We start from the raw sequence: 144,179 nt of genomic DNA, 5'->3' as shown, positions 1-144,179 counted from the left end.
TCAAATATTCAACCTCATTAATAATTAAATAAATGTATGTCAAGATAATAAATGTATTTTTTCCCAGGCCAATGAACAAAAATTAGAAAGTGTGATAATACCCAGTATTGTCAAGGATGAGGAAAGAAACACTTCAGAGTCCAGTCTCTCAAATAATTTTGGTTCCTCACATTAATGGTTCCTCTGGGTTGGTTTCTCTGTCCTTCACCTTTTCACTCCAAGCATGGATTCAGTTCCTTCCTGGTCCAATCCAAAGAGGACCTGAGACCATCACATTGTGTTAAATTTAATTTTGTGAGGGACTGAGGTATTACAAAAGTAGAGTTTGGAGAGTGACTCTCTCACTGCTACAAAATAATCACTCACAACTTGACCCTACTCCTAAATTTCCCATCTTGCTCTTAATTGCTTTCCATGAAACTAAGTATACCCATCACAACCCAAAATCCCTAGGTCCCCCCCATCCTGAGCCCCATAAAAACTTTGGTCAACCACAGGTAGAGATCCTGCCTGCCCCAGTCTGAGGATGACTAATGCTGAGACCATTTCTTTCAGTAGACAAAATCACAATAGTCAATGGTATATTTCTCAAAATCTATTCAATAGCAGCATTTAAGAATTATTAATAGTTGGGGCATCCAGGTGGCTGAGTTGGGTAAGCGTCTGACTCCTGATTTAAGCTCAGGTCCTGATCACAAGGTTGTGATGTTGAGCCCTGTGTTGGGCCCCGAGCGAGGCATGGAGTCTGCTTAAGATTCTTTCTCTCTCCTTCTCCTCTTCCCCTCCCCACCCCCTACTTGTATGTGGTCTTTCTGTCTCTAAAAATAATTTAATTTTATTTTTATTTTTATTTTTTTTAATTTTTATTTATTTATGATAGTCACAGAGAGAGAGAGAGGCAGAGACATAGGCAGAGGGAGAAGCAGGCTCCACGCTCTGGGAGCCCGACGTGGGACTCGATCCCGGGTCTCCAGGATTGCGCCCTGGGCCAAAGGCAGGCGCTAAACCACTGCGCCACCCAGGGATCCCCAATAATTTAATTTTAAAAAGAGAATTATTAGTTCATCTAAATCCATATTTAAGAAAAATTTTTTTCTTTAACTCTTTAAGCACCTGGCTGTCCATCTCAAAATGAACACTTAATATCTCCAATCATAGCTTCTGTAGTCCCATCTATAGTGACTTCAAGTTTTTGTCGAGAACTCTAGGTAAGCTTTTGCATTACACTGATTTTGATGAAGAAGTCAAATCAAAGTTGCTCCAACTGTGAATTAGTAACTCCACCATCCTCAGCAACCAAAAACGGGAGCCTCTCCAAAGGGTAATTATCTCAATAAAAGAGAATTTCAATTCTTATTTTCATCACTCAGCTTCATGTTCATTCAAATTTCCTATACTTTACATAAATTACTTCTATTTTTAGAACAAATTAATGAATGTCCTTTAATAATCCTGAAGTGATTTGGGTTTGGAGGACAAAGCATATCTTCATGAGTATAATCATTTTGAAAAATTAGCCATCCTCTACTGGGATCAATCTTAAGACAAACCCGGGACATGACTAAGGTTTATCTTGGGGACACTTGCTTCCCTTTTGCGTCTCTGTCTTCTAGCACTGAACCATTCTTCTAAGAGCATGCCTTCTTTATAGTTCTTAACTATTCTGAATCATTAACTCAGCATAGTCCAAAGCCACTGTTGTGCTGCCAAGAGGTTTTTTTTTTTTTTTCTATTTGCTAGTTGTAATTTAAATCAGAAAAAATAATGAGACTGAAATTCTCCAAAGGCATCTTTCTTGTCATCCAAGGAATGTCAATATCAAATATATGTGATATTTCAAATCTCACCACTTAATCTATTTGTAAACTTTCTCATTCCTCTTACCTTCCATTTGCCTCTATTGCTAACAGAAGGATAGAAAGAGTGCTCTGAATTTATTAAGAATTCAAGAGCAAAACAGAAAAAAATCAGAGTCCTCAACTTAAAAAAAGAATTCATATTACAACCAGGCAATCAAGATAGCTATAAAGAAAATCTCACAACATGGAAATTAGGACCTATCCCATATTTATCAGGCCAACAGCTGGCAATTAGAAAGCTTAAAGTGAGCTTTGTGACACATTTTTATGAATTTCCACAAATAAACTATCCCAACTCTACTCACGCCATCTTTTCTTTCCCTTTTTTTTTCCATATGAGAGTTTTTCTGTCTCCGTATGTTTTCAGAATAAAAAACTCTTTCCTTCAGTCGTCAACAGATACACCCTGCTGAGAATTGCAGATGGAATACAATCTGTTTAGCTTAACTGAAGGCTGGATCTTATTCATAAGATTTCAGACTCTGCTTTATTTACCTTCATAAACACCATCCCTTGCCCACAATTCAAAGAAAAAGCACACACGCTTGCAGTGGTCTTTCTGTAGTTTTTTCTTTAATGATCCAGAAGAGAAATGTCATAAGGGGGTATAAAAGAGAGGAAAATATTTGGCAAAAGTTTTGAAGCATCTGATAATGGCTTCAAAGATTCTGAAGATTAGATTAGGAAGTTTTTCAGGATGTTTGAAGAATAAAGCAGTGCATTAATTAAGGAAGTTTCATTTGATTTAGAAGAGACTTCTCCTTTAAACATGGCTATGCAATTGCAGTTCCCAGAGTAGCTATGCTATTAAATGGAACCTTTTGTTTTCTTCATATCTTTGAATGTACATCGTTTCTTACAAGTGGAGCACTGAAGCAGGTGGTCTCTGAGATGACCCCAATGATAGATCCTTGCTTCTTGGTATTTTCCAAATAATCTTTTCCCTTTGAGTAACTGGCACCTAACCAATAGTATATGGCAATGTTAAAAACATGTCACCCCTGTAATTAGATTATGGAAGATTGTGGAGACAGTCTATGGAAGACAGACTGTGTCTATGTCTTCTATGGAAGACATTTTGTTGTTGGCTTCGATGAAGCAACTTGCCATGTTGGGGAAATAGAGTGTTTTTGCCCACATTTGCAAGGAATCAAGGGTGGCCTCTGCAACAGCCAGCTGGGAACTGAGGCACTCAAGTCCAACAGCCCTCAAAGAACTCGATCCTGCTCACAATCACATAAGTGAACTTGGAAGAAATCCTTCCCCAGTTGAACCTTCCCCAGAATCTAGCAGTGGAAAACTCTTTGAGTATAGCCTTGTGACAGACTATGAAGTAAAGGATCCAACTAAGCTATTCCCAGATTCCTAAATTCCAAATAAATTGTGACATAAAGAAGTTATGTGTTGTAAGACATCAAGTTTTGAAGTAAATTGTTATACAATAATAGGTAACTAAAACAAGTACTAATTTTCATTTTGGAACTGCCTTTAATATCCACAATTGTCTATAGATATGTTACTGTATACTTGTGAAATGACTTGCCAAAGTTTTCCCTAACAAACTGTTCTTACATTTTAGTTTCAGCTACAATGGACTCAGGAGAACTAATAATGACCAAAAGAATCAGAGGCTGGGAATTCTGATTCAGAGTGTAGACCAGAGTATTTGTAGTTTGGAAGATTGTTGGGAAAAATTGTTATTTTAGGGAAGGCCTTCTACCCAATCTTGTCCATTCAGTACCTCTGCCATCTTGTTTCAATGTTTGGCAATTCATAATTATAACATATTTGGACTTAAATTCCCAGGACCTTGTCTCCATTTAAAATGAAAATACATCAGGGAGGTAACTTTAATGTTATCAAATTACACCTTTATCTATATAAGACAATTGTTTCTCTGAAAGCAGGTTTTTATAGGAGAGGAAAATGGATCCTGTAGAGTTACAACAGCTGCAAGGTTAAAAACTCAGAAAACTTTTCCAAATTTTATCAAATGCCAGCCCTACTTGGTTCGACACCAAGAAAATTGGCACTCCGGAGAGAAAAACCTGTATCCTCACTTTTTGTACCTCTTTGCCATATCTTTTTACTATGCCTCTGTGATATAGTGATGTAATAAGAAATACATATTTGTTTTCATCCCTGGTTCCTGGCACAAGATCTTCTAAAACCCTTGGAATTTCCTAAGTGACAGGGATGAGAAGAGCATCATTTATTATTCATAATAAGCACCTTTTGGAGAGAAGAGAGGGTGGGGCAAGATGGTGGAAGAGTAGGGTCCTCAACTTACCTGTCCCCACCAACTTACCTAGATAACTTTCAAACCATCCTGAAAACCTACAAATTTGACCTGAGAATTAAAGAGAGAACACCTGGAATGCTACAGAGAGAAGGGTTTTCACTTCTAACAAGATTCTTCCTTTTTGACTTTCATACTTCTACAATTACAGGTCCTAGATATATTTTCCACTTCTAGATTCCCTTCAACATCCTCAATTTTGGGAGATATACAACATATGGGGTTTTTTTTGTTTTGTGTTTTTTGTTTTATCTGCCTCATTTTGTTCTAAAATGGCAGAAGTTAATGCCTTCTATTTTTTTTTTAAGATTTTATTTATTTATTCATGAGAAACACACAGAGAGAGAGAGAGAGAGAGAGAGGCAGAGACACAGGCAGAAGGAGAAGCAGGCTCCACGGAGGGAACGTGATGTGGGACTCAATCCTGGGTCTCCAGGATCAGGCCCTGGGCTGAAGGTGAAGGTGGTGCCAAACCACTGAGCCACCTAGGCTGCCCAAGTTAATACCTTCTAAAACATGAGCAGCATGCACCCAAAACCAAGTGGTATATCATGCTGGGTCATTCTGTGAGATTCCTTCTTCCCATTCTGCCCCCCTCTTTTATATCATTTATGTTTTGGTGGTCGATGTTGGGGCTTTCTACAAGTATTTCTGGTTTATACAAATTTGGGACTGAGCATCTTCTAACATACAGAACTTAATATACTGAGAACCAAGAGGATCATGCTCTAGAACTCCTCAGGTAGACTACATTCTCCCTCCACTACAACTTTGTTACCACCACCATCTCCCAATATGCCCCTCCCCTTTTTCTTCTCCTTTTTTTTTTCTTTTTCTTTTTTTTTCTCTTCTTTTTTGAGATTCTTGGCCTTTTATTTTACTACTTTGTTTTAAAATTTGTTTTTCACTTTAGTTGTCCTTTTGTTTTATTTCGTTCTGATCTTTGTTTTTAATCTCTGGTCTATGACCTTGTCAGAATCATCTAGGGTGAAATTTACATAGGTTGTGGTTGATATTCTTAACTCAGCCCACTCATACAGCCACTCTGCACTGAGAAAAATGACTAGAAAGAAAACTCACCACAAAAGAAAGAATCAGAAACAGTACTCTCTGCCACAGAGTTACAGAATTTGGATTACAATTAGATGTCAGGAAGCCAATTCAGAAGCACAATTATAAAGCTACTGGTGGCTCTGGAAAAAAGCATAAAAGAATCAAGAGACTTCATGACTGCAGAGTTTAGATCTAATCAGGCTGAAATTAAAAATCAATTAAATGAGATGCAATCCAAACTGGAGGTCCTCACGATGAGGGTTAATGAGGTGGAAGAAGGAGTGAGCAACATAGAAGACAAGTTGATAGCAAGGAAGGAAGCTGAGGACAAAAGAGAAAAACAATTAAAAGACCATGAGGAAAGGTTAAGGCAAATAAATGACAGACTCAGAAGGAAAAAAAATCTACATTTAATTGGGGTTCCAGAGGGTACTGAGAGCGACAGAGGGCCAGAAAGCATATTTGAACAAATCATAGCTGAGAACTTCCCTAATTTGGGGAGGGAAACAGGCATTCAGATCCAGGAGATAGAGAGGTCTCCTCTCCCCCAAATCAATAAAAACCATTCAATAGCTCGACATTTAATAGTGAAACTTGTAAATTCCAAAGATAAAGAGACAATCCTTAAAGCAGCAAGAGACAAGAGATCCCTAACTTATATGAGGAGAAATATTAGATTAACAGCAGACCTCTCCACAGAGACCTGGCAGGCCAGAAAGGTCTGCCAGGATATATTCAGGGTCCTAAATGAGAAGAACATGCAGCCAAGAATACTTTATCCAGCAAGGCTCTCATTCAGGATAGAAGGAGACATAAAGAGCTTCCAGGATAAACAGAAACTGAAAGAATATGTGACCATCAAACCAGCTCTGCAAGAAATATTAAGGGGAACTCTGTAAAAGAAAGAGGAAGCCCAAAGAAATAGTCCACAAAAATGGAACTGAATAGGTATTATGATGACACTAAATTCATATCTTTCAATAGTAACTCTTGAACATGAATGGGCTAAATGATCCCATCAAAAGACACAGGGTTTCAGACTGGATAAAAAAGCAAGACCCAGGGCAGCCCGGGTGGCTCAGCGGTTTGGCGCCACCTTCAGCCCAGGGCGCGACACTGGGGACCTGGGATCGAGTCCCACATCGGGCTCCCTGCATGGAGCCTGCTCTTCCCTCTGCCTGTGTCTCTGCCTCTCTCTCTCTCCTTCTCTGTGTCTCTTATGAATAAATAAATAAAATATTTTTAAAAAAAGCAAGACCCATCTATTTGCTGTCTACAAGAGACTCATTTTAGACCTAAGGACACCTATGCCTGAAAATGAAGGGTTGTTGGAGAACCATTTACCATTCAAATGGTCCTCAAAAGAAAGCAGGAGTAGCCATCCTCATATCAGATAAATTAAAGTTTATCCCAAAGACTGTAGTAAGAGATGAAGAGGGACATTATATCATACTTAAAGGGTCTATCCCCAAGAGGACCTAACAATCATGAATATTTATGCCCCTAATGTGGGAGCTGCCAAGTATCTCAATCAATTAATAACCAAAGTAAGACATACTTAGATAATAATACACTAATTCAACATGGCACTTTCTTCAAATGACAGATTTTCTAAGCACAACATCACCAAAGAAACAGGAGCTTTAAATGATACACTGGACCAGATGCATTTCACAGATATATACAGAACTTTGCATCTGAACACAACTGAATACACATTCTTCTCAAGTGCACATGGAACTTTCTCCAGAATAGACCACATACTGGGTCACAAATCAGGTCTCAACTGATACCAAAAGATTGGGATTGTCCACTTCATATTTTCAGACCACAGTGCTTTGAAGCTAGAGCTCAGTCACAAGAAGAAATTTAGAAGACACTCAAACACGTGGAGGTTAAAGACCATCCTGCTAAAAGATGAAAGGGTCAAACAGGAAATTAGAGAAGAATTAAAAAGATTCATGGAAACTAATGAAAATGAAGCTACAACCGTTCAAAATGTTTGGGATACAGCAAAAGCAGTCCTGAGGGGGAAATACATCGCAATATAAGCATCCCTCAAAAAATTGGAAAAAGCTTAAATACACAAGCTAACCTCATACCTAAAGGAACTGAGAAAGAACAGCAAATAAAACCTACACCAAGTAGAAGAAGAGAGTTAATAAAGATTCGAGAAGAACTCAATGAAATAGAGACCGGAAGAACTGTGGAACAGATCAACAAAACCAGGAGTTGGTTCTTTGAAAGAATTAATAAGATAGATAAACCATTAGCCAGCCTTATTAAAAAGAAAAGAGAAAAGACTCAAATTAATAAAATCATGAATGAAAAAGGAGAGATCACAACCAATACCAAGGAAATACAAATGATTCTAAAAACGTATAATAAGCAGCTACATGCCAATAAATCAGGCAATCCAGAAGAAATGGACGCATTTCTGGAAAACCACAAGTTACCAAAACTGGAACAGGAAGAAATAGAAAACCCGAACAGGCCAATAACCAGGGAGGAAATCAAAAACCTCCCAAGACACAAAAGTCCAGGGCCAGATGGCTTCCCAGGGGAATTCTATCAAACGTTTAAAGAAGAAACCATACCTATTCTACTAAAGCTGTTCCAAAAGATAGAAAGAGATGGAGTACTTCCAAACTCGTTCTATGAGGCCAGCATCACCTTAATTCTAAAACCAGACAAAGACCCCACCAAAAAGGAGAATTCTAGACCAATATCCCTGATGAACACAGATGCAAAAATTCTCAACAAAATACTAGCCAATAGGATCCAACAGTACATTAAGAAGATTATTCACCATGACCAAGTGGGATTTATCCCCGGGATGCAAGGCTGGTTCAACACTCATAAAACAATCAACATGATAGATCATATCAACAAGAGAAAACACAAGAACCATATGATCCTCTCAATAAATGCAGAGAACGCATTTGACAAAATACAGCATCCGTTCCTGATCAAAACTCTTCAGAGTGTAGGGATAGAGGGAACATTCCTCAGCATCTTAAAATCCATCTATGAAAAGCCCACAGCAAATATCATTCTCAATGGGGAAACACTAAGAGCATTTCCCCTAAGATCAGGAACACGATAGGGATGTCCATTCTCACCACTGCTATTCATCACAGTACTAGAAGTCCTAGCCTCAGCAATCAGACAACAAAAAGAAATAAAAGGCATTCAAATTGGCAAAGAAGAAGTCAAACTCTCCCTCTTCACAGCTGACATGATACTGTACATATAAAACCCAAAAGCCTCCACCCCAAGATTGCTAGAACCCATACAGCAATTCGGCAGCATGGCAGGATACAAAATCAATGCCCAGAAATCAGTGGCATTTCTATACACTAACAATGAGACTGAAGAAAGAGAAATTAAGGAGTCAATCCCATTTACAATTGCACCCAAAAGGATAAGATACCTAGGAATAAACCTAACCAAAGAAGTAAAGGATCTATACTCTAAAAACTATAAAACACTTCTGAAAGAAATTGAGGAAGACCCAAAGAGATGGAAAAATATTCCATGCTCACGGATTGGAAGAAAATGTCAATGCTACCCAGGAAAATTTACATGTTCAATGCAATCCCTATCAAAACACCATGGACTCTCTTCAGGGAGTTGGAACAAATCATCTTAAGATTTGTGTGGAATCAGAAAAGACCCTGAATAGCCAGGGGAATATTGAAAAAGAAAACCATAGCTGGGGGCATCACAATGCCGGGTTTCGAGTTGAACTACAATGCTGTGATCATCAAGACCGTGTGGTACTGGCACAAAAACAGACACATAGATCAATGGAACAGAATAGAGAATCCAGAAATAGGCCCTCAACTCTATGGTCAACTAATATTCGACAAAGCAGGAAAGGCTATCCACTGGAAAAAGGACAGTCTCTTCAATAAAAGGTGTTGGGAAAATTGGACATCCACGTGCAGAAGAATGAAACTAGACCACTCTCTTACACCAGACACAAAGATAAACTCAAAATGAATGAAAGATCTAAATGTGAGACAAGAATCCATCAAAATCCTAGATGAGAACAAAAGCAACAGCCTTTTTGAACTTGGCCACAGCAACTTCTTGCAAGATACATCTATGAAGGCAAGAGAAACAAAAGCAAAAATGAATTATTGGGACTTAACCAAGATCAAAAGCTTCTGCACAGCAAAAGAAACAGTCAACAAAACTAAAAGACACCCTACAGAATGGGAGAAGATATTTGCAAATGACGCATCAGATAAAAGGCTAGTATCCAAGATCTATAAAGAACTTATTAAACTCAACAGCAAAGAAACAAACAATCCAATCCTGAAATGGGCAAAAGACATGAACAGAAATTTCATAGAGGAAGACACAGACATGGCCAACAAGCACATGAGAAAATGCTCCGCATCACTTGCCATCAGGGAAATACAAATCAAAACCACAATGAGATCCCACCTCACACCAGTGAGAATGGGGAAAATTAACAAGACAGGAAACCACAAATGTTGGAGAGGATGTGGAGAAAGGGGAATGCTCTGTACTGTTGGTGGGAATGTGAACTGGTGCAGCCACTCTGGAGAACTGTGTGGAGGTTCCTCAAAGAGTTAAAAATAGACCTGCCCTATGACCCAGCAATTGCACTACCGGGGATTTACTCCAAAGATACAGATGCTGTGAAAAACCGAGACAGCTGCACCCCAATGTTTCTAGCAGCAATGTCCACAATAGCCAAACTGTGGAAGGAGCCTCAGTGTCCATCGAAAGATGATGGATAAAGAAGATGTGGTCTATGTATACAATGGAATATTCCTCAGCCATTAGAAACAACAAATACCCACCATTTGCTTTGACGTGGATGGAACTGGAGGATATTATGCTGAGTGAAGTAAGTCAATCAGAGAAGAACAAACATTATATGGTTTATTAATTTGGAGAATATAAGAACTAGTGAAAGGGATTAAAGGGGAAAGGAGAGAAAATGAGTGGGAAATATCAGTGAGGGAGACAGAACACGAGAGACTCCTAACTCTGGGAAATGAACAAGGGGTAGTGGAAGGGGAGGTGGGCGAGGGGTTAGGGTGACTGGGTGACAGGCACTGAGGGAGGAACTTGATGGGATGAGCACTGGGTGATATGTGTTGGTAAATCAAACTCCAATAAAAAAAATATACAAAGAAAAAAAAGCCCCTTTCAACCACACATAAGTTTGTGTTAATGAGAACACTTTGCGGGGCCCCTATAGGTAGTGTTAGGATGGAGCTAATTTGCATACAAAACAAGCATGTGATTAGAAGGTTGAAACTTCCAGCCCACCCTCTGACTCTTGGAAGGGAGAGGAGCTAGAGGTTGATTTGGTCTCCAGTGGTCAGTGATTTCATCAGTCCTACATAATGGGACCTCCACAAAAACTCTAAACAGTGAAGTTCAAAGAGCTTTCAGATTGGTGAATTTATCAAGATGCTGAGGAAGATGTAAAAAATAAGGAGACATAAGCACTTGACATTATGTCACTGGCAGTCTAGGATGCAGCGGTGTACAGATGATTAAATTTGTTACCTGCAAAAAAAAAAAAAAAAAAAGATGCTGAGGAAGCACTCACCAATTCCCACTCACCAGTATGGGAATTGGGGACTTGTGATTAGCCATCAAAATAGAGGCAGTCTTGTGGGAATGAGGCCTTCACCTGTGCTAACCAGAGGCAGTTAGGGTCAGAATTTAATTGAATTTTATGATACCCAGTTGGTTTCTGGACAGTTGGAGAATGGGTTGGTGTTAGGAAAAAACAACACATATTTGGTGTCAGGAACATTATCAGGTGAAAATACACCAAAGTCTCATATACACAACTGAATTGGATTAGCAGACATTATGGAATCAGGCTCATAAACTAATCGTCTTAGTCTTCATAAATGAAAGGTATAACTAGTTGTCTTGAAGGATGAAAAAAAAGGTTGAAGTCCATATTGCTGCAGAAGTTCTCATCTGGGACATTATCACCACAAACAGCACCACCAGCACCACCAGCCAGGGTGAGTTTGGAAATGTGGGAGGGATTTGTTTGTTTGTTTATGATAATGACTTGCCTATGGTGATCTTTATCTTGGGCATCTGTCATTGTCAAGTTCCCTTAGTCAAAAACTGACAGGTATGACTAATTTTGAATTGTGGGAGGAAGATGTGGAGTCTTGATCCCTTTTCTCTCTAGGGGAGACCCAAGGCACAACAAATCTATCTACCCCTGCCTCAGAAAACTTCACACCCCAGTTATCAATAGCTCCTTTTGAAGATGAGGAAGAAGGACAAGGAAAGGGGGAATAAGGTGGAAGTGGAGGAGGAAGAAATGAAGTTCTTCCTCACTAAACACTGCAGAATATAAATAAGCAATTTTAATGTCATCAGTGCTATGGTGTGTTTGGGCACTAGGTACAGAAGAAACACCACCACAGTAATAATGATGGCGAGGATTGAGGACTTACTATATATTAATGTGCCTGGTATTCTTCTTAGCTCTTACTGTACTTCATCTATTTTAAAACACATCCCAGTTCTACACAGTGGGTGTTAACAGGGTTCCCATTTTATAAACCAACCAACCAACCAACTAAACCTCAAGCTTAAATAGGATGGATAACTCATGAAGCAGAGTTATCTTCCTGGGGGAAGACTCTGACATGGAGACCAACATGCAGCGGGTCTTCAAGGGTAGATTGTTTTAGGACCAGCCCCCAGGGAGGGGGCAAAGGAAGCAGTGTTTTGGGACCAGCCCCAGGGGAGGAAGGCAAAAGAAGCAGGATGGAGCAGAAGAAGTTGAAGGCGGTACAATCTCAACCCATCTGTGGCAAGCTCTGAAGCTGGGATGGCCCCTCAGAGTTGTCAGAATTGAAGGGGGTGGGTCACTTCAGCCAGTCATTGGGTGGAGGCTACTCCAGGAAGAGGACATGACCCTTCGACTGAGGCAATCCCAGAAAGGATTGACAGCCAAGAGCTCTCTGCCACTCACAGCAGCTGAGGGGGGCAAGTGGGCCATTCCTGTGGCATGATTTGGGTGGCACATCCACCCCGTACAGCTGACCATTGCTTGAGCTTATTACTCTAGAGTGATAGAGATTGCTCTTAGAAAGAAAATAGTTCTCTTTTATCTAGAAGTTTCTAGTTGTGAGAGCAGAAATCCCTCTAAACCAACATAAATGAAAAAGAGATAGCACACAGAATGCAGTAAATTGCTCCATGATATACGGTAGCAGGATTCTGGGACTGTCCTCTGGAATCTTGGGAGGGAGGAGGTCGTGGAGCCCTGGAGACTCAGAAAAAAGGCCCAGGAAAAAGAAAACAGGTGCCAGTACCACAGCAGCAGGTGACACCTGGAGATAGGGATTGCCTGTGAGTGGCTGCCCCGTGTGCCATTGGCCAAGATTCTAAAACCATTTAATCTTAGGTTGGTAACTATTATAAACTGTTTAGTGCTTCCCTCTCTGTTTTTCTGAAAACTTCAGTAAATGCCTTTTGCACACCTTTTGTTGCTGTTGTTACTGGTGCTTTGGGAGAATACAGAAGGAGCTAGTCCATGCTTAGGGAAAAGCAGGGAAGCAAGCTGGATAACTGAGAATCCAGAAAGCAGGAAGTTGCAAGCCTCCCCAAGAATTTTTGGAAATGTTGGGAGGGACATTGAACTTTGTGTTATATATGGATTGGCGATCAATCCAATGAATTTGGTTATCAAAGGAAAAAGTTATCCTCAGAAAACTGAAGTGCTTTAAAATGCCCAGTTTATATTTTCCCAAAAGACAATGTGATACACTTTGCTTTGGAAAATCAAGGAAGACTTCTGAGAAGAGAAAGACAAAGTTGCTGGGTATTGAAGGATGAGTAGGAGCTCCTCAGGTGGACAGACAGAGGTAAGGCAGGTTGGATAAAAATATATTCCAGGCACCTCTTGTTTCAGATTCTTATAGGGGTTTCCTTATGTAAATAGGATTGATTAAATCACTGGTGATTGGTGATTAGCTCAATCTCCAGGCTCTCCTCCCCACCTTTCCCCACCAGGTCAGAGGATGGGCTGAAAGTTCCATTCTAAGCAAGTGGTTTGTTCCTCTGGCAACCAGCCACATCCTGAGGCTATATAGGACCCACCAAATCACCTTATTAGCGTAATCCCAGGTATGGTTGAAAGGCAATAACATGTATAAAAGCCCACGGTGTATTAGGAACTTTGCCAAACACCCCAGTGAGTCTGGAGGATAGGGCACCAAAAAAGGAAAAGAGATTAGAGCAGTAAGCAAGAGATGACTCTGGGCTTTGTATGCCAGGCAACAGAGCTTAGATTTCACAGTGGAAGCTCTTAATTCACAAATTAATATATGTCTGCCCACTGGTTGGCTAGAGGTTATAGAAAGACACAAAAGAATTGGGTTCATTTTCTCTGAAACATAAATTTTCCTATAGACATTAGGAAAGGACATACTTTTTAGATGAAAATAAGCATATTATACCGTGAAATTCAAAATTTGCTTGATTTTTTCAACATGAAATATAATTTCAAATCAATTTTTTGACTGATTTAAGCTGTCTAGCCACATTCTCTGATGTGAGGGAAACTTGGGTGGAACTACTAGTAGAGATGACAAGCAGCTTCAAGTGGTACAGTAAGCCGATCAGCAATTATATTTGGTTTGTGTTGTTCTTACTTAATGTTTCCATTTTATATCTCCTCCCATATTTTGTTGTAGTTAATAATATGAGGAGTGGAGAGGACAGGAGAGGACAGGAGAGGAAAGGAGAGAGAGGAATGAATGTGACAGGGAAAAAATGGAGGATGGTTGTATATGTTACCAGCTGGCTACCCAGCCTGGGCTTCATGCGACATCTCTACTTTGGTGACGTTTTCAATAGATCTTTGGTTTGCTTGGTCCCCAGCTTTGCTGTTTAAAGATCTTGGTTTTGATTGGGTCACAGTTCACCCATGGTAGAACAGATCCTAAAATATCAAGTCACACTAACCAAACCATCAGAGATTATTTTACAAACCCTAGAAACAATATACTCAACATCCAAGAGGAATGCATTCTCCCAGAGGCTAAGATTCTCATGTCTTTTTTTTTTTTTCTTTTTTTACATATGTGGAGGATCCTCCCCATGAAGACCTAAAAGGATTCTTCCTTCACACCAGCTAATAAAAATTGTTCTTTCTTCTGGGACCAAGGAGCATTAATATTACAGCCACCATTCTTAAGTCAAGTAGCTCTACAGCTACACTGTCTTTTCCTATAAGATAGCAACATGTTTGGCCAGAAGGAAGACAAATAACACACAAATTCCTGCCTGCATTTCCTTTGTTTAAAAATCCTGATCCCTAGAATATTTCTATTTGGTTCTAATTCTAATGGACTCTGCATGAGGCTGATTGTAGCCTTGCAACGGGTGGCGACTAGTGGGCCTAGTGAATGGACAGGTGCAGTTGCTTCTGCAGAGAAAGGTCTAAAAGAGTCAAGACTCTTCCTCCATTTCCTAGAGCTCTAGCTCAGAAATTCCCTGCAAAGGTGTGGCTTTTGGCTCTAGGGCATCCCCTCTGTTGTTTACCTGAAAACACAAGTGGAGCCATGCTACTTCAGGGCTTCAGATGCTTAGGACACTGGGACAATCTTTGGATAAAGGGTTGAGCACACTGCGCATTATTAGTTTGCGCACTGCATTTGAAAGGGGGTTTAAAAGTTTATGTATCCCATCGATTGATTTCTGTCTCCTTATGGCCTGACACTTTCACCTTATGGAAATTTAAAGAATCAAAGTTGTGTTCTAGGACAGGCAGGAGAGGGGTCTCTCATGTTGGTAGATCCTGATACACCATGGCCCTCCTGCCCCTAAAGAAACAAATTATGCATTCACAAGGTTGTGTGGTGAACATAGAATCACAGCCAAGGGAATTGGATGGTTCCATGACAAATTTCCCTCAAACTGCAGCAGTGGAGCTGATTATGTCTGCCTCACCCAGTGGCTAACCTCTCGAGGTATGCTGGACACAAGGAGGCTCTTCTCTAAGTGGGACAAACATGAACACGCCTCACTTTTTGGCCTTCCTTCTAAATTGCATGGATACTGACCCCTTTCATTATAAAATTACTTCAGGGAAATTAAAATGAATTAGAGCACATATTCTCTTACATTAACTGCATTCTAATGTCCGCAGTGAGATTTGGGGAATTCCAAAACCCCTATGAACCATGAAGGTGCCAATTTCTACCCTTCCCTTCAAATTCGAGTCTCTGACTTTTCAGGGAGTGACTACAGTTTACAAACCCAATGAAGGCCAATGTTGTTCTACAAAACAGATGAAAGTACACAAGACATAGTAGTTTCTCAACAATTAAACACTTGTTGATAAATTGGGGCTTGACAAAAGGAATTGCCTTTTAGAAAAAAAAACTACTTCCTAAAAAAGTCCTTCAATAACTAATTCCCCTTAGCCGGTGCCCAAGACCCGCTGACATTGAACAGACCAAACAGCTTTTATTGAGGTTCCAGAATGCTAACTCTAAGATAACTTTGTCCTTCCACACAATTAACAGCTCTGTGTAGGGGCAAAGGAGTAACTATGTGGGTGCCCCCTGACACTGAAAGATCTAAAGGAATTTTTTTTTCCTTTCCTCTAAAATCTGTGATCAAAGAAGACCTAAGGGTGTCAAGAAGAAAAACAAGCTAACACAATTTGTATTGAATTTTGAAAAATCTTTCCCTGTAGCCATGGGTAACTGGATAAGAAAACACTAAGCAAGTCCCTTTGGGGATATTACATGGTGGTATTCAATTTTATATCCTGCCTCTTGCATTGGGGATTTCTTCAAGATACAGACAGGCTCTGAGAGACAGACATATATAAATAGAAGCATTGCTCAGTGATGAGATTACCCTTGGCTATCAGGCAAAATTACTTCTAAATAGATCATAGTGTTTTTTAAAAAAAAAATTCTGCTTTCACTGCTATAAGAGCATAAATATTTTAAAGGCTATGCATAACATTCCAAAGAGTCACATGTGAAATCGCTTCAGATATAGAAGGAAACTGTGACGATGAACATACTCCATTTACCTTTATGACACAGCAACGAAATTCCCTCCGACACTCCCTACACTCGCTCCCCCACCCAGATCTAAGAGCAACAAAGGGTAGTTTTGATTTCTTGCGCCAAGAGATATGGAAGAGAAACATTACATGATTAGTTAAAATTTTCCTTCATTGGGGAATAAGGCTCCCAAGCGACCAGAAAAATCAGAACTCCCTCCTGTTAGCACGCTATGTACTTAATTAGGGTCTGAACTGTCAATGTTCAATATGCTAATTATATGCTTAAGAACACTGATTATAATTTTTAATCTATCACTCCGCTGGATATGGCACCTTCTAGAAATATAATTACATATCCAAGGAATCTAAAATACTCTCAGGTTGCCTCTTTCCCAAGAAAATCACATCACTCATGTTGTTAACATAACTTTTGGCTATCAAAATTTTTGTTAACAAAAACATATTGGGATTTCTTCCCCCTGTATGCCAGAAATTTTCTGACACATCCCTTTTTCTTCATCTGAAATATTCATCTTTTTTTTTTCTTTCATCTAAGGAATTTGTCATTTCCATCCAGTAGAATAATGTCTCCGGGGACCTGAAAGCTGTAAAATGAGTTCCTCGCCTGGTGAGGATAGAAGCGAAGAAGGCTGACCGGGGAGACTAGAGCATCTTATCTCTAGTCTAGACTCTGACTTCTGGAAATTCTAGGATGCCGGTTCTCACAGTCCCTGGGATGTAAAAACAAGCATTAATATAAACATGACACTCAACAGACTCCACACCTCCCCCTGCTCCCAGTAATATAAATTTCAGACAAGCCAGGATTCCTATATTCTTATTAACCATTTCATATCACCCTTCTGTGGGAACCATCAGGAGCTCTGGCCTAGTCGGTGCCCTGAACCAGCTCCATGATCCTGTGCGTCTGGAGAGACAAACATGAACAGACAGCATAATCGTCATGGCCTCCTGCTCTCTGAGGAAACAATCAGGAAGCCCCCAGGAAACATCTCACCAAGGAAAAGAACATTCTACTGACTCAGTCACCAAGGAAGACCGGGCAGGTTCCCGTATCTCAGCTGTTGGGTGCTCACCTCAGGCTTCCCACATCCCTCCCCAGTGGGCATGATGGCTAAACCCCTAGGATGTTTTGACCTAAATCTTCAGGGGGAGAGGGCATCAGTCACCTGCTGCCTCACTGGCCACAATAGCAAAAGGCAGCAAGGGCTCGCAGACCTCCCTAGGACCTCCCCTGGAATTCCCAGAAATTCCTTAAGCAGAGAAGCCTTGCAAGGGGGTCCTGTGTGAACAGAGGAGGGAGAAGAGCCTTTGGATGGGGCACTGTGCTGAAGGGGGTTACATGTTTCCTCAGACTGCCGTAGCCTGGACACTTGGGTTCACCAGTAATGGATGAAACAGTGTGAAAGGGTCTACAGAGGGGATAGGGCCCCAAACACCAGGAAACAGAGAGGTAAATGAGGTGAGAGAAAGCCAGAGAAGCATGGATAAGGCTTAACTAGGGCAGGGAGGGTAGGTAGGACTAACTCATCAGGCTGGCCTAGGGTACAGGGTGTTCCAAGAAGAGAGAATGGCTTATGCAAAGGCTCGGGGAAACACAAGCAGGTGTGGGGGACGGAGGGATGGAAGGAGGGTCAATATAGCTAGAGCGGTGACAACAGAATGGAAGAGGGGGCCCTGAAAGCCATTTCATAGGCCCTGGGCTTTCTCAAAGAGACAGAGTGGTACTGAACTTAAGTAGTGCCACAGCCTTGGGGCACCTGGGTGGCTCAGTGGTTGAGCGTCTGCCTTTGCCTCAGGTCGTGATCCCGGGGTCCTAGGATTGAGTTCCCCATGGGGCTTCTCGCAGGGAGCCTGCTTCTCCTCTCTGTGTCTCTCATAAATAAATAAATTAAAAAAAAATAGTGCCACAGCCTCATGAGATTCACATTTGGGAAAGACTGCAATGAGAGGGTGACAGAGGAGGGACCTGAGGAGGAGGACAAGGCTGGAGACAGGGAGCCTATTCCATCTTCCAGGAAGATGGTCTTTGCCAGGCAGAGATGGGGGGAGAGAAGAGGAGCTACTGAAGGAAAACTTCTCTCAGAAGGAAGAATCACAACAATATCTTACCTTCCTGGTTTCAGCACACGTACCCAGCTCATTAATCCTCACACAAACCCACCAAAGCAAATCTCACCCATAGGGTTTGACTTCTCCACAAAGAAATGGGCTCTGGGTGGTTGACTCAGAGGTAGGGAGCTCCCTCCCAGGGAGACACCACATGCCCAGGCTGGTGCTCTTCCCACTGTGCTGCAAAGCCTCAACTAATGAGCTTAGATTTTTGAGGCTGCTGACCACATCAGTGGAAACACGTATGATTTGAGAGAAATCCCACTGGCAAGGAGACCAAGTAGAAAAATTCTCAAGGAAAAAAAGAGTTTCCTCTGTTGTTCAGAAGATAATGCCACTCTGAAAGCCATTTTCAGTCAAATTACCTAAAGAATTACATGAGAGCTCTATTTTTATTTTGTGGGGTAAAAAACTTTATTTAAATATTATATTTTCTCTATTTCAATACGTAGGGTCTATTTTTACCCCAAGATGTTATTTGGAGAAGTAGATTTCTACCTTACTGCCTTCGAGAACATCTGATAGATAGAAAAAAGTTGAATTAGCCTCCTAACTTCTGAAAAGTGAAATCTGTTTATCTGTATCTCTTGGGAACAAGCAATATTAAAATAGCCAAATAAATTAATGTCATTTATCTACCTAAAATGTGGAGGCGCGGTTATGAAACAGCTCTGCGTTCTGCTAGTTAACTGAGGGTGTTTTATTTGGAAAACACCCAGAGCCAGAACCCCAAAGAGGAGTAAACAGTAAAGAATTTTATCACAAACACATGATCTTTGAAGAACAAAATCTACTCCCTTGGCAGCGATCAAAAAGGAAAAGTGTGGGAGTGTTTCCTTCAAAGGAAACCTTCAGGTGATTATTCCAATGTGGTTAGCAGCAACTCATCTAATCCTGGAGGGTTGTCCAGCCAGGGCTGTGCTAACCAGCAACACCCTTCTTTATCTGTAGTTTGCTTCCGCACACATGAGATCATTAGTGGAAGGAAGACAGGACAAGATACCTAGATGGCAGCTGATAGATGGTATCTGTGAGCAGCTGGTTGCTGTAAAAACTAGAACAAATCCTTTCCCAAGCACCAGCCACATTCTTTTGTCTTGCTCAAACACTATGGAATTGAGGACCATAATATATAAAACTGAATTCTCCATATCCTAGCTAAATCTGTCCTTCCTCTAATATTTCCCAGGTTCATAAATGTCTCTATGATTCCTTTCAGTAAGCATTCCTTCACCTTCATGTTGAATCCATTACCAAGTCTCCAATCCACCTAGAATCTCAAACCACACGGATCACCGTAGTTCATGATGCCTTGTCACCCTAGCAGCTGGAGAGCTGCAAGACCTCCTTGCTAGTCCCCCCACTTCTACTCTTCCCTTCTCTGTCTATCCTTGCCCAGCAGCTAGAATGGTCTTCCAATGCCAATGAGAAATGACAAGCTCCTCGGAGCTTTCACTTTGACCCTAACACCCTGTAGTATGTCCTATGATACGTCCTACTTGAGATCTGGCCCACACCCTTTCCCCAGCTTAACCTCACACCTTTCTTCCTCACATGTATTACTCTCCTGAGATCATTCCTTTGTTTCCATAAATATGCCAATGAATTTCTCACTTCAACGTCCTCACACATGCTATTCCCTTTGCTTGGAGTGGTGTAATCCTTGTTTTTCACCTTCTAACTCCTCCTTCTAACTGGTGTCAATGAAAATATTCAGCTTTTCTTGACCCTTCAATCTAAATTTGATTCTAAATCATGGAATTTTAAAAAATAAAAATAAATAAATTATGGCATTTTTTTTCTCAATGCATGTAGTTTTTCTTGACACCTAACAGCAATTTGAATCTACCGTATTTGTCATGTGTTTATCTTTTTAATGTCAATGCCTTCTACTATCCCATAATCTTGGTGAGAGCAGGAACCAGAGGTAAATTTCTGGTTTACCTGTTGCCCCAGCACCTAGCACAGAGCCCAATACCTAGTAAGTGCTCAGGAGCTATTTGCTGAATGTATGGATGAATACAAAGCCAAGGCTTAGGGATATTTTTACTACACAAAGAGTTTTCATTTCATTTAAAAGGCATTAATATTGAATTCCATTTTTTAAGATAGCAGAATACAGAGAACATACAGTTGAATTAAACCGATTTGTATTCAAACACTGCATATACCATTCAGTAGCTGTCTACCATGGAGAAGTTTCTTCCCTCTCTGTATCTTGAGTTTTTAAACTCCAATAGTAGAAATTAGCATGACCTATCTCATAGTAGGTTGAAAGTGCTTTCTGGATTTTTTTCTCACAACTCTATTGTACTTTCCAATTTTTCAATTGTTATGATCAGAAAAGAACAAGTATTTTTTTAGAAAATGCCTATCTCACAAAGTTATTGTGAAAATTATCTACTAATCAATGACTCAAACAACATATTAATTATCTAGTGCTGAGCAAAAAAACATGAATGTGACATAAAACAACAACTGGTTATTTCTCCGTGGCTCTGGTATCAAGAGTGGCACATCTGAGTAGTTCTGGCTCGGGTCACTCTTGAGATTGCAGTTAGATACAGCCAGACTATGGTCATCTACAATCATCCGACTAAGGCTGGAAGATCCACTTCTAGGGTGGTTCACTCACATGGCTGGTAAATTGATGCTGGCTATTGGTTGGGGGCCTCAGGTCCTCCTCTTGTAGATCATTCTGCAGAGCTACTTGAGTGTCCTCACAGGCTGATTGCTGGCTTCCCCCAGGGTAAGAAATCTAAGAGGGCAAAGCAAAGGTGCAATGCCTTTTATGACTCAGCCTTGGACGTCACACACATTCTCCCACCATATTCTGTTGGTCACATGGAGTCAGCCCTGATTCGATGTGAGAAGAGACCCCACTGGAGTCAGAATACTGGGAGGCATGAACCATACAACATTTGAGAAGCTGACTTCCATAGACAGAAAGCTTTCACATTCACTTTCTCCCTGTAAGATGCCCATAAACTTCCACCACTGTGTGTGATGTGTGAGTGACACTGGCAATTGCTAATTGTGATGTGTCTGGGACTGTTTTCTTTTTAGTACTAGGCTTTTGTTACACTGCTTCAGTTAGAGCAGTGTCTTTTGTATATTTTCAAGGATATGCCTAAATCAATTTCGTATACTTTCCAAAGTGGTTTCTTGTTTAATTTGCTTTATCTTACTCTCAGCACGCCACCATCTTAGTTCATATTTAAACATTATTAGATAAAATTCATCATTTGATGATGACAATGAGAGTGATTGCGCCTCTCTAGATCACTACTCTATGATTTCACTCCAGACAAAGGTAATTTAACTAACAATATCTTTGTAATTGTTATTCTGATGTGGAAATCGGAAAATGGAATGCGTAAACATGTAATAGAAAAGCCTAACACTTCAGTCCCATATCCAGTGACATGTCATTGACTGAAATTAATTGAAATATTTGAGTTCTCTCCTTATCTATCCCCTTTACTAAATAAAATTGATAATAGTAGTCCTCAGCTTGCAAGCATAAACAGTAGTGTCTATGTTAAACACACACAAAACACCAGGTTTCCTCTGGAGATGGGAACTAGCTGTCTGGGGAAAAGAAGTGAGAAGTGTATTTTTACTGTATTTTCTTTTGTATCATCTGATTTTTAAACTATTGAGTGTAATATCTAGTCAACATTGAAAAAAAACTATTTAAAATTATTGGAAGCAATTCAACTGTTCATCAATGGAAGACTGGTTAAGTAAACCAGTTAGTTTTCTAACCAGAAAATGAGATGAGTCCCAGCTGACAGAGGAATGAGGCATATCTTTATATAGTACTATTAAATGAGCTCCAGGATATATCGCTACATGAAAAAAGCAAAACATAGAAAAGTATGCTTAGATAAAAGTGCACACTAAAATAGAATAAAATAAATAAATAAAATATATCCTCTAAAATATAATAAATATAAAATTAAATTAAAATATAATAAAATTAAAGAGCAATGGATGGATATTATAATATTTTTAGATAAATGGTTATCTGTGGAGGAGGGAGTACCTGGGTGATGGTAGGCTAGACTTTTTTGAATATTTTTAGACTTGACTTTGAGACTATGAAAGTATTTCCCATAATTATAAAACAAAATTTAAGCTTAAAAAGTAATCCCTAAAACTTTAAAGTGAAATGGACAAATGAACCCATGTGCCTAATTGTTGGCACAACCACACAGTAGAAACCCTTTTGAGTGATGTCAAAGCAGAATTCCCTGAGTGTGAACTGGAGCCAGGCAGCAAGAGCTCTCCAGAGCTGTGTAGTCTCTTCCCAGCTCTTCATTCAGTGATGCAGTCCATAGCTTGGATGAAGCCACTCAAGGGTATTTATACCATGGAAATCAGTAAATGCTACAAATCAGTCTTCTGCCTATTTTAGTTTTCTTACTTCTTTGTTCTTGTAATACTGGTTGTTAAACATTTACCAGCACACTACTCAATTTATCTGTACATACCTAGAGACCAAAAATAATTACAAAACAAAATTACTGCAAATTAGCTTCAATAATCGTGGTATTGGTAGTAGTGCCAGTGTCGTTATTCTCAGATTGTCTTGTGAGCAGTACAAGATAAACAAATGAGTCATTATGTTGCTATTGTTAAGAACTTGGATTTTGGAGAGTGGGAGAAAGAAGACAGGAATGTACAGGAGATTAAGTAAAAGCCCTCAGTATTGAATTTCATTTGGGAGTATCAGTGTGAACACATGATGAATTTTACTTTATCTAGCATAATCATAGTGATGGAATCAGCAAAATCCATATTGTGGGAACTCTGAGGTAAACCACACAATTTCTTCAAAAAAAAAAAAAAAAGCAAAAAAAAAATCACAAGAAAAGCAAAAAGAAATAGAGGAGAGTCTCTATTGATTAAAAGAAATGTAAAATATATTTAACTAATCTCAGTGTATGAACTTGAATGCTACTTCATACAGAAGAAGAAGAAGAAGAAGAAGAAGAAGAAGAAGAAGAAGAAGAAGAAGAAGAAGAAGAAGAAGAAAGAGGAGGAGGAGGAGGAGGAGGAGAGCAAGAGAGAGCACGTGAGCAAAAGAAAATTCCTATAACAATTATAGAAACAGGAATAAAAACTGAACATCTGGGGAAGGCCTGCATGGCTCAGTTTGTTAAGCATCTGCCTTTGCCTCAGATCATGATCTCCGGGTCCTGGGATCCAACCCAAGTGTCAGGCTCTCTGCTCAGCAGGGAGTCCGCTTCTCCCTCTGCTCTGCCCCACCCCTCATACTCTCTCTCAAATAAATAAAATCTTTAAACAAATAAACAAACAAAACTGAACATCTAATGTGAAGAAGGATTTTGTGTCAGTTTTGTGTGATGATTGTATACCATTGTGTATTGCATTATGTCTTTGTCTTTTAGAAATACTCCTGAAATATTTATATATGAAGTTACATGACCAATATGCCCAGGATTTGTTTCGAAATAATCAAGAGTAGGGGTAATGAGAGAAGCTGTAAAAAAGTAAAATTGGTCATAAACTGATCATTGCTGAATCTTAGTGATGGATCCATGGAAGGTTAATATATTATTTGTCTGCTTTTGTATTTGATAGAAATTTTTTTGATGTTTTTTAAAGATTAATTCCTATACTTCTATACCTACTAGATTTTCCTTTTCCCCAAGGTTCTTTTAAATATAAGCATATTTTATGGATACTATGGTTTATAATACTATATTATATACTTGAAAGTCATTAAGAAAGTGGATCCTAAATGTTCTCATTATAAAAAAATTTATAACTGTATGGTGATGGATACTAACTGGATTTATCATCATTTTGCAATATACACAAATATCAGATCATTACATTTTACACTTGAAATTACTATAATATTATGTCATTATACCTCAGTTAAAAAACGTATATAAGCATACTTCTGATGAGATAAGTTTCTGTGGATATGTTTTTACTATCATCATCTACTAAAAATTACTAAGTGCCTCATGTGTGGGCTTCAATTTAATAAAATCCATAAAGCACCAAGGCATAGACATAAAATCATATCGAACTAGTTAGAAAAAAAATCAACTTAATAGAGTCAATGTATAGGGGCACCCGGGTGGCTCAGTGGTTGAGCATCTGCCTTCGGCTCAGGTTGTGATCCCAGGGTCCTGGGATCGAGTCCCGCATCAGGCTTCCCCCATGGAGCCCTCTTCTCCCTCTGCCTATGTCTCTGCCTCTTTCTCTGTGTCTCTCATGAACAAATAAATAAAATCTTAAAAAAACAAGAGTCAATGTATAGACCAAAAGGCCTTGGTGGCTATTAATGAAATGCTTAATTAGGAAACACAAATACTTTTCAAACAATAAGCAATCAGAATTTCTTACCAAGTCACAAGACTTTAAAGGAGTTATTGCTGCTGTATAACATTATAGAGGCCCACATAGAGAGACTCTTAAAAACATCTGGAATCCCAGTACATCTGCTACAGGTGAGCAAACAGAGTCTCCATAAAGCCATGAAACAGACAAAACAAGCCGATTGACCTGAGGGGCACTTTTATGAATAGCCCATTAGGAGGAAGCATAGACAGCACTTCTACCCACTGAGCATTTCTCAAGAAAATGAAACCTCAAAAAGTACAAAGAGGCATCAGCCAAAACCATCTCCATTTGCTTTTGGTGTGAAATATCCTTTTCCAATTCAGACAGACAGCAAATATTTAACAAGGAAAGAAGAGAAGCAGGTGCAGAATTTGGGCAGTAGGTAACGACTCCTTGCACCATTTTGAGTCATCAGGGAGACATTTGGGTCAGTCACCTTCAGACACAGATAGCGCTTTTGACCACTATAAATAGTAGGAAGCATTTTAAGAAGAGATCCACTCCTCTCCCTGGCCCTATGGTTCCAACCAAATAAAAAACCCACACACATGGCAAGTGGGTGGTAAGAAACTTCGGCCATCAGCCAAGGTAAGGAATGTAAGCAAACCCTGAAAGTGTCCTGAAGCCAGCCTTCAAAAGAGAATGAACAAGGTAGTGACTTTTGGAACTCCTCGTCGGTGTCCTTAAAGTCTTGAGTCACGTCACGTAAGAAGTGTGGTTTTCTGAGTGGACATAAATCAATATCCCTGCAAATGTGTCTATTGGGCCACCTTGAAATGTTGCTAAATACAGATCTCCTAAACAAAATAGCAAGTGTGACTAGGGAATCTGGATTTTTGAACAAGTCCCTTGGGCTGTTTTCGTGCCCACTAAAATTCTCTGTACTAAGCCAAGCCTGAACAGTGAATGTTATCACAGATCACAAAATGCCCAATAGCTGAAGCAAATGCTCATTACTTTTTTTTCTGTGTGAAGTACACTTGAAATCATTTTGTAATCACACGTCTCACATCTACAAAATTTGGTGGGTGGGTGGGGGCAAGGATTACAGATGATCCAGGGTGAGAGATTCTCTCTAACCCCCTATCCTGTAGGATTAGAATTTTCTAGAAATCCTTCTTATTTTTCTAATCTCTGAGTCATTCAGAAAAAAATATTCACGTTTTAAAAAAAGATTATGAGGACAGATACTGATATTTTTATTGATTATCTGTAGTATAGAGTCTATTCAAACTTCTAGGACAAGGTTGCATTCATGATGCCTATTATGGAAAGACCAACTTTCACTCAGATTAGTGAGTCCCAGCAAGACTCTAGAACTGGGGCGAAGTTCTGCTCGTCAGCTATGTGACTTTTGATAGTTCACCCAACTTTTCTGAGCGTGTTCTTCAGTTTGAATCGAGACCAATTAAAATCTCCACCAGGATGTTGTGAGGATTAAATGAAGTACCATGTGTAGAAGCTTTTTGACAGCTGCTGAAGACAACTGAGCATAAATTGTTACAATCATCTATTTCACCAACATATTCAGTCATGCAACCAATCCTGAGCATCTACTACATGCAACACCGTGCTGAAAGGCACTATGCTACTGCCATCAAACACATCAATGTAATGCTAAGACTATGACAGGCAAGGAGGGGTCCTCCCTCCAAGAGAGATCTTTGAAGGGGGGATTAGAGAGAAATCGTGAGCTGCGAGAGGGCCAAACTGAGTGTTATGTTTGTTCTGTGCATCCCCGGGGGAGGGCAGTCAATACAGGCTAATCAATCTCCTGAAATCACCTATCGTCAGGACACTGAGAATCCCAAGTCAAGATCTCGACTTGCAGACACTAGTAGGGATCCAGCTTTTAAATCAGCCAAGTGACTGGAATTGAGTCTATTTCCCTCCCTGAGTGAGGGATTTAAAAGAAAGCAACCACTCTCTCCTCATCAGTTCTCAATTGCCAGGCTTTTCTTGACTTCTCAAAAACTGACTGCTGTGTATTTCTGTTTATCAGGAATCCATCAGTGTTGGTGGTTGACTTTGCTCTTGCTCTCCATCAGTGAGTGGATATAAGTGAGCTGGGCAGATTTAGAGATGCCCGCTTGGTTTGCTGCAGTGCCCAGATCTCCCCTTTCCATATCCTTTCCCATCACCCCCCTTCCCTCCCCAGGAACCCTATATCCTCAGTCTTTCCTAAGCAAAGGGAAAAAATGGATCCAAGCACTAACATGATTTTGATGCAGTTTGATGTTTTACTCTTAATAGTGCTGTGTGCAATTTTAAAGAGGAAACCAAAAGAAATCATCCCAAAGGACAGAATTGCAGGAGGAAATGGAGAGATGTTTTGGGATTTCCCCCCTACCACCACCGGCAGTGATATCAGTGAGCAACCCCAGACTTAAGAGCCATGCTGTCCCAGTCCTACTCCCTGGCCATGCTTGGCACTTAGCCACCCGCCATGCTGGGCTGCTGCCATGCAAGTTTCCATCATTGTCAGTAACTGGTCATTTCTTTCTTCGGGGAGAGCCAAAACTCAGCATCTTCCATGGAGCCCCCAAACTTTGCTCCATCCCCCCCAGAGTCATTTCCTAATGAACCACTTTGGTTCCATAACATTATGAGAATGTCATGATGGACTGGGCCTGGCACAGCGAAGGGAAGCACTGAAAATTTAAGCCCTTGTTGGGGACTATGGCCAAAGTCCCTTTCCCCCTGGAAATTTCCCTAATTCCCTCACCTCTTTCAAGGCTTTGCTCCAATCTCATCTTCTCATGGGGTCTGCCCTGAGTAACCCTATGGAAAGCCACATCTGCTCCCTGCCCAATGTCCACACTGCCAACTTCCCTATTCTTTTTTGCCACAACATTTGTCAACATTCAAGATATCATAAAATTTACTGATTATTTTGTCTATTATTCACATCTGTCTTATCCCGCTGGTTATAAGTTTCACAAGGGCAAGAGTATTTTTTTGTTCAATATATGCCTAGTGCCTAACATATAGTAGGTACTCTATAAATAGCCACTGTTAATAATATAACACTACTTACAAATAGATTAAAGAAATTGATAATTTCTTAATTGAACTAATCCTTAATTAACAATAAACATAATTAATTGACTGGTTTCCTGATTGATTAATAATTAAATTACTGATAGGATTGTTGTCGAGGATAATAATAATGTTGGTATGTTGTTGGTGGCTAATAAGTATATGGAAAAAGCAGAGTTGTTAACTGAAATAGAGAGGAGGGGAAAGGAGGGCCCACTCTGTGCTGGGCACTGCACAGGCATGAGTGCTTATTAATCTAACACTCCCCGTTCCCCCACAGAGTTTCTAGAACAAGGACCTTTAACTGACAAGTTCTGACCGAACCAGCAGTCCTAAGGCCTGGCCTGGGTGGTAGCCAAAGAAAGAGCTAGAGCATACCTTTTCCCCCAAGACTCCTGGAAATTCCTGCAGGGAAAAGAAAGTACTGTCCTGGGCCTGGACCTCACCTTGTGCTTCCTGCCACCACTTCATCCCTGTGATCATTAGGAAAATCTTAAAGGTCTTCAGAAACTAAAAGTAGCTCTTCATCAGGAAACCACTGGGGAGTTACCAACTGCTCACCTAGGACGGTCCAGCAGGCCCAGATGCAGCTCATGAGTCTGTCACCACCTGCTGAATGAGCAGATAAATCAAATGTAGGTCTGGGCTATTAAAACTGCATTAAAAACAATATATATGAGCAAACGAAGCCCACAAGACAGGAACAGGTTGCTGGAAAAGTCATTGGCTCGGAACAAGCAACTGGGTTTGGCCCCTGCATCTCACCAGACCTCAATCAGCCCAATCACTCAACTCCTGCTTGTCTCTTAAGACCCAAAACAGTAGCATCAGCACTTTGTAGTGTCCTGTCTTCTGAAATGGAAGACAGGCCTCTCGTGGAAAAAATTCTGGAAGGGCATACACTAAAAGTTAACAGCAGTCACCTCTGGGAGGACAGGTCATAGGAGAACAAAATGGGATGCCTTTAAAGTCCTTCAGTTCTGAGGTCAAAGCAAGCATGGATTGCTCTTGTAATTTAAAAAATCAATCACGAGTCTTTTTTTTTTAAAAAAAGAGATCTATCCCGGAGGATACAAGTAGGCTTCTCACACAGGCGTGCTATGACTGTATGGAAATTCTCAGTGAAATGCCATCCCGGCTTGGTCCGGTGGGAAGTGTGGAAAAACACGTATGTCATCCACTGGTGGACACCAATGCCATGTCATCCCAGGAGCCAGTTTTGCCTCTCAAATGGCACTCCACCCCTGGGATTCTCGGCTGTGCCTTCAACCTCCAGGGACCACATACAAGTGTCCACTCCTCGAAAGGCTTTGCCCTAGAAGGCCATCTGCAGTGTCCTCTGCAAGCCTGCCTGCCCAAGATCAGTGTATCCCAGTCTACCCCAAATGAGTCCTTGTTTGCAGGACATCCAGAGCCTCTCTGAACAAACTGGCCCAAACCCCTGAGCCCTGTTCCAACGGGATACAGCAAAGGGATTTATGAGAAGTCATGTCTGAAGGCAAGAGGAAAATCCTGCATAATGAGAATAGCTTTGTCCAGAGGCTGGCTGCGGTGTAACTAGACGTCCGCCCCGGGGCAAGGCAGGAGGAGCTGGCTCACGCAATCTGGGCTCCAGAGAACCACAGTGAGCCCCATTCACAAAACCACACCCCGCAGCCCAGAGCCTGGAGAGGCTCCGGGGCGTGCTGAGGGCACCTTTTCCAGAATGTGGCAACACAGACGTGTAACCAGAGTCGGCATTGCCCTGTGGTCAGTACCTGACTGGACAGAGGCAAGGCTGGCCTTGCGCAACGACCCGCCGAGGTGGAAGGGAACGCGGGGTGTGTTCAGAGGGAGATTTCCAACCGGGTTTCGCGGAGCCCCAGGGGTCAGAGCAGGCATCCCGGGGGACAAGGGTGAGGCCAAGGTGGGCTCTGAATCCAACCCATTCTGGATTCATCGAGATCGGCTTGCCATTTATCGATTTTATAGCTGGCTTCTTCCCTGCGGCCACCAGACAGCCCTGTGGTCTGACGTCAGCATGAACTCATGTTCAAAGAAACATCTGTCCATTAGAAATATATATATAACCTGAAGCGATTGAAATCTACTCTCAGCCTCTAAAAAAATAAAAATAAATAAAAAAGCCAAAGGGGTGCAGTGCATTCTTAATACACACTAAGAGATCTTTAAAATCCATTACTCCCATTCTCCGCCACTCTCAAGATCCTCTACACAGAAGGCAGCTGCTTCCTGAAATCCTACTCTCCTCCCTACTTTCAAAGCCAGACGAAAAACTTTCCATGACATCCAATGTGGCAGTATGGTTAACTGCCCCCCTCCCTTCTCTGGCTCACTTCTCCACCATGTAGCTCAACTTAGCTTCTGTGGCCTCATTGGTTGGGGTTTGGGCTTTTCCCTCATTGCTCCATATAGGAAAGCCCAGGCCCTGGCACAGCAAGCATGAATCCTTCCTTACAAGGTAGAGAATATGGAGAAAGGCTGCAAGTTCTACTACAGTGTTTTGTTTTATTCCTTGTATTGAGTTCCCACAGAAAAATTCATTTTTAAAAGGATGCCTCTGAGATCCAGTCCATTCCAAGTGGACTCTCTGAGAAAACTCTAACTGGTAATCACTCCACCTCTACACATTCAGTGACAAACGGTCCATTGCTTCACAAAGCAATATGCATAATTTGGGGCCAGTTTTCCTCTGTGAAAGGTCAGATTTTAGCCAGATTTTTGCCAGGGTTTGAGGTCTGCTCCAAGGTCTTTCTGCCTAAAAATATTTCTCTCCGTCAACCACCAGAAATGGCTCAATGTCTGAAGTACCCACATCGACTTCTCAAGGACTGGTTAAATGTAAATACAGTCTCTAGAACACGTAAACCTGAGTTGGCGTAAATGCCAACCTCATTCTTTGAGTTCATTTTACAAATTAGCTAACCAGACAACAGGTGATACCTTGAGATTTGGGGTTAGGAGTGAAGAAGAAAAACAATTCCAAAGTATGGGGTGACTAGGAGGCCAGGCCCAGAGAGAACACACAGCAAAGTGGAGGAGACCTGGAGCAGTGGGAAAGGACAGACCCAGATACACACCCAGTGTTAGAGACCCACTGCCGAGCCCCCAGCTCCAGAGTAACCAGTCGGCAGCACCAGACCCAACCGTCCAAGAAGCCTTGAACTTCCATCATTATTCGATTCTGTGGTTCTAGACATGCTTTTGGTGTGGAGTGCTTCCCAAGGACACGTCCTCAGCATCTGCTCCTGACCCAGCTAACTCACTAATTCTTTCTTCTTCTCTAAATGCCCAACTTTCGGGGTCACCACCTGGTTCCAAATACCACCCCCATCCTGTGATCCCTGCTCTGTCTCCTGTTCCCAATGCCACCTGCTCCAAGCCTGTCCACCTGCTGCCCCCTCACTTGCTGATCCAGCTCAGTCTGTGCCCATGAGCTCCAGTCGCTCCCAAGATTTCCCTCGACTAGCCCTCTTCTTCTGTCTTCCGTCTCTAACTACAAATTATCAGCTACACCTGGTGTTCTGCACCCCTCATGACTCTAGTTAACAGTTTTAGCTACGTGTCCCCTTCCTATCGGATGTCACAAAACCACACTGCTGAATTCCTTCATCCTCAGGACTCTCTAAGCATTGTTGAATGAAGGAAGGAGGGAACAAATGAATGCTTTATGGGATCTGACCAAAGATGTTGAGAAAAACCACTAAACAGAGGCTCCCTTGAATGACAGAAGTTGTTCAACAATATCAACACTAAAGATATCATGAGGTTAATGCCCATGAGGCATCTGTCCTTGGAGCCCTTTCTGACCCCAGTAACCATAGACATGCATTCTTGTTTCCAATCAGCATCTGTTCCCTTTCTTCTGACTTTCCCTGGAGAATTTCAATCAAGGCACAGCAACCAAGAGACAGGCTGACGGTCCAGTTAGGCCACCCATGCCTGTCTCCTCCAAGGATTTGCATCTTGAGTTGAGTGACCAGAGAATGGAAATAACTGGAGCACAGTCCTCCAGAAGGTTGTGCCCTACAGAGACTGGACGATTGTCTAAGAGGCAGCATGGCACCATGTGGGTACTAGAACCAGCTTATCCAGAATTAAACGAGGATTCATCATGTATTATATCGGTGTCTTTGGATAGCTCCAAGTTACTTAGCTCCTTGCTGCCTCAGGTTCCTTTTTGTTGTTGTTGTTTTTTAAAGATTTTATTTATTCATGAGAGACATACAGAGAGCGAGAGAGGCAGAGACACAGGCAGAGGGAGAAGCAGGCTCCCTGCAGGGAGCCCGATGTGGGACTCCATCCCGGGACTCCAGGATCATGCCCTGGGCTGAAGGTGGCGCTAAACTGCTGAGCCACCTGGGCTGCCTTCAGGTTCCTTTTCTGTATAAAAGCAATAAGCAATGCCCATCAGAGTTCTTCTTAGGTTCAAATAAAGAGTCAGACTCACAGGATAGCAAATGGTTCTGCGTTCAGCACCAGGTTCCCCCAAAGCATACCAGACATTCTTCAGCACAGAAGTCCTTACAATATTCCACACAGTAAGATTTAAGTCCAAGATGCCAAGATCTACATCAAGTGGGAACTTCTCTGGTTAAAAATCTCATGAGTTCCCAGTTCTTCCTCCCCTCTAAGAGCTAGTAGGTCTTGTAACAATTCCACAGGCACAGCCTGCAGGTTCCCACTTGAGGACATGCCCATTGCAAGAGTCAAAGAAGCCCAAAACAGTAGACAGCTCATTAACAGGTGTCTATAGTTGTCCCAGTCTAGGAGCCCTTTACCAAGCAGGGATCATTTTTACCATAAGCAATGTTGCCTACCATTACTGCTGACACATACATACCATCATATCTGGTTTTCCAGAGTAACAGTCAGGCAGTCGATAAAAGGTCGGATTGTCATGCTGCAGGGGACTTGAGTTTTGTTAACCCTTCCACTCAAGGATAGTAATGGTACCCGCCTCAAAGCATTACTGTGAGGGTCAGATTCATTAGGATGTGTCAAGGGCTTGAACAAGGGCTAGCATGAACACAGGAAGCAGTCAGTAAATGCTGGCTATAGTTACTGTATATTTCTGGAGCTGCCTGTGTTTTCCTTCCTTTCCAAAAGTTAATTATGTTGTTTCTTCTTCTCTCAGCTACCAATAATCCTTCTAGTAAATTGAACTTTTGCTTAACTTGAGCAGAGCACCTTTCTACTGCAGCCAATCAACTCCAATTAGCCCAGAGTACTCAGAGAAGAAGGAGCCAGTCTGAGCCAGGTAGCCTACCTGACCCAACTCTCAGGACTCTTGTGAGCACCAGATTTCTAAGTGCCAAAGGAGAGCCCAAAACGTTCAATGCGCCCTGCTGGCCCAGAATGATGTGAAACCTGAAGCTGATGTGTCTTCCAATCCAGAGCCTAATGTGACTTTGCCAAGGGTGCAAAAGGAAGAAGCCATGTTACTCTGCTTACCTCACTCTGTGATTTGAGGTCTCTGTGTTTACCAGTGACTTGAGGGAAGAATGTTTTCGGAGCACACGGATCTAAGCAGAGAGTTGTCTCAGAGAGAGTAAGTTGTTAAAGCAGCTCATTAGGGAGCGGGGAGTGAAACCCCAGGTAAACACAGCCAGGATGCTTCCCCTCTGTGACCTTGGGCCAGAGCACAGACCTCAGTCGAGGGAGGGGCAGGAGGCAGTAAATCTGTCCCTAAAGGGGTTGCACCACAAGTGGCATATTCATTTCTTTCTCCCCCCGGTTCAGTGAATGAGGGTGATGCTATCAGCGGATCTGCACCCCTCCGTGTCACTGAGGTAACTGTCTGGGGCAGAGGCAGGATGACTCACTTGAAGGCAGTTCTCCTCCTGTCTCCTCTTTCTGGCCATGGCGTCTGGTTTTTTTAATTGATAATTCCTTCCCTTGTCCCAGCTTCCCCAAGTCCCTTTCCGCCAACACCCTGCAGCAGATCTGACTTCCACCTTCTGGCTTCTGACACTCTGAATAAAACAAGCAGAGAGAGACAGACCAAGGCTGCTTTCCTATCCTGGCTCTGGTTGGGTGACCGTGACCCGTATTTCTTGCTAAGGCAGGTTTTCATGCATGCTCTCTGAGTCTAAGGAACATTGCCCAGAAAATGACTTATTTAGGAAAGGTGAGAAGATAGATGGATGTGGAAAAATAGCAAGTGTCTTGATACAGGCTGAGACTCCACTGCCATCTTTGCCTTCAGAAGAAAGTCAACCAGGCGCAGCCCCCTGGGCCACCCACTGGGCTCAGACCAGCCTGAGGGATGGACTAGCCTTTCCAGAGAGCCATCACTTTCTTCCCATATCACTGGCACCTGTACTATTTGTCACCTATTTTATCTCAAAATTATTCCCATCTCTTTTTTAACATAAATCCCCATTTACCCTCTCCAAATTCAAAGTATCCACGCAATCATAAACTTAATGTGCTATTGTTAATATGTCCTCAACAAACATAGATCTTTTACGGTGCATCAGGCCCCAGCCAGTCCTCACCACAGCCCTGTGAGGTAGGGGCTGCTTCTTCTCCACTTTATACATTAGGCCATTGAGGCTTGGATTGATGAGGAAGGAAGCAAACAGCCTCTTATAGTAGAATTGGGACTGAATATCTAGGCAGGAATGTTCCGGAACTTGAGTTTAACCTGAGTTAACCACAATGTTATTCTGCAATTTTAATGCAGAATAAAATAACAACCCACCATTAAATTGTTTCCATTTTAATTGGTATACCACATCAAATCTTCTCGTGCACCACCAGGGGTACATACCACACCTTGAGAAACACCACCTGGGTGGCAAGAACTCTGGGCTTTTCCATACCTACCACCGGCTGTGTGGCCTTGAACAGATTTTTTTTTGACCAGCATAAGCCTCAATTTCTATAGGCAACAATCCCTATTTCCCTCATAGGTGGTTGTAGAAACTAAAGAAAATCATACCATTGAAAGTGCTTTGGGAAATATTATTGTCACAAGTCAACATCATCCCCTTTGATGATGAATAAATGTTTAAAATGAAGGAAACAGTGCCCCTACTTTTTGATCACAAGCAGCTCTTACTGGTTGAAAACTCTTTCGCATAAAGAGTCTATCCTTATGTTCCTTTGTGTTAGAGGTGGTGGCTGCCGCTGCCAATCCAAAATATACTACTTCATGAAGTAAGGTCTGTTTCTATTATTTCACTACCTGACGACTTCCTGTGTGTAACATTCAAATGTGAGTAGCTCAGCCAAAGGCCCATAAAGCCATTTCCCCCACACTTTACACTTAGCCGTGCTAAACATCTGCTTTTCTCGGCCACCTGAGTTGATGAGTTTCACTTTGCTCTGCAGTGAGGTCCAGGTGTCAAGCGAGGACCCAGACATTTTCTTCCCTCCATGCCTCAAGAGGGGTCTGGGTTTATAGCCCCATTTCCCCTCAAAAGAGCTAGTGGAGAGAAAAGCACCGCAGCTGGGCTTTGTTACCCTCAATCAAGAGCCATGGCATTTTTTCAAGATGGCAGATGGGGCCAAAAGTTGCTTTCTCGCATTTTCAGCCAGGTTGGAGCTGTAGCCATCTGGAACTAGGATAGGAATATAAACTCTGGTGAGGGAACTTTGGTTTGGTTTTCTCCTTCTTTGGAAGCTCTGACTCCTTAAAAATTCATTGAGACCTTACCCTGGGAGTAATGCATTTTCTAGATTGAGTCTTTAAGTGTGGGCAAGGATCGAATCTGTTCTTTTTTTGCTCCTCCTCATGATCGATATGACATAGAATAAATAATACTATGCTCATGGTGTGTTTTGATATCCTTGCAAGAGCAGTAATCTGTGATGGATTAGTGGAACCCTGATATCACAATTGCCTTTTGGGGTCTCCTACCTGATTCCAACAACCCCTTTCATATCAATGGATTTCTTTTCAGTCCTGTGTTCATTTTCCTCTTAGAAAACACATCTCAGGGAACCCTGGGTGGCGCAGCGGTTTGGCGCCTGCCTTTGGCCCAGGGCGCGATCCTGGAGACCCGGGATCGAATCCCACGTCGGGCTCCCAGTGCATGGAGCCTGCTTCTCCCTCTGCCTGTGTCTCTGCCTCTCTCTCTCTGTGTGACTATCATAAATAAATAAAAATTAAAAAAAAAAATTTAAAAAAAAAGAAAAAGAAAACACATCTCAGCATAAGAGAAAATTTAATCTGATACTGATCAATATGAAAAAAAGAGGCAGGATAAATAAATACAGAGGAAATATCTCCTAAATCCCTCCTGGCTTGTTGCTCTGTCTCTACCAGCAAACCAAAGCCTCCTATCATGGAATAAAAGCAACGCTCTTCCTAAATCAATATGGATTGTATTTTGAAGACCAGCACATATGAAAAGAATGATTCAGAACATGAATGGATTTGCCCACAAGAGACCATCCGTGTGACACACCTCCATGCTTTATGGTTGGGTCCTGCCCATAGTTTTCCTAAGCCATGTGCATTGCCTATATGACAAGAAGAAATTGCTTGTTAAAAATGGTCCTGTTTGACTATAAATAACCATATTCATTTAACTGCTTGGGATTTTTCCTTTAATTGTTCCTTTATTGCAGACAAATATTAAAAAGTATAATTTTTAAATGTGCTTATAAATGTTACCTGTCCTTGCCTATATGTTCCAATACCTCTCACTTGCCCCATCACCCACTTTTCACTACCATGCTGTTCCCAGACCATGGACCCAGACATCTTCCTATGCCTCAAATCTTTAGCCTTCAGATTCAGATCCACCATATTTACTAGAGATGACTGTTCCAGGCACTATGTTAGACACTTTCACATACACTAGCCCATTTGATTCCCAGAATTTAAGAAAAGCAGAATGCCCCCACTTCACAAGCAGGAAACCCAGACAGGCAGAGGGTCACCAACCTTGTAGGGGTTGATCCAGGGTTTATACCTGAGTCTTCTCCAAATCCCTTACTCTCTGTATTAAATGAACTCCTTCAACTTCTCTTGCCCCTGCTTTGAGCTGTCTCAGTTGGCATCACTAACCACCCAAGAAGTGTCCTCTGTCTTTTCCACCCATGCTTGGGAATCCGCCCTCTCTGGGCTCCCCCCAGACAAGTCTTCCACTGACTCCCTCCTTCTCCTTTCCAGCCACAGCTAAGTTCCTAAGATTCCAACTACACACTTCCTATTGCTCAATTCCTATCTGCTGCTCCTTGAGATTGCCCACCAAAGGGACAGCTTCCATTTGCGGCTGCTCAATTCCTCTATTTTTACCATGTTCTGATTCCAACAAGACCTCAAGCAAGCAAGCATATGTTGACCTCTACTCCAAGAAAATATATGTATCCCAATACATATTTTTCTCCACAAACTTATCAAAGCACCTTACTAAGTATTTTTCCAGGTCTTCTGTTTTCCTTTTAGTTGCTAAACATTTCAAGCTACCTGAAAGTAAGAGCTATGTCCTCTCATTTTCAATAGTGGCCTGAGGACATGCATGCAATCCAATTAGAATCAAATAAGAAATAGAATCCAAACCATTCCACCAAATAGAATCAACTAATTCTCCAAATATTGAAGTCTCATGACTTCAGGGAACAGGAGAAGTAAGTAAGAAGAGCCACATTATCTAGGAAACAACAATTTCTTTCTTTTTTTTTTTTTTTGGAAGTTAACTAATATTACACAGAAGCCCCACTTCCCTTAGATGGAGGAGAGATCAAAAGAAGACATTGTTAGCTCTATCAAACACCTGGGCTACGTTAGTAAGAGCAGAAGGGAAAAAACACTCCGATGCACTGCTGGTATGAGTGTAAATGGATCACACTTTTTTGGAGGAAGATTTGTGAGTATATATCAAAATAAAAAGTGCAACTGACCCAGCAATTCCACTCTTTTAGAATTAATCCCACAAATTTACTCATATCTATGTGCAAAGAAATGTATGTTGTAATATTCCTTGCAGTGTTTTAAAAATGAGGTGGCTCAAATATCATATGAAATCATCTCCAAGATATGTAAAAAAGCAGAATGCAGAACAATATGTACAATGTGCTAATATTTATGGACATGGGGTAAACACACACACACATACATTTGCATTTGAGAAGACGATAGACCCATAAACATACACATAAACCACATAAACCTTTGGATTTGAAAAGACTGTCTCTGGCAGCTTATACCAGGAAATTCTCTTAGCTGTTGTCTTTAGGGAGAAGAATGAAGGACTGAGGGCCTGGGGTAGGAAGGAAACATTTTCCCTCTACATTTTTAGGTGCTCATTCAAAATCTTGCCTTGTGCAAATATTTTAATTTTTTTAAATTTTTAGATAAAAATAATTTTTTAACAGCTTGGGTTAACTTGAACATCTTTTTTCTCAGTTATGTGTAAAGAATTGCTGTAATTTAAACTTTTTTTTTTTTTTTTCCCAGCCAAGTGTGAAGAGTTGCTACAACACTTGAGAGGCCTGGGTGGGCCAGCTCTGAATTGAGATATTTCAGCCATTGATCTGCAGTGGAAGGTTTTTCTGTTGTCTCCTGCTGGTTTTCAGAACTTGAAATGAAGTGTTTCTATAAAAAGAAGGCACACTTAGTTCATCCATACCCAAACGTCAGTCCCATTAATTCACATCATACAATGGTCATCAGCTATCCCTGGGAGACTTTCTGAGAGACAGTCTCAATACTCCATGAAATATTTTTCTGTGCTACAGGTTCTAGAATATATGTATGTATGGAGTGTAAGTAGTACCATTCCCCAGCCACAGCCAGTCTGCTCCCGCACCAGGGTAGGAGGCATCTGAATGTCAGTATCACCAACTCAGCTACCCCTCAAGCTCTCTATTCTCAACACTCATTTGTGACTTTATGGCACCATAACAAATCTGAATCTTCCATTTCAGGCTCGGAATACCTTTGTGATCTCAGAGGCCCCCTAACCTGGCATTTTCTCAACTATCAACCTGACATCCCAGGAGAGAGGGGATAATTCTGGAGACCAGGATCCCCCAAGCACCCAGAAGATAGCCATTTGCAGACAGGCTGGGACTCCAGGCAGCCCTGGTCCTCATAAGAGCTGTCACCGGAGAAGGTGAAATCACAGCAGCCACTGTTGTCAAGTGGAAATAAACTTTTAATAATAAGAATAACAGCAGAGGATTGGTACTTTGGCTCTTCCGGAACAGCCATCCAGGGACATTCCGGCCTTAAAATTCTATCAATTCAAGCAAAAGTGGATGTTTCTACCCCATCGGGGAGCACTTGAGCTCTTAATCTCTTTCACTGGCAGACGACCTGAGAACCAATGACAGCTGAGGACCTGGCCATTGCCATGTCACCTGCGAAGGAGCGACCGCAGGACAACTGGGGCCCTTCTCTGTGTGTCTGTTTTTCTCACTAGCCTCTCTTTCCAACTTTTCTGGCAGTGTGGTAAGTCCGTATGCATATGGACTCAGAAACCATCACTCCCATTTTCTCTGGGCCCCTCACAACCTCAGAATGCTAAGGTGCTTTCAATAACCCAGTCTCCTTTCTCAGCTTCCACTTCTGGCATGATCAGGAAAAGGAGGCCACATCTCCTCTACACTCCCCCAACCTCATGCATCCATCAAGACTCACCTAGAGGAGAAGTACCTCCAGGCACACGATGTGCATTTGTATCTCTACACATCTAATATACTGACCATTCCTGAAGCCTCATGCGGTTTGAAAGAGAACATAACGCAGGTAAAACTTGAATTAATTTTTCACTGATTTTTCCACCCAATAGGGACTTATTAATCACTCTATGTGTCAAACTCCCTCTTCCTTTTTCCCCTGATTCAGTCGTCACTCTCCTAGTAACTTGGGAGATCTAAACCAGACATTTGTATCCACCAGGGGCCCTGATTGGATTATTTATTTAATTCAGCTGAGAACTGGGGATGTTACATTCTGTTAATTCGCAGACGACCTATTTTAAATGAATGGTTCGGAGCCAACTTCTCTTTGAGACGTCGGAAGTGACATAAATACAGTGCAGGAAGAAGTCAGTTCTCCATTCTGGCTTAACTTTGTTGTTGTTCCAACTCTTCACATAAGAAAAAAAAAATCCTCAAATGCTCACAAGCTTCCAGACGTATTTTAGTCTGTATGTTTAGTCGGAAAGAGCAAGTCTACAGCTTCATTTTCATATTTAAATTAACAATGAGAGGAAGATTCTAAACCAATCCAAGAACCCCCGCTATTCTGAATTAAAGCTAAAATTATGAAAATGAGTTAAAACCACATATAGCATCTGGCTTTTAAACTCTCTCTAATGCACGGATGTAATTTAGCCACACTTGGTGTTAAAAGAGTTTTAATGGTTTTAAAAGAAGTTCTGTGTCTTCTTCTTGCCTCTTCTTCAGACTAACTGGTTCAAGCTCTTTGGCAGTAAAACGTGGAATGAACTGTTATTATTCATCATGGATTTTCAAAACATCGAGAGCAAGGAGAGACTTAGAAGCTCCCCACCAACGTTTGTTTGCCTATTGAGGAAGAAGGGGGAAAATAAGTGGGATGATAGAGCGTCATAATTCAAAGCAACGGTTTGTGCCAAATTCCTCATAAAAAGGTAAATTTGCAAGGGTCACCTTTCACCCCCAAGCCTGGAGGTTGATATTGTGTATGACTCCCCTTGGGATCCATGACTCCATGATTCAGATAGCAGGCCACCTCAGGCACATTGCTTTTCCCCACCAATATTTATATCTCCTTCTTTTAAAAGCATGGTTTTTTTCCTATTTTTACCACTCAACTTCAGATGGTTTCTTTCTGTCTGAGCAATGAAGTCAACAAAAAACAGTCAGCACTGACTTTTCAGATGTTGCATTTTCCCCCCCATATTTGGATCTTTCTGATGAAAGAAAAACCATTACCGCCCAAGGTTGTTAGCATCCTCCTCACGTAGAGTTCTTTCCACTTTGAAGGTCCCCCTCTGCCCTCCACATACCCAGTCCTTCCTTCCCGCCCTCCAAATCACATGAAGGACTGTTCTAATGACAATCCTTCCCCTTCAACCCACAGAGAGCCAGCCCCACAAGAGCACTCAAAGAATTGTGGAAGGGCAATGCTGGGCTCTTCTGTTCTTGAAGGAGCTCTAAGTTGTAACATCGAGACTTTCATGTGCCCCGGAATGTAGCTCAAGGTAGGGCAGAGGCTAAGTGAGATGAAACTCAGGTTGGTAACACTTGGTCTAAAGCTTGGCTTCTCTGAGGACATGTGCCACCTTACACCCTGTGGTTAAACAACTCTCTTCTCAGCCTGCTCCACTCATCCTAAATGCTCCCCACACACGTTTCATCCTGGCTTGTTGAAGCTGTTTGAAGAGGAAGTCATAGATCAGGTGCTTTTCCTGAAAGTAGAGTCTGTTTCCCGAAGGAAAATATCACTATTAGACAATTAAACATATATACATGTAGGAAAAAGAATTGTAAAAGATTGACAAGGACCAAAAAGATTCCAAGTTGTCCTCAGTGGAAGGGTAGGCATTGTCTAAGTACTATCTTCCATGAGTTATTTGACTCTATGAGACCTCTGTGCCTCTTATTGACTTTGAGCTATTTTACAACTGTAAATTGTACATAACTGACAGTAATGAAAATGATTCGTGTCGACGGACATGCAAATGAATGTTGTTCCCTGAAAATCCCATTGATTTCCCACCCCTGCTGTGGAATGAGCCGAGTTTTGCATCAATTTGTAGGTTTATTGCGGCATTATTGCTGGTTCTTTGAATTCTCCTTAGAGCCACTTGTAACTTCTTACTGGCTCACTCATTAATTAATGACTCCAGTAACATCGCTAACACGTTAACTTTGTATCTGAGATTCATGCTTGTATTTTATTGAAAAAGGAATCCAGTGGACAGTACAAAATTGTTCTTTACTTCTCTCATTGAGGAATCCATGGGGTTCCCTTCAGGTGGGCATCAAGAAGCTCCTCTCCAGTCTCCATCTTGTCCTCTTCCCCACCCTCCACCCTTAGAGTCTTCTCTCTTTTTCATCATTTATCCCCATGACAGGCTTTCAGGCAGCCAGTCCCATCCAAAGAGAGGAGAGTTAATATTCTGATTCTTCCATTTCCTCGGTAGATAGCAGCCACAGAGAAAACAAATGTTTCTATTGCTAGTATTGGTGACCCATCGGACCAAAACTCATGTGTATACTCATTTCAATTGTCAAAGATCCCCTCCAAGAAAGAGGATGGGAAGGAAGGGCTTAAAACCCCATTCTACCACTCTATGCTACCTTTCTTTTCCTAATAAAAAGGTATGTTGATAATTTGTCTTTCCATGAGTGAAGAGGGCTTCTATTGATCCACCCTACTCGTTCATCCAGTTTCTATCATGGCTCTCAACTGGTTCTCAACATTAATTAAGCATTTGCTATGTAATAAGTATTGTTCTATTTGCTAGAAATTTATAAACCTCTAAGAGCTCACAGTTTTGAGGAATCACCACCACATAAATTCATAGTTATACTATCACGTAACTACACAATGCTTAATAAACCTGTACATTTTCAGAATAACTATCATGAAGATGTCCAGCCTGTGGCTAATTAACACAACTAAAGACTTGGAAGAGTACTCAGGCCTACAGTCCTTGACTTCTTTGCCGTTAAATTAGACTAAACCCAATCACCTCCATACCAGAACCTACCCAAATACAAAATAATAGAGATCAGATCTATCAGATGGCTAGTTATCAAGCCACTACTCACAATCCAGAAAATGTCAATGCGGAGTTGGGCTTTCAAAATGACAATTCCTAAAAGACGGGATTAATAAAAATATCTCAAAGAGCATTTAAATGACTGGGACACTGCATGGAGACTTGACATTTGCGAGTGGGGGGTGCAGTTCTGCTTGTGGGTGCCTCTCTAAAGTGAGTGGGCAATTTATGTCCCTGACCTCCAAGAGGCTTCCAGAGTTTGCCATGTTTCATGAATGCTCTTTAAAGTACATTCTAGACCTCCCTCCTTTTCCAACTGTTCAGGCTTCACTGGGCTTTTAAACTTTCTATTTCATTACAGTACAAACAACTCTACAAGCCGGCCTCCTGCTTCTTCCCTCAGGCTATGCGGAATTATTCATACTCAAGGTCTAAAGAGGAACATCAGCATGAAGGAAAAACAGACTAAAGAGTGAAAACAAATTAGCAATCCAAACAGCCCTCTCCCTGCCTGTCATGAGAAGGCCTTTGGTGCCTCCTCCCAGAGTCAAGGGGTTTTCTGAGTCAGAGATTAAAGGATACATTTCCAGGGCTCAGAGAACAGACACTCTGTGAAATGTATATCCACCCAAGGCAACCAGGACCAATTACACATGCGCAGAACCATGGTGTGCCCTGAACCCTGCAGGAGCCTCCCAAGCCAGAGGAGCCTGGCCTGCATGTTTGGTATTCTACACCCCTGGGCATAGGCCTGGAAGTGTATTTCATATTTTTCTTCATGCTTGGATGGGGAAAAGAAAGAAAAAAGAAGATAAAGCATTAGGCTATCTTTGGGAGTGTTGTAAAACCTTACCATAAAGCATTTGTTCTTAACCAAGGTGATCTTGCCCCACAAGGAAACGTTTGGCAATGTCTCCAGATATTTTTGACTGTCACAGCTGGGGGGTGGGAGGCGTTACTGGCATCTAGTGGATAGACCACAAATGTTGCTAAACACCCTACCCTGCACCAGGCAGCCCCCACTACAAAGAATGATCTGGTCTAGGTGTCTGTAGTACTAAGGTTGAGAAACACTGTCTTAAGGAGACTATGCATTGAAAACAGAAATTCTTAAAAGCTTTCCTCTTTCCCTCCTCTGTCCCTCTGTCTCTCTCTCTCTCTCTCTCTCTCTCTCATGCACACACACACACACAGGGCTGGCCTCATGAGTGTAAAACCCACGCAGCTGCATAACGCACCACACTCAGAAGAGTCCCTGGATTTGAGAGTCTCCCCTGTTGTCACCATCTTGAAATCTGAATAATTTTGAACAAGGGATCCAATATTTTCTTTCTGCCCTGGACCCACAAATCGTGCAGCTAGTCCTGCAGGCAAATGCATGCACATGAAAGACTTGGCTTTTGCCTGGAGCAGGACCATATGTTCTCCACTGTACCTTCTTTTTGCCCCAACATTTTCCTTCTATGCAGTGCCTGTTCTGGTTCTGTTTTGAAACCTCTTTCTAGGACTTGGCTGAAGCTGGAAAACATACCTGTATTAGAGATTTCAAAATGCCTGCATATTCATTCCCTCCTTCCCCATCAAACTGTCTAGGATACCCACAGAAGGCAGCCAGCAGCAGGCTGCATCCTGTTATATGTGACATAAAAAGACGTTTTCTAAAAGGACCCTGGGAAGGAGCTGGAGGCACTTAGATGGTGTCCTTTGCTACAAAGACAGAAGGGCTCTGTACCAATCACCTCACAGAAATGACAACAATAACACAGGGGAAGCATCTTAATACCTGAAATCAAAGAAAATCAACTTTCACATCTATCCTCTTTTGCAAGTCTTTTTCCGTGTATATGTTCTCCATTGTTAACAAACCTGTAATATGATTTCAATGTCCTGTTAAAACTGCAGCAAGTTTCCCTCCATCACTTTGCTTGTTTAACGTACTACCCTCGGTCCATCAGCGACCATTTAGTGGGCAATTGTGATGGCAGGTAAGACTATCCACAAAGATCTTGCTCACGTTTCCAAACACATTCCCTAAAATGTCCTGTTTGGGGGAAGATCTGGGATGCTTACAACAGAAAGCCACACGAGAGCTACAACACATTGGACAAGTAGGAGAAACCCTGCCTAAAAGGACCAGGGCCCCTTGTTGGAGACCAACATCGTGTGCCTCTGCTGCCATCTCCTGGCGAACCATCCCACCACACACGTCCACGAGCATCTACCACCCGGGAGTCCCCAGGAGCACTTTAGAATGGCACTTACAAAGTAAATGGGCTTTGAAAAAAATATATTAAAGCACAAATCACAGCCGCTGCCACATTAGTAAACAGTTGAGAACATCAATAATAGTTTCCAAGTATGCAGGCAATTTGACTTAAAACCGTACACACAGAGCAGAAACCAACACTGGGGTCTGTAAGCAGACAGCCTTGACAGCAGTGGGGATCTTGGGGGGACCCGGACAAGGACTACAGGAAAGGCCACTGGAGGGAGGGTCAGGGGCTCTCACTGCACCAGCTTGAGTTCTTTAGAGGCTTTTGTTTGCTCCTAAGGAGGAGGAAAGGGGGCCTGCTTTTCCAGGTAAAGTCGAAATGTGGTCAATATCCCTCCTTAGGCATCATCTGAGATATGCTTGCTCCTCCTCTCCCCTTAGTGCATGGTGACGCAGACCAGATTTGCAGTAATAACGATCATGGTAACCACGCAGATTCTACAAAAGCAGGGACTCACTCTCTTCACGACTGTATTCCCACCCGAACAGCAGCTCCTGGGAGGTGCTCAAAAGATACATGCTGACCAAAGTCAGGGCTGTCATTTGCTGATCAGATATTTTATGCCACATCCATTACAGTTCTTATCTCATTTAATCTTTATAGTAAGCTATGAGATATGTGTTATTATTATTATCCATGTATTATCGATGCGGAAAGTGATATTAAGCAGACTTGGTAAAGGCCAGACTGACCAGAGAGGAAATTCGTATTATGTTACATGGAGAGGTGGCTGCATAATAATAATAAAATCACTTACTGAGAAACCACTCTGCACCAGGACAGGCTCAGTATTATTTTATTTACCCTTAACGACAGCCCGGTGAGATCAATATTGCTGACTATTGCCATTTTTACAGATGAGGGCCAGAAGGTTGAAGCAATTTGCTGGGCTTCCAACCCAGGACCGCCTCACTGATGCAGCTCATCCTCCTCATACACCTCACCTCTGGGAATCTGTGTCAGGGTGCCCTTCCCTCCCCGTGGGAAGCCACCCATGAGAATAATAGTGTGAGCCCACTCCAGCATGGAAGGCCCACCAATTGACTACCTGCACGATACTCCCCCCACTGAAAGATTTAGCAGCCTTGGTACAGAAAAGAAAGAGTCCCGATGTGGCCATCTGAGAAATCAGGTGGGTTGGTTGACAGCAGACTACAGTTTCTTATATAGAACGACAAAAGTCACAAGGTCAGCTAGAAGAAGAAATCATGGAATCATGGCAGCAAGTTGGCTCCTCCATTTGGCTGTTCTGTAAAGACTGCACACTTCACGTGTTAAAAAAATAAAACCCAACGGGCATGTGGGTGGCTCAGTCCATTGAGCATCCTGCTCTTGACTTTCACTCAGGTCATGATCTCAGGGTCCTGGGATTGAGCCCTGCATCAACTCCCTGGTCAGCGGGGAGTCTGCTTGAGGATTCTCTTTCTCCCTCTCCCTCTGCCTCTCCACAACCTCCACCACCACCCTCCACTCACATGCTCACTCACACTCTCTAAAATAAACAAATAGGGCAGCCCGGGTGGCCCAGCGGTTTAGAGCCGCCTTCAGCTCAGGGTGTGATCCTGGAGACCCCGGATCGAGTCCCACGTCAGGCTCCTTGCAGGCTCCTTGCACGGAGCCTGCTTCCCTCTCTGCCTCTCCCTGTGTCTCTGCCTCTGTGTGTGTGTGTGTGTGTGTCTCTCATGAATAAATAAATAAAATTTAAAAAAATAATAAGAAATAAATATATTTTTCAAATTAAAAAAAAAAAAAGACCAAATAAACCAACACAACAACTCTCGGATACCCAGGCAAAAACTTGTACGCAAATGTTCATAGCAGCATTATTTATTGCAGCCAAAAAAATGGAAACAAACCCCAATGCCCATCTGCTGATGAATGGATAAGTAAAATGTGGTGTGTCCTACCATAGAGGATTACTCAGTAATAAAAAAGAGTAAAATACTGATACATGCTAATGTGAATACACCTTGAAAATATTATGCTAGGTGAAGAAGTCAGATACAAAAGACTACGCATTGTATGATTCTACTTATACAAAACGCCCAAAATACATAAATGCATATAGACAGAAAATACATGAGCGGCTGCCAAGAGTTTGGGGCGGGGGCAGGGCAGAGGTGAAGAAAGATGAGGGAGTGACTGCTAAAAGGTAGCATTATTCTTTTGGAATAATGAAAATATTCTAAAACTGTGGTCATAACTGCATAGCTCTGTGGATAAAAAAAAACAACAACATTGAATTATATACCTTAAATAAGTGAGTTGGATGGGATGTGAATTATACTCAGTAGAGCTGTTACCAAAAGAAAAGAAAACAGTATTACACGCGTGTTTAGAAACCAAATGAATTCCTTAATTATTAAGGGGAAAAAAACCTCCTGACACTCCGTGGAAAATGATCCAGCCCCTCTCCTTCGTCTTCCTTCTCTCAGCATATGACGCCACACTCTTCCACAGCTAGAAAGCCGTGAGCCATCCTTGATCTGTCCTTTCCCTGTACCACCTCCAAGATCCAGATCCACCAGCAGCTACTGGTCATTACATCTCCAATACTCATCTCCAACTTTGCCCATGTAGCCTCATCCAAACCGCTTTTACCCTCCCTCAATCCCAACTGATCTTGCCATCCTCTGATCCCTTTCCTATAAATTGCAATAGTGATTTTTTTTTTTAATGGTGATTTTTTTTTTAATGGATATCAGTCTGTGGCTTTCCCTGGCACCAACCTGTTCAGCAGTTGCCCAGTGGAAGACACAACATCTACCTTCACAATTGCCCCAGCATCCCACCCTTATGCGACTCTAGGTGCACCCCTCTCTCTTCTGCCCCTCGGTTATGCCAAACTCTTGATCACTTCTGGGCCTTTGTACGTGCTAGTCTGTCTGACTGGACCAGCCTTCCTTCAAATCTTTGACTGGATGTCCCTCGCCTTTAGGTCTCAACTCACATGTCCCCTCTCAGAGATGTCCCTCATGCCCACGTAGAGGGGTCCCAGTGTTCAATTTCACGGTCTTTATCAAAATTTGTAGTTACCCTGTTTGTCTACTCCCGCCTTGGACCTTGCCTTACGACCGAGGTTTAATGTTTTCTTTATAAAATACTTATAATTAGCATAAACATCTTTTTTAATGGAAGAGTGAATGAAAGCCCCTAGAAATCTCTATATTTTGAGATTGGTTCGAGAGGCATCCACCAAAGGTGCTATGTTCCTGCACACTTAAATTCACAATCATGAGAAAAACAGGGCTCTGAGATTCTAGTGAGACTATGAAAGATGTTATGAGGATTTTTATAGTCACTGAACTCAAATAATAACAACTAATAACAACAGTATACAACACAAAGAGAATATCTGCAACGTTTTATGGAATGTAAATTCACAATATGGGGTTTAGAACAATTAATTTCCTCACTTATTATCCTAGTTTGGATTCAACATTTTGCTATTTCCCTCATAAACAATTCCAAAGAGATGCTTATACATTTGTTCTGCTCTGTGTATGGATAATATGAACTAAGGAGGCATTTTTCTTCTGGGTGTGATTCTTCATCCTAAAGTTGGATGATTTTCTAAAATTGAATGTCTGTGTCTCCGAGTTACTTTTCTCAAGTCATGACTTGAAGGGATAACAATTCATGTATAGTCTTCAAAAATTCTTATTGTGGCAGAAGAATTATATAGCATATTTTAAAATCAGTTGTTTGAGGGTGTCCATAAGAAAAGCTGCCTATACTTCAATCAAATGAGGGGGCAAGGAGTGAATGGTGAGGGAAGCAGGGTAGTGGGCAGGTGTCCTGGAGAACTGTGGCTGCCCAAGTCCCTGTTTTTCATCCCTCCACCAAGCTGGACCTGAGTCCTGATTCTGACTCAGGAGGCCTCAGGGAGGGCTGGGCATCTGTACATGTCCAACCCCAAAGGTATTCTAGCATGAAGTCAGGGTTGGAGAACCCAGGCCAGGCGCTGTGAAAAGATCAGATCACCAGCGGTACTACGATGACCAGGGTTTGGTGCCCCTCAAGAGGATGCCGTGTCTGGGAACGACAGTCATAGGAACATGTATTTCAGTGCAATATGATAAATGCTCTAAGCACCTTATAAAGGGAGCACCAAAGAGCTGTCTCTGAGTTGCTCAGATTTGTTCTGGAAGGATGAGGGAATTTTGAGGACTCGAATGGAGCGAGGGCTCTCTATTGTTACTTGCAATTTTGTGTTTCCAAATAACTCATAGTGATCTGCTCTTTGAGAGAGGCATCGCGCTTGTGTGGCTTTAGCACTCAGTTTGCCAAAATGATAATAATAACAAAAAGATGGGGCGCCTGGGTGGCTCAGTGGTTGAGCTTGCCTTTGGCTCAGGTCATGATCCCGGGGTCCTGGAATCAAGTCCCGCATCAGTCTCCCTGCAGGGAGCCTGCTTCTCCCTCTGCCGTTGACTCTGCCTCTCTCTGTGTGTCTCGAATGAATGAATGAATGAATGAATGAATAAATAAATAAATAAATAAATAAACAAATCTTTGAAAATAATAATAATGATGAAAGGAAGTCAAAAAAAACCTGATCAGGGATCCCTGGGTGGCACAGCGGTTTGGCGCCTGCCTTTGGCCCAGGGCGCGATCCTGGAGATCCGGGATCGAATCCCACGTCGGGCTCCCAGTGCTCGGAGCCTGCTTCTCCCTCTGCCTCTCTCTCTCTCTCTCTCTCTCTCTCTGTGTGTGACTATCATAAAAAAAAAAAAAAAAAGAACCTGATCAGTTTTGTAAAAGGGCATCCCAGACCACACCCTATGTGAAGAAAAATCAAGCTACCATAGTTGGCTTGGGGGTTACCTGGGGTTGCTACAGGAGGGGTCAGGGACTTAAAGTTGTGATAGTTTTAAAGATGGAATATGACTGACTATAGAGAATAAGAGTTAGCACAGCTTTCACTTAAAAATAGCTGGGCTCTGTGAATGGCCAGATGTTCAGGGAACTTCTCCCAGGGGCCTTTCCATGTTGGCAATGCAAGCTGGAGAGGACCTTGTACTGTCTTCAACATGAGCAACACCCAATGGTGGGCCAGCATATAGCTTTCAAGGGATCACAAATATATTCTGGTAGTTTTTTATTCCTTTGGAGAATAAAATGCTTAAACATGCACACATTCACAATAAACATAGCTATTAGAAACCCAGCCAGAACTACGCGTAACAATACATTGTTCTCTTCAGAAGATTCCTGCAAATGTATTTTAAAAGCTTTTGAAAATGTCTATGTAGGACTGATCTTCAAGAGAGAGTGTAGCTATTCAGATATGCACGCATATCTGGTAGAAATCAAGCTGAAGAATGCTAGAAACACTTTCTGGAAATAGAAAGAATCGGGCTTGAATCAGGCTGCACCATCAATTAGCTGCATCAGGTAGGGTGGTTGCTTCGAGTCTCTGATCCTCAGTTTCACGATTTATTTCAAAATAAAGTCGCTAAAACCTGCCTGAAAGGAAGATTAAATAGATGATTATGCAAAATTTGGTGATTTTTTAAAGTGATGGGATAGGTTCCTGCGCTTGGCTAGCCTTTCTCCTTTTGTGTTAAAACTTTTTAAAGTGGAAAGCTTAAAAAAAAAAAAAACTAAACTGAAAAAAGAGTAATGGAGAATAAAGCTCTGGAGACAATAGAGAAATATCAGGGGTTGCCAGGGGATAGGGAGGAGGGAAGGATGAATAGATGGGGCATAGAGGATTGTGAAGGCAGTGAAAAAACTCTGTACGACACTGCAGTGGTTGGTGTACGTCACTACACATTGCCCAAACACATGGAATGGACAACACCAAGAGTGAATCCTGAGGTAAACTGTGGACTTGGGTGATAATGACGTGTCACTGTGGTTCATTGATTGTAGCAAGTGCACAGCGCTGGTGGGGGCCGCTGATAATGGGGGAGGCTGTGTACATATGGGGTGGGGGCTATATGGAAAATCTCTGTAGCTTCTGCTCAATTTTGCTGTGAACCGTAAAACGGCTCTAAAAAATAAAGTCTATATAAAGGATAAATCTGGGGCACCTGGGTGTCTCAGCTGGTTAAGCATCTGCCTTCGGTTCAGGTCATGATCCTAAGGTCCTGGGATCGAGTCTGCTTGTCCCTCTCCCTCCCCTTCTGCCCCTCCTCCCTACTTGTAGTCTCTCTCTCTTCTCTTTCAAATAAATAAATAAAATCTTTTAAAAAAGAAAAGAAAAGAAAAGAAAAAATTCTCTAATGAGGGCAACAACCTGGTCTCTTGAGCAATAAAGGCAACTGTTAGGCATATACCCCATTATAACGTTCAAATAAATACCAAAGCTGGAAACAGTCTGCTATGCCACAAAAACAAGCATATCTGATATGCTAAGGAAACAGCAGGCTTGAGGGTTAACTGGAGTCTTTTTTGGGGTAGAAACTAATAGGTACCAAAGTGATTTTCTTTACAGATCCTTAGTGCGAGTTGACCTTTCTTCTTTAAGAAACATTCATGCCTTGTTATCTTTCCATTATCTGCCAATTGTCAAACGCTCTCTAGAAAATGACAACCTCCGAACTTTACCTTTTTTAAAAAACCCTTCAAATCAGTCATTAAATGAAAGGAAATTTAACAAAACTTAGCATATTTATTGAGGCTTTTTTTTTTTTTTTAATTGCATCTCCTTGTTGAGACAAGGAGACACTTTAACAGCTAATTGGCAACAGAGTGAGTCAACAGTGGCATCTAGTGTTCAACTGGATTCTTCCTGCAAAGCTCCTGGATGGAGACAGGATCCAGGATGTGTTACGTGATGCAACTGTTACATGAAACGAAGGTGCTGAAATCATCGAGGTGCGCTCACCCGAGCGTTTACGGTGCTGCTCCTATGGGTGATCACGGGGAAACGACTCGGGTTGTCCTCACTCCAGGGACAACGCAACATCTCGCAGCCTCGGAGCACACCTTGAGTTAAGGAGTTCATTCCATCCTCTCTGCCTCAGCCTCCCCTCAATCCCAAGTTCAAAGACAGGGTGATAAGCCTTGGGAGTCCCTGGAGGCCAAGAACCCCGGCTGATTGTTTAACAGCCTTCTCCGAGTGTAAACCGAATAGATCTTGTTAACTCTGGGAAATAATCCTGGTTTTGCAATAACTTTTTCCTGAGATCCTGAACTCCTCAACAAAGAAAGCATTCTGGGGCAAACCACTTGACCTATTACATTCTATAAAGAAGGGGCTATCTTTTCTCTAGCTATACCAGAGATTTTCAACATTATTATTTTTTTTTACTAGCAGTGGAACTCTTTAGTAGAAAGAGTGAAGTATTATTTTTTTAAATAGCAATGCTATAAAACATGGAAAATTTCAGATAAAATAGGTGAGAGGGGGCCTGGGTGGCTCAGTCAATTAAACATCCAATGCTTGATTTCAGTTCAGGTCATGATCTCAGGATCTCCAGATCGAGCCCCTCATTGGGCTCCTGCTGAGCCTGGAGCCTGTTTAAGATTATTTTTCTCCTTTTCCTTCTGCTCCTCCCCCTTGTCCTGTTAGAGAGCTCATGCCCGCTCTCTCTCTCAAAAAAATAAAAAAATAAAAAATAAAAAATAAATGGGTGAGATATAGTTCCCCTATTTAAAGCAGAGGTGGGTGGAAGAACTGGATCCCTACTCACTCCGCCTTCTAGAACCCCACTCCTTCTCTCTCCTGTCCCCACCTGCTCCCCCTCAGCCACCCGCCTCACATCTGTAACCTCAGCCCCACCTGGTCCCAGCTCCAAGGCTTTCCTGCAGAGCCCTACTTCCTCCCAACACAAGCCCTTTAAACATAGATCTATTCTCTTCAGGCGGCTGTCAAGAGGAAAGCACCTGCAGACCTGCACGAAGGATGCAAGGTAATGTAGGTAAAAGACGTGACTTACTCAACACAGAGAGCTACAGTGAGCAATGAGGCTGGACAGCACTTCTCCAGTTGGAAAGACAAGCCGTCCCTTCCTTCTCCATCCATGAAGGTACCCCACCCTTCTCCTTACCCCCTTGCTAATGGCACCACGTTTTTGGATGAGAATGCCATCCGATCCATCGAGAAACTGCTTGCCTTGCTTCTGGGAGATTCTTTACCCTCCTGCTCCTCTCCCAGGACTTCCCACCTGTCTTCCCATGAGTGTAATTAACTTGTGACCGTGCAAGCAAACTTCTGAAGGTTACTGGAATGGTCAGCGTCTCAAGGTCAGTGTTCTAGGGACAACAACCCCTAATCCCATGCTTCAAAGCCTGCCTGTGACACATTCCTGAAACTTTGTACCTTGGAGCATTCTCTATAATTATCCTTCATGTCTTCCTTCTCAAAGAGGGAGTCATCAAGCATCTTCTAAAGTATCCAAACAAAAAGATCAGCGTTTTGAGGGCTAGAAGCCACTTATTTCTCTCGATTATGAAATTAAAATCGTCTTCGAGACAAGAAAATGACAGCCATGTCTTACAACCAAAATGGCATTCGTATGGTTTTATCAGAAAATAAAATCAGAAAAAATCCTCTTGGTCCCCTTTACTTGGTCAAGAGAGGCGTGAGCACTTGGTAAGCCATGTGGAAAATGGCATTGTCATCCCTACTGGAAGTTTATTCATCAGAGTTGACACTGTGCAATTTCTACAGATGAGCAAGGATGGCTCATCTTTATGCTACTGCTGATGCTGCTGGTGCCCGGGAGGGAGGGCACAGAAAATAGCTTGTTTCATTGTTTTCTCTTCTTTTGGGGTCTCTTCATTTTAAAATGTAGAGGTGTAAGCACGCAGTGGCAATGGAAAAGGGAAACATCTGTGACAAACCGAGCGAGGCTCAGAATGCCTCCCCTCCATCACTGATCCTTTGTGCTTGAGTTTAAAGCCTGCCTCTTGACTTTCTCTTCCCTCGTGGTGTGGGCTTTGCCTCATTCATCCCCTCAACCCATACTTCTCAGTATCTTCCATATGCCATATGCCAGCCACTCCAGCAGGCACTGGGGACGGAATCGTGGGCAAAGATAGATGCGGTGCTTGCCTGCTTCGTGGAGCTTGCATTTAGGGAGTAGACAATCATCAACCTAATCATAACACGAATGACTCAAGACGACAGCTGTGTTAAGGACCATGAAGGAAAAGTGCACGATGCTGTGCGATTCCGTACATTACAGTGGGACCTAAGCTAGCGTGCGGGGTTGGAAAAGGCCTTGTGGGTGACTGTGTATTCAACTGAGAAATAAAGATGCGAAGAACAAATAGGAGGTAAGAGCGGTAACCAGCTAAGAGGGAGATGGTGTGCAGGTAACCAGAGAGTGTTCCAGAGAGAACAACATGCATGCAGGCTGTGGCCTGGGAAGAAGGAGCGGAGTGTGTCTACACCACTAAAGAAAGACATTGTGAGTGCGTCTGAAGAGAAAGCAAGGTCCAAGACTGTAGAACCTCATGGGCATGTGTAGGAATTTGGGCTTTTTTCTTAAGAATATTGCTTTAGGTGCCTGGGTAGCTCAGTTGGTTAAGTATCTTCCTTCAGTTCAGGTCATGATCTCAGGGTTCTGGGATCGAGCCCCGTGTAGAGCTCCCTGCTCAGTGGGGAGTCTGCTTCTCCTTCTCCCTCTACCTCTCCCCACCCCCCATGCTCTCTCTCTCTAATAAATAAATAAAATCTTTTTAAAAAAATAATGTTGTTTTAAGCAGTAGGGGACATGAAACTATTTGCATTTTTAGAAGATTGCTCCACTATGAAAGAATGAGACGAAGGGTGCAGAGAAGGCGTGGACTGTTTGCGGAATCTAAATACATCATACGGTAGCTCCCCTGCAGCAGATACTGCCGAGTGCACACCTAACAGCCGTACACCCCCTCTTGCTTACTCACAGGATTCTGGTTTTGTGCAAAGTGGTAATGTGCTCAGTTAAAATTATTCACCGTCTGAGAATCCCTTTGAGGCACTGCCAGCCCAGGGACTCCGGTCTGGCCAATCCTGTTTTATATAAGTGGAACTCTTTTAAAGAGGCAGGCACAGCTCACATGGTCCTTTGTTCCTTTGACCTTCCACCTTCTCCTTCCCTGAATATAGAAGCGAAGTCTGGAGGGAAAAACCCTCTTCTGGTCACAAGTTGAGAATGAAGAGCAGGAAGCAAGGCACAGACTACACAGTTGATGTATGGACTGTCCATCCCCAGACCTCTTGTTGCATCAGACAAGCTCTCCTGTGTCGGGTTCTCTATTATTCTCTATAATCCTCACTTCACGCACTAATCCCTCCAACACCCTCACACATGCCTGCATTCTAGAGTGAACACAGCATCCGGTCTTCCTCCAAGCAAGCTCCAGAGGTCACCTGCATGGAAATCTCCCGAAGTGGGAGAAGTTAAAACTGCAGCCTCTCAGCCAAGTGAGCAAGGTGAGCACTGTCATGAGAAATCATGTTGATGTGTGTACCCTCAATATGATATGATGAAAATGGCACTGTACCTCTGTGGCCTTCCTCCCCACTTAGTCACGAGAAAAAATATCAGGTAAATCCCAACCGATGTACATTCAGCAAAATACTTGACTATTATCCTCAAGAACAAGGAAAGTCTGAGAAACTCACGCCTAAGAGGAGCCTAAGCTACAACACTTATACGTCACGTGGATCCTGGAACAGAAGAAGGGCATTAGGTAAAAACTAAGGAAATATGAATAAAGGATAAAACCTTAGTTAATAATCACGTATCAGTAGGAGTTCGCTAGATGTAATAAATGTGCTCGTGTGAGATGTTATTCATACAGGAAACTCAAAGTGGGGTGGATAGAAATCTCCTATGCTATCTTTAAAATTTTTTCTGTAAATCTAAAACTATTCTAACATTAAAAATCTATTAAAATAGGGGATCCCTGGGTGGCTCAGTGGTTTAGCGCCTGCCTAGCCCAGGGTGTGATCCTGGAGTCCTGGGATCGAGTCCCACATGGGGCTCCTGGCATGGAGCCTGCTTCTCCCTCCTCCGGTGTCTCTGCCTCTCTCTCTCTCTATGTCTATCATAAACAAACAAATAAATAAATCTTAAAAAAAAAAAGTCTATTAAAATATTCCCAATCTCCATGCTAGTGCTACAGAATCATCCTATCTTGAGTGAGACCCGGGCACCTGAATATCTAATAAGACCCTTAAGTGTGAAAACTAGTTTGGGCCTAATTTGGGATCCCTGCTACCTTTGAAAGGCAAGACGCCCCCCACCCCCCAAAAAAAGAAAGAAAGGCAGACCCTCAGGTCATCTGCTCAGCAGCCACAGAGAAAAATATAGACCTTTTAACTGAGAGGGACGTTCAGGCTATCTATAGTTAAATCTTTAGCTTCAAGAATAAAGCAAGCAGTTGCTTTGTTGTGTTGTGTGTACCGTACTGACACCAAATATCTTTGTACAGAAATCACCAGTTCAAATTTTTTTTTGCCCCCAAACTGGGTTTGAACCTCTGCAGTAATGATGCAAATTTTTACCTCTAAAAAAGTATCTGGGCTGCATTTCTGGACTTCAGTTATTAATAAACTGAAAATTTGATGATTTACTTTTTCTTCTTGGCTCCCACTGTTGCCACCATATCCTTTGGAAGAAAACAGTAACAAAACCAGTATTTATGAAGGTTGTCCATGGCTCTATGAAAATGTTTCATCAGGCTTGACAGGGAGAAATAATTATTTTCTGTAATGGATTTCTGACATAAGTGTACAGAAATGCAGCAATTCATGGGCTGGATTCAGAGATATCAGGATCAAATTATATTGCAAAAAATAGTAATGCATGTAGCACCAGAGCAAAGCAGCATGGCTAAAGGGAAGGTAAATTAATCTAGAGACCAGAGGCCCAGATAATAAACTACGTTGCAGTTACTTGCTAGCTGTGTGACTTTGGACAAGTAACCTGAAGTCAATTTCTGCATTAGCAAAAGGAGCAGTTTGGAATAAATAACCTGTAAGCCCCCTCTGAGCTCTGGAATTTTGAGTCTGGGATCTTAAGGCCAGGAATTAGTCTTGTGCCTAGTATCACAGTATTAAGACTTGTATTTGCAAAGTCAAAATAATTCATAACCATTCCTTCAGTATTTTTTCATAAAACATAGATGGAAAACCTCAGCAGTCTTAATTCCGGAGAATTGTATCCCGCAAAATGAATTAAGGAGCCACAGTCAGTATCATTTTGCCTCTGTTTTGGATCAGCTGCCGTGTGAGACTGAGAGATCCAAGGATGAAAGCTGACAACTAATAGAGAAAAGAAAAGCCCCCTAAAACAGATGTTTTAAACATGAAGCAGGTGTTGATGTTTATTTATACCTGGCTGCTGCATGGATTGACATTGTTAAGACTTCAAAGTAGGAGTTCTCCTCATAGGCAATGGACAAAGGAAACAGTTCACAAAAGAAAGAAAACTGGTAAACAAGCATATGGAATAATGTTCACTCTAACTAATAAACAGGGATGCAAATTAAATCAACAAGAAGGTACCTTTTTCTCCTTTGCCAGTTTTTTTTTTTTTTTAATCCTGGTGTATATTCCAGCAATTACAAAGATAAGGTGAAATTATATTTTCATACATCCCTGCTAGAAGGAGCATAAATTCATACAAACCTTTTGGGAAATGTTTGATGAGGTACATAAAGAGTGATTTAAGCAATCATGCCCTTTGATTCTGTAATTCCACCAACAACACAGAACAAAGAAGTATGCATGAAGATGTTCATTGCAGAGAAAAAGTGGAAACAACCTCTAAATGTGCAAAAATAGATGAAAGACTGTAAAATGTGTTACATCTACACAATGTCCTATTATGCGGCTTTGTAAAAATGATGCTCTCAGAGGCTACTTAGTAACAGAAAATGTTTATGACCAGGGAAATGTGGTAAACTGTCAGCTCATGTATTTATCTTTGCCTTATGAAAATGCTTTTAAAAATTTAATGTAGTAACCAACATTTTAAATTGATAAAATTTACATAAAAATCACATTTGTTTGGCTCTTCTCAAAAAATCAGAGTAAGTGGCAAAACTGAGTCCATTTGCATCCCAACAATCACTTGGGGCTGAGTAGTAATTGTTCCCTTAGATAAGGAACACCTAAACCCCTTTGATCCACAGTCCCCACCCAGGGACCCTTGGGAGACATTTCAGTTCATGACTCCTGACTGAAATTTAACAGGATATAGTTTAAAGTATGCACATGAAAAAGAATGAAATCTCCCAAAATGTTATGAATGATCATAGTAGAATTATAGTATTGTGGTTAGTCTTTTTCTATTTTAAAATTTTCTGCATGACTTTCAAATTTTGTAAATGGGTTAGAAATTGACCTAAGAAGGGCACCTGGGTGGCTCAGTGGCTGAGCATCTGCCTTTGACTCAGGTTGTGATCCCGGGGTCCTGGGATCGAGTCCCGCATCAGGCTCCCCACTGGACCCTCTGCCTATGTCTCTGCCTCTCTTCGTGTGTCTCTCATGAATAAATAAATAAGATCTTTAAGAAGAAAAACAAGAGAGACTGACCTAAGTTAATGTGACTTTTCATCAAATGTCCAGTTTCTTACTTAAATATCAGTGTTCTCCAGCAATTAGAAGAGGAAGGTAAAGGGCCTATTTCTCCTCCTTGTCATCTTGCAAACCAGATGGTGTGAAAGTGACTCTTCGCCCAAATTCTTCTAAACATACTGCACTTATTAGCCAGGAGCTACACATTTGCTTCCTGTCATGTCAGAGAATCCACCCTTTCTTTTCTCAAGACCCACAATATTGAAAGTTTCAGAGAAACTTGAGCATCGGCAGACGCAACAGAACCCCGATAACCAAATCACATAGCACAGTGCCAGGTCTGTGAAGTAGGCAAAGGACAGACAGGGCTCTAGTCCTTGAGCTGTACTGGGTTTAACAGATTCTTAGCATCATCTTCCTGCAAAGATGATGGAACCGGCCAGTCTTCCTAGCTAACCACTTACCTCAGCTACTACTCATTTCGTAAAAGGAACATCATTCCTAACAGGCTTTATGCAATTTAATGAACCTTCTGGGGTAAATTTTGCTAAAGATAATTGAAATGATCAAATAGCCATTTGAAGAGTGGATTCCTGATAGGATACTTTAAATGCTAACTTCATGTGTCTAGGATGGATGATGGCATTCACCTACACATTTCACACTGCTGATGCTGAAGAATTTTTAAAGTAAATTGCTACCTAGAAACTATAACTCTTGGTTTTTGACAAAGGAATAGTCTATAGGTCTGTGTTCTATCTATTAGGAGTGTCATTTCATACTTATAATACTATTCTTTCCGAATTTAATCTCACTAAATACTTAAAATGTAGATGAGTAGGAAATCAAATTAACCCCATTTCTATACTTAATGATTGAAGGATGACACTCAAGCTAAGACTTGGATCCCTGACTCAGTTTTCCACAACCTACTCTCTTAAGCCCATATAAGGGGACGCCCGGGTGGCTCAGCAGTTAAGCGCCTGTCTTGGGCACAGGGCATGGTCCTGGAGTCCCAGAATCGAGTCCCATGTCAGGCTCCCTGCATGGAACCTGCTTCTCCCTCTGCCTGTGTCTCAGCCTCTCTCTCTCTCTGTCTCATAAATACATAAATAAAATCTTAAAAAAAAAAAAGCCCAAATAGCAAAGGATTTGGAAATAGAGATTGGATGTACCCTTTTGTAGTGTGTCAAAGCAGAACATGGAATAATACTTCTGGAAGCAAATAGTTATACTTCTTGAAAGAGTGTAAACAGAAAGTTCCAAGTGGCTGGCCATTTTAACTCTGTACATGGTAGTGATGTGGAAATTGAGAATACTCCTTTCTATGCAACTTAATCAAATTTAAACATACGTCTTGTGATGTTAGTAATAGAAAGTTATCAGTGGAAATGAACTAACGCATTACTCCCAAGGAAAAGAAGCCAGGGCTGTGCCATGACGCCTCTGTGATCACTGAAGAGTGATCAGATAAACTCATTTCTGCAGCTGTCAATGCAGGCCTCTTCCAGAAGTTACTGATTTTAAACTGATAACCCCAGTGAAACTTAGCTGTAATGCCTTAGCTAAAAAAAATAATAAAAAATAAAAATAAATAAAAAATAAAAAAGTCATTTTAATGATCATCTTTAAAAATCATTTAACCACTTATGGTAAATGCATTCACAGATAATGATAGCCACACAACATTAAAAAAATTTTTAAATGTCTTAATTTCAAAGATAAATACATTTTGAAATTATTTGCAATTAAATAATGTGTATTTCAGAAAATAAATGCTCTGGTTCAATTTACTAACAAAAAAATCACTATGTAGGTGTCATATACAAATACAGGCTCGGGTATTGTGTTATTGGCTCAGACGTGTCACAATCGAGTTCCCCTGGGGGAAAGGTTTAGAAATGGAGATTGTCGTGCAAGAAGTTATCAGCAAACACCTATGAAGTGAGAAGGAAGTCAGGATGGGAGGAAATGTCATTGAAATGGGGTCACAACAAAGGCCTCAGCCAATCTAACGGGGGTTCTGGAGCTGGGATAACCCTTTATACATTTGCACTAACTCATCAATAGATACAGGATGTTCCCGGACAGGCTGGGGACCACGGGAGAGGCAGCTCTCATCAGTTGAGGGCAATTCCCAGAGAGAAACTCATCTGAAAGCTCAGACACCAAGACCACCAGCAGATGAGGGAATCTTTCAGCCCCAGGAGGGTGGCCTGAGCCACCCCACATCACCTGCTACAGTCCACCCCTGCAATGCTCAGATCTGCTGGCTCTGGATGGCCAATTCTGGGAAAGGCTCCTCCACGAACCTGCTACGTTTCTATTCCTTAGAAGTGAAGAAGGCTAACTTACATCCCCACTGCTGCAGCTGGCCTCAGGGCCACGCTCACGCTTACCATCATCTCTCTCCTCTAGATTCCTAAACAGTACTCCTCACAACTGTCAAGGTCATTGGGGCACCTGGGTGGCTCAGTGGTTAAGCGTCTGCCTTTGCCTCAGGTTGTGATCCCAGAGTCCTGGGATCGAGTCCCACATTGGGCTCCCCTCAAAGAGCCTGCTTCTCCCTTTGCCTATGTCTCTGCCTCTCTCTCTATGTCTCTTATGAAAAAAATAAATAAAACTTAAAAAAAAAAAAAGAACTGTCAAGGTCATCAAAAGGAAGGAAAGTCTGAGAAGCTATTGAAGGCAAAAGGAACCTAGGGACACATGGAGACTAAATGCAACACGATGTCCTGGATGGGATCCTGGAACAGAGAAAGACATTAGGCAAAAACTAATACCTGAATAAACTATGGACTTTAGTTCGTCATGAGAATGCATTGACCTTGGCTCATTAGATGCAACAAACGTACCCATAGTAAGGTAAGATGTTCATAGTAGGAGAAACTGGGTGTGAGGCATTTAGCACGTCTGTACAATCTTTGCAACTTCTCTGGAAATCTAACACTATTCTAAAACTTAAGTTGATTTTTTAAAAATAATAAGGAAAAATTGGATTACTTATGAGTGGGTGGGTCTGATAAAAACCCAGCTCCTGATGAGCAGTTTTTTCAGATGATGTGTAATTCTCACCTACAAATGGCATGGCCTTGCCCCCAGAACCCTAGAGGTCTGTGTTGTTCTTCTCCTATTGAGTTTTTCCATAAATTCCATGCAGCATCTTTTCTTATCCCCAGGACTTAAAACCAAAGTGTCTGCAGGGTCGTAGCCTGGAGGACCTGCTTTGGAGCCGTTTCCTGCCCTAGGCCTCCCTCAGGGGTCTAAGATTTTCATGTCATCCAGCTCTATGGGGTGCAGCAGTATTTCCAGGTGAGAACATAAAGAGGCCGACCAAGCATTCTGCTGCTTTCTTAGGAGCGGGAGGTGAAAGGTGAAATAATGTCATCTGTCCTTTGGAAAGATGTTCCAGCAATGCCCTTGACCACTGGACCCCTAAAAATGTCACTGAAGTGATAGGTCCCTGAGAGTTTGCAGGATTTATCTCCCATCCTCTGAAGTGCATGTCTTTTTCCCAGGCCTCCATGCATTTGCCACTTCGCACTCCTCCGATCTAATGCCATTGATACAGATGACCAATGTGATACTCTGCAAAATGACCGCATGGTACCTGTCCCTTTGGACTCTAGTAGAGAGGATGGGAGAGTCTAGTTCTGGAGTAAGTCTATAAATGCCCAACCCAAGTGAATGTAAACATTTCTGGTCTGCTAATCTGATGAGTATGGAAAGAACGTATTTGCCAGATGAATGGCCACATTCCACGTAGCTGAGTCAGAGCTAATTTGTTCTCACAGAGATTCTGCACCCAGCTCAGCATCTGCAAGTAAGGCTACCTCTTGGTTGAGTTTTCAATAAACCACTTGCATTCTCCGGTATCCATTTGGTTTTCATGGGGGCCAGCGTGGTGAATTAAACGGAACTGTGGTCAAGACCAACGCTCCTGTAAGCTTTAGGTCTTTAAGGGTAACATTAATCTCTGCCATTTCCCTGGGATGCGATATTGGTTTTGGTTTACTATCAAGGCCAGGGGATGGAGCAGTTTCAGAGCTTTCCATTAAGCTCTCTCACTAGAATAATCTACAGGTCAAGAAGTGAATAGTGGTCCTCCCAAGTCCCCAGTATATTCAGCCCCGTAATTTATTCTGGAAGTGGGACATGACCTTTGAATGGATCCATGGACTCAATGGACCTATTGCGAGTTAGACCTGGTATAGGACTCCAGGAATATGATATGCCTCCATTCTAAAAAGCACACTATCATGACACTCTTGTCCTTGAGCATCAGTGTCAACTTGGATGTTGTGTCCTACATCCTCAGAGTGTTTTTGTACACTCCTTCCCCCAGTATACAGTTATCCAGATAAATAACTATAGGTCCTTTTGAGGAAGAACTAGGGGAGTCTGCCATATGTACTTGCAGTGAGTGGTGTTGCAAAGACCTCCGCTTGGGAATCTAGGCTTCCCTTTAGTCAGCAGTTTTGGGGTCTGGAAAATAGCTGAGGTCTGGAAACTTGGCAAGAGAGCACAACTTTCTGTTAGGGGGGCTGTGCCCTACCTATCTCCTGGTCATCCAACCTTGAGATCCTTTGATGGTATAGCTTGAGCAATATTCTTATCAGCTACCCATCTACTCTGCATCTAGGGATGCTGCGTTCTACTAACCATCTCCAACTCTCCCTGCAGCTACCCTCAAACCTGGCCACTCATTAGGATATTTGTGCCCACTTTGCTTCTGGCAGTGAAGCACTGCCCCTGGGCCCCTCTTCTTCCATCCCCAGTATTATTACTGAGCCCACTTCTGGATCAGCATCTGGACCACGGGCCTACCACAGAGTTTCTCAGGGATGTGACTGCTCCCTCAAGGTGCATTCCTTATCACCTTGGTCAGCATTTCCACTGCGCCTTCCCGGGTGTCCCCTTTAAGAAAATATAAATACCTTATTGTTTACTGCAATAATATCCATGAAACAGGAAATCAGGTATTGGTCTGCAAATTACAAGGCTTTCCCCCTCAGTGCACATTAAACTAAAATAACTCTTAATATGGAAATTTCCATTCGTCTCTACCATCTGAAATCACCCTGCATACACAGAAGAGCCTTTGAGAAGTACTACAGTGGGCAACACGGAGACATTTAGAAAGTGGGAAAACCCTCTAGCCATCTGCACATCTGCGGATCTGGGTTCTGGTAAGTCTCTGAGTTCTGGAGTGATCCCTGGAGTCATCTTTGTACAGTGGTTTCCCCTGGACTTGAGCACAGATCTGCCCCTTGACTGGCTTTAGGACAAGGGAGAGGTCTTTAAACCCACTTGTCTATCAGCTTCTTTACTCTTTGAAGGGATTATGGAAAGAATGATCTGCTCCTTATTTCTTGGAAATATAACACACATCCAACTGAAAAGTAAATACAGAAACCTTCTAATTCCTTGCAAGGAAAAATTCCTGGATAATTCCATGTTGCTTATAATCATAGAGACATTCTTATCCTTATTCATTCATCACCAAAAAGAAAGACAATGTTTACAATTGATTCCCCATAGATGCAAACAATCTCAACAAAAAAGGCAGAAAGAGAAAACACAAATTCCAAGGACAGAAATAAAATGAAATGAAAACAGTACGATTTTCAAAGATCTGTTGTTTATTTTTTGCCTGTTTTTGTTTTTGTTTACTTGTTTCACTCTTCGTACGGGTATCTCCCAAGAGCCCACAGAAGTGAGGGGAATTACCTGCAGGCTAATTTTTAACAATATGAGAGGGAGGTTAAGCATTAAATATAAAAAATAAAACTTTCAGCTTCCTTACTATACTAGAAAGAATTTTCCTGAAAAAGGTCAGTTAAATTGGTCTGCAATGCATTAATACATGGAGAACACATTTCTCCCCTAACAAATATTTCAAACATTGTGTACACTACCAAAAGAGCTGGCCAGCAATTTTCAAGTCACAGTCCCCTGGACAAACTAAACACAAGTTACTTTTTACCTGAAGAGAGAAGAGCAGAGTCTGTAGAAGTAAAAATATTGCCAGTGTTCTCAGCAATCTACCTACACACCTGCCAGGCCCTGGAAGTCTTTTCAATGATACGAACCATGATTTACTTCCTGGCAAGCTCCTTGCTCAAGTGGCAAGTTAACTTCTGAGGCTGGACTTCCCCGTCTGTGGCTAGAAGCGAACTGTATTGGCAGCATTGCTCCGTCTTGAAAATCCTCTTCCAAATGGAAGAGAGTCCAGTAATGACCTTCTCTGCGCAACGCTGCCCGCACACACAGAGCTGCAAGTCTGCGCTGCAGGTCGCTGGGCAGGTGCAACTCTTGGCTGATGGGCCAGAAGCAGATTAAGGAGAAGAGAAGGAAGTGGAGGTCCAACATTGCAGTTTGGAGATGCTCTCCCAGATAACATACCAAGAAATGGATGATACGCAAAAATGAGGTAACCAGGTATTGATAATGTGGAGAATTTGAGAGCCTGTCCCACCACTGAAGACAGAGCTTTTAACATGTAGCTGCAGGGAGTTCCGTCTGCCGTCGATCTATCTGGAACTCCCTTCTGTGGAGCACTGCTAGATATTTCTATTATCTGCGACATCTGAACCTCTGAATACTCATGACTTATACTCGAGATGATGCCTCTGACACCTGCAAGGTTCTGAAGGATTTTCCAGATCGAAGAAAGGTCGCAGGATGCCTGGTATTATTTTGGGATTAGCCTACGTCCTAGAACAATCATTTAAAATTCGGTAATCCATATTTGGGCTCAGTGATAGCTCTGTCGACCTTATTGTTTGTTTAACTAGAACAACCCATTCTCCCAATAGGCTTATTGTATAATCGAAACCAAAATGGGGACCGTGGGTTCTTGAAATCTAATCGCCCAGTAGGAAAGATCCCACTGACCAGCTCCCTGATACAAGATCACCAGGGTGTTTCACTGCAACCCGAGTATTTCTTACAGTAACATCCCCTTGAAGACCAAATATCCAAACCCCTCTTTTTTTTTTTTTATAGGATTTAGACTCCTTTTTCACTTAGCTAGGCCTCCACTTGCTTACTGTCTTCCATATGCATTTGTCCAACTTGGGTTGGCTGCTGAGTGCCAGTGGGGGGATCCCAATTCTGCCCCCTGGACTCTCCTTTAGGGACTTGGAAGTGGAAGGTAGTGCAGTTCTTTCTGGCCATCTACCAGGCATGGGATTCCAGGCTTCTTGGGATAAGTTCGACTGGCAATTTTAAAGAACTCTTCTGCTGCGTCAAGAGCAATGAGACGGTCCTGCCAAAGATTTTAAAATACAGATGCTGTCAAGATGGGAACAAAGCCACATCCATGGGAAAAACCAATCTAATAACAAGACCCATCCTAGAAATAATCATGAGCAAGTAAAACACTTCTTAAATTTTTCTCAGCAAATGTAGAGATGCCCCTTAACTCTTTAGTTACATTATCCAAGAAACACCCCACATTCTTAGAGGCCCTTCAAATGCTTCATTTCATCTTCGGTCCTACAAACAATGTTCCTCACATCTCTTTGACTGACAAATCGTTCAAAAAGCTGACTTGCATAGCAGAAGTGGCCGAAAAGTACAGATTCTTGAGCCACAACCCGAGCCTCAAGAGGTCTGAGCGCAATCCAGAAATCTGAATAGTTAAAGCCCTGCAGGTGCTTCAGATCCTTCCAGCCCCTGGAAATCAGCGATAAGATGCCAGCTTCATCTGCCACTTGATCAGACTGTGGTGGTGCTGGTGGTGCTGGAATGATGAGTATTTGGAATAAAAGAAAAGCAAAAATTTGGGGTGCCTGAGTGGCTCAGTCGGTTAAGCCTCTGCCTTTGGCTCAAGTCATGATCCTGGAGTCCCAGGATTGAGCTCCACATTGGGCTTCCTGTGCCTGTGGAGAGTCTGCTTCTCCCGCTGTCCCTGACCCGGCTATTGCTCTCTCTCTCTCTCTCTTTCACTTGCTCTCTCTCTCTCAAATAAACAAATAAAATCTTAAAAAACAAAAGAAAAGAAAAAGTTTAAAGCAAACTTAGGGCACATAAAAAAATATACCCACTTACCACAACAAAGAGGTATCTCTCCGAGAGCTCCCAGCTTGTTGGAAAAATATTGGTTTCTTCGGCCAGTTTTAACAATATCTCCCGAGCTTTCCTTGTGTTTTTAGAATCACTGATGGTGCTGAGTTTTGTCACTGACAACAAAGAATCTGCTTCCTTTTGAAAACCTACAGGGGACAAAAAAAAAATGTACCCCTCATGTGAAGCAGTCCCAGGAAATGGCCATCATTCGGGAGGTGAAGAAGGCACCCAGACGTGGACTCCAGACAAACATTCCATGGGCTGCTTCCCAGGTCGTTGGTGCAACTGGCAGGGTCTTGAATAAAGCTCTTTTGAGGTTTCTCCCTGTTTAATTTTCTTCGATAACTTTTCCCTCCAAGGTAAGCCTCACATCCTTACCTGCTGACAGCTTGCTGCCCGTCTTTTTGGATTGAAATCCTCCTCCGACTCCTCACTCTTCACCTACCTGCCTCTGCAGTCGGGAACCAGCAAAGCGTTGGTCTCCAGGCTTCTCCAAGCCCTGATTCCTTTCCCCCAGGCAATATGCTCATCTAGTTAAAATTACCCCAAAATACGAAAGACTCAGAGATTTATATCCGCCTAGAGTAACTCACATTGTAAAGGGAGACAATTCCGTCACAATAATAGTGGGTGAGTAAAGAGGGCAGGGGGTCCATCCCCAACCCAGTGGGTCCCAACGAAAGCAATAGCGGCCAGCAGCTTGCTACAGCACAATCGAAATGGTGTGATGCCAAGATGTCCAGTTGTCTTTCGAGGCAGAAGGACGGAGGGGCTTCAAAATCGAGAAGTTCATTTTTTAAAGTACTAAAATGAGGTCATCTTATACTGTGAGGGGCCATGGTTACTGTGCCACGACCTCGGCAGAAATAAGAAAAACCAAACCCCAGTATTTGCTCTGATGCCACGGGTATTTGTACCAACCCTGAAGCTTCTCTACCTTTCAGTCCTTCTGGAAATCTATGCTGAGTTTTGCCATCATCTCTCTTACAAAAAGTATTTCTTCCCACCTGCCTCACCTTATACAGCAACCACCAGCTGGCCAGTCATGCTCCTCCAATCCAGTCCACGTACGAACCCCAAACATTCAGGGGCAGTGCCCACGTGGCTCCCCTGCCCTGTGACCCTCCACACTGAGGACAGATGGACTAACACATAGCAAAATCTGTCCTCAAGACATGGGCTGGTGGTAACAGAAATATCAGATGTTTATGCTTGAGGATGCAAGGAGGACAGGACTGGGACAGTAATTAGTACCAGCAGCTCTTATCAGTGACCGACATGCCTTTTATACAGAACACATGGAAGAAAGGGAAGAGGAATGATCGCCACTGGTTATCTGTACCTTTCCACAATCGCTGTTGGACTCACCTAAATCTTCTAAAATGCGTTTCCATCTATTTCTCACTTCCCTTCGAATCTGTCGCAGGGTGTAGATATCATAGTTGAGCTTTTGCCACTCCTGTAGGAAAATACAAATCCAGTTTTATATTTACCCCTTGGCCTACACTGCTATCTAATTTCCAAACGTAAGCTACTGAAGCATGTGGGCCTCCTCTTCGCTAGTCTTCAAAACCTTTCTAAAGGGAGAGAAGGGCACGGGTGAGAAGGGAGTCAGTAGGAATCCGTCGGCTACCATTTCCAGGTCATCTGCTTGTAGGAAGTGATGTGTCACACGGTATAAATGATGCTAAGTAAACTCTTGCCATTGCCTGGTCTTTCAGTTGCAGTGATCGTACCTATAAAGTGAGGATAACCACAAGGGTGACGTCGTTTAAGATTGTTATGAAGATTAAAGTGTAGGGGCACCTGGTGGCTCCGCGGTTGGGCATCTGCCTTTGGCTCTCAACATGATTTCGGAGTCCTGGGATAGAGGCCCACATCGGGCTCCCTGCAGGAAGCCTGCATCTCCTCCCACGGCCTAGGTCTCTGCCTCTCTCTCTCTCTGTGTCTCTCATGAATAAATAAAAATCTTCAAAAAATAAAGATTAAAGGTATATAAAAGCAAAAAAAAAAAAGATATATAAAAGCACAGTACTTGCACACAGTAAGCACCTAATAAAATCCATGTAAGACCAAAGCCATTTTACACATTAAGAAACCGAGGCCCAAAGAGGTTAACTGGGGAATCCGACACCATTCAGCTAATTGGCACCAGAATTGGTATTTGAATCCAGTTCTGACTCCAAAGTTCATGAGAAAAATGGCACACGCAACGAATTTATTTCCTCCTTTATTAGAGTAAAGTAGACCTGGGAATCCCACGTTTCTTGATTCCCAGCCAACGTTTTCTTCACCATATCTCAGCATCGCGCTCTTTCACTTATGTTCCATGAGAGGGCGAATCTTTCAAGCATTCTGCAGACTATTAAAAAGCTATCATTCTGAAAATTTCAATCTTATGGGCAGTAGGCCATCATGTTGGTCCCCAAACAGACCTTGAATCTTCCGGGAGCATTAGAATCGTCATTAAGCTAAGTGTTTCTTTTAAATGGCAGGGACATTTATTGCTAAGGAGCCTTCTCTATACAGAACAGTCATTTTATAGAGGATACCTTCTCCTTTCAGCAAAAGCATTAACCACACAACTATTTTAACGCACAGCTTAAAAGAACATCATTCTTAATGCTCAACTTAAGACTCAGGTAGGTCTTGTCTCCTCTAACTGCACATGTTTCAGTGACGACACTATTTCCCTATAGTTCCAGTTGATGCTGGCCTTGCTCACTGCTAATCAACTCTCACGACTGAGACATCAGATTAGCAACCATTCGCAAATATTTATAGAGATCACTTGGAAAAAGAAAAGCCAACGAAATAAAGGGTGTTTCGTTATAACTGCATTTTAGATCTTGTACCTAAGGATATGCCATCAAAAGGGCATAGGATTTCAGCCATTTTCCTAGGAGCCAATAAGTGGGGAATTTCAGTACTCTTCCCTGGTCTTCTTGGGGGGGGGATGGGGGAGAGGACCAAAAGTGTGTGTGTACATGTGTGAGCGCGAGTGTGTGGTGACTGCGGTCAGGGATGAAGCCTGTGGCCTGAAAGAAAAGTTAACTGAGTCATCTTGGAACTATCCAACCCTGACCTCATCTTAGGCATCCTGTTAAAGTACATGATATACATAATCACCTACAGAGTGTGCAGGTTGGGGGAGGACTTCAAGTATTGTTGTTCTTGGGACGCCTGGGTGGCTCAGTGGTTGAGCGTCTACCTTCGGCTCAGGGTGCGATCCTGGGGTCCTGGGATCGAGTCCTGCATCGGGCTCCCCACAGGGGGGTTGCTTCTCCCTCTGTCTGTGTCTCTACCTCTCTCATGAATAAATAAATAAAATGCCAAAAAAAAAAAAAAGTGTTGTCGTTCTTGTTGGTTGGGCCTTGCTGTACCAAACTGGCCATTCAGTGTATAGCATCTTGGAAAAAAAAACAAGGGTGCTGGAGCCATACTGCCCAGGTTTGGGTCCCAGCTCCATATTATTAACAGCTGCCCCTGGGCAAGTTCATAAATGTCTCACAGCCCCGTGTGCAGTACAGAGATACCAGTACTGCTTACCTCAAAGGCTTATTCTGAGGATCCAATGTGTTAAGGCAAGCCCTAAAAGTGGACTTTGATGCACATTTCCCTCCAAGTCAGTGTAGACACAATTAGGAAATAATCCTCCAAGGCTTGGGATGATTTCTATTATGAGGACTGAGGGCACATATATGACGCTATTTGTGAGGACATCCAGAAGAAAAATTACTCTGCTCTCATCAGGGATGGTTTTACATTTCCCAAAAACTGCTTCACCATTCCGGACATTATGAATTTTGTGACTGATCGGTTTCCACTAAGTGAAATTACAGAGTCCTTTCACCGAACATTCATAGGACTTTGTAAGCATTTTTGAACGACCAAAATTTCAGGCTGCTTTTTTGTGTCTTTATTCATGCCCTTTCTCTCTCTAGTTTGTGCTCTCTCACTGTCTTTTCATGTGAGTTGCTTCAGTCCCTTTTTGATAAAAAGAAGATGTTATACAGAGCAGCGTTCCACGGGTTCTCAATGAAACGGACCCTCCTTAAATGGAGAGTGATCAGGCTTCTAGAAACCCTTGATTAGAGAGGCTCCCACAATCAACCCGCAGATGTGTTGCCTCCTGTCTTCACACAATCTCAAATTACGTGACAAACCACTAGGTGGCTTCATTAACTTGTGATTTAAGGTCTCTGAGAAGCTTTCCTGGGCTTCTTACCCTGATGCCCCAGAATATGTTTCCTCAACTCAATGTAGCCAAACTCTATCTTTTCAGAGACCCAGCATCACTGGATCGACCAAGCTTCAGACTTTTTTTTTTTTTTAACTTTTCTCTTCTTGCTGTCCATCTATCAGCTATTTCGCTATTCTTAAATTCCAACACCGCATATCATACAAATTCATTCTGTTTCAGTATCTGTTACTCTGATAAAAGTGTTTGATGGAGAAGTGACACTATGACATAGAAAAATCTGCTAAGGATGAATCCACATATGATGCATTGACTGGCTTGCTCATGGTGCTTGTTAAGATTAATGGAATGAAACCAAGCATTTCGTATATCCGTATTATTACTGTCTTCTTTGGACAGAATGGTCATGGATAATCACATATGAAAGTATCTGGAAGTTTTGTGCAAAATTTAAAGTTCTGGGTAGGGTTTTAACTGAGAATTGGCTTTTGATAAAATAAATGATGAGGGGAATTTAAATTTAACATATGACCCCAAAAAACAGAATCTACATGCAACAAATGAGAAATGGTGATGTACAAAATCTTACCCACAACTAAACAAACTCACCTATTCCCTGAAACTAGAGAAAATCAAGTCTTGCGCTGTTCTTCTACAATTTTTAAATCATCACAATTTGTTTTTAAGCAAATAGTTTTAAAATAACAAAGACCAGGGGCACCCAGGTGGGGCAGTCGCCTGAGTGCCAGGCTCTTGGTTTCCACTCAGGTCCTGATCTTGCGGTTCTGGGATCAGGCCTTCTGTGTCGGGCTCTGTGCTCTGCCCAGAATCTACTTGGGGTTCTCTCTCTCCCTCTCCCCATCTGCTCTCCCTAAAATAAATTAATTGAAAACAAAACAAAGACCAATTAAATATTCTTCACAAGTGAGTTCAAATTCAAACCCAGTAGACATCAAAAGTTGACGTCTTATTTTCTAAAATAATCTTTTGTTTGTCTTTTGCTAGAACCTGATATAGTACATTGTGTTCATTGTGATAGGATGGCCTGAAACTTTAACAATAAGTCAATTAGCAAAATTGTACTAAAAGAAATAGTGCAGGGGGCACCTGGGTGGCTCAGTTAAGGGTCCATTTCTTGACTTTGGCTCAGGTCATGATCTCAGGGTTGTGAGAGGGAGTCCCACATCGGGCTCCACGTTCATCAGAGAGTCTGCTTGAGGATTCTCTTTCTCCCTCTCCCTCTGGGCCTCCCCTCCCCTCCCACTCACTCTCATTGTCTCTCTTTAAAAAAGAAGGAGGAGGGGGAGGAAGAGAAAGAGTGCAGAATTGACTACATAAGATACTTGGGAGCCAAGTCCAAGTAAAACACACGTGACTGAAAATGAGTAACTGAAGGTGCATATAGTAGATTTTGAGGTGCTTCCCCTCTCTGGTCGTTGGCCCAGCAGATCCGAGCCAGAGAATGAAGTGGTGGCGACAAGAAGACAGACAGAACCAAGGCCTGTATTACCGTGAGCTTGTGCATGAATGAGGCAGTTAGAATGTACTTCACATATCTTGCTAAAAAAGGTGATGTTTGTAGAGAAACGCACTCTAACAGGAGCCCACATCTATGTTAAGTCATCCTAAACTCTTAGGAACAACTTCAAAAGCAATCAACTTATTTTTAGTTGCGAAAATAATATAATCACATATTAGTAAGAACCCAAAGAGAACAGAAGGGTCTGAAATGAACGCGAAAATTTGCTTCCCCTTCGTCTTGTTCTTGCCTTATTCCTCAGCAGTACTTTGGGACATTTCTTGCTCCTCCTTCCCTCCCTCTCCCCCTTTCTTGTCCTCCTCCTTCCACCTCCTCCTCTTCTCCATCTCCTCCTCTGGGAGCTACTTCTGTAGCTCCAGGTATCAGGCTTACATTCCCAATTTCTCATGGGTTAGCTTTAAACTCTCTTTGTACCGCCTGCGATAGACAAAGAATAACTGAGTTCTTCTCCTTCTCTCCCTCTCTCCCTCTCTGTCTCTGTGTCTCTCGTTGCCAGGGAGGCAGAAAAAGTGGGGACACAGATTGCCAGTAGTATTTGGACCAATCGCGATCTATCCACTGGGGCTGGCACTGTGCTGCTCCAAACCAAAGCTGGGCTCTGGAAGCAAGGAAGAAAGGTGTGATCCGGTCGCTGGGGCAGCAAATATGTAGGCAAGTAATATGCCTGCCACCAACACATACTTGATGGTTGCTTCCCCAGCATCTGTTTTCCACTTCTACCAATCTGCCTTGTTCTCTCAGACCTTCCTTTGGAGAACAGCGACAGTCCCAGCTCTGAAAGGGGGCGCTGATCGACTTAAGCCAGTACTATATCCACTTTGGTTGTATATTGGAATCATCTGGGGAGCATTTTAAAATAGGATGCACGAGATCCATCCCCCAGACTGCTGAAGTCAGAATCCTCTGAAGGGGTGCCAGGTTTGAAATCCAGTAGCTTAAGTCAGTCAGCCTCCGCCTAGTGGGGCAGGGATGGGCACATAACCCAGCTCAGCAAAGGAGACGCAGCTAAATCCGCGAGGCTTTCAAGAGCGACCAGGAGAGATGTTCTCCGGCCCCCGTGAACAACGTGATGCGAGGGTACAAAACCTAGAACTGCTCCCATCGCTTTGGCCACCCTGAGAAGAGTCACCCTAAGGGAGAAGTCAACTCTCGGAGGAGAACAAAGATGAAAGAATCACAGAGAGATGGAGCCTGAGGACTCGTGGGCCTCGGGATCCTATCTCATCAGAAGTCATTCCTACGTCTGGAACTCTCTGTCATCCAAGACCACTCCATTTGGGTTTAGACACCTGGAGGGAGTTCTTTCTCTGGTCCTTGCCCATCTGAAGGATTCATGTCACAGAGTGCGCTCACTGAGTACATAAACAAAAAGGAAACTATAATTGCCACACAAAATATTGGTCTCCTTTTTTCCTACCTCTTGTTCCTGGGGGACAATGTTCAGTATATAGACCTTTTTAGCCGGGTGAGGTTATGGCTTACAGAGACTGCAGTGTTAATGGCTCAATCTTTCTGTCCCTGAAGTGATTCAGGCAATGACACAGATATACAAGCAGTCCTCTGCTATGTCCAGGGATTGCTTTCTGGGTGCCCCCCCGCCCCGAGTTCTGTCCCTCTGAGCAGAACTTCTAATTTGGGCAAGACTATTCTTACAACAGGGGAGAGGATGTGGCTTATAGCTCATTGGGTAATTTCTTTCAAAGATCTGAGGGACAGGAGTCCAACTACCATTGACTCAACCACTCAACTCCCTTACTTACAAACACATGTTGAATCTTTCTGGTTGTTCATAATAACTTTGAGTCAAAACCTATTCACCATCTGAAACCCAAGCATTACAATAGTTTTGTTTTTTGTCTTTCTTGGATGGTCAAAATCCATCTTCAGAAGAAGATGCTCATACCCAGGCTTAAATCTGCTTCATCGTCTTCATACCATAACCCAAGATCAGATAATCACAAACTGAACTTTAAGAAATGGTCATTATATTTGGTCTGCATGAAGAGTCTTTCCTAAATCTTGCATGAGTTATGTCACTTCCCTCGTGCTCAACTGCCAGTAGCAGTCAAGCCAGAATTCAAATCTAATTCCAGAGTCCACATATCCTTAATTTAAAAAAGGAAACAGAAAAGAATGACTAGTTACTGTTGCTACCTCAACACAGCTTCCCTTTTTGTTGCATATTTATTGTTTGCTTCTTTAAGTTAGGTAATATATTCATGTGACCCACAATCCAAAATAATAAAAGCCCTGTCCCCCAGCGATCAGTGTCCTTTCTACAAATAATGAATGCTATCAATTTCTCCTGCACCCTTTCATTTTTTCCCCATAAGTGGTGGCATACTATATCCTGTACTTTACACTTAATATATCTTAGCAATTATTCTGCATCAGAATATAAGGTTCCAGATCCTTCTTTAACTTGACTTTTTTTTTTTTACCATCTGATGTAAACAGATACAAAATTATAATAAAAATGTATATTGGGAGGTGCCTGGCTGGCTCAGTTGGTAGATCGTGCAACTCTTGATCTTGGGGTTATATGTCTGAGTCCCACATTAGGTGTAGAGATTACTTAAAAATAAAGTCTTTAAAGGGGCGCCTGGGTGGCTCAGTCAGTTAAGTGTCTGACTTCAGCTCAGGTCATGATGTTGGGGTCCTGGGACTGAGCTCCACGTTGGGCTTTGTCCTCAGTGGGGAGCCTGCTTCTCCTTCTCCCTCTTTCTTTCTCTCCCTCTGTCCCTCCCCCTGCTCATGCTCACTCTCTCTCTCAAATAAATAAATAAAACCTTTCTTAAAAATCATTTTAAAATGTATAGGCATTTGTTTCATAGAAAACGGCCCCCTAAAAAACTTAAAATATTTTCCTAAATGTGCCTTAAAACTTAAATGTCTTGAGACCTTTTGCTTTCCCATCATTCTTTCTAGCATCGTCGTTAAAAATTATTAAGGACTCACATGTGTCAGGCACCATAGATTTCCCTTCGGGAATTTCCACTTCAACTCAAGACTGACACGTTGGCTATAACAACACTGCATTGTATGAAAGTGAAACATCTACGTTGCGGAATGGCACCCCAACACTTTTACTTGAAAATGACAGCTTCTTGGTAAAGTGAACCCTCTGAACATTGTTAACCGCTATCTCTTTCTTTCAGTGTTTGCCAGTTTATATCATCTCATGCGATTTTCTACTTATGATGAAGAGAGGTTCTCTAAAGGATGCAGAAATCATACTGACTGCATCTCTAGTTTTCTTTCATTTCCTATGTGGTGGGAAATATCAGAGAAGTTAGATAAAGATCTGTAATACGTGGGGGGATATCTGCTAACAGATCCTCTCACGTTTGCTTCTCACAGGGAAATGTGAGATGGTTAATGCCGACGACGGTAGTTTGGCAACTACTGAGGGACTCAGAACTGTTGCTGACAGTCTGGAGAAAGGTTTTCAGCACCGCGTGAGGAGGCTCAGTCTCAGTGACTTCGTGAAATCAAAGGCCACACAGAGGCAGGAGAGGTGGCCAATACATGGCATGAGAGGACCAAGATCAGAAAATATGTAACAAACAAAGCCTATGAAATAGAATCTATACATTGGGGGCACCTGGGTGGCTCAGTGGTTGAGCGTCTGCCTTTGGCTCAGGGTCCTAGGATCCCAGGGTCCTAGGATTAAGTCCCGCATCAGGAGCCTGCTTCTCCCTCTGCCTGTGGCTCTGCCTCTCTCTCCCTCTGTGTCTCTCATGAATAAATAAATAAGATCTATAAATTGAAATTTATTAGGAATAAATGGAGATTTTTCCTACTGTTAGGTTGACACAGTGGACACAACCAAAGCACCCCTGATACAGGGACCACTTACGCAGCAGTTCACATCAAAGACAGGTGTAGCGTCTGAAGCAACTAAAAGTTCCAAATCCACCCCAAATGGAGCATTCAGTCTGCATTTATCAGGTACTTGCTTTGTGCCAAGCACAAGTGTGGGCTCGCCAAAATAAATAGCACGTGGAGCCCTAAAGACATGAAATAGAGCCCCCCAAACTAATGTATATCATACTGCATTAATCACGATAATCCCTACACTCTGCACAGAGCAACTGAGGAGCTGCCTAAAGAGGCATCTGGTCAATGAGTGGTACAGCCAGGAGAAGAGCGACCCCGACAACATGAGGCGCCTGGAAGCCACGTCGTGGTGGCCTGGCTGATAGATCTGCAGACCAGAGGGCTCTGGGAGTGCGTGATAGTGTCCTTCAAGCTTAAACAGTTGCTCTATGGAAGAAGGATTCCTTTTCCTGCCTCTTCCCTATATACACTCAAAATCCAAGAGTAAGACTGATAGGTAGAAGCCTCAAGAAGGAAGGTCGATCAATGTAAGAAGGACCTTTGTTTTCAGAATGAGGTCTTGGTAAGATAACGAGCCCTTCAGCACTGCACGTCTCAGGGATAATTTCTACAGGAAGCAGACCACCGTTGATCCCTGAACAGCTCAGGTTGGGGGAGGGGGTGCCAACCTCCAGGGCAGTCAAAAATCCGTGCATAACTTTTGATTCCCTCAAAACTGAATTACTAATAGCCTGTTGACCGGAAGCCTTACCATCATCATGAACAGTCAATTAACAACGCATTTTTGCATGTTATGTGTATTATATACCGCATTCTCATAATAAAGTAAGCTAGAGGGGGAAAATATTATTAAAATAATAAGGAAAAGAAAATAGGGCCAATGCATTTACAGTGCTGTACTGTATTTATCAAAAAAAAAAAAAAAATTCTTGTGTAAGTAGACCCGTGCAGCTCAAACCCCTGTGGTTCATAGGTCAACTGTATATAATTTGACATTTCTAGAACTGTTCTTTCAACATAATATATTTTTCCTATATCACTGGACAAAAATCCAAAAGGATCTCAAGGCATGTACAAAAAAAGTAGAGATAGATAAATAAGTAGGGAAAATATTTATATGGAGCACTTACTTCTTCCCAAGCACCTCTCTAAGCTCTTCACGTGTATTTACGCAGCTGATTGTGTAACAGGCGTTACTCTGGGAGATGGAAATTGTTATACCATCTCAGGAATGAGGGACCCGCACTCGTGAGTGAGCCCGGGGACCTCACATCCCAACAGTGTGGCTGCAGGGCCTTCTAGAACAGGAAGGGAGCAGGTGGGTGGGGAGGTGGGACGGGAGGAAAGCAAGTGCACAAAAGAACAGCTGATGAGACAGGAACTCAACCCTAAGCCACGGCAGCTGTGCCCAAGGAGGGACCAAGAAAACACAACTGAAGTCTTGGGAGAGAACTGTTCTGGAGAATAGTATGGCCGGGCCCCCCCAGACCGCTGCCAAACCCAACGACACCCTTCTCAAGGGTCGGCTCTGTGGGATGGGGCGCTCCGGCCCCTTCCTTTGGGGACCTCAGTTCTGTGTCCCCTCCCAGAGCTGCAGTCGGGGCCTCAACCCCTGTCCCCTCCCTCCTGTCCCCCGCCTGGCGCAGCACCCCGCCAGGTGGCCGGATGACCGTCGGCCCCGAGCCCCTCGACAGGCGAGCACCTGCCCCAGCGGCGGCCACGGCCTCAGCTCACAGGCCCCTTGCGGCCGGGAGGAGCCTCGGGAAGGAGTCAGCTCCTTCTGTCGTCGCCCCTGGTCCCCTCCGTGCCAGCTCCCCCCACCCCCACCTCCGGCCCCCTTGGGACCTGCCACCGCGGGAGGCAAGCACTGAGCTGTGCCCATGAGCTGCTGGCCGCCCCTCCTCGCCCGCGGGAAAGGGAGGCAGGGAGGCTGGTGGAGGCGGGGGCTCCCCTGGAAAGATCCAGCAGCTCCGGTGGGAGCATCCTGCGGCTGACCTCCCTTGGCCTGCCCTCTCCTTGGCAGCCCCCTCCTCTTCCTGCGCCCCTTCCCCTTGCAGCCCTGCACCCAGGCTCTGCCTTGGGCCTTCTCCCCTCCCTCCGCCCGGGCCTCAGCTCCGGCCTCCTCCCCTCCATCCACCTGGGCCTCAGCTCCGGCCTCCTCCCCTCCATCCACCTGGGCCTCAGCTCCGGCCTCCTCCCCTCCATCCACCTGGGCCTCAGCTCCGGCCTCCTCCCCTCCATCCACCTGGGCCTCAGCTCCGGCCTCCTCCCCTCCATCCACCTGGGCCTCAGCTCCGGCCTCCTCCCCTCCATCCACCTGGGCCTCAGCTCCGGCCTCCTCCCCTCCATCCACCTGGGCCTCAGCTCCGGCCTCCTCCCCTCCATCCACCTGGGCCTCAGCTCCGGCCTCCTCCCCTCCATCCACCCGGGCCTCAGCTCTGGCCTCCTCCCCTCCATCCGCCCTGGGCGTCAGCTCCAGTGCCCACTGGTGCTCTGTGGCTCACTCCCCATCTCCTTCACCCCGACCCCACCCTGACCCCAAGCCTCAGTGGCGGGTCTCCACCGGCCGCTCCGGCCCCTCCGGCTGCTGCCCGGGGTCACACTCTACAGAACCAACGAGACTCCCTGCCAGCCTCCCTCGAGCCACAGCCTGCCCTCCTGCGCCCCCAGCTTGGTTCCCTGCTCCCCCTCCATCCACACCAGGCATCTGCTCCTGCTGATCCATCCTCCCCCACACCACTGCCCTCCCCCAAGCCGTACCTGGCCTGAACAGCTGCAAACCTGGTCCCTCTGCTTCTAGAAGCTAACGTCTCCCAACCAGCTGTCCTCCTAAAGGGGAGGTGGGGTTATTTCTCTGCTCGGCCACTTGGGTGGTGCCCGCTTACTGAATAAAGCTGCCGTCCCAAGCAGGTTCCCCTTGCTGACTCTCCAGTCTCATTCGATCACATCCCCCCCACGTCTGTGTGCACCTGCTACACGGGACCACCTGTCTATTCCCCAGCCCACCTTGAACCTTGTGCCTTTTTTTTTAAAGATTTTATTAATTTTTTCATGAGCGAGGCAGAGAGAGCAGAGACACAGGCAGAGGGAGAAGCAGGCTCCCTGCAGGGAGCCCGATGTGGGACTCGATCCCGGGTGCCCAGGATCACACCCTGGGCCGAAGGCAGGCACTAAACCGCTGAGCCACCCAGGTGTCCTGAGACTCTGACAGTTTAAATAACCCAGCTGAGATCTCACAGCGATTAGGAGGAGAACCGAAAATTTAACTCAAGTCTGTCCGAATCCATAGCCCTGGAATCCCAAGCTGCCACCCAATTAGGCTCAGATGTAGCCCACTATATAGTCCTTCCCTGTCGCCAGTGTGGAAACTGGGACACAAAGAGACAAATGGAACGTAACGTGCCAAAGTGGCTTCTGGCACAGCCACTCGGGTCCTGAACACAGACAGGTCCCGTCCTCCGTTCTCCAGCTACCCCTCGGCGACACAGTCCTCACTGCCTGGCTGCGGGAGGAGACACAGGGCGGCCAGATCCCAGCGCAGGGCCAGGCTGGGGACAGCTGGCTGGGAAGGGGGGTCCATTATGCAGAGGAGCTGCTTCCTTTAAACACAGCTGGCTCTGAACTGTGTCGAGGCCCCCTACCCAGGGGGGGCATCCTCTTTCAGGACTATAAAAGCCGACTGTCTCCATCTGCCAGATATGGTGTGTAAGTGGGAAAGACAGGATTGGATTTCACTGTTCCTAGACAGTCAGGCCACTCGTTAGCCCTCGGCTTCCACCTTGGCCCAAATGGCACAGGATCAAATGACAGGGACAGAGCAGAGAAGCTCGGCGTCATAAAGGATAAACAACAGACGTGGCGGCCCTTGGAGGAGGGGGTAGTGAGGCGTGGTGGCCGAGGAGGGCCCAGGGCCTGGCACTTAGGTCCTTGGGGGCTCCAGGGCCTGGAGGGCCCTCCAGCTGTTCCCCTCAAGGGTTGGCTTTACCACTTTGGCCTGGACACCTCATCAGTCTGGAGCACTCAGTCCAAGAAAGGTCTATCTGTTGGTGGCTCAGGTCGATGGAAATGAGCCTTTTCGGACGGGTAGGTCAGACCCCCATGCTGTTCTCTTTTTCCAAGTTTGATCAGACCCACTTCTTTAGTGATAGAAGAGCTAACCTCCGGGTACAAATCTCCATCAGGGTCTCCTCCCTATAGACCTTCCAGAATTATCCATTTCCAAGGAAATTTGGAAATCTTCCAAATTCCAAGGAAAGCTGGGCCTGGTGGGGTTCATGGTAGCCCCAGGTCTAGGACCAGCCTGCTGGGCTGACCACCAGGCCCCAAGGCCCCACCCCAGATGCCCTGACACTTAAAAGACAGCAAAGCGAAACTTTTTAAGGTCTGGCAGTTTGAGCAGTCTGAGCCTACGTACCACTCGGGGTCTCACACCCCTGACACCATCGTGGCGTTACTGCTTGGGGCGCCAGGGCCCTGGGGAGGCACCTCCTTACCCTGGCTGCCAACACAGTCCCAGTGCCCTTTGCAGTGCTCGTGTGTTTTGACCTAGAACTACAGCCAGAACATGGACCTAGAACAAGCCAGACATAAATGCCAAAAGCCACTGCCTTTCCAGCCTCTCCTTGTTTATTTTCATTTCAAGGCTCTGCCGGACTTCTGGAAACAGACTGCTTTGCAGCCAGAGGCCCCTGACCTAATTCTTTATCTGGTTTTAACCAGATTAAGCCACAGGATAGCTCACAGCTCCTGCTGCCAAAGTCTGCCAGCCAAAGCCATGGAGCGAACGGGGGCTCCTGAGCAATGAGGTTTCACGTCAGTTCTGTTTAATCTGGGGGGTTCCAGCCCACTTCCTGCTTCAGAGTTAGGAGAAGGGCCAGACTCAGGACTTGAGTCGGCTAACTTGAGTGGCCAGTGGGAAGAACTGGGGCTTGGAGTTTGCATGTGACGTTGTTATTTCTAATCAACTAACTGGAACCGGCTCAAAGTTCTGCTGCTCAGGTCACTGCAGGGAAGGACAATTAGATGCTGTCACCAATAGCAAAGGATAATAAGACTACATGCCTGTTCACGGAGAGGAAAGGGGGACTTAAATTTCTGGCAAGGTAGAAATAACCCATTCGTCCAATGACCTTAAGCATGAACCTGCAAGGAAGGCTGTTGCTCCCAAGTACTGAGCCAAGTGGATTCAAGGATGGGTTGTCTGGATCCAGAGACTAGAAGAGAACAAAGATCCAGCTACCCTTCAGCAGCCAGCAGCCACACGCGGCCAGTAAGCACGCGGAGACGGGCTAGCCTAAATCGAGAAGCATGCTAAGTGTAAAAATACACATGGGATTTTGGAGACGTCATACCAAAGGGGGGGGGGGGAAAGAATGTGAAATAGCTCACTAAGAGCAGTTCCAGCAGGGAGCCTGGGTGCTCAGTGGGTTAAGTGTCTTCAGCTCGGGTCATGATCTCAGGGATGGATGGAGCCCTGAGCTGAGCTCCCTGCTCAGGGAAGGGGCCTGCTTCTCCCTCTCCCTCTGCCTGCCACTCCCCCTGCTTGTGCTTTCTGTCAGACTAATAAATACAACCCTAAAAAAACAAAACAAAACAAAAAACCATTTATTTACAGTGGCTATATGTTGAAATAATATGCTGAATGTATTCAACAAAATATATTATGAAATTCAATTTCACCTACTTATTTTTACCTTTTTCACGTGGCTGGTAGAAACTTTAAAATTACTTGGGTGGGGACGCCTGGCTGGCTCAGGGGTTGAGCATCTGCCTTCGGCTCAGGCTCAGGTCACGATCCGGGGTCCTGGGATCGAGTCCTGCATCGGGCTCCCTGCGGGGAGCCTGCTTCTCCCTCTGCCTGTGTCTCTGCCTCTCTCTCTTTGTGTCTCTCATGGATAAATAAATAAAATCTTTAAAAAAAAATAAAGTTTCCGTTCTGACTATAAAAGAAGTACATAACCACGGTGGAGAATTTGGAAAGTACAGGAGAAAAAAAATCATCTATACATAATTCTACCCTGAGATAAATATTAGTGTACTATTTTATTGCATTTTTCTTCTCTTATTTTTGAGACATTGTCTACGCACACAGACACACACACTACGTACACACATGTAATTTATACTGTACTCACATATACAGTATATAGATTTTGTATGCAACTGTCTCAAAAATGCATATATTATAATAAATAAATACTCTGACTTCACACTGATGTGAAGGTGTGAAGGTCTTTTCACCCTTTTGCATTTCCAGTTTGTGTTTCAATGAACATTCTTCACATTCACGGTTTTTTGTATTTGAGATTATTTCTTTACGATAAATTCTTGTAGCTAGAATTCTTGGATTAGGTATTTTACCCATTTTATATTTGAAACACACCGCCTAATCGTTTTCACTATTTGTGAAAAAAATTAAACAACGCCTATTCTAGAACTCTCAATGGTAATGGAGGAGCCCCCCTTTGCTCACACCCTGCCCAGCCTGGGGCATTCTCGTTGGTTGTTATTTCTCAGAGACAATTTGGCTAGATAGCAGCAGCAACACGAAATTCACTGTTTTACTGAGAATTCTTGAAAAGCTAATATTATTCCCTAATCTTCTTCTGAGTTCTCTCTTGATGTCTCTCGTTCGCAAGTGTGATTTTTCTTTCTCTGTTAACCCCTTGCTATTATTTGTACCAAACACTTTCCCCGGCAGGTTGCTTACCCTTGTATTACTATTTTCCTTCCTTGCTGTGGAAAAATTGGGGGTTGGGGGCACTGGGGTGGCTCAGTCAGTTAGGCGTCGGCCTTTGGCTCAGGTCATGATCTCTGGGTCCTGGGGTGGAGCCCCACTTCGGGCTCCCTGCTCAGCGGGGAGTCTGCTTCTCAACTTCTCCCTCTGCCTGTCCCCTACTCGTGCTCTCTCTCATGCTCTCAAATAAATAAATGAAATTCTTTAAAAAAAGAAAAGTTTTGGGGTTTTACTTAGTCAAATGATATACTTTTCCATTGTCTTGAAGGTTGTTTCGAAGTAATAGGACATTTGCCTGGGTGTAGGTATCAGTAGAGATTATGGGTGTGAAAGGACTCTTATAAAGATGGGGATCCCCGGGTGGCTCAGCGGTTTAGCACCTGCCTTTGGCCCAGGGTGTGATCCTGGGGACCCTGGATCAAGTCCCACATCGGGCTCCCTGCATGGAGCCTGCTTCTCCCTCTGCCTGTGTCTCCGCCTCTCTCTCTCTCTCTGTGTGTCTCTCATGAATAAATAAATAAAATCTTAAAAAAAAAATAAACCTGAAAGGTGCACTGGCAATAAAAGGAGTGGTGACTCATTAACTCCCACAGTTTTGCCACATTTTGAAATTAAACCACTGGGTATCGTATTAACTAGATCAGCACCGTCCAGTACAAATATTCTGCAAGCCACCCAAGTAATTTTATTTTATTTATTTATTTTTAAAGATTTTATTTATTTATTCACGAAAGACAGAGAGAGAGGCAGACAGCAGGAGGGCTCTGCAGGGAGCCCGAGGCAGGACTCGATCCCAGGACCCCGGGATCACGCCCTGAGCCAAAGGCAGACACTCAACCCCTGAGCCACCCAGGCATCCCCAGAACAAAAACCTTAAAATACCCAAGAAGAATTATTTTTGTAGCTTCCTTTGTTAACACAACCTAATGTCTACTGACCTCAAAAATGAAAAAGCCTCGTTACGAGTACTATTATCATCTGAATTTATCTAGAGACCTATTCACTATGTCCTGGATGGCAACTCACAGATCCTGCTCGGCTCATATGACTTCAATTAATTCTGTTACATTGAAAACCCCGTGGATAAATGTGCGAGTTCCTGTGTGTATGTGTGTCTCAGTATTTAGCCGAAAACACTGCGGCTTCTGTGGGCCATTTATTCTGCATCCCAGGATCTCTGCCAGCTTTAAAGAGGAGCAGGGAGGCAGAAAGCAAGGAGGCAGAGCAAGGGCCAGACGATGTGGTGAGGAAGGAGCCCCAAGACCTGAGATCCTCTGGGGATGGTGCGCATTCAGGGGAGCCAGGTAGACGCAAGAGCAGAGAAAGAAAGGGAAGAGAGAAACCAGGAAGTTATAATTTGCTTTTTTAAGCTCACCACCCCACAAATCCAGAAGTTTCTCTCTCTCTCTCTCTCTCTCTTTTTTTTTAAACCCAAACGCTTCTTACTGTAGTGGTAACATTTTTGTTTTGTTTTGTTTTTTCAGTGTGGAGCCCAACGTGACCCTTGAACTCACAGCCTTGACATCAAGCCTGGATGCTTATTGACTGAGCCACCAGGTGCCCATGTGGTAACCTTTTGCAATTATTCTTCCCGCAAATCTTATCACCAGGGACCCTACTAATAATTGTACTTTCTGTATTTGAGAGCTGTCAGGTTGCTTCTTTCTGCCTGGCGCTGAATCTTGCCAGTCTCTTTCATCTTTGCCCCCCAGGAGGAAGGAGTTAAATCAGCAGCTGGCCTGGGATCCATTTACTCATTTGTGTATGTGTGCGCTCGAGTGTGTGTGTTTGGGGGAGGGGTAAGCCCTCTGAGAAATAGAAAAGAAGGGGCGCCTGGAAGGCTCAGTCCTCTGGGCATCCATCTGACTCTTGGTTTCAGCTCAGGTCATGATCTCACGGTCATGGGATCAAGCCCCACGTTGGGCTCCACGGTCAGCGGTGAGTCTGCTTCTCTCCCTCTCCTTCCCCGCCACCCCTCTTCTCCTCCCCCAACCCCCACTCACATTCTCTCTCTCTCTTCCTTTCTCTCTCTCTCAAATAAACAAATCTTTTTTTAAAAAAGGAAAAAGAAAAGAAGACTGGTGACCCTGGAAGGTGGCCCGATCCAATTTTCCTTATCACCCAAATCTCCTGGTAAGCAGAGGAATGATACCTGCCAGGAGGAAGAAACCCTGTCTACGGAATGCCCTGAGCACAAGGTTTCGGGCCAAAGCATTCCTGAGACTCAAGACACCCAACCTCTTGGGGGTGCGGCTCCCTGGAGAATGTCACATTTGCTACAAAATAATGAAAGGGCACAAAATGCAGCCCTTTCACAATTCAAAGGCTCCCCACGGTGTGAGGGAGCCCGGTGAACCTCACTTAGACTCTTCTAGCATTCGGAGTCAGAGGTGCATGTCCTGTGGGGGGACAGGTCGTCCCAGGGTGACATTCTCAGTGTCCCAGACCTCTCCTTGCTTCAGCCTGAACCTCTCGATCGCCTGTGGCTTTGAAAGTCTTAGGAAAGCTTGAGGCTGGCTGGCTAAGCACTACGATGCGTGTGACTCCGATCTGACAATCTGTGTCTTGCTCACCCCACCCGTCCCCCATCACTTGACTCCTACGTTCTATTTTTCCATGTGTTCATCATCCACCCTAGACCTCCTCTAAGCTATTGGTATCCTTTTTTAAGACACGCTGCTGGACACCAAACCACTGTCCCTGTCGTACCAAGCACCTCTTCAGTCTATGACAACCCCATGAACATGACCCAAGTCATACTGACCCTTTCACAAGAGGCAAGAGATGCTTGCTCCCTGTGTCATCTGTCAATGGCAACACAATTCCATTAAAAGCTAGGAGTTTTTAAGTCCAAGTCTTATAAAACTTTTTTTCTCCTTACAATGCCACGATCTCATTCGCTGCCCACCGCTTACTCGCCTCCAACCTTCAGCTGAGCCTCCCCTACTTGAGTGTTTGGGGGTTACCCTGACGGTCTCAAGCATGATGTGGTGCCGCAGCCTGGAGGGAAAATAAGCCACTGCACATTCAATAAGTTTGGCAATTGTGGTGTATTTGTTAAATTTTTGACAAGTCTCACGTAATTGATAATTGCGTAGCCATTTGCAAAAGAAAAAAAAATCATCAGGAAATGAGAAATGTTTGGCACCCATAAATGAAAAGGCGAGAGGGGTCCCTCGGTTTCTAAAGAGGATCTCTTCTTCCAAAGGATCACAAAGGGAGGCAGGCGTCGGGGAGAGGAGGCCTTCGTCAAAGGAGTTGGTTATGTGGCCTTTTCGTATGAAAAATGCACACAATCGTTCGAGCAAAGTGTGCTGAGCACCAAATCAAAGGCCAAGCGTGGATGGCCTCAAGAAGACAGTAAATGTTTTAGGATTTACAAGACCTAGGTCGCTGCCACAACTACTCGGCTTTGTGACGAAAGCACTAAGGCAGCCAAAGAGCATATGCAAACAAATGGGCATGTTTGTGCTCCGGTAAAACTGGCTTTGGAAAAACAAAACAAAACCTGGATCTGGGCCTGTGAGCCACTGTTTGTCCAAAATGTGGAGGAAAACGTGGCATGAAGGAATCAAATCTACCTGTTTTATTCTCAGAACTAAGCCCCATTCCAAGCAGAGTGCATGTACCTCACTCAGAGGACATGAGTGAAGTCACATTCCGTAGAATGCAGGCGCCCAGGGGGGTGACCCTTAATGTTTCTTGGGTTAAAAGCCACATCGCTGCTCCATAGTTCACAGGTCTTTAAATATGAAGACTTTGAGATCCTGACCTCCATACCTCCCTCTGTCACATGGAAATAAAAAAAAAAACAGGCCCAGAGAGGTTGAGTATCCTGCTAAAGGTCACACAGCAAAGGAGCAGTATAGTCAGGAACCGGCAGCAGAGTTGGGCCTGGGCCCCAGGACCCCTTTCTGTAGCACCACGCTCTTCCCCGTGCCCCATGAAATAAGCGCTTGCTTCCCTTTTTAACAACCACAGCCAGAGGGCAGCCCGGGTGGCCCAGCGGTTTAGCGCCGCCTTCAGCCCAGGGCATGATCCTGGAGACCCGGGATCGAGTCCCACATCGGGCTCCCTGCATGGAGCCTGCTTCTCCCTCTGCCTGTGTCTCTGCCTCTCTCTCTGTCTCTCTTATGAATAAATAAATAAAATCTTAAAAAAAAAAAAAATAACCACAGCCAGAGCCTGGGTGACAGAGAAATAGATGAGCTCTCAAACTTGTTTTGACAGAAGTCTTCCTTCACCTTTTTTTACAAATGATCTCTCAGGCCGAACCCCAATATAAAACTTATGTGGAAGGAAGGGTGTCTCTCTCCCTCTGCCTGGTTGCACTCAAAGCTTGTGGGGCTCCCTGAAGGGATCATAAAGATCAAGGAGACCAAAAAAAAAAAAAAAGTAGAGGGACACCTGGGTGGCTCAGCAGTTGAGCGTCTGCCTTCGGCCCAGGGCGTGATCCCGGGGTCCCTGGATCGAGTCCCACATCCGGCTCCGTCCCTGCATGGTGCCTGCTTCTCCCTCTGCCTGTGTCCCTGCCTCTCTGTCTCTCTGTGTGTCTCTCATGAATAAATAAATAGAATCTTAAAAAAAAGACAAGTTGAGCAGAGGAGAACTGCCAAGGCGGGCACAGAGGAACAGTGTGGTGGGTGTCACGGAGGGCACGCCCGCTAGCCTCTCGGTGCCTCTAGTTTCCGCCACCCTCCCCTCTACTTTGCAGTTCTCCCCTGATGCCCAGGGCCAAGCACGGCAGGGCCGCTGCCCCCCAGCCCCTGCCCCGTCCCTATCCTGCCATCTCAGCCCTGGATCCCCCCCCATGAGGACAGAATGTGTGCCAACCTGTGAACGATATTAATGACCTCTAAGTCCGTTTTTGCTAAGATGTGCGTAATCAGGATCTGGTAAGGATTAATGCGTTATTGCTCCCAGATACCAGATTTGGGTTCTAAAGGGGCTTTTTAGGAGCTCAACACAGTGTTCTTGAGATCACGTTGAGTGACTTGTCCCAGGATACCTGAGCAGGGGCAGGGGGTTGCCCAAGATGGGGGCAATCTTCCACCAGAGTAGTTGTAATTTTTATCAATTTCCTAGTAGATTTCATGGGGGGGGGGGGCAGGAAGAGTCCCAAGTTTATTCCATTTATTTACTTATTTCAGATGGAGTGAGAGAGAGAGAGAGAGCACGAGAGGGGCAAGAGGCAGAGGGAGAAGGAACGGCAGGCTCCCCACTGAGCAGGGAACCGATCCTCAGGGCTCGATCCCAGGACCCTGAGATCATGACCTGTGCCGAAGGCAGACACTTAACCTGCTGAGCCACCCAGGCGCGCCTCCAACTTCATTTTAAAAAGAAGTTTAAAAACCATAGACGGACGCCAAAGCACTGGCCCATGGTCAAGGTCTCAGCCACGATGCCAACACAGACGCTATTCTGAGGGTGCCAGGAATCGTGAAGCATCTGAAGTCTGACTCCCTTACAAGGTAACAAGTTCTCCTGCCACACTTTCATGAGTGCACATGACACGGCAAAAAAACACGAGACTCCTGGTAAGAGACAAAGGACTCAGCAAGAACCATTCAGGAGGGTTTCATTTTATTTTGTTTTGTTTTGTTTTTTTATTTATTTTTTTTTATGGTGGTTCTCCAAGCTCCAATTCCAAAGCCGTCATGGGAAAGGGGGTCAGACGAGCTGCGCAGTGCAGCAGCCTGCATGACGGGAAAGGAACCCTAAACCGAGGGAACCTGAATCTTTTATAACAAACCACGGGCCTGCCTGCCCTTTGCTCTGGGGAGAGAATGACCTACACCTCCCAGAGCTGGTCACTGTGGAAACACCCCCGAAAGGACAGGCCAGGCCAAAAGGCAGGCAGTGCCTCTGCTCACAGCATGTGCAGAGACCAGGAGATACATGGAGTGGCACGCGGGTGGCTCAGTAGGTTAGGCATCTGCCTTCCACTCGGGTTGTGATCTCGGGGTCCTGGACTCGAGTCCTACATCAGCTCCCCGCTCAGCGGGAAGTCTGCTTGCCCCTCTCTCTCCCCTCTGCCCCTCCCCCTGCTTGTGCTTCTGTCTCTCTCTCTCTCTCTCATATAAATAAGAATCTTTAAAAAGAAAGGAAGGAAAAAAAAAGAAAGGAAGGAGGAAGAAAGAAAAAGAAAGAAAGAGAGAGAGAGAGAGAGAAAGAAAGAAAGAAAGAAAGAAAGAAAGAAAGAAAGAAAGAAAAAAAAAAAAAGAGATTCGTGGAGAATTCTCTTGCAATGTTTAAGGCCAGGCCTGCTCAGGACTCCCAAGGAACGTGAGCTTCCCAGATTGGGAACGACAGGGGCCAGAGAGAAAGAACAAATCCTGCACAGGGACAAATAAACAAGCATGTTTTACTCGTTTGGTTAGGAAGCGCTCCCCTCTTAGAACAAAATTCAAAATCCTCCCCATGGCCCAGCGGGCGTTCCCAGTCTGGTCCCTGCCTGGGCCATTCCCTCTGCCCGGGACGTCCCGCACGAAGCTCACTCTCTCACCTTGTTCAGGCCTCCACTCCCCAGCCCGGACTCACCTACTCTCCCCTCAGATTGCCTAATTGGTCTTCAAAATGCTCATCACAGCCTACTTCGTGTGTATCTGCCCTCAGTCTTCCCCCTGCTGCTGAGGGCAGGCCCTTTGTTCACGGCTGTGCCCACAGGGTCCCCATCCTACCGAAAGAGACAACTACGTGTAATCCTATGGATGGTCTACCTACCGCTATGGTTGAACTGCACACGCCCCCCAATTCCCTCTACTGGAGTCCTAATCCCCAGTGCCTGAGACTGTGACCCTATTTGGAGACAGTGTCTTCAGAGAGGTAAAAAAAGTTAAAAATGAAGTCATTAGGGTGGCCCTAATCCAGTAGGACTGCTGCCCTTTACTGTTACTTTATTTTATTTTATTTTATTTTATTTTATTTTATTTTATTTACTCATGAGAGACAGAGAGGCAGAGACACAGGGAGAGGGAGAAGCAGGGAGCCCGATGTAGGACTCGATCCCAGGACCCCGGGATCACGCCTTGGGCTGGAGGCAGATGCTCCACCACTGAGCCACCCAGGCGCCCCCACTGGTGTCCTTATCAGAAGGCACATTCCCCATGATTTTGAAAAACAATGTCAACTGCTACCCGTTCTTGGAGGCAGCAGTTCAGCAGAAAATCATCCCTCTGAAACATTTCTACATACCCAAAGGTGCTTTCTATTCCCTAAATGTCACTTTAAAACAGGTAAAAAGAGAAATACTATATCGTGGATTAAAATGCTAAGGCGAGGGCTAACGCGTCCATGCAATGCTGTTTTTGAACCCTCGGCGATCAAAAGCCTGGGTCCATCGGGGCCTGAGCCAGTACCTCTCAAGGAATGAGAACCCACTTGTGTCCGCTGAGACGTTTACCCAACGACAAGCGGAGACAGCCCTGAGAACATTCTGAGCAAGCAGAAGGAACGAAAGGGGGATGAGCAGGGGTCGGCTCGCTTCCCTTCCCTTCCTGGTTATTTTGCACAGCCCGGCTCCAGGCTTTCGGTGGCTGGAAGCAGAGTCAGAAGGGATCGGAAGCAGGGAAAGAAGAGAAGGAAAAAAACCTTCAAAACTAGGGCGGAGGAACAGGTGTAGCCAGTGGTATGAAGGGCAGGCAGTGTTTCAACAGCAGCCAGGGATCTGCCGGAGATCATTTCTCAAATGCCCCCGCCTGCCTCGCCTCACACCCCTCAAAGACGCCTGGGCACCCCCAGGTAGTTACCCACGTTCTTGTGCAGCTCTGAGACCTGCTCCATGCTGCCGGCCAGCTCGTGCCAGCGGTCACCCCTCTAGTAAGTCAGCCCCAGGGCCCCACAAGATCCTCTGGGACGAGAAGCCATGTGGCTCCTCTGGTGCCTCGGCCTCTCCCCAGGGATCCTGCACCCTGAGCCTCCAGCAGCATTTCCAAGGTGGTGCAGCCGCGCCAACCCCAAATCGGGAAGACCACAAGCCACAGTGGCGATGTGCGTGGACAGGTCTGGAAGCCCCACAAAGAAGCACGTAGCGGAGCTGACCTCTCTGCTCAGAAAACCTCTCTTCTCCCTCATTTGCACCAGTTGTGATGAATGTGGGTGCCCAAGTTCCTCTTTCAAATCGCTCACACGCTTCACTGAATCCCTCTGGTGTTCTCCCAATACCCGCTTCTCTTTAACTTCTGGCCGAGCAGGGCCTACACGGAGGAAAGGGATGTTTAACCGGGTGGAAAGAAGGGAGGAAAAAAAAAAATGTTAGGAATGGGATACTCCATGGGGGAGAGCCCGACCTGGGGAAGAGGGCACAGCCAGAGGGGTAACCCGAGGCCCTGCAGGGCCCCTGGAAGTCAGGAGGGGCCCAGGGGCAGGGGAGGGTTAGGCCTGTGAAGGCTGCCGCCCTGCTGCTCGCAAACACACCTCTGGGCACCTGGGCCCCCGTGAACGGTCCACTGCAGCCCCACACTTGGGGGAGCCCCACATCCCTCCAAACTTCGGCCCCGACAGGCAGAGGCATCGCCGCGTCAGGGTTTGTACTATAGTGACTTCCCATCAGAAAAAAAGAAAAAAGAGAAAAGAAGGAAAAGAGAAAAGAAGAAGGAAAAGACAAGAAAAAGAAGAAAATCAGCAAATCAGCTCAGACTGGAGTGCACTCAGCTATACAGCCGGACAAAAATGTTCTGGTTGTTTCGAAAGCCTGACTCCTGCTGCGCTCCTCCCGCCCTCACCGCTCGCTCAGGGCCTGGGCCTGGATAATCAGCAAGAAGAGCACCTGCTCTGCTGGTTCCGGTTGAAAAACCTGATTCCACGGCCAGGCCTGGCAACCTGTGCCTGTGGCCTCCTCCACAGAACATTATTTACGGGAGAAGGAAGGAGGTTAATTGTGACTCACGTCTACTGAGATTTCCCCCAAATCGAGTTATTTAACAATGGCAACAACGTGGCATAAGAACCTGGGCATGGCTTTACCCCAACTAATCGGTAATTAAACACAACAAATATCTCAAGAGGGTGGACACAGCCTGTATCCATGAGCCACGTGGCCAACCTCTTAATACTGCAAAACCATCCAATGGCACAGCTCATTCCCGTGCTGTAAAGAGCGTGATCATGGGTAAGCAGGTGGCCAGGGCTGGGGCACCCAAGGAGAGGGTGTCTTTCTATGAAGTGTCCCTCTAGAATACTTTGGGGATTTTGCGTCTGAGAAGCCACAGAGCAGGCGGGGGGGGGGGGGGGGGGGGGGGGGGGGGGCACCAGGACTCCACCTTCCCCAAGAGGTCAATCATCAGCATCAGAAAGCAAGCCACATGGCTCTCCAGGAGAGCTCTCCAGAAGTCTCCAGGAGACACCCCCAATCAGCCTGTCTCTCTCACACACACACACACACACACACACACACACACACACCCGGCTGAGCACATTCACATGACGTCCCAGCACGCCAGCAGGCCCGACTCCCACTGGTGCTGGGCAATTAAGATCCATTTTTGGTTATTCTGAGCTGAGCAAAACCATTCAAAGGAAGGGGCGGGGGTGGGGGTGGCTGAGGGGGGAGCAGGAGGTGAAGACGCCCAAAAGAAGGGCCTGCTAATTACCCAGTGCACCAGGCAGTCGGGAGAGGAAGGGAGCTCCAGAGAAGGAGCCTGGCTTAGCGGAAGCACCTGACAATGTTGCAGAGAGAAATACTGAGTGATGGCTCCCTGCACACTCTGCCCCTGGCCTGCTTCCGGCAGGATTCCTCAGAGCTCCATCCAGCTCCTCCTGAACTAACTCCCTGTCCCTCCTCCTCCCCTTCCCCTTTCCCCAGCACAACAATTTCCAAGGCCCCAGGGAAACCGCCACCTCCACCACCGAGTGTGCTGGCAAAGAATGAATGACACGAAGTATACATACGTGGCATAATACATGCGCGTGATCTAAAACTGGTTTCAAACAGTACAGAGACCGTGAAGTTAAGGGAAAACCAAGGTCTCCTCCCTGCTCCCATTGCTACTGCCCGGAGGTCACCACGACTGACAAGCTTATGGGCGATCTTCCAGAAAGTTCACTACCATATACTGGCATTAGCTTTTACACGAACGAGATGACACTATGCACACCCCCTTAGCAGCAGACTGTAACTGCCTTTCGAAGTCAGTACCTACGAACTGCCCCTCCCCCATGATTTTTTAACTACGACTTTCATTGGGTATTTTCTTTCCAGATTTTTCCTTTTCAAAACAATACGTCGGAAAGCGTAGATCTTTGTTTAATGGCGTGAGACTATCCGTGGGATGGTCTCCCAACAGCGAAACTGCTGAGGGACCTGATTTAGTTCAGATTCCATATTTAGGCTACGCCACCTTAAAAAAGAGAATTTCAGGCTGGTGAATGGAGCCAACCTGACAAATGGGGAAGCAGAGGCGCTATTTTGATCACAAGGGATCCCATTCTGGGGCAACCACTTCCCGTGGGCATTCTCCATCCAGCTCCTCCTGAACTAACTCCCTGTCTCAGCCAAGAGAAAAAAATGTAGGTCTTTACTGAATTCTGGCACATTCTGTTTGGGCAGAGATTCCTCAGAGCTCAATAGCCTCATTGATTTCTGTGTCCTACATGCAGCTTTATATATTAAGTAATAAATCAAGAAAATGAGTCAAGAGGATATCATTATTTAATTGAGAAAACAGCCAAGAGGTCTCACGGCAGAAAATGAGGGTAGTGGGACTCGTCAAGGCTTGGCAGTGCCTTAAGTTCTATTTGCAATCGTCTGCTTCCTTCGGACTACAATGCCTAGAGATGTTGCATTATTCTAGATTTCTCTTGATTCTACATTCTGCTGCTTGCCCTCCCATATCCATGCCTGAGTCCAGTGTCTGAGGCTACTGTTCTCCTGGGAGTGGTGTTCAGAAATATCTAGCTACTACCAGCCGGGGGCAAGGTGTCCTAACCAAATGATACGAAAAATTTTATACCGGAGGTGAAAGCACCAGGAGACCATGATCACACGTGGAGGACAATGGTAGTTAGCGTAGGATATGTAATGTCCTTAGAGCAGCACCTGGTACACACTAAGGGCTCCATAAATGCCCCTTGCCATTGTCCTCATTGTCTGATTCCTTTTCACCAAGCTACCTCCTCGCCTGGTCACTGGCTTCCCTTACAGATTTTATTATAGGGGAGAGAGGCAGGGCCCACTCAGGTTTGCGGCCCACCAAATGGTTAAATGCATTTGGGTTTATACAACCATCTCTTATGATCTGGGTTACTGCTGGTTAAACCCCGTTGGAGGGTTAACTTTTACATCAACTCGACTGGGCCACAGTACTTAGATATTTGGTCAAACGTTATTCTGGATGTTTCTGTGAAGGTATTTTGGGGATGAGATTAATATTTTAATTGGTATATTCTCAGTAAAGCAGATTACCCTCCATAATATGGATGGACCCCAACCAATCACCTGAAGGCTTTTACTAGAATAAAGAGTAATCTCCGTGCAAGAAGGAATGCTGCCGAGCAGACTGCCTTTGGACTTAAACTGCAGCTCTTCCCTGAGTCTTCAGCCCGCCAGCCTCCCTCGACAGATTTCGGGCTTACTAAGCCATCACAACGGTGAGCCAGTTCCTTAAAATAAATATCCGTCAATAATTAGATAGATACATAGATAGATAGATAGATAGATAGATGATAGATAGATAGATTAGATAAATAAGATAGATGGATAGATAGATAAGATAGATAGATAGAGGGATCCCTGGGTGGCTCAGCAGTTTAGCGCCTGCCTTCAGCCCAGGGCGTGATCCTGGAGACCCAGATCGAGTCCCATGTTGGGCTCCCTGCATGGAGCCTGCTTCTCCCTCTGCCTGTGTCTCTGCCTCTCTCTTTCTCTCTCTCTCTCTCTCTCTCTCTCTGGGTCTCTCATGAGTAAATAAATAAAATCTTAAAAAAAAAGATAGATGGGGATAGAGGGGTAGATAAATTAGATAGATAGATGGGGTAGATGGATAGATATAGGTAGATAGATTAGATAGACAGTTTCTGTGGCTTCTTTCTCCAAAGAACTCTGGCTAATACTACTCTCTGTGTTCATATGGTTCTAGATGCCCTGAAAAATTCCAGTGCAAAGACTGACCACCAGATCTCGGGCAGAAGTGACACCGCCCATGGTATCGCAAGCCTGTGAGCTTTGCATCAACAACCACCCAGCCTCCCTCACATACACACCCATCACGCTGGCCTAAAAATAGCCGTGAAGCTAGAAGTGAGTCCTTTTTATGATGAAAGTAGGAACTAACTTAATAGAAGTTCCAACCAGTTAGTTCTCCTACTGAGTTGAGAGGTGGGGGATCTAGGAAGAACAGAAAAGAACCCTCTTACACTGTTGACACTGAGTTAATATCAAGACTAAAAAATATTAGTCTGGGGTGTCTCAGCGGTTCAGGCAGTTAAACGTCTGACTCTTGATTTCAGCTCAGGTCACGATCTCAGGGTCATGAGATCGAGCCCCGAGTCAGGCTCCTCACTCAGCTGGGAGTCTGCTTGAGATTCTCTCCCTCCCTCTGCCCCTCCAAACCCCCTGCTCATGCACACACGCATCATGCTCTCTCTATATATTAAGATATAGATATAGATATAGATCCTCATATCCTCTCAGGTATATGAAGAACTGACAACACTGTAATTCCAAATCAAACCTGCTCGATTCAACATTAGATACATCATTATTTTAAACAAAATTAACCAATAAATTGACACTTCAGGCAGAGTCTGAGCTTTTGCGGAAACAAATCTTGTCTATGAGAATAGCCTAGACACCTTTGAAAACACAATCACCCACTGGCATTGCCTTAGGAGGGAAATAAGTTGGACAGTGTATGTTCTACAGGGCACTGTGGATTTTTCTACAAAGTTCTATGGCTATCAACTTATTTGAACACCTCTTTATTCCTGTTTACATTTAAATAAAGGACAGGGATGCCTGGGTGGCTCAGTGGGTTGAGAATCTGACTCTCGGTTTGGGCTCAGGTCATGATCTCTGGGTCTGGGACTGGTCGGCATAGGGCTCCACGGTCAGGGGGGGAGTCTGCTCCTGCTTTCTCTCCTTCTCCCTCTTCCTCTGCCTCTTGGCCTGCTCCTGTGTGGCTGTGCATGCACATGCTAGCCCGAGTTCTCTCTCTATGTGTGTCAAATAAATAAATAAATCTTTAAAAAACGGGATGCCTGGGTGGCTCAGCGGTTGAGCAACTGCCTTTGGCTTAGGGTGTGATCCCGGGGTCCTGGGATCGAGTCCTGCATCAGGCTCCCCACGGGGAGCCTGCTTCTTCCTCTGCCTATGTCTCTGCCTCTCTCTATCATGAATAAATGAATTAAATAAAAAATAGTAATAATAGGGACACCTGGGTGGTAGCAGTTGGGCATCTGCCTTTAGCTCAGGGCATGATCCCAGGATCCAGGATCAAGTTCCACATGAGGCTCCCTGTATGGAGCCTGCTTCTCCCTCTGCCCATATCTCTGCTTCTCTCTCTCTGTCTCTTGTGAGTAAATAAATAAAATCTTAAAAATAAATTAATTAATAAATTAAAATACAAAGAAAATCATTCAGCTGTCTGCTCTAAATCCTTGAAACCTGATGGCCTTCCTTCTCTACTCTGTAGTCCAGGGTATAGAACGCTGAATAGGAAACCCATTTCTGCTTGGACACTATCACGAAAAATCACTGAACTTCTTTGGGTCTCTCTCTCTCATTTTTAACAGAGTTTGTCTACATCAAAAGGCTGCAGTGAGAGCCAGGTAAGGCACGTAGGAAGCACTCTGACCATATGTTTCTGATGATCTCATTTATTCTGATGTAAACCAAAGCCAACGCTGAGGTGGGTTACCAGAGACTTAACTTGGTATTAATCTCTGGTATTTCAAATTGATAAGTAGTCAACGGTAATTTTTAAAAATTACAACTTTGATGGCAGCTTCATGGTTTCAGTTTCTGCTCAGACTCAACTGGTGGCAAGTTGTAAAAAAAAAAAAAAAAAAAAAAAATCTGATGGAAAGATACCATTGCTGTCAGTGAAGTATTCTGCACATACCTGCCAATAAATATGTGGCCTCTTCTGGAAAATTTCCACCCTCATGGGCACAGGAATGCAGGAAACACAGGGGCACAGCCATCAGTCACTGGGACAGTGAAGTTCCAGATGCGGAGAAAGTGGGCCTGCTTCCTGCCCTTCCCCCTCTTGCATTTTCCTGGAGGTCCCCAAGTTCCTGTCTATCCTCTGTTACACTGACCCATCGGTGCTCCAAGGTCCATTATCTACTGACTTGCATGTCTCCTTCTGGGCCCTAGAGAAAGGAGGCTATGGGGGGCAGAGTCTAAAGAGCAGCACAAGAAAGAGGCCTGGACATTACATTCTAGTACAAGGATGCCCAGAAAAACAGCAGAATTCAGGTATGAAAAGTCAGGCTCGGCCCTAGTTTTCTGACCTCTCTACTTCCCTTCCGCAGCCAAGCAGCCCTGCCAGGCATCAACCTCTCTGGGTTCACCTCCCCAGTGCTGACATTCCATGGCAGGGACTGGCCACGACTGAATCCGCTCTATGTAGATGTTGACCCTGACCGATCTGGAACCATCAGCTGTCTTACTGATTAATCCAGAGGTTAAGAAAGGTGATCAAAATAACAAGTGTTAGCGAGGATATGGAGAAACTGGAACCCTTGTGCATTGCTGATGGAATAATGGTGCAGGCACTGGGAAAATATTAAAAAGGGATGCCCGCGTGGCTCAGTGATTGGTTGAGTGTCTGCCTTTGGCTCAGGTCGTGATCCTAGAGTCCTGGGATCGAGTCCCACATCAGGCTCCCCACAGGGAGCCTGCTTCTCCCTCTGCCTGTGTCTCTGCCTCTTTCTGTGTGTCTCTCATGAATAAATAAATAAAATCTTAAAAAAAGAAAATAAAATATTAAACAGCAAACTGCCATATGATCCTTCTGGGCATATCCCCAAAAGGATTAAAAGCAAGAACTCACATAAATATTTGTACACCCGTGTTCATAGCAATATTACTCACGATAGCCCAAAGGTGGAAGCAACCCAAGTGCCCATCAGTAAACAAATGGGTAAACAAAATGTGGTCTATACATACAATGGAATATGATTCTGCTTTTAAAAGGAAAGAAATCCTGACATAAGCTACCATATGGACAGACCCTGAGGACATTATGCTAAGTGAAGTGAGCCAGTCACAAAAAAAGTCAAATCTTAAAAAAAAAAAAAAAAAAGTCAAATCTTATAGGATTCCACTGATATGAGGGGCTAATGCAGTCAACTTCATAGAGACAGGAAGTAGAGTGGTAGTTACCAGGTCTGGGAGGGAGATGTAAGGGGTAATATTATTTAATGGGTATGGAGTTTAGTTTAGGAAGATAATTTTTTTTAAAGATTTTATTTATTCATGAGAGACACAGAGAGAGGCAGAGACACAGGCAGAGGGAGAAGCAGGCTCCCTGCAGGGAGCCCAATGTGGGACTCGATCCCAGAACCTGGGATCATGTCCTGAGCCAAAGGCAGATGCTCAACCACTGAGCCACGCAGGCGCCCTAGCTTGGGAAGATAAAAAGCCCTGAAAGATGCGTGGTGGTGATGGTTGCTCATCAACGTGAATGCACTTCTATCACTGAACTGACACTTAAACATGGTTAGAATGGGGGCACCTGGGTGGCACAGTCAATGGAGTGTCTGACTCTTGGTTTCAGCTCAGGTTGTGATCTCAGGCAGGTGGGACCGAGCCCTGCACGGGGCTCCATGCTCAGTGGAGAGTATGCTTAAGGTTCTCTCTCTCTCTCTCCTCTGCTCCTCTCCCCCTCCTCTAAAATAACTAAATAAATCATTCTTTAAATGCTTAGAATGATACATTTTATGCTATGTCACAATTTTACAATTAAAAAAACAAAGGTGATCAGGACTCCTGGGTGGCTCAGTCAGTTGAGCGTCTGCCTTCAACTCAGGTCATGATCTCAGGGTTCTGGGATTGAGTCCTGCATTGGGCTCCCTGCTCAGTGGGGAGTCTGCTTCTCGTTCTGCTTCTTGCTCTGCTTCTCCCTCTGTGATCTCTCTGGCTCTCACTCTCTTCTCAAATAAATAAATAAAATCTTTAAAAAAAAGATAGAGAGAAATCAGAAAAAAAGAAAGGTGATCATACGCCCCAGCTTGGGGGTGACCCCAATTTATATCGTTGGCCTGGCATACTTGATATTAGTGCCTCCTTTTCCTTTTAGTGAAGCCCTATGACTGTGTCCCAAACCGCATGGTAACTGTTCCGGGAACCCTGTCATCCAGCTAAAGCATGGGAAGAGTATCTGTCTTATCCCTAAACCTAATTCCAAAGCCCATGCTTTCTACGACCTCACACCCTACCGAGGGTCTAATGCTTTCCCCGGTCTACATCAAGTTTTCTAGTATTTTTCATTTCAACTCTGCTGCCTAACACAGAGCTTTGATGTGCTACCTGCCTAGTAAGAAACATTACCTTAATGCTTATCTCCAGAAATGCTTATATGTGTACTTAAAAAAAAAAAGAAAAAGAAAAAAAAAGGATAGGTGGGCAAAAATAGGAAGAAACATCACAAACAGAATGTCTTCTGGCGTGGTCCATTGGGTTTTCGAGCTGGGGATGATGCCTGCGGTGTTAAAAAGCCCCAAAGCAACAGCACCTGGAGGATGTTACATGCAGTGGCCAACACAGACACTGATATTAAACAAACACCAAAGTCACTCTGTGCTTCAGCTGGTACAGGGCACGTGATGCCAAACACACAGACAGGAGCATCTGCTTGAGGCAGGAAGTCAGCGTCCATCCGGTAAATTTATCTTTGACCAAAAAGATTCCACTGAGGCTTTTTCTAGCCTCACTAGAGAGAAGGGAGCAGTGTTTCTTTCCCTACTGGCTTCTGGGTCATGCAGACTGAGCTGGGATCCCAACTTCCCACTCGTTCCCTCCAGCACCTTGTACCGATGACTCAAAATCTCTCATCTTGAGGGTCCAAATGCCTCCTTCGAGGCCTGCTGTGAGGATTCGGTCTTTGCCTGGACAGAGTGCGGTGTGCTGCTCAGCACACAGTGTAGCACTCGATGTTACTACCTAGAAAACTGAGGGTGAGACCACTTGGATTCTCAGATCCTAAGGAATATTTTTATTCTCTCCCCCATGAACCCAAATACCCACTAGCAAATAGAATGGCCGCTTCAACCACCCAGACCATCTGGGCTCCCAAAGCAAAAAACCCAGAGTTATCCAGAGAATTGCTTGCATTTTCTACTATTTTGCTGTCCAGGCTTGGCATAGAGCTTGCAATCCTATCTCCACCCGTAGCCAACGTTCGCCCACTTGCAGAGAAGTCAGGTGGCCCTGCCAGAGCACGTCTTACCCCACGCGTGGGGCCCCGTCCAGACCGTCACGCAGAGCCCAACTGGCCTATCCTGGTCTCTGCGAGCTTCCTGGTGACATAGCTGGTACAAACCCTCCCTCTCACTTCCTCACATACTCCCACCAGGTCCTCCCCTCGACTCTTGTTTTCTCTTTCTTTCCAGTAGCAGGGATATGACAGGCTAAGGGTATAATCCAGACACCGCTGACAACCCCTGGGAAGGGCTGTTGCTATTTTAAACATTTTATAGGAACTGTTCACCTACAATGCCTGGCAACACTCTTCCAGCAGAATCCTGACACACGGGAAGAGCAAGCAAATTATCACCCAGGAACATTTTCTGTTTTTGCCTCTATGGTTTTAAAGAATAACACCATTTAGCTGCTCCGCATGACTCAGCAGAGTGTGGTTTTTATGGAACACTCCAGCCACACAAGCATCTGACGCTCACACGTCCTGCTGGTGTCTAAACACCGCCTTGCTCGGTGACAGGGAGGCAGGCACTGGGGCATGAGAACTGCATACATTTCTGAGCATATAATGACTTAATAACTTTAAAAACAGGCATAACTTTAAAAACAGGCATAGAATGTCTATCACTGATTACACCAAATAAACACTACCAATTTTGAGCCAAAATGGTGCTTAAAAGTGTTTAGAAGAACAATTTGACTTTTAGCATTTATCTTCCTAGACAGACAAGTAAAAGTCCTTTTTTTATTTTAGCAGAATAATAATGTTGACTGTTACTGAACCATCAGAAAGGACATCAAATAACCTAAGTCAGAGACCACTAAGTGGAGAAGGGGTGGAAGGGCACAAGATAAAATGTCTTGTAAATTAATAATAATAATAATAATAATAATAATAATAATAATAATAAAAGAATAGCAAAACAGAAGCCTGAAGCCTGGGATAGGAGCTTTAACCGGCTGTGGTCACCACGGAAAAGCATCACCTGAGAGAGGTGTGCTATGGTTACAACCAACAACACTTCCCAAAACATCATAATCCTCAACCTCAAACACAGCTCTCATCCCTGGTATCTACAAGTCACAGAAACAGGCTTTGGATAGCCTTGGCTCACCCATCTTGGAACCTATTCCTCTCTCAGGATTTCAGTCATGGTACTCGTTATATATGATGTCCCTGGCACGACATCACATTTTCTCGGCTCACATTTTCAGCTGGGTGACCACGGACAAGTTGCTTCCAAAAGAAATAATCATGGTACTTACCTCACCGTGCTGTTGTGAAAAGGATGTAGTGAACATGAATAGTGGGTGAAACGTGCCTGGCACTGTTTTCATTATTTTTTTGAAAGATTTTATGTATTTATTCATGAGAGACACAGAAAGAGAGGCAGAGACACAGGCAGAGGGAGAAGCAGGCTCCATGCCGGGAGCCCGACGTGGGACTCGATCCCAGGACCCCGGGATCATGACCTGAGCCGAAGGCAGATGCGCAACCTCTGAGCCACCCAGGTGTCCTCACTGTTTTCATTATTATTGATATCTTGGGAGGCAAGATCATTCAGTGTGACTAATATTACATATACAAATAAATAAGAGGCACTGACATCTCATAAACCCCTGTAAGCTCCCTAGAACAGAGTGGATTAAGTAAAGTACAATTAGTTTAATGAGAATGAACATAACGATACTCATTCAGTGGCATGATTTTGAGGTTGTTCACTATTTCTCAAACATAAAGTATTTGACGGCATCATTCAAAGACAAGAGCAGTAAGTTTTCCACCGCTTGGAGCTCTGCAGATGCATTATTTCTTCTACTGAAAGTCTGTTTTCAATTAGCTTTTGAAGCTTTTGCAAATGAAAGTGCATTCTCTTCCATTTCAATAATGTCACACTTTACATCTTCTGTGACTGCAAGTAACTTTAAGTTCACGTTTGGCTTTGTTATTTGCTCTGCATACATTGCTTATCTGATTTTTTTTTTTCATTTTGGGGAAACAGAGCGAATTTAGCTATAACTATTCGCAGCGTTTCCTCTACTAGGGGAATGGAGGTAGTACACACGCTGTTTGAAATTATTTTTCGGGGGTGCCTGGGTGGCTCAGCGGTTGAGCACCTGCCTTCGGCCCAGGGTGTGATCCTGGAGGCCCAGGATCGAGTCCCACATCAGGCTCCCCGCATGGAGCCTGCTTCTCCCTCTGTCTGTGTCTCTGCTTCTCTCTGTGTGTCTCTCATGAATACATAAATAAAATCTTAAAAAAAAAGAAAAGAAATTATTTTTCATTTTTAAGGGAATTCCAAACATGGACATTCCCATCATGCTACTGCTACTCAAGGGAAACCATAATGCTCGGCTTTCCTTAATGCCTTGCTTGAGTTTCTAAATTGTATCATACAAGAATACCTAGAGCTCCTTATACCTCAGTAGGAAGTTTGTTTGTCTTTCAAAACTGAAATCCTCCTTAACATTTGTACCAGTTTCATCCTTTGTGAAAAAGAAAATAGGCTACAGTAATAAACAAGGAAACTCCTTCAAACTTAACACACAACCTGACCGGCTTCCCAACTCCACCTTCTTAATTGATGGTGGGTTTGTTTTTCACTCATACCAGACAGCACAGCACTAATGCTACGTAGTAGGCACCCTTGCTGTAAATGTTCCCTAGATATTTGCAGCCCATAAACATGTTTTGTTTAGCTGATGCAATTTTTTAATGTGCATCATCATCTAAAAATCTGGATATTTTATATGTCAATTTGGATTTTCAGCTTCCATTAAAAATCAAAAGTTCCACAGGGTACGTGGGTGGCTCAGTCCATTAAGTGCCCATCTCTTGGTTTGGGCTCAGGTCATGATCTCAGGGTCATGAGATCGAGCCCCACGTCAGGCTCCACACTCAGCCTGGAGTCTGCTTGAAGTTTCTCTCCCTCCCTCCGTCGCTCTCTCTAAAATAAATAAATAAGCCTCCTGCACAGCCGTACACACAGGCCTGAGAGCAGCACAGAAATGACACAACAGGCCACTTGGGAAGCTGCAATATCCACGGTGCTTTGTAGCTCGCGTTGCCTCCTGCCCTGGCTTTTCAACAGTAAAGAAAAGTAAGACAGAGAGGCAGGAGCTCCTCCAGAGAGAGCTGTCAGGCTCAGCTCCAAACAACCCTTTCACATTTACTTGGGGTCCTGGAGAGAGGGCGGGTGGGTGATGTATTATGGGCCCTCTTGCTATTAGGAGCTTTTGGACATGGTAGGTTCAGAAGAGGTCTAGTCCCACCTGCAGAAAGAAACCTTGACTGACCAGCCCAGTTTAGTAGGGTAAGGGTTGGCCCTTCTCACCAAGGGAAAGCAAGGTGACACATTCCTCCTGTCCATATGCTCGAGAAGGGCAGCCAGGGTGGCAGGACTTGGCTGGAGCAGCTTTATGATGTGCTTTTGGTGTTAGCGGAGGAGGGAACTGTGCCCGGGGACAGTGCAGGACACAGCCACTTGTGGGATGCTGTGCCCCTGTGACAGATGTCTAGCAGAGATGTCCTCATCAGCACTCCACACCCAAGAGAGGACGCTCATCAACAGCCACTGCAGACTCTCCAATCCACCCCTCCCCAGGCCTCAGAAAATGATACCCATCCTGTTGTTTTCTTTTAACTTACTATAGTTCTCTCCTTTTCAATAATCCATCATTCCCATACCAGTAACTTGGGGATAAGAGTTCATCAAGAGTGTTTCCAGGGGTGCCTGGGTGGCGGAGTCCATTAAGCATCTGCCTTCGGCTCAGGTCATGATCCCGGGGTCCTGGGATCCAGTCCTGTATCGGGCTCCCCACAGGGAGCCTGCTTCTCCCTCTGCCTCTGTCTCTGCCTCTCTCTGTGTGTCTCTCATGAACAAATAAATGAATCTTTTAAAAAATAAATTAAAAAAGAAAAGAAAAAAAGTCCTTTCAGTACCTGTCATTATCCATTTGTCAAAGCCCTTACAATATATGCCACAAAGAGTGAACCTGATGCAAACTATGGACTTTAGCTAAATGGATCCATACGGTCTATACCAAATGCACCCCTCTCCAATGCAAGATGTTAATCATGAGGGAAACCGTCGACTGTGGAGGTTGTGGCTGTACTTTCTGCTCTATTTCTCTACAAGCCTAAAAACTGTTCTGAAAAATTAATAGTTTCAAAAATTGCTACTACCAGAAAAAAAAGATCGATTTTATGCCTCATCACAAAAAATTATGATACGCTGCTGTCTAATCAACATGTGCCAGTTAAGAAGCTATCAACAGAGAAAGGAAATACAATGAATTCAGGCCCTACTAATTCACGATTGGTGATCATGCAAAATACCCTTCTACTTCAGTCTGAATCTCTCTGGCTGTGGCTTGCTAAGCAACCGGAAAAATTACAGAAGCACCGACTAAGCCATGGAGGACGATCGACTATTGTCACCACCTTCAGCAGCACTGGCCGGCTGTTTCTGAAAGCCTTGCATCAGCGAGGTCATAACTGGAAGTTAGTCTTATCTTTATAGCCAGCAGGTCGACCAAGACCAGCTAGAATTAGCCACCACAGGCTGCTAAAATACCTGTCCTCAATCCGAACATCTCACCTTTCCTTCTTTATTCCAAGCTGGCCTCCTCGGGCACTGCTATTTCTGACTGGCCGTTATCACCGGCACGCAGCAAGATCTCGACAGGTGCTTGCTTACCTCTGAGTCTTTGGCCTGCTGATTTCGAACGACTATCAAATTGTACAGGATCCTGTCGTCGTCTGCCTCTGTGTGGGACGCATCGTGGGGCATGCTCCACAAATTCTTTTCATCATCTCTCGCCAGAGTTGCTCCAAACGAAGAATATGGATTGCCATCACTATGGTGTTCAAGGAAAGGGGTATAAGTGCTTTTGTAATATTTGCAATATACATAATACTTCATATGCACGTAATCTATAATATTAATAAAATGTGTTATATACTGTATACCATATATATATTTCTTTTTTTAAAATTTTTTTTTAATTTTTTATTTATGATAGGCACAGAGAGAGAGAGAGAGAGAGAGAGAGGCAGAGACACAGGCAGAGGGAGAAGCAGGCTCCATGCACCGGGAGCCCGACGTGGGATTCGATCCCGGGTCTCCAGGATCACGCCCTGGGCCAAAGGCAGGCGCTAAACCGCTGCGCCACCCAGGGATCCCCATATATATATTTCTAATAACAAGGCCTGAACTGGGCACGCCTGGGGGGCTCAGCGGCTGAGCATCTGCCTTCAGCTCAGGGCGTGATCCCCGGATCCAGGATCGAGTCCCACATCGGGCTCCTTGCAGGGAGCCTGCTTCTCTCTCTGCCTGTGTCTCTGCCTCTCTATGTGTGTCTCTCATGAATAAATAAGCAAAATCTTTTTTTTTTAAAGGCTTCAATTGTCTCTAATAATTAAGCATAAGAACAATTTTAATTATGCATAATAATTAAGCATAGAACAATTTTAAACATCACTTTAGAAAGGGCACAGAAGAGATGTAACCCGATGCCTGGGCAGGGGTGATTTTACTACGTTCAATATGAAATTTAGCACTGCACGTCTGAGCAGTGGGGAAAGAAAAAAAAAGGAAATCCAACGGAGGGATAAAATTCCTGCTTGATTAAAAGAAATTGCCAATCAACATGAAGAGGTGAACTTTTCTCGGGCTCCGGAGTTCAAGGGAGCACAGTACATTTAGAGCACACTCGCATGGAATGTCTATCAAGACCCTTGCAAGAAGATGAAGAAATGAATATGCATAACCAAATACATTCAGGAAACAATGTGGGATGTTGAGTAAGAACTTCAGTACGTCTGTTTTATGAGTTGCCCTTTTCGGGCTGGTATCCGAGCGGGCGCTTACGGAGGAGGGGAGCAGCAAAGCCTCATACTCAGGACGTGCTCCTACATGGCCCTGCTTGGCTTCTGTGGGACGGTGCAGGCAGGGTCATGCCGGGGCTCTTCCCTTCATCTAATTATAAGTATGAAGCTCTGACTCCATGTTAATCACAGGGCTCGGGAAAATTGTGAACAAAACACACATGATCCCTGTCCTCGGATCTCACCACAGCCTGGGAGGGAAACATACTAATGAATGATCAGGTGACTATATGATAACAAAATGGGGCAAGTGTTCTAAGGGGGGAGTTCAGGGAGCCTTGAGAGCCAGCGGGGGAAGGTGTCAGGCAGGCAGCGTAAAGGAGGGGTGCTTGGGCGTTCCGCTAAGGACAAGAACAGAGTTCCAGGCAAGTGAAACAACACATTCAAAGGCTCTGGGTTGGGGGAGGAGGATGCAGGGTGTACCAATTAGAAAAAATGGGAATATTGGCCAGAAAGCAGACGAGATGCTGGAGAGGGAGCTAGGGCCACGTTTTCTCACACTGATTGGAAATGCGGTCTTTATTCCTAAATACAAGGTAAGATGTGAAAGGGCTCGAAGCTGCATGATGGTGAAACACAAACAGAATTACATCTTTCAAGCTTTTTCTGGCTAAAGTGTGGAGAATGCTTTAGAGGGCCAAGAGTGGATTTGGGAGATTCGTGAACTCGTGAGATGACTCAGGTGAGACGTGACAGGTATGAGGAACTGAACGACGGTATGAATGGAAGTGCACTATTTTGGGGAATGTGGAGAAAGCAGAGGCTTTCTGGCCCATTCACCCGGACGGTGACAGCTGCCATTCCCTGGAGCAGAGCTGGAAGCCCCTAAGGCCACGGGGTGGCCGGCACACCTGCAGATGTGACACGAGGCAATGACAAATGAGGACCACCGGAAGACACCCAGATAAGCAGGGCCTGGGAAGGAGGGACAGATGTAAACTGGCAGAGGGGCTGAAGGTTAATATCGGGATGTAGACAAGCTGGTGCTAAGGAAATCTTGCACTAGGAAGCAAAGTGCCGGTCACTAAAATGGGCTTCAGCAGCAGGGTGAGGGCGTCAGGCTACCAGAGACTCACACTTAGGAGAGCTTGTAAACAAACTGGAGCAAAAGTGGGGAGGGGATCTTGGAACCAAGGCTGGCAGGAGGCCAGCTCTCTGCCTCAGACAGAGGGCCGAGACACCGGACCCCGAAACCCTTCCAGCTGCAGGATGAGGTGCAGGGTGCGGGGCTCGATACAGAGATCAGAGCTGGGACCCCTGGGTGGCTCAGTGGTTGAGGTCTGCCTTTGGCTCAGGGCATGATCTCAGGGTCCTGGGATCGAGCCTGCTTCTCCCTCTGCCTGTGTCTCTGCCACACTCTCTCTCTCTCTCTGTGTCTCTCATGAAAAAATAAATAAAATCTTTTTAAAAATAAAAATAAAATAAAGAGATCAGAGCTATTGGGAACAGAGCAACCTATGGGGAACTGGACGCTGCCCGGCCACACTGTTCTCAGCCACCCTGCTCTCATGTGGGCTGCCCGACATGCCAAAGGCCGCAACGTAGAGTGCAGTTCTTCTTCAGAATGATGAGCCAACAAAGAAGCTAATCAAGAAATGGGCAGAAGATGTGAAGAGACATTTCTCCAAAGAAGATATACAGATGGCCAAGACGCATGAAAAATTGCCCAACATCACTCAGCATCAGGGAAATACAAATCAAAACCACAATGAGATCCCACCTCACTCCAGTCAGAACGGCTAAAATCAACAAGTCAAGAAACGACAGGTGTTGGGGACACTGTGGAGAAAGGGGAACCCTCTTGCACTGTTGGTGGGAATGCAGGCTGGTGCAGCCACTCTGGAAAACGGTGTGGAGGTTCCTCAAAAAGTTAAAAATAGAGCTACCCTATGACCCAGCAATTGCACTAATGGGTATTTATCCCAAAGATACAAATGTAGTGATCCAAAGGGGCACCTGAACCCCAATGTTTACAGAAACAGTGTCCACAGTATCCAAACCATGGAAAGAGCCCGAATAAATGGATAAAGAAGATATGGTATCTATATACAATGGAATATTACTCAGCCACCAAAAAGGTTGAAATCTTGCTGTTTGCAATGACGTGGATGGAACTAGAGGGTATTATGCTGAGCGAAATAAGTCAGAGAAATACAAATACCATGTGATTTCACTTATATGTGGAATTTAAGAAACAAAACGGAGAATCATAGGGGAAGAGAAGGAAAAATAAAATAAGATGAAATCAGAGAGGGAGACAAACCATCAGAGACTCTTAATCACAGGAAACAAACAGGGTCGCTGGAGGGGAGGTGAGGGTGGGTGGATGGGGTAACTGGGGGACGGGCATTAAGGAGGGCATGTGACGTGATGCGCACTGGGTGTTATATGAGACTGATGAAGCACTAAATTCTACCCCTGAAACTAATACTACACTACACGATAACTAAATTGGCTTTATTTTTTTTTTAAGATTTTATTTATTCACGAGAGACACACAGAGAGGCAGAGACTCAAGCAAAGGGAGAAGCAGGGAGCCCAATGTGGGACTCGATCCCGGGACCCCAGGGTCACACACCAGGCCAAAGGCAGACGCTCAACCGCTGAGCCACCCAGGCATCCCACTAAATTGGCTTTAAATAAAAATAAAAATAATAATGATGATGAGCTGACAAAAGAAGAGGCAAATAAGGCCTCTGTGCCCTGGCCACACAGGCCTTTAACGATGTCAAATTGATTCATTCATCCTTCAGCTGTTGATTCAACAAACATGGAATGGACGCCTGCTGTATACTGAGCACCAGGATGGGTGCTTCAGGGACTTGAAAACAAATAGGACATTGTCCCTGCCTTTGCCCCTAGTGTGACTATAATGCAATGAGATAAGTGAAAATAAAGTTTTTTAGGGCAGCCCGGGTGGCCCAGCGGTTTAGCGCCGCTTTTAGCCCAGGGCCTGATCCTGGAGACCCAGGATCGAGTCCCACGTCGGGCTCCCTGCATGGAGCCTGCTTCTCCCTCTGCCTCTGTCTCTAGCTCTCATTCTCTCTGTTTCTCTCATGAATAAACAAATAAAATCTTTTTAAAAAAAGGAGACATACACATCTTAAAAAAAAATTTTTTTTTTAGGTATAAACAGAATGTCTTAGGACCAGAGGAGGGGGGATCCCTGGCTGGCTCAGCAGTTTAGCGCCTGCCTTCGGTCCACAGCATGATTCTCGAGTCCCAGGATCGAGTCCCACATCAGGTTCCCTGCATGGAGCCTGCCTGTGTCTCTGCTTCTCTCTCTCTGTCTCTCTGTCTCTGTCTCTGTCTCTCATGAATAAATAAAATCTTTAAAAAAAAAAAAAAAGGACCAGGGGAGGACTGACAACCTGTGTGATGAGAGAAGGGAGTTCAAGAAAGGTTTCATGGAGGCTACATGGAACCCAGACCTGCGGGATGCTCAGCCTGTGGCCAGGAGGAGAAGCCGAGGGAAAGGCATGCCCAGCAGAGGGAACAGCAGGAGCGGGGCACAGAGGCCTGAGGTGCCCACAGGGCTGGGGGATTCCGAGCCTCCCTGTATGGCGACACCGCACACTGTGCCCACAGAGGGAGACAGAAGGATGGGAAGAAGAAAAGGTCATTTGGGGTCAGATGGGTGACAGCGCTGGAGTTGGGGCTTTATTCTGTGAACGCTGAAAAGTTAAGGGGATTTTGAGCCTCGTCAGCTCTGGGTTTTAGAAATAACTCCGGGGGAGGAAGGAACAAGGATGTGGCCTGGGAGTCTGTCCCAAGGCGTGACCTGATCTTTGAGGTCCTTTGTTGGGGGGCCCAGGGGTGGCTGGGGGGGGGCGCAGAGTGCAGCCGGAGAGGGGCAGGGCTCCCCTGGCAGGCAGGGACAGAAGCCCACAACCCTGCCACCACCAGATCGGCCACTCGATTTAAATCTCATCGGCTAAGAGTTTCCAGGAAGGTTTCTTTGGGGCGCAGGTGGAGTTCTGCTAATAGATCCCTGTGTCATCCTGAGCATCTGAAGTACTGGTTGGGGCGAGCAGGAGCGGGGCTGTGGCTGGGGACACTGGAGGGGGGGTATGGACACGAGGGGATGCCCTCCAGCGTCCTGGGAGGGACAAGGGGACACTGGCAGTGCTGGAGTCTGTGGTCGGAGCCCAGGGGTGTGAGCAGGGTCCTGTGAGACAAGGACGCCTCTCCGTGGGACAGCTCGGGGGAGGCCGGCGTGGGCCGTGAGCCTCCGGGGAGGTCAGGACGGGGGCTTGGGAGCAAAAGGCCGGGGCTGGACGCCTCGACCTGGGAGAAAGGCGTTTGCATGGCCTGCAAACCCCAGCATCAGCGGCTGGCTGGGCCTGGGGACCCAGGAAGTCCTCGGGGACGAGCTCGGCCTGGGGCGGGGACAGGGGGTGCAGAGAGCAGGTGAGAAGCCGGGAGCTGGGGCCCGGAGGCCGACCCCGGGAAGGGGTCTCTAACGTGAAGGGCGCTGCCCACGTTCCTGTGCACAAGCACATTTCACAGCCCTTGATAAACTGCATCGCACAGGCCCATCCCCCCGGCTCACAACCGTCTGGGGTCACAAGGGGAAGTAGCGCGTCCCCTCTGCAGACAGTCCTCCCAGGATGAGGTCCCCGGGGGGTGGCTCCCAGCAACCAGGCTCCCAGGCTCCAATATCCACCCCCAAGGGGAGCGGCTCAGGTAACGAGGATGCACAAACCGGCCAATTCTCCAGGTGGCATCTCCGGGCATCGAGACCCCGGCGGGACGCAGGAACTGCAACCGCGGCTGATGCCACCGTGCGTGTCCCTCCGGGGCCACGAAACCCTAGGACTTTCCCGGAACCGCTCTTTGCCTCGCCCCTGGTCAGCTTCCTTGCTCTAAGTCTCGACTCCTCGACAAGCCGGTGGAGTTCCCCGAGGGCAGCGACGGTGGTCTGTGCTTTCTGACCCCGCACCGCCTGGCAGGGCCGGGCACGGAGGAGGCGCTGTCAGAATCCCCACTGACGGGCGCCTGGTGGCGCAGCCAGGGAAGCGGCTGCCTCCCGCTCAGGGATCCCAGGGTCCCGGGATCAAGTCCCGCGTCGGGCTCCCCGCAGGGAGCCTGCTTCCCCCTCTGCCTGTGTCTCTGCCTCTCTCTCTCTCTCTCCTTCATGGATAAATAAGTAAAATCTTTAAAAATAAAAACAACAACAACAACAACAAACAATTGTGTTGAATGTGACAAATGAGCTGTTAAAGGAAACCTCAGACATAAGTCACTGCCACCACTTTTTTAAAACTGCCCTTTCAAAGCAGGACGCTGGGAAATTAGCTAATATCCACCTGCATAATCAATCAGCGACAACTGATCATGAACAATCTGGCCACTTTTTAAAAATATTTTATTTATTTATTCATGAGAAATACAGAGAGAGAGAGAGAGGCAGAGACACAGGCAGAGAGAAAAGCAGGCTCCATGCAGGGAGCCCGATGCGGGACTCGATCCCAGGGCTCCAGGACCACGCCCTGGGCCTAAGGCAGGCGCCCAACCGCTGAGCCACCCAGGGATCCCCCCAAATCTGGCCACTTTTTGCTAGAAATCCACAATTTCTTTGCATGTTTAGAGGAGATTAGGACAGGTGCCTTCCTGGCTAGTACCCCCTAGACCCATCCTCTCTCCCTCTTTACCTCGTTGTCTCTCTCTCTCTCACCCCAACACACACACACACACACACACACACACACACACACGTGAACATGCTGGACTCCAGCCAATGCAAAACACAGCCTCTCCTGCTTGGTCTGCAAACCCAAATGCAGCTCTCCAGGAAGGCCAACAGGGCCCGTGTGGGAGGGCTCCCGTCTCCAGACGGCGGGGGCCTCCAGAGCCCTCTCCACACGTAGCGCGGCCCTAATGGGGCGCAGTGTTGCCCTGGCGTCCCACGAGCCTCACGTTGCCTAGTCACTGACACCCAGGGGACCACATACAGCAGGAGAGAGAATCGAGAGCTTCTGTCTCTGAGCGAGCAAGGCCTCCGTGCTGTTGGCCTGTGGCTCCTGCCGTCCTCCGGGGTCTGGGCCGCGGGCCGCGCGTCTTCTCAGCCAGCCACCGGGCACGATGAAGGTCAAGGAGGGTGCAGGTTCCTTCAGAAGGCTCTGTCATAGGCCACCGGGCTCACCGGGTCCCGGATTCTGTGCCCCAGCATGCTAGTCCTTGCTCCTTTTATCCTAAACCACCCCCCAGTCCAGGCATCAGCCCACTTTATTTTGCAATGGTAAACCCTGGGGACACCTCCCTTTGGCTCAGGTCATGATCCCGGGGTCCTGGGATCGAGTCCTCATCAGGCTCCCTGCTTCTCCCTCTGCCTGTGTCTCTGCCTCTCTCTCTGTGGCTCTCATGAATAAATAAGTAAAATCTTTAAATAAAAAAATAATAAAATAAAATAAGATGTAAACCCTGAAGGTGGAGAGTCCAGAAGGAAAGAAGTGTCTAAAGGAAACAACTGGAGAAGCAGCTTGGGAACCTCTGTGAAGGACTCTGAGGCTTGTGTAAGGAGAATTCTGTGCAAAGGCCCTGAGGTCTGAGCCCAGGAAGCCCAGGGAGGACATAAGGCAGCGAGGGAGGGGGTGTTGAACCAGGAACTTCACTTTCTCTCCCTCCTCCATATAATGATTTCCAAAAGGTCCTAAAGAAAGTGAGAGCAGCTGTTTTGCCTCCGGCCACCATCTGCTGGTGATAAATATTTTATGAACCTCAGGCATTTGAGAGGTGGCTCTGAAGTTACATTAGAAGCAGAAGGGGCTATTGCTCCCAAAAGGTAGGATGACTCCACCCCTAGTCCCACCTGGGGGCACAGGAACGCAATCCCCAGGGAGTCTTTGCTTTTAACCCACCTCCAGCTCACAGGTGATTCAGGAGACCTGGACTCCCTACCTGGGGCTTGCGGGGTGCAAAGTGCCCCGGGGGCACTCAGACTGCTTACCAGGAGTTTCTAGAGTTTTCCACGAGTCCTCCCTACCAACAGGATTTTGGAAGGCCCCACAAAATACCATGCGCACAGGTGGCTGGTGACAGCAGCAGTTGCAGTGACTCTACATACAGCTCTGCGCACAGACAGGCAGGCTGCGTGCTGGAGATCTCTGATGTGAGACTGAAACCCCTAAGGCAGCGAGGAGATAAAAATCTCCAGTGGGGCACCTGGGTGGTGCCGGTTGGGTGCGAAACTCTTGGTTTCAGCTCAGGTCGTGATCTCGGAGTCGTGAGATCCAGTCCCGTGCTGGGCTCCCCAGCGGAGCAGGGAGTCTGCGTGAGATCCTCACTGCCTCTCCCTCTGCCCCTCCCCACCCCTGATACAGCAATAAATATTTTTTTATTTAAATCTTCAATAAATGGGACATCTGGGTGGCTCAACAGTTGAGCATCTGCCTTCGGCCCAGGGCGTGATCCCGGGATCGAGTCCCACATCGGGCTCCCTGCATGGAGCCTGCTTCTCCCTCTGCCTGTGTCTCTGCCTCTCTGTGTGTCTCTCATGAATAAATAAATAAAAATCTTTAAAAATCAATCAATCTTCAATAAATAGCAACCAAACGTCTCAAAAAACAGATCTCGGAGGCTATTTGGTGGCACCCCCCCTGACTACCTAAGGACACCTCATCTGATTCCCGGTGTCTGCCTGTGGAGCCCCCTGGCTTCCAGACCTTTCCCTGCCTCTTGCTAAGGAACCGTCCCAGTGATGCAGCAGGTGGACCCCAGCTCCTCTCCCTCCCCTGCCCTCCCCCCTCCATCCCTCCTTGATGTCTCTCTCTCCTTCCTTCCCTCCCTCCCTTTATCCTTCCTTCCCTCCCGCTGGATACTCTGGCTCTTTCTCACACCTGGCCCATCCGTGACTTCACCCCCAGTCTAAACACGGTTCCAGAGATGCCAGAGTCCTCCTCAGCCTTTCACCACCGAGGTCCATGAAAAGCACCACCCAGGGGCCTCCTTCCTGCCCCTGCCCCTGCCCCTGCCCCGCTGCCTTCCGCTCCCCTGGCCGAACGTGCGTTCCTAGTGCGTTCCTAGTGCTTTCAGGCTTGAAGACAGCCCTGACCAGAACCCTATGACATGGACGGGGGTTCAGGACGACTCCACCCATTCCTGGCCTCTCCTCTGCTCCCATGCACCCCTTCCCGTGGCTTCAAATACCACCTACAGGAGGAACATCCCCAAGTCTACACCTGTGTCCCCAGGCTCCCACCCTATGGCTCCTTCCCCCTCTGTGGGTGACTGATAGACAGCTCGAGCTCGCCACGCTCCAAGCCAAGCACCCGGTCTTCCCACCCGCCTCCCCACCCGCAGTCTCCACTCAGATCACCGAAACGCCACCCCTCCGACTGCGCGGGCCTTGAGTCTCTTGGCTTGGCAGGCTGCTGGGCCAGGGGGGGTGGGTCTCACGTCTTGCACAGGAATCCGCCCCCCATCATTTTCTCCGCCTCCCTCCTGCTACCGTTGCCCCCCACCAATTCCATCCCTGACACAACAGCCAAAGAGTGATCCCCTTACTATGTAAATCAGGCCGTGTCACCCCTCAAAACCCTGCAGTGGCTCCCATTTGACCTCGAATATAAGCCAGTCATACCCTGTTCTATTAGGCCCCAGGTGACACCCCAGCAGCCTCTCTGGCCTCTTTGCTGTTCCCTGAACCACCCCCCCAGGCACACTGACTGATCCTTCTCACTAGAATGTTTTCCCCCCTGATAGCCACATGCCTGCCCCGCTCCCCTCCTTCCACCTTTGTTTAAACATCAGTTCCTCCATGAGGCCTGCCCTAACCAATGGCAAGTGTGCTCCCCTGCCCATGCTCTGTCCCTTCTATTTCCTACACACTTATTTATCAGCCAGTTTACTGTTATGTTTGCTGCTTCCCCGCTCCCCCTCCCCCGCCACCCACTGGAATAAAAGCCCCACAGGAAGAGGATCACTGCCTACAGCACAGGTGCTTAGAACAGCTCCTGGCACGTAGCAGATGCTCAATAAATATTTTCTGAAAGATGAAATATTGCTTCCCAAGGTCACAGGGCTCTGAATGGTACAGAGGAGGCTGGAATCCCGGCCTGCAGACTCACAGACAAGCTCTTAACATTTCTTAGCTATTTAAGTTTATGAAGGTGGGGCTCATAGTCTCACGGGAGGGCCCAGGCAATAAGCACATACATTTATGTCAAGTGATGCTCAGGGCTCGGAAGGAATAGATGGTGAATAAGAGACAGACTGGGCGCAGGGGGTGAGGCCACTGTTTTAAAAGGGGCTATTGATTTCGAGCAGAGACTTGAAGAAAGGGAGGGAGTTACCCATATAGGTCAAGTGGAGGAAGAACATTCTAAGCAGGCAGGGCAGGAAGTGCAAAGGCGCTGAGACAGGAGGGTGCTTGGTGCATGTGAGGCCCCAAGGGAAGGCCAGTGTGGCTGAAGGATGAACGATGTCACCTGATGGTGCTGACTTTAAAATCTAAACCTGCCGTAACAACCCTCACGTGGAAGCCGCCCACAAGTCCACCAACAGTAGAACAGGGGCAGCCCGGGTGGCTCAGAGGTTTAGCGCCGCCTTCAGTCCAGGGTGTGATCCTGGAGCCCCGGGATCGAGTCCCACGTCGGGCTCCCTGCATGGAGCCTGCTTCTCCCTCTGCCTGTGTCTCTGCCTCTCTCTCTCTCTGTGTCTCTCATGAATAAATAAATAAAATCTTTAAAAACAAACAGTAGAACAGGTGAACAACATAGAGACCCCACAGAGCAGTGAGAATCACGAGGTAAGCTACACGCCGCCACCTGGATGGATCTCGCCTAGTTTGATGTCATTCGGGTACAGTTTAAAAGCAGGCAAAACTAAAATACATTTGCAAGGTGCACACCAAGATGATAAAGCTATAAAGAACAGCCAGGAAACCACTACCACGAAAGGGGAGATACAATCAGGGGTGCAGGATACAGGGCTGCCCATAGCGATCTCTTGCCCCGGGGGGTGGTCACAAGAATACTCACTCTATAGTTGTTTATACTGTACATATTTTTACATGTTTTTAGCTTCTGCTATCACATATACAAGCCTGAATTTCTTCAAGTTAAGAAAAAAAGTAATAAGTAAGGGGAATTCAGTAAACTCTTACCACCCTCCAGGCAGTAGGGCGGTACTTCAGATACACACACTGTCCTGCCAAATTTATTCCCTTAAAAAAAGCCCCAAAAGAACAGAGTGCACAGTATATAACTGGCACAAAACAAATACGCATCAAGCAGGCTAGAAACGACTTCGATCACTCACAAAATAGTTTACCCAGCACTGAAGCACAATTTACTTTTTAAACAAAGGTGTAGTGATAAGATCACTTCAAGATATCTAGAGAACAGAAAGCTTCCAGAAAGCCTCGATCACGTGATGCGTGAGAGACCGAAACTTCCATCTTCTCAGGAATTTCCAAAGTCTCTGAGGCTGACTCATGCAACTCGCAAAAGGGAAAGGGGGTTTGCTGGAGGTCGCCTACGAAGGGAACCTTTAACAAGCCATCCTCGGGACACCTGGGTGGCTCAGCGGTTGAGCATCCTCCTTGGGCTCAGGGTGTGATCCTAGGGTCCCCGGATCGGGTCCCACATCAGGCTCCCTGCGGGGTGCCTGCTTCTCCCTCTGCCTGTGTCTCCGCCTCTCTCTCTCTCTGTGTGTGTGTCTCTTGTGAATAAATGGATAAAATCTTTAAAAACAAAAAATGAGCCATCCTTATGGGAACCTCGACTGGGTGACTCCTTGGGAAAGCGTTTACCTCCTACTCATTAGACCTGAGGCCCCTTCTGGGAACTGGGCCCTTGACCCACGCCTCTCTCTCCCCCATCTTTCAAGAAGGTAAGAAGTGCATCCAGGCTTTGCAATGGATTCCTCGAGCAAGCCCGGAGCCCCTCCCTGCAGTGGGGATGGTCTATGCCTCGGCAGGCACTTCCTCTGAATCACCGTCTGGCCGGGGCTCCAGGCCTTGCACCTGCAGGTTCTGCAGGGAGTCGTGGCTGAGCCGTGTTAGCTCAGGGAGCCCTGCCCACACTCTGGGAAAAGAATCCGGCCATCTGGGCCCCGGTCTGAGAGATCTCACTGGCACAAACACTTCAGCCAACGTTTCTTTAAGCCCTTGCAAGGGCAGAAGACGATTTATTCAGCTCCGAGGTCATGTGAGTCCATGCTGTGCGATGGAAAGCGCACATGTAAAGGATCATTGTCCCTCCGGAGCTGGTGGGGATTGCCTTTCGAGTGTCTTAAACCCACCACCCTTCTTTCCCACGGGCACCTGCTTTCAGCAGCCCCAATACCGAAAAATGGACCCAGGAGCTCTCGACCACAACTCGGGGCAAGTCTCAACTGCAAACACGATCTCTCGCACGTACCACCTAAGCAGCTAGTCACACGTCTCGCTGCGTGCTAGGCAGCCCCTGCTCTTCCTACGGCGCTGAAACATAAAAGGGTTTGAGTCCCAGCTCAGCCAGGTATGCCTCTGCGCCAGCTCCTGAAGCTCTAGGGCCTCAGTTTCTTCAACCATCGAGTCGGGATGACAGGCACGACACTTGAACCCCATCGCCCCCATATTTGCACATTTACCCACTTACTAAAGTTTATCTGGCACCCCAAACCGATACTGGTGGTGCCTTCGCAGCACCCTAGGGGCACGTCCCCGGCTAGGGTCCAACAAGACGATGCTCTGATTTCTCACATCAGCTCTCACGATGTAGACAAGCGTCCTTGTCGTGGTATCTTTAGTGCCACTTGTTTTTTTTTTTCATTTTCGAGCTTTTTATTGGTGATTCCGCTGTTTAGGACGGCCCCCAAGCATAGTGCAAAACTCCCAAAACATGTGTGTTAGATAAGCCTCGTTCAGGCATCAGTGATGGTGCTGTTGGCCGGGAGCTCAACGTGAATGAATCAACGACATCCAGACAACAAGGTGTTTTGAAGCAGAAACACACAACATAAGATCCGTAGTGAGCAGCTGACCAATCGGCCGGCAGGACCCTGACCCTGGATTTTCCCGGATTTGGGAGAAATGGTTCAGCAGCCTATCATGCTGCACCTGCGGGGACTACAGAATGCAGCTGCCATGCGTGGCAGGAACCGCGTGTGCCTCCAGGGTCATGGCCAAGAAGTGGATCCAAAGACGGTACCAAGCCCGCTTCGGCCCGAAGCAGGACCCCAGGAGGTGGGCCCCAAGCAGGACCCCCAAAAGGTGGGCCCCAAGCAGGAGCTCCAGGAGGTGGGCCCCAAGCAGGAGCTCCAGGAGGTGGGCCCCAAGCAGGAGCTCCAGGAGGTGGGCCCCAAGCAGGACCCCCCGGAGGTGGGCCCCAAGCAGGACCCCCTGGAGGTGGGCCCCAAGCAGGACCCCCCGGAGGTGGGGAAGCTGCCCGGGGAAGGCTCTCGGCCCGGCCCCCCCACACCCTGGGCTGGCGCTGCAGCAAGAGGCGCACTCACTGCGCCCTCGGAGGCCCGGGAAATTCCAGCCTGCTGCCCCCCCTCAAGGCCCGGTTCCATTCCTTCTCGGAATCACGACCCCCCAGGGCCACGTGCGATTTTGTTTTATTTCCCCCTCCGGGAACTCCAGGCACCGCGGCAGGAGGCACGGCCGGCTGTTCCCGGGGCACTGGCCGCAGATCCACAGGGGCCTAAGTTCTGTGCAGGGACCGGAGGGCTCCCTGCGAGGAGCAGGCTTCTCCCTCTTTGTCTCTACATCTCTGTGTCTCTTATGAATAAATAAAATAAAATCTTAAAAAAAAAAAAAAAAAAAAAGACCAGAGGCTCAGGGAGGGGGTGCATGGAGGAGAGCCGGGAGCTAAGCAGTGTGGACGCTCACGACACGGTTCACGAGGTGGCTTGACAGCCACGGACCAAAACTGAGCCACAGAGTAATTCTCTCCCTTTGTCCTTGGGCCTGTCAGTAACAGGACGGGCGCGGGGCTTACCTGTTCCGATAAAACTCGGAGATCCAAGTAGGTAAACACTAAAGCCTAAGACTGTACTTCCCAGAAACGCTTCAGAGGGGCCCTGGGAACTAGGCCTCAGTGTGTGGCGTTTGCATGGCACTTCCTTCACAAGGCCCTCCGGACCTCGATGGCTGTCCATCCGGGATGTCACAGGGCAGTGGACTCTGGCACCCGACCACTTGGACATCGCCCCGCTCAAAGGCTGATGGCAGCTGTGCCTCCAGAATCATATCATTTCCAGGGCCACAACTCATGCTGGGGGGAGGCGGGGGAGGGTTATAAGTTTTATATGCAAGAGCACGCCTTCACCACAATGGAAGGAAGCCATGCTATAAAATCGAAAAAAATCCCAAAGCTCTGAACTCAGACATTTTCCCAAAGGTACCCTATAGTGGGTTGAATAGTGTCCCCCCCCCAAAAAAAAGACATGCCCAAATCCCAACCCTGGGTTCCTGTGAATGTGACTTTCATCAGAAACAGGGGCTTTGCTGATGTGATTAAGGATCTTGAGAGGAGATCAAGCTGGATTTATGATGGACCCGAAATGCAATGATTGGTGTCCTTACAAGAGCAAAGAGAGGGGTATTTGAGACAGAGGAGGAGAAGCACATGGAAGAAAACAGAGGCAGAGACCGGAAGTGGCCGACCAGAAGCCAAGGACACCACCAGCCACCAGAAGCTGGAACCTGCAAGAAGCAATTGTCCCTAGAGTCCTCCTGGCTTCCAGCACCGTGAGAACACATTTCGGTTGGTTTAAGCTACGAGATTCGTGGTAATGCATCGTGCCAGCCCTAGGACACCATGATACACACCCCATATGTTTCTTTTAATTAGTAGCATGAAATCTTGAGCCAAAAAGTCATTCACTACTTTACAAATGACCAAAGCCATTACATCCCAAAACAATCCATGTGTCCTCAGCGCACACCGGTTTGTTGTGGTTTGATCACCATTTATTTTAGGCACAGAGGCAGGGTAGAGAAGAATGGTGTGCAGAACCTCAAACCTTCCAAGATGATTGAAAAGAAGAGCCTTCTAGGACTCTGTCCTAAAGTTGGAGTGAAGGCAAGAAAACTGAGACTGAACCAAACTTCTGGCTGTCCTTGGGCCTGAAGCCTGGAGTTAAGGTCAGGCCCCAGGTCCTTTCTCCAGACCTGTTTTGAAGCTGCCTGGCATGAGAGATGACTGCTCACCTACTCAGGGCTGCTGAAACAGCCCTGGGCAGCTAAGGAGCTGGACAAGCAGCTGTGATTCACACGCCCTGGGCCTTCAGGTTCCTTCCCTGGACCCCGACGGTCTCCCTGCCCCTAGAGTCCAAGGCAGACGAGTTCAGCTGACACAAGGCCACAGGAAGAGGCCAACTTGTGTCAAGCCTGAAACAGCCCTGCAAGATCACACTTCTAAGTCTGATTTCCCAGGCCGCCTGCCTGGCTGGCTCAGTCCATTGAGTGTCCAACTCTTGATCTCAGGGTTGTGAGATTAAGCCCTGAATCAGGCTTTGCCCTCAGCAAGAAGTCTGCTTGAGGATTCTCTCTCCCTCTCCTTCTGTCCTTCCCCTTGTTGGCATGTGCACGCTCTCTCTTTTCAAACAAATAAATGAATCCTTTTTAGGGGCACCTGGATGGCTCAGTGGTTGAGCGTCCACCTTTGGCTCAGGTCATGATCCCGGGGTCCTGGGATCGAGTCCCATATCGAGCTCCCCGCAGGGAGTCTGCTTCTCCCTCTGCCTGTGTCTCTGCCTCTCTCTCTGTGTCTCTCATGAATAAGTAAAATCTTAAAAAAAAAAATTGTTGATTTCCCCATTTTGTAGAAGAAAAAAAACACTAAAGTTTGAGGAAAGTAAGAGAGGTCCTCCTCCAAATCCCACAGTTAGTTAATAACTGAAACTAGGACTCAGGTCTCCTACGTCCCACTGGGCTTGGGTCATAGGTCCAGGTTGCTTCCACTTCTAGGTAAAAGAACTACACCCATGAAGGACATGGAAGAAGGGAAGGAATAAGGGGCCAAGACACACGGGAGCTAAGGCTACTGATATCCACCCGTTTCTTGTGCATAAATACTACGAGTTACTTTTGGAAAATATTTGGTAGTTTTCTGAATTTTCTACAGTGCCAGGCATGAACTTGGAAGCCTGACAGACATGGATTCAAATTCTGGCGCTCCAACTTACCAAATGTGACTTTGAATCCATTTAAACTCTCTAAGCTTTGAGTTCCTCCTTTATAAAATGGAGATAAATAACTCCTATTTCATCCAGTCCTAGGGATGACTAATGACAAAAGATATGCAAAGAAACCTCATTGGTGCAATGACACCCGCCCAGGATTCACCATTTCTATAAAGTTAAGAATGAAGGTGGATGCAGTCATGAGAGACACATGGGGAGAGGCTTCAATTCTATAACTGTTTTCTTAAGGTGGACGGGTATACGTGTGTTGGCTCTACTAGTCTTTTTAGCATTTTGTTTTATTTTTTTAATTTTTAAAGGATTTATTTATTTATTTATTTATTTATTTATTTATTTGACAGAGAGAGAGGGAAAGGGAAAGTGCACAAGTAGAGGGGTGGGGGAGAGGGAGAGGGAAAAGCAGGCTCCTCACTGAGCAGGGAGCCCGACGCAGGGCTCAATCCCAGGACTCTGGGATCAAGACCTAAGCTGAAGGCAGATGCTTAAATGACTGAACCACCAGGAGCCCCTATAGCATTTTGTTTTAATACATTTTTTTTAATTTGTACATAGAAATTAACAAATGAACAGCCCTTATTGTAATCGTTACCAATCAAAAAGTAGATTTTCAGTTGATTTATGTCGAGCACTGTGCTGGGCACGGCGAGGAACAGTCCGGTGAGCTGGGTTGAGCCCCCCCATTCTAGGTTAGAACCTCCAATCTGGCTGGGATTGCAGCACCCAGCTGAGAACTGTAATAACCAGAGGTAAGTGCCCCGAGCGGGAAAGAGAGAATAGGAGACGCCACAACTGCTTGGGGGAGACTTTCTAAGGCTTCCACACAAAGGTGGCAACTGAAATGGGCCTGAAGACCAGAGTAGAAGCTTAAGAAGTACAAAACAGGACAGGATGCCTGGCTAACAAATATGGGATCAGCAAAGCCCCCGGGGTGGCGGGGGGATCTGCATGACTGGACCCATCACAGGCAGAGACCAGAGAATGCAGAATCAGACAAGCCAGGGAAAGAAGCGTGAAAGCAGGCACGGATGGTCAGCACAGAGGTATGGCTCGCACACTGAGAAAAGAACATCAGATTTCTCTTCCTTGTGACTTTCAAGACAGCAATGTTCATGGAATCGGGCAGGGGCCAGAAACCAGATTTAAGGGGCGCCTGGGTGGCTCAGTCGGTTGAGCCTCTCCAACTCTTGATTTCAGCTCAGGCTATGATCTGAGTCATGGGATCCAGCCCTGTGCCCAGCTCCCTGCTTAGCAGGGAATCTGCTTGGGATTCTCTCTCTCCCTCTGCCCCTCCCCCCTCTAAAATAAATAAATCTTTTTTTAAAAAGATAAAGAAAGAAAGAAAGAAGAAAGAAAGAAAGAAAGAAAGAAAGAAAGAAAGAAAGAAAGAAAGAAAGAGAGAGAGGAACCAGATTTCATGGTGCATGGGTCATAAAGAAGAAAGTGGGGGTGGGGGGCACAGTTGACAACCCCTTCAAGACATTTGTGCTCAACACACAAAAAAAGCAGAGGATGATAACTGATGGGCTTGGCAATATCAGGATGAATTTCCAGGTAGGGGGAGGCCTCAGTATATTTCCAGAAAAAAAGGAGAAAGAAAGAACTAGTGGAACAGAAAGAAATATAGACAAACCAGACAAGGAACAGGTATTTCCCTTCAGGTATAAAGTTCCAGAAAAGGCAAAAAGAAAGAGGTCGAAACATAAAAGACATGATCAGATCGGCAAAGGAGATGAGACTCTAAGAGCTGCTTTTCTTGAACTAACAAGAATCCCTGGTGCGTTTTGGAAGAGGCCTGCAGGTGACCGTGGACACAAATGACACACATCATTCCCCCAACCACACCTCTTCCAGGCACTGGTCCCTTGGGGCATGAAACAATACTTGAAAACCATTGCTTTACCCTAAAGGATTTAGTTAGGAGGAGAGCTTATATACAACCCCCCCCTTTTTTTTAATAAATGAAAAAAAAGACCTAAAGAATGAAGTTCTCCATAAAATAAAAATTAAGACCATCTGGCCACATGATTTCACCACATCAAGATTTCAAACCAGCCACTTTGGGAAATAGCCTGGCAGTTTGTCAAAAAGTTTAATGCAGCATTCCCGTATGACCCAGCCATCCCACTTTTAGGTATACACCCAAGGTAACTGAAAACATACGTGCACACAAGAACCTGTACACAGACGTTCACAGCCAGAAGGGGGAAACAACCCAAACCGTCCATCCGTTGGTGGATGGATAAATAACATGCAGCGAAGCCAAACAGAAGAACAGTATTCAACCTTAAAAAGGAATGCAGCGCTAATAAATGCTAAAATGCGGATGAAACTCGAAAACACAATGCTGAGTGAAAGAAGCCAGGTGCCAAGGCCGCATCGTGTATGATTCCATTTATACACAACGTCCAGATTAGGCAAATCCAGGAAGACAAGAGAGCAGGTCAGTGGGTGCAGGGGATGGGGTGGGGGCAAGGCAGGGAGAGTGGCGAGGGATTGCTAATGGGTGTGGGGTTTCTTTTGGGATTGAGGAAAATGTCCTAGATTAGATAGTGCTGATGACTGCACAACGGTGTCAATACACGAAACACCACTGAACCTCCCACTTTAGAATAAATAAACAAAAAAAAAGTTTCCAACTAGACCTGCTGATGACTTGAGTAGGAAGGAAGATACAGGAACCCATACACACACCTAACCCTGCTTCTTCCCAAATCTGTGTTGCCTTGAAATGAGGCCAGAGCTGACATGAAACCACAGAAGCCCAGTCCACTCCTGGTCACATGCTCAGAGGAATAACAACGATGAGTGACTATAACTAGAATTTACAGGGCGCTTACTATGTGTCAGACCCTCGACTAACCACTGTACGTGGCTTGGCTCATTTCATTTCTCGCTGCAACCCTTTGAGGTACACACTGTTATCCTCCCCCATTTTACAGATGAGGAAATTAAGGCACAAATAAGTTTCATAATTAGTGCCCGGTCACCCAGTTGGGATCTTCAACCCCAGGCAATCCGACTCACGAACACCACGCCATTCCGTCCCCGAACGACTCTGTCTTCTTAAGATCCCTTGCAAAATTCATCGACTTAACGATGTGAACCGGGGCAGGTCAAGAGTTTTAAATAACCAACACTATTAACTCAAATAGCCATCTGGGGATGGAAAATTCGAAAGACCCAAGGCACCGAGGATGAGTGCTGTTATTTCTCGTTACAGTGAATGTTGACAAGCTGCACGTACAATCGAGCATGAAATTCTAGATTGCTGCCTACTTTTTTTTTTTTTTTTTATGATAGTCACAGAGAGAGACAGAGAGAGAGAGGCAGAGACATAGGCAGAGGGAGAAGCAGGCTCCATGCAGGGAGCCTGACATGGGATTCGATCCCGCGTCTCCAGGATCGTGCCCTGGGCCAAAGGCAGGCGCTAAACCGCTGCACCACCCAGGGATCCCTGCTGCCTACTTCTTTTAAGATTTGGAGTGGTTTACTAGACACCCCCCTGCCCATATCACCCTCATAATCTAGGTTTCTGGCTGAAACCGTCAGCAAGAGTGTGTACAACTGTTTCTTTTTTTTTTTTTTAAGATTTTATTTATTATTTATTCGAGAGAGAGAGAGAGAGAGAGGCAGAGACACAGGCTCCATGCAGGGAGCCCGACGTGGGACTCGATCCCGGGACTCCAGGATCGCGCCCTGGGCCAAAGGCAGGCGCCAAACCGCCGAGCCACCCAGGGATCCCCTGTACAATTGTTTCTATATATAAGACGAACATGACACGTATATTCACATACGTGTGCGCTCACTGCACAGGCAGATGGTCAATTTGAAATCCTAAATCATAGGAGTGGGGGATGAATAAGCACAAAGCAATCCAAGGGAACTGCCGGGGTGGGGAGAGGCTTGAGAACCAGCATTTAGGAGGGGGCAGGAAGGATAAAGGTCACTCCTTGAGGCGAGCTTGGGGGGAATCAGAAGGTTGGATCGTTCCCAGAGCTGCCAGGATGCCTGTCCGATTAAATCAAGGAGCAAGGAGTGTTTCATATGCTGGAAAATGCCAGCGGACAGGCAGTGAGGGGTGACGTAAGGCCTCAAAAGTCAAGGGAAGTGTTCGGACTTGACAGAGGAGGAAAAGGTAAATTATGCTTTTGAGAAGTTGTGAAAGGCTCCTCGGGGCAGCCGCATGTCTCACAAGCAACCCCGGCTTCGGCTTCGGGCCTCATGCACCGCTCCCTAGTCCCTAGTTTCATTTTAAATCCAGGGCTTGTGTCCTGGAACCTCCACTGGGGTCCTCACGACGGGGACAGCCCCGAGCTGGGGGGGGGGGGGCCGGAGCCGAGCAGGCGCGCACCTTGCAGCCTGCGCTCCCTGAGCGAGCCCGCCGGGTGGGCCGGGACAGGCTGCGCCCTCCAGACACGCGCAGTTGTGGGGTGCTGGCTGTTTTTTTTTTTTTTTAATGTGAAAAATATCTCCAGGGCTCGGTCACCTAAGTCGCCTTTTCTTTGGTCACAGCACGCAATGCAATGCGGAGTGTCCAACTTTCTGCCGGGGCGAAGCAGAAACGCACGGTCGCCCGCGTCACCGAAATCCACCTGGTGAATCCACGGCGACCACGCGTCACCCAGTGGGGCCCGCCGCGACCTCCCCCTCCTCCCCCGCGACCTCCCCCCTCCCCCCCCCGCGGCCCGCGCCCCTCCCAGCTCCCTCCCCGCGGGCGCAGGTGCGACCCGAGGCCCCGGGGCTGCAGGGCGGGCTCCGGGGGGGGGGGGGGGTGCGGGGGTCCCGGCGCCCCGGGGCGCGCTCACCGGACCAGGGGCTCCTTCTCGGGCGCGCCGGGCTCCTCCAGGCACCTGCACGGGCAGCAGCAGCACACGGTCCTCAGCCAGCCCCGCGGCCCCATGCGCGGCGACGAGCCCCGCGGGCGGAGCGGCCGGAGCGGGGCGGCGTGCAGGTGCGGGGCGGCGTGCAGGTGCGGGGCGGCGTGCAGGTGCGGGGCCGGCTCCGAGCGCATCACGCGGCGGCGGGGACGCGGGCGAGGCCGGGACGCCCCCTCGGCCCGAGCTGCGCGGCCGCGCGCCTCCCGCCCCGTCTCGTTAGGGACGCGTCTCCCCGGGTCTTTAACTCCCGGGACGCAGGTGCGGGGGGGGGGGGGGAGGCGTCGGGCGCCGCGCGGCTGCTGCCCCAAGGAGGAAGCGGGCACTGCAGGCGGCGGGCACCGCGGCGGGGCGGCCGGGGGCGGGGGGGGTCACGCAGCACGAGGCTGGGCCGCATCCATTCATACGTTTTATGGGCTTGGCTCCCCGGGAAGGGAGGGCCCTGCTCCCACCCCGCCCTCAGCGCAGGGGGGCGTTCCTTTCCTTCTGCACCCGGCCAGCCCCGCGGAGTAAAAGCAGGACGGCACCGAGGGCTTGCTTTCCTTTCACAGTTTTTTTATTATTATTATTATCATTTTTTAAGTCCTCTCCACGCCAACCGGGGGCCCAAACCCAAACCCGGATCGAGAGGCCCACGCTCCGCCGGCTGAGCCAGCCAGACGCCCCCAGAAGCGGGGTTTTTCCAAGTCCTATATTCACCATGGTTTTTTTCTTTTCTTTTCTTTTCTTTTTTTAGGCGTTTTCAAGCCCCCGAGCCCTTAAATAACTCCCTCGGAGGGACGCCTGGGTGGCTCCGTGGTTGAGCATCTGTCTCCGGCTCAGGGCGTGACCCCAGGGCCCCGGGATCGAGTCCCGCATGGGGCTCCCCGCGTGGAGCCTGCGTCTCCCCCTGCCTGTGTCTCGGCCTTTCTCTGTGTGTCTCTCGGGAATAAATAAACAAAATCTTAAGAAAAAAAATAGATCCCTCAGAACAGGCCATTAGTTTCTTGCCATTTTCCAGGGCTGTTATGTACTCATGTATCTATTTATGTATGCTTGTAGGAACTTGGAAGTACTGGGCTTACATTCCCCTCTTTTTTTTTTTTTTTTTTTTTTTCCCCAAACAGTCGTGCACTGCACACATTTGCACCCTGGCTTGTTCCGCTCAGTAGATCCTGGAGACTGTCCCACAGCAATAAGTGGATATCTTCCTCTGTCATTTCAAGTTTCCTATTATGCAGTCATACGGATGCCCATATGTTATTCCATCAGACCCCCCATCTACCAACATTTCAGTTCATTCTGGCCTTTTGTCATTAAAATAATGCAGCAATGAGCATCCTTGAATCATGTGTTTGGACATGTACATCTATTGAGTAAATGCTTGGCAGCTAAATGCTGGGTCTTGGTAAGACGCCTTTTTAAATTTTAATGCATCTTGCCAGATTGCTCTCTGGGGAGGCGACTGCAATTTGTACTCTGACCAGCAACATATGAAAGTAGCTATTTCCCTATCCCCCCACCAATCAGTACCATCTAATTTTTCATCTTTGCCAAACTGATTTATTCAACAAATACTTAATAAGCATCTGTTATGTGCCAGATTTGTGCTAGGCTCTGGGGGAAACAGCAGTGAACAAGAAAAACAAAAATCCCTATTCACTTGGGGCAAACATTCTAGGAGAGTTAGACAAGCAAACCAAGTGTGTTCTTTAGTGTGTTGGATGGTAATGCAGGCTATGGAGAAAAATAAGGCAGGGAAGGAGACAAGAAGTGCCAGAGAGGGGTGTGTGTGTGTGTCTGTGTGTGTGCGGATGTGAGTGTGTCCTGGGGAGAGGGATGGTGCCTACACTTAAATGGATTGGTCACAGGAAGCTTCCTAATATGGTGACATTTAAGCCAATACTTGAAGGAGATGAGCAAGCTTAGCTCTGATATCGCAAGGGAAGAGCATTTCAGGGAGAGTGAGACTGTGCAAAATCCCATGAAAAGGAGAATTCTAGGGACCCTGGAGAGAAAGGGGGCCAGGAGAAAGTCATAGGAAATGATGGAACATGAGACCTGGTAGGACTTTGCAAGGATGCTGGACTTTGCTCTGAGTTAAGCTCAGATTTGGAAGTTTTTGAGTAGAGGGAGTGATATGATCTATCTAGATGGCAAAGGGCTCCATTAGCTGCTATCTTGAGAAGAAACTGAGTGCAGAGGCTGTTCAAAGGATGCGAACAGAGGCTATTCTAAAGATTCAGGGGACAGACCAGGGAGGTCGCCGTAGAGGTGGTATGGACTCTGGATGGAATTCGAAGGTAGAACCAACGAGATTTGCCAAAGGATTGGAAATAGGGTGTGAAAAAAAAGGAAGGAGCGACTCTAAGGTTTCAGGTTGACAAGCTATGAAGGTTCACTTGCCATTGATGGAGATAGAGAGGAGTGTGGGGGGACCAGGTTTGCAGGGGTGAGGAGGAAGAGCAAGAGTTTATTTTCTCAAGTGTCCATTCTCATGGGCATTCATTCTTTTTTTTAGATTTATTTATTCATGAGAGACACAGAGAGAGAGAGAGGAGAGAGAGAGGCAGAGACACAGGCAGAGGGAGAAGCCGGCTCCCTGCAGGGAGCCCGATGCAAGACTGGATCCCGGGTCTCCAGGATCATGCCCTGGGCTGAAGTTGGCACTAAACCGCTGAGCCACCTAGGCTGCCCGAAGTATATTAATTTTTTAAATGTGTTGCGACACCTAAGTGTGTCCTATTCTGGCTACGTTATGAAGCTGAAGGAACTTATCAGTACGTGCTCATTGACAGGCTGGCTATGGAAGGATAGAGAGTAAGAGGAGGTTCCTAACACCTTGACTTAGTTGGGGAGATGGGATAAAGACCCATGATGAAAAGCCAACATTACAGGGTACCAGCTGTTGCCAGGCAGCACAGGGCTGTGGGCTCAATCCCCAGCTCCACATCATTTATCACTTGCAACCATGGCAGGATGGAGGCTAAGTGTTGTTCTTTTTTTTTAATATTTTATTTATTTTTTCATTAGAGACAGAGAAAGAGAGAGAGGTGGAGACACAGGCAGAAGGACAAGCAGGCTCCATGCAGGGAGCCTGATGTGGGACTCGATCCTGGGTCTCCAGGATCACACCCCGGGCCAAAGGCAGGCACCAAACCGCTGAGCCACCCGGGGATCCCTCTTTTTTTTTTTTTTTTTAAGATTTTATTTATTTATTCATGAGGACACTGAGAGAGGCAGAGACATGGGCAGAGGGAGAAGCAGGCTCCCTGTGGGGAGCCCGATGAACTCCATCCCAGGTCCCCGGGATCACAACCTGAGCCGAAGGCAGATGCTCAACCGCTGAGCCACCCAGGTGTCCCCAAGTTTTGCTCTTTTTTTTTTTTTAAAGATTTATTTATTTACTTATTCATGAGAAACACAGAGAGAGAGAGGGAGAGAGAGGCAGAGACACAGGCAGAGGGAGAAGCAGGCTCCATGCAAGGAGCCTGATGTGGGACTTGATCCCCGGTCTCCAGGATCACACCCTGGGCTGCAGGCGGCGCTAAACCACTGTGCCACCGGGGCTGCCCCCAAGTGTTGCTCTTGACAGTAAACTTGCCCCGGCTGGAAAACCCCTCAGGAGAATGCGCTAGTTCCTAAAATTGGATTTTGAATGTGAGTCAATCCACCTAGATTAAGTAGAAAGTGGGTAAAGAGGGCTGCCAAGATGTGAACTCAGCCAGCAAGATGATGCAGGCTAGGGCCTGGCAGCTTCTGTTAACAACTGGAGTTGGATTTATTGAGTGGATAAATCAGAAAAGGTTTTCAGCCCTTGGAAACTGTAGGCGCTCTGCTCCTTTGCTAGCTTTGCTCTTAGGCAAGTCACTAAATCTTTCTGAACCTCGATTTTCTAATCTGTGAAATGGAGATGATGAACCGGGCCCAGCTTCACTTGACCCAGTCCTGAGATTCAAATGAGATAGTTTGCTGAGTGAAGTAAGTCAGTCGGAGAAGGACAAACATTATATGTTCTCATTCATTTGGGGAATATAAATAATAGTGAAAGGGAAAATAAGGGAAGGGAGAAGAAATGTGTGGGAAATATCAGAAAGGGAGACAGAACGTAAAGACTGCTAACTCTGGGAAACGAACTAGGGGTGGTAGAAGGGGAGTAGGGCAGGGGGTGGGAGTGAATGGGTGACGGGCACTGGGTGTTATTCTGTATGTTAGTAAATTGAACACCAATAAAAAAAAAAAATGAACAACAAAAAAAAAAAACAAATGAGATAGTTTGAAAACCAGAAAGTTCCTGAGAAATGTCAAAGTTCAACACTATTGATCAAATCCAGTATAGGCCGGTGGGGTGAATGTCGGTTCCAATACTACTTGGCTTACTCATGACAGTATTTCTTTCCACGTTTGTACCTCTGCAGTGTGTGGGCATCTTTTATGTGGTCTGTTTCAGATGAGACATTTCTAGAAAACCATGGAACTACTTAACGTCATCAGGAAGTTAATGCCCTGACTTACCAAGAATCACGTATACTGTTTGCCTGCTCTAACAATTATTAATATTTTTCTTTTAAAATTAATTTTAGGGATGCCTGGGTGGCTCAGTGGTTGAACGTCTGCCTTTGGCTCAGGGCATGATCCCAGGGTCCTGGGATCGAGACCCACATCGGGCACCCTGAAGGGAGCCTGCCCTGCTTCTCCCTTTGCCTGTCTCTCTACCTGTCCCCGTGCCTCTCATGAATAAATAAATAAAAATCTTTAAAACTATTTTAAAAATTTTAAATTTAATTTAATTAATTTTAGGTTTTTAAAACTTATAAATGAAATGTTCCCCTAAAAAAGTTGAAACAGTACAGCTGGTTTCTTCTGACCACGACCCACACTCCTGTTCATTTTCTCCCCTCTCCAGAATAAGCTGGTTATCACTACAATTCCAACCTTTTTCCAGACACACATGCACCTGTGGGCCTGTGAGATGTTCATAGAGCATTGTCATGTGTGTCGTTATTTTTGGCAGTGTTTTGTGTTAGTATAAAAGGTGCATGTGAAGCTGCCAACCTTCTCCACCTAATCTGTCTTGGATGTCTCTCTTTATTAGCACACGTTAGACTACCTCATTCATTTAACTACTATGAATATTCTGTTTATCAGCTTTCCAAGGGTTGTTAGATCTGTGTCTCTGCTTGGCTCGTCTTCCCAGAAGTTAAATACCCTCCTGATTTCCCTGGCTTGTTTTTTTGTTTGTTTTGTTTTTGTTTTTGTTTTTGTTTTTGTTTTGGGGGGGGTAAATTGCACCTTGGATGGTAATAACAATGTTACCCAGCCCTCCAGCAGTAGCTGCCAGGTAGCTGAGACCACGTTTTTGGTGATCCTATTTCCTGTTCCAGACCTCACTTGCAGGAGAGCAGCAACGTTCCTTTTTTTAGAGTGATGCTAGATTGTTCCTACTGCCCGGGTTGATGCCAGCACCATCCACCGCAGAAGGTGACAATGACATTAACCAACAGCCCCTGGGCACCCGATGTTGGGGGAGTAAGCAGCCCCCCGGGGCAGGTGGTGACTCACAGACCCATCAGCCACTTGTTTTCAAGGCAGCACTGCTGGCCCATGTTGGCAGATTTCTCCAGGGCAGGAGAGACCCTAGAGCTGCTTTGAAAACAGCTAGTATGCTCTTAAGAATTTATTGACGACTCGTGAGAGTTGGAGGAAAAGACAGACACGGGGCAGGAAAAATTAGGAAATCAAATCCCTGAGCTCCCAACAGCACATCAGGCATGCACTCCGCAGGAAGCTCTGCTTGCAGCAACGTAGTTTAAGCCACTGTCGTTCATATATTCATTCAACAAATATTTATTGAGCCAGGCACTGAGGAGCCCACGGTGAACTAGAATGTGGACTCCATCCATGTAAACAAGGACTTCGTTTTGTTCTCGCAGAATCCCCAGCACTTGGAACAATGTGGGGTAGGGTCTCACTAAACAGAAGGGTGTTCGGCATCACAGCATCTAGAACAGTGCAGGCACGTGGTAGACACTTAAGAAACTGTGTTGAGAAGAAAAAAAAAAAAAAGAAATTGTGTTGACGAAATGTGTGAAAACAGGGGCACCTGGGTGGCTCAGTCAGTCAAGCATCTGCCTTCAGCTCAGGTCATGATCCTAGGGTCCTGGGTTCGAGCCCCACATCAGGCTCCCCGCTCAGTGGGGAGCCTGCTTCTCCCTCTCCCTCTGCCGCTCCCCCTGCTTGTTCTCTCCCTCTCTGTCAAATAAATAAATAAAATCTTCAAAAAGAAAACAAAAAGAAATGTGTGTAAACAGAAAAGTAGCTATTTAGTGAACGCAGAGTTTGCATGAAGTTATGTTTAATTTCTGAAGAGCTACTCGAATCCAGTAGAGAGCTAGAGGACACTCTTCCTTATAGGAAACAGATTATCTTCTGAAACAAGCCAGTATCCCGAGCCGACCTGAGCATCATCATTCACCCTAAGTGGCTCAAGGTGGATAGCTAACATGCCTCCTGACTCTGGAGAAGTCACATCAGGGAGTGAAATGACTGGATGTCAGCAAGGTAAAAGCCAGCCAAGGGTCCCCATTGGGTCTCTGGTCTCTGCCTCTGCAGTATGCTTCACGTCTCCTTCCAGTAACTTTGTTTTCCTTTGAGGAACACCCTCCTCCAGTCCCATGGGTGGGGGGGGGGGATGACGATGAATGTACTCCCCCCATCCCTCAGACCCTGACCTCCAATGAGGGATGGACATGAGACCAAGACGGCCGAGGAGACACTCTTCCTGAAATTTGCATCTGAAGGATAAGGAGCCAAAGATGAAAGCATGGCTGGAATTGAGACATGAATTATTTTCAAAACAGCATTCTCAAGAAGAGGCCCAACAGCAGTTGCTATCTAGATGTCTGGAGCTTTCCCGTTCCTGTATTTTCCAAAACCCAGTTGTTCTGTTTAGCTTACCCATCATTCTGTGGGTTACTCCACCACTTGTTGAATCAATAATTTTTTCCTATTTATTTATTTATTTATTTATTTATTTTGCTTAAAGTTAACAAGGGTCAGATTCTGTTGCTTTCAGAGCTCAACCCATACAGTCCCACTGAAGAGGGTTAAGAAAGAAGAAAAGGGATGATTGTGCTCAGAGAGAAAATCATTTAAGAACAACTGTTATGGAGGCTGTACACAACAGTTCGAAGTTGGATGAAGTCAGGTGAGATTTTTGTCTGTTTCTTTGCTTGATTCCTCCTTCTTGAAGAGAAATAGATAAGATCCGCCATCTGAGAATCCGTCAGTCTTATCACTCCGTGGTTTTCCATAATGCAAAATACTTTCCATATTTTCACACTCTTTTTACTTGGTACAGTCTGCGGATCGATTTCACTTCCTTCCCTCCCCCAAAATGTGTACTCAGAAAACTTTAATAATCAGTCTTTGCTCCGAGGGGACACCTGGGTGGCTCGGCAGTTAAGCATCTGCCTTCAGCTCAGGGCCTGATCCCAGGGGGTTGGGATCAAATCCCCCATCGGGTTCCCCACAGGGAGCCTGCTTTTCCCTTTGCCTGTGTCACTGCCTCTCTCTCTCTGTGTCTCTCATGAATAAATAAATAAATAATCTTAAAAAAATTATCAGTCTTTCCTCCTTCAGTTTCAAGAATAAATATCTTGGCCCTCCTCAAAATGTAGTAGAGACTTTTTTATTCATTTGAGAGAAAGAGAGAGAGTGAGAAGACATCAAGGGCAGAGGGAGAAGCAGATTCCCTGTTGAGCAGGGAGCCTGATGCAGGACTCAATCCCAGGACCCCGGGATCATGACCCGAGCCGAAGGCAGACGCCCAACTGTCTGAGCCACCAGCACCCAGTAGAGAGGCTTGTAAGCTTCAGACTCAGGAATAAGTGTGACCTGCACTCAGTAATGGCAGTTGCTGATGCTCTGGCTCACACATGCTTGTGTGTGTCCAAGGGGCTTGTGCCATCCAGAATGGACAGAGAGGATCCCACCAAAAAAGAGCCAGTCCGTGGTTCTGTCAAGGTCAATGCCCAGCAACTCGGACTACAGGAGCTTTCTGCAGGAGGGACTTCAGAATCCCACCCCACCCCCTGAAAATTCGGAGGAGTATTTGATGAGTTCAGCAACATGTACTCCCAAACCAAAGAGGAAGAGAGGAACTATTGCGCTGTATGTGAAGGAACTCTCTAGGCTGCGGTGATCCTAAACCCCTGCAATAGAAGAATCCCTGGCGATGCTTATTGAAACTCTGGATTCCTAGGCCCTGCCTGATTCCTTCCTGATTCCTTCCCTGCCTGAATGGTAAGCTCTGAGGTGGGGACCCAGACTCTATTTTACCAGGCTCCCCAGCACGGATGGTACTAGACGGAGGCTAATGAGGTGCTTATGACATGACCCTGAACTCGTACAAACAACCCAGAGGGTGAGCATGGCCCCTGTGTTGCGCCCCATGCCCCTCACTTCCCGGACCCTAGGCCCGGCCCTACTTCCAAGACTTTGGAATTCTGAGGCACATTGGTGACACGTTGAACTGTGTCACTTCCAAAATTCCTGTGTCGGAGTCCTGATCTCTCATACCTCAGAACATGACTGTATTTCAAGACAGAGCCTTTAAAGGGGTAATTGAGGTTCAATGAGGTCATTAATCCAACATGACTGGCCTCCTTATAAGAGGAGATTGGGGGACGCCTGGGTGGCTCGGCGGTTGAGCGTCTGCCTTCGGCTCAGGTCATGATCCTGGGGCCCAGGATCGAGTCCCACATTGGGCTCCCTGCATGGAGCCTGCTTCTCCCTCTGCCTGTGTCTCTGCCTCTCTCTCTCTCTCTCTCTCTCTCTCTGTCTCTTATGAATAAATAAATAAAATCTTTAATTAAAAAAAAAAGAAGAAGAAATTCGGATGCAGACATGGAGGGAAGACCAGGTGAAGACAAAGAAAGAGGACCACATCTACAAGGCCAGGGGAGGCCTCAGACTGAAAGCAGCCCTGCTGACACCTTGATCTCACAGCTTCCAGAACCGTGAGAAAGTAGAAAGTTGCTTAACTCAACCAAGTGTATGGTATTCGTCAGGGCAGCTCCTGCAAACTGACACACAGAGGACATTCGAGAACCACTGGCGAGGCAGTTAAGGGCATCTGGTCTCTGGCATCACAATGCCCCCATGTGGCTGCATTCGGGATGAGGTGAAATAATACCCAGTACAGTGTCACAGGAAAATAGGAAGCACTCGGCAAACGTTAGCTACAATTACTGTTGTTAATAAAATACATGAGCTTTAACCATATTCTGCGCCATCTCCTTACATAGCCAAAGTATTCAATCTCACAAATATGTACTGAATGCCAACTTTATAAGCAAGGCGTCGGGCCAGGCCTCTTGCGGAGTGCAAAGATGAGAAATAAGCAGTGCTCATCCTCAGAATATTACGCAGAGCAAATCCACCCAGAACAAAATTTGCAAAATTTTGACACTGACATCTTCCATATTCACCTGCGCCCCAAGGTGCTCAACCTTTTGATTCCTACAGTGTGTCCCTTCCTTCCCTCATCCCCATCTTTTCCATGTTCAACTATCTTTTTTTTTTAAGATTTTATTTATTTATTCATGAGGGACACAGAGAGAGAGAGAGGCAAAGACACAGGCAGAGGGAGAAGCAGGCTCCATGCAGGGAGCCGGACGTGGGACTCGATCTCAGGTCTCCAGGATCATACCCTGGGCTGGAGGCAGCACTAAACCACTGAGCCACCCGGGCTGCCCCATGTTCAACTATCTTAACCAGACTCCCCGAGCTAATTATACTGCTCTCACCATATTCCTGTTCTAACCATGTCCCCCTCTCTAACTCTACTGTCATGAGTGACTACGCTGCCGTGACCCACACCACTCTGATACCTGGTCTCAATCCTCACGTTTTCAGATGTGGGGGCAAGACCATTCCACACCTCTAGAAGTACTACCACCCCCTGTAATCCCAAGTGTTCTCCTGCCTGCCAAATCTCCCATATTAGAGCCAAGTAAAATTAAACATAAGCCTGGGTCCATTAATTATACCACACTTGTTCCTAATCTGATTAAATTCTACTCAATAAACATTTATTAAGCACTCCCTACGTGCAAGGTGACACGAAGTTACAAAATGAGAGAAGCCATGTGTCATAACTGTAATGTTGGAGAAGGGAGCCCCGTCCTTGGCTGTGAGAGGCCCCCAAAAGTTTGCCTCAACTTTAGGCCTGAATCCTACCAATCTGAGTGTTAATAGACAATCAAGTTTATGACAGAGGGTTTTTAAGTTTTCCATTCAGTTTTATCACATTTCTCCATAACACACAGAGATACATGAGCAGGCCAGAACCCTGCAAGTTGTACAAGCAAATGTACCAGGTACAGCTCCCCAAAAGGATTTCGTGCAACCCGCTTCTGTAGTTCTCCATGCTGTCTCCTCGTGGTTGTCCACTGTAAATGCCTCACAGTCTCTTGGGAGATGGGCTAACGATCTGAAATGGGTTCGAGAGCCTTCTTTTGCTCAACAGATGGGAAGCTGCTACAGCTACACCACCAATGTAGACCGAGGTCTTGAAGGACCATCTCAGTATTCAGCCGCGAGGCTTCAAATGGCTCCAGCCAAACTGTAAACCCGCCACGGCACTGCTCAACTGGGCAGCAAGTCCTCGCTTCCCGACCAGCATGTGCCACCCATCGTTGATTATTGTTTTTCTATTTCGTCCGATGTGATTATTGCTACTTGCTTTATCAGCTTGATTTACTATCTTATATAAAGGAAGTAATTTATTTTAAAGATTACTTCCTTTAAAGATTTTTAAAATTTATTTATTAATGAGAGACAGAGAGAGAGAGAGGCAGAGACATAGGCAGAGGGAGAAGCAGGCTCCCTGCGGGGAGCCTGATGCGGGACTAGATCCCAGGACCCCAGGATCACAACCTGAATCGAAGGCAGAGGCTCAACGGCTGAGCCACCCAGGCCCCCCTGTGGGCAATATATTTCTGTTCTCCAATTTGAAGAAGGCAACCACAAGGCCCATGTCTATACACACACCCCCTTTGCTTGCTCAACAAAACGTCTTCTGTATCTTAGTGAAATCCCCTCAGTTTCATTCCTCCAAGGACTACTGAGCATCCAATAAAGGCACCCACCCTCCCTGATTCCCCTAATCTTCATCCTAACAATAGAGAATGGTGGCTCCTTCTCCCTCCCCGTCTCAGTCAATCCCACTAACCCCAAATCTAGACTCAGTGCCTCACACGTCAATCTTTCCCAAGGGAGAAATAGACCAGTCCCCTCTTTTGGTTCATCTGAAAACAAGGAGCCAAAGAAATTCAACAAAATCGGCTTTGGGACATACAGCCTTTATTTCAATTGGATAAGCAATTCCAAACGACCATTACTGTGAATCACCCATAGAAATGACTCCTTTGAAAAAAAAAATCTTTACTACTTAAGTTTATGGTAAGTATCAGCATTTGAAAAAAGGTAATTCTGTAGGGACTGGGGAGGGGGGCGTTGCTCAGCGGTTCAGCATCTGTCTTGGGCTCAGGGCGTGATCCTGGAGTCCAGGATCCAGTCCCACACTGGGCTCCTTTCTGGAAGCCCGCTTCTCCCTCTGCCTATGTCTCTGCCTCTCTCTGTCTCTTCTCTGTCTGTGTCTCTCATGAATAAATACATTTAAAACCTTAAAAAAAATTTTAAAAAAGAGGTAATTCTGTTGAGTCCATACTCAGACTAACTAAATTTGTGACTCAGTCTCTGCAGATGAAAACAAAAGCTTATGGTCCAAATAGTCAAGAGAATCAAGGAATATCGTTTTTACATTACTTATTTGTTTGAGTTTTTCTAAATTTACCAATTGGATATCAATTTCCCCATTCGAGCATATGAATTCAATATATTAATGTCACCGGAATAATTGGATGACTGTTCACTTCTTGCAACTCTACACGTTTACCCAACTGGCTTGTGCTAGGGCTGACTAACTGGGAATGCTAGCCAACCAGCGTGGGAGGCTGACCAAGAAACTTGGATTAGGCCCAGTGCCTGTAGCACAGAGTTCAGGTTAAGAGGCAACAGCTTTGTACCACCAAATACATGTTCCATTTAGAACCTGGTCTTTCACTCCTGCCATACCCGTGTACCCCCATGAACCACTGGATGTCACGTGCAGGCCCCCTCCTGTTTCTCCCAAATAACCTTTATTTATAAAGCCAACTACTTCTTCCCCATGTTACCCTCTACACAAGTAATTAAGGAGACCATTTTTATTTTGCAATTTTTTTTTATTTTAGGAATTTCCATACTTACCCAAAGGTAGAGAGAAGAGTAGAATTAACCATCTGTCATTCCTGTCACCTGATCCCTTCGCCTCCCCCACTTTTCTTTAAACTTGAGTATTTTTTTTTAAGATTTTATTTATCTGACAGAACAAAAGAGTGTACACAGGTAGGCAGAGCGGCAGGCAGAGGGAGGAGAAGCAGGCTCCCCACTGAGCAGAGAGCCCAATACAGGGCTGGATCCCAGGACCCTGGAATCATGACCCACTGAGCCACTCAGGTGCCCCTAAACTAGAGTATTTAAAAGCAAATCCCAACTATAATTTCTTCCCTAATAGGGAAGGACATTAAAAAAAAAAAAAAGTAACCGCCCTGCTATTATCACATCTAATGACAAGTAATTATTTAATAATATCTACTAATGCCCAATCCATATCCAAATGTCTCAGTTGTCTCAAAGCTGTGACAAGAGTAAGTGGTCGAAGCTGGGGTTTAAAACCAGGGGGTTGGACTCCAGCCGACTCTAAAAGCCTGGAAGCAGAGAGTCTACCCAGAGCTCTGCTGGAACAGACGGGAAAGGGCAAAGGAAGCAGACGGATAGGATGTAAGAGTCCAGTGAGCACACAGGTTGTTCATAACCCAAAGTGGCCTCAATCAGGGAGGTTTTCTTTCTTTTTTTTAAAGGTTTTATTCATTTATTCATGAGAGACACAGAGAGAGAGGCAGAGACACAGGCAGAGGGAGAAGCAGATTCCGTGCAGGGAGCCCGATGTGGGACTCGATCCCAGGACCCCAGGATCACGCCCTGAGCTGAAGACAGATGCTCAAACGCTGAGCCACCTAGGTGTCCCCAGGAGAGGTTTTCAAGAAGTTTCCTTTTAGGGAACTGACAGGCCTTAGGGGAGCAAGTTTGGAGGCTGCACATGGAAACAGGGAGGAGGGCCTGGCTCGATGAGCCGAGCAAGGAGCCCCCGGGAATGCAGCGTGGACGCTGCCGGCCTAAGCCTTGCGGGTCCCCACCATCCGACTCCCACTAGGGCAGGACGTGCCTCTGGCTCCGTGGAAGAGCTGAGAAAGCGGGGCCCGGACACAGCTGCGTGGAAGCGGACACTAGCCAACAGGGGGCGCTGGGGACCAGACAAATCATAAATCGTATCGTCCACAAGCTTGAGCATGTCCCTTTGGATAACTGGATAACCGGAGATTCAAATATCCCTTTGTTTTGTTTTGTTTTGTTTTTGTTTTTGTTTTTAAAGAGTTTATTTATTCATTCATGAGACACACAGAAAGAGAGAGGCACAGACAGGCAGAGGGAGAAGCAGGCTCCATGCAGGGAGCCCGACGCAGGACTTGATCTTGGGGCTCCAGGATCACACCCTGGGCCGAAGGCGGCGCTAACCCGCTGAGCCACCAGGGCTGCTCGTAAATATCCCTTTGGAGAGCTGTCATAAAACAAGAGCCATGGGGCAACCCCGGTGGCTCAGCAGTTCGAACGCCGCCTTGGGCCCAGGGCCTGAACCTGGGGACCCGGGATCGAGTCCCACGTCGGGCTCCCCGCATGGGGCCTGCTTCTCCCTCTGCCTGTGTCTCTGCCTCTCTCTCTGTGTCTCTCATGAATAAATAAATAAAAATCTTTTTTTTTTTTTTTTTTAAAAAGAACCAGATGCTCCCTAGTATCACGATCTAATACATGTTTCTGGAATGTGGTTTCAAATCTTCCCAGGAGTTGAGCAGATTTCAACCGGCAGCCACTTCAGTGAGGAGGCTGTGACTTGAAGTCTGGGCTCAATAGTGAACGGCCAAGAAACAACTCGTGAGAGCTTCTTGCAAAAAGGTGATTTTATAGTAACTCGGGGCAGGAGCCTTGGGCAGAAGAGCTGCATCTGGCAGCCTGAGAGGTGGCTCTTAGACATTTGAGGCCTGTGGAGGGAGCAGCGGGGGAGATGATGTAGGTCTCCAAGGAATTTCCTGTGCTGGAGGCTGGAGGCAGGGTCCTCTAGGACCTTCAAAATTTAACGATTCTCAAGGTGATGTCGCTTTTAGCCTTTGTTGAAATACCCACATGAAGCTGGGAAGGAGGCCGTGAACTCCTCAAGGAGCATCACGCTCTGCACGTCTCAGGGGTCGATGGGTGGGCTGCAGGCTGTAAGTTTTCATTTACACGACTTTTTTCTTTCTTCTCGTTAAAGTGAAATCCGTGCAAGTGAGGAGTGCAGAAGAGATGAAGGAGAGAAACTAAAGCTCAGGTGGAAACTCTGCAGCCAGGTCTTGGCTTCCCAAGAAGGCAGTGTCCAGGTAGGCTGGTGTTCCACAGTTAGTCCACAGGGTACCCTTCTTTGAGCCAAGCCTTGGGATAGCACTGGAAGTAAAAGGGGCCAACGGTAACTGTCTTACAGTCGTGGGATATAGGCACGTGGCAGCCCAGAAATGCACCGCTTGGGCCTTGGGGAACGTAATTATTAATTGCCATCTCAGCTCAGGAGCTGCCCTTTATCTGCTATTCCCATATTCTCTCTCTCTCTCTTTTTTTAAAGTAATCTCTATGCCCAATGTGGGGCTCAACCTTACCATTCTGAGATCAAGACTTGCATGCTCTATCAACTAAGCCAGCCAGGTGCCCCTATTCCCATATTCTTTACAGTTCTCCTTACTTCCCACTAGCCAGTCTCTCATTACTCCCATCCCCTGTGCTAGCTAGCTAGCTCATAGTGACAGATACCTATTCCAGCTAAGAATTGGCCATTCTTGGGATGCCTGGGGGGCTCAGCGGTTGAGCATCTGCCTTCAGCCCAGGGTGTGATCCTGGAGCCCTGGGATCGAGTCCCACGTTGGGCTCCCTGTACGGAGCTTGCTTCTCCTTCTGCCTGTGTCTCTGCCTCTCTCTCTGTGTGTCTCTCATGAATAAATAGATAAAATCTTAAAAAAAAAAAAAAAGTCTGATCCAAGGCACAGAATCCCACACAACAGCATCCAATCAGGTGACTCACTTCCCAGTTAAAGGTGGGCGAGTGGGTCCCTGACCATGAAACCTTGATTGTATCTCACACACTGTGCTTCTAGAAGCAGCCAGCCTCACAAAGGACTAGGACAACCAACGCACACATGACGTGCCAGCAAGCTTCTGAAAGGATGGAGTACCATCTTTCAGGATGCGTTTCCCCAAAGGCTTTGGGACCATTTCTGGGAACCAATGAGTAAGAGGGAGTGGTTCTACTTACCACTTCCCATCCGTTTCTGGATTCTGCAGCACTGGAAGTCATGGTCCCAAAGGAGGCAACCCTCGCCAGGGGACACAGTAAGGTCCCACTGTGCTACGAACTGTGGTCGATCCCAGGGCACATTGGCCTGCTATATTCAGGCACTAGCTGGTGAAAAAAAAGGAGTTGCCCTCACCAGCAGGAGGAGCAGAGCCACTTTTGTACAGTGAGGACAAGGAGTGCACATGTGGAACCCAGAGAACCTTCCAGGCGTCTCCTGGGACCCCTCTGCCCCCCACTGTGAAGGCTCACATGCAACAAATCTGGCCTAAGAAGGCTGCAAGCCTTTGCTGCAAGCTGAGATGCTTCCTGCCTACTCCTGTCCTTTTCTCTCTTTTACAACCGTCAGCCTGGCTCCACAGTCTGAAGGCTGCTGCTGACTTCCTGGGCTCCCTGCCCTCCACCTTCTGCAGGCACATTCCCCAAGTCTCATGCACACCTCATGCCATCTTGCCACCTGCTTCCCAGAGGACCTCAACTAGCACAGGCCATGAATGAAAAGAGCAGTGTGTGCGGGGGAGAGATAACATCCACAAAGGTCGTCTTCTCAACAAACTCTTTTAACACGATTGATGATTAGAATTGTTTTTTTTTTCCTCTAGATGTTTTTTTCTTTCTGTTATACGCCTTTTGCACCATGATCTAAAGGGGTGCACCCCTTTAGGGCACCTAGAAGATTTGGGAGGTTTAAATTTGTGTGTGGCTTGACTCATGTTTCTCTCTCTTGCTCTTGTAAGCTCTGTGGGGGCAAGGTCCGTGGTTTTTTTTTTTTCTTCCCAGTACCTCACACCTAATTCCTACCATAATGCTGACCACACAGGGCCTCAAAATTATTGAGCGATTAAGTTTATTCAGAAATATTTAGTCCACAGAAAAATTTAGTACATGTAGTAGCAAAAGAACATTCCCTACAGGACACTATCATGAAATGTGTAGAAGTCCTGGGGAGTAGACTTATGATTCTAGAATACAGATGATGATCAGCTGTCCAATAATTGGTCTAAAGGGAAGATCTAATAAGATGTAGCTAAGTCTCATGTTACGAGGGGTGGCCTCCATGCCTTCGGTAGAAGTAAACAAGGACAACACTGGAGATTTATAGGGCTGCCTGCAGTCATCAGCGTGAGGTAATCTGAAAAGCAAGCCCTGCCCTGTCTCTTCCATCTTCCACACCAACCTGCATTGGGGCTTGTCTGCTCTCTAACGTGGCTTGTAATTCTTAACAACTATGGTAATATCATGTCCAGAGGCCATTGTAACGTGTTGTCTAGAAGGAAAAGATTTCTGATCTTCCTCCACTAATAGCATGGACACCAAATGTACAGCTGAGTGTGTACTGTGACGCTGCACTTGGGCAGATCCAAGAGCGAGCGTCTCTTTAATGCTGCTCCGTAGGCATCTCCTTTGCCTCACCCTGGTCCTGGGCCTAGGTGGGAGCCTGGTAAAATGGCAGATTTGTGGGTCCCTTCCCAGAGAATAGGGAATTAGATACAGCTGTTGTCAAGTTAATGATGGTTTGCTTCATGATATTTCAACTTTACTATGGTGTGAAAGTGGTAGGTTTTCAGTAGAAACAGTATTTCAAATTTTGAATTTATCCCAGGCTGATGATGTGCAGGACACAGTCTCTCTCTCCTGATGTTGGGCAGTGGCAGACAGCCGTAGCTCCCAGTCAGCCACACACTCAAGGGGGAAAATAACCAAGACACTGACAACCCCTCTGCACCCATACGCCATTCTGGTTTTCACTTTGAGCACAGTACTCAATAAATTACAGTGAACACTTGAATACCACATAGTCTGCATGAGATGATCTTGCCCGAGTGTTCTGGGCATGTTTAAGGGAGACTAGGCTAAGCCACTGATGTTCACTAAGTTGGGTGTATTAATGCATTTTTGACTTGACAATATTATCAACTAACAATGGGTTTATCAGGAGATAACCCTTTAGAAGTCAAGGGAGATCTTTACGTTGCACTGAGAATTATTGATAAAGAAAAGAAAATACTCGACGTCAAGAGGGAATAAGTCAATTGAAAGAGGTTTAATAAAAAGATGAATGTACATAATTTATAAATGGCATCTCAGAAGTCAGGATCATTGCCCAAAAAAAATCAGTTGAAAGCAGAATACTGAAGCCTAATACATTTGCATGACATTTAACAATTGTTTTGCATACAAAAAAGAAACATGAAGAAAAGGGAATACTTTTGGTAAATTGAACACCAATAAAAAATAAATTTATTAAAAAAGAAAAAGAAAAGGGAATACTTTATATTGGAACTTAAGACACAAATCAAGTACTACCAAGAAATACTACATATAACTTCATTTTTCTTTTGAATTAAGAGGCTTATACGAAGTTGATTTTGTGAACAAAACAAATCACACATTGATAATTACCATAAAGTTTTATGGATCCAAAAGCATGATATCTACTATGAAATATGAGTCACTGTATATTTTTAGTTTGAAGAATCATCATGATGCCACAATTTAGATTTACTTCCCACCTCTACAATTAAATACTAAAACCTTTTGGGAGATCATGATACCTCTATTATCAATTTGAAATTGTTTCATTTTTCAAATTTTTTTTTTCAAATATCTTTTTGAAAAATATCATTTTCAAATTTTTTTTGAAATTTTCAAATATTTTTCTTAGAAATAAAAGGCACAATCACAATGTATGCTAAGCACCATTCCTAAAAAAGAAATCTTTAATCACATGGTGTTGGTTGGGGCTTAAAAATGCACTTATTTTGGGAA

General features: G+C 45.5%; 1 protein-coding gene and 1 long non-coding RNA gene across 2 annotated transcripts; one reads left to right on the top strand and one right to left on the bottom strand.

Moving 5' to 3' along the window:
* Positions 1 to 63,861: 63,861 nt before the first annotated feature.
* On the bottom strand, positions 63,862 to 125,981 carry MREG (melanoregulin). The gene is made up of 5 exons (XM_077884827.1): positions 125,822 to 125,981; positions 104,692 to 104,851; positions 67,681 to 67,771; positions 66,295 to 66,458; positions 63,862 to 65,509 (listed from the first exon to the last, which is right to left on the bottom strand). The coding sequence occupies exons 1-5, from the start codon at positions 125,914 to 125,916 to the stop codon at positions 65,375 to 65,377; spliced, it is 645 nt and encodes a 214-aa protein (XP_077740953.1). The 5' UTR covers positions 125,917 to 125,981; the 3' UTR covers positions 63,862 to 65,374.
* Positions 125,982 to 132,087: 6,106 nt separating this feature from the next.
* Positions 132,088 to 135,137, top strand: LOC144305996 (uncharacterized). Its single transcript, XR_013373031.1, has 3 exons — positions 132,088 to 132,430; positions 132,945 to 133,076; positions 133,826 to 135,137. It is a non-coding gene; the product is annotated as an uncharacterized LOC144305996 (long non-coding RNA).
* Positions 135,138 to 144,179: the final 9,042 nt, after the last annotated feature.

The sequence above is a fragment of the Canis aureus genome, chromosome 36 (assembly GCF_053574225.1).
Source record: "Canis aureus isolate CA01 chromosome 36, VMU_Caureus_v.1.0, whole genome shotgun sequence".
Taxonomy (NCBI): Eukaryota; Metazoa; Chordata; class Mammalia; order Carnivora; family Canidae; genus Canis; species Canis aureus.
Note: the sequence above shows the minus strand (reverse complement) of the source record. Positions and strands in the feature narration are given on the sequence as shown.

Coding starts and splice junctions, on each gene's coding strand:
- MREG (XM_077884827.1), bottom strand. CDS start 125,916: ATGGGGCCGCGGGGCTGGCTGAGGACCGTGTGCTGCTGCTGCCCGTGC. Junction 67,772..104,691: donor AGCAGGCCAAAGACTCAGAG/GTAAGCAAGCAC, acceptor ATTTTCCTACAG/GAGTGGCAAAAGCTCAACTA. Junction 65,510..66,294: donor AGAGATACCTCTTTGTTGTG/GTAAGTGGGTAT, acceptor AATCTTTGGCAG/GACCGTCTCATTGCTCTTGA.